The following is a 136,403-nucleotide window of genomic DNA, read 5'->3' as shown; positions in this document are numbered from 1 at the left end:
AAGAGACTTGGTAGACACCCTGTATGTTTGATCTTTAACTGATGAGCCCATTTGAACTCTGTTGCTAACCAAAACAGCAGCATCTCCCGAGGCATGTAAACAGTCTCTCAGAGGAATTAAAGTGTGGAGTCTTACACCACCATTGTAAGCGTGTTGCCTGCGTATTGAAGATTATCTTGTGTTATCTGGAGACGGCATCTTTAATGGTTATTTGCATTCCAGTAGACTTATCAGCCGGGCACGGTGAACCGGGTTGATGGTGCTTTTTGTTGGGGGCTATTTTCAGACGATGTTTTGAGGGAAGTTATTTAAAGCAGCAGCATGCATGTTTGCATCTTGACTGAGAATCATCTCCCCAGCTGGTGTTAATTTGAATGTGGCTACTTGTAATCAGGTCAGGTTCATGAATGTGTCACAATGTGGTGCAGATGATGCATCCTGAGAACTTTATTTGATGATGCATCCTGAAAACTTGATTTCTCAGGTGTCCTCTTGTTTTTCGTACGTCAGGCATCCAATTGGTGACAAATTGCGATTCGTGACGTGAGATTTCTCTGGTGTGTCTTCATGTCAAATTAATTGCTAATAATAACATCGACAATGGCGCCTGTAAGCACCAGGGAACCCACATCGTCGTTTTTGCGCTATGCTGGGGTCCTACTGAGATTTTCTGGAAATGAGAACCATTTTTTGAAGTCCTGTAAAGCAAAAATTACGGTGGCCTGGATGTGTAAAACAATATAACAAATTGTGAAACACTTTTACATTTCAGAAAACAAATGAACAAAAGCCGAAACACTTTTACCTTTCAGAAAACATATTAACAAAAGTAGAAACACTTTTACAAAAGACGAAACAAATTACAATTGAGACAACCCGGAAAGGGAACGTCCAACATTATTTTTATTATTGTTGTTGGAGACATTACACGACTCACTTAAACAAGGGGAGACTTGCTTACCATCAAGGAGGCTACTCCGGACTTTCTTTGACCAACTTTCGCAAATCCGCTCAGTTTTTTCCCTGAGTTACTCACCGGACCGGCACTGGAGACGGAGGCGGCGCCACAGAGGGAAGCGAGCCGGCATCCAGGTGTAGCTCCGCAAGACAGGATACAGATTGGTGTTTCCGTAGATCCACCTCGTGAATCTACTTTCCTTACCCAACAAAATGGACGAGCTTCATCTTCTGATAAAGACCAGTAAAGACTTCGGACGTTGCGCCGCCATGTGCTTTACGGAGAATTGGCTTTGTGAGGCTGTACCCGATGGCGGCGTCATGCTTCCCGGCTTCCATCTTCACCGGGCAGACCGCGACATGGAATCAACGGGGAAAACAAAAGGTGGCGGAATATGCTTCTATATCAACGAAAAATGGTGTACGGACATCACGGAGCTCAGCACACACTGCAGCCTGCATTTAGAGTTGCTGTTTTTGAACTGTAAACCATTCTACTCGCTTCGTGAGTTTGCATCATTCATTCTCGCCAGTGTCTACATTCCGCCTCAAGCTAACACGAACGCCGCACTGCTAATCCTCGCCGAACAAGTAAACGAAATTGGAAAAAAAACACCCGGACTCACCGCTCATTATTTTCGGGGACTTTAACAAAGCTAAACACAAACCACGAACTCCCTAAATACAAGCAGCACATCGACTGCCCTACCAGGGAAAATAACATTTTAGACAACTGCTATACTACGCTAAATAACACATACCGTGCCAAACCTCGTGCAGCACTCAGCTCGTCTGATCACTGCTTAATTCACTTAATGCCGACATACAGGCAAGAACTTGAATGTGTGAAACCTACAGTGAAAACAGTGGAAAAGTGGACCAATGAAGCAAAGATAGCACTTCAAAGCTTGTTTAGACTGCACAGACTGGAGTGTCTTTAAAATTCAGCTGGCAGCCTGGATGAATATACGGACACCGTCACATCCTATATTAGTTTCTGTGAAGATGTGTGTACCAACAAAGTCATTTCGCACATTGAATAACAACAAGCCGTAGTTCACTGCCAAATTTAAGCAACTTCGCCAAGATAAGGAAGGCGCATATCAGAGCGGGGACAGGGCCCTGTATAATCGAGTTAGAAACCAGCTGACTAAAGAAATTAACATTGCAAAGAGAAACAATGCAGCAAAGTTGGAAAAACAGTTTAGCGCTAACGACTCTAAATCAGTCTGGCATGCATTCTAATCGCTGACCAATTACAAGCAACGATCACTCCAAGCTGAGAACAATAGCACACTAGCCAACGACTTGAATACCTTCTACTGCAGATTTGAAAAGGAGACTTTCACACCCCACACCCACGCAGCCGCACCACCGACCACAATCACACCTCTGTCTTCTGCATTAACCATCCACGAACAGGATGTGAGACGCATCTTCAAACAACAAAAGATTAACAAAGCGGCAGGCCCAGACAATGTGTCTCCATCCTGCCTCAAAGTCTGCGAGGACCAGCTCGCTCCAGTCTTCACACAGATCTTCAATAGATCTCTGGAACTGTGCAAAGTACCATCCTGTTTCGAACACTCCACCATCATTCCAGTCCCCAAGAAACCTACAATCTCGGGTCTAAATGACTACAGGCCTGTCACCTTGACATCTGTGGTCATGAAGTCCTTTGAACGTCTCGTGCTGGACCACCTCAAGAGCGTCACAGGTCCCCTGCTGGACCCCCTGCAGTTTTCCTACCGAGTGAACAGGTCATGCAGGTGATGCAGTCAACTTGGGACTGCACTTCATCCTAGAACACCTCGACAGTGCAGGGACCTACGCGAGGATCCTGTTCGTGGACTTCAGCTCAGCGTTCAACACCATCATCCCTGACCTCCTTTACTCCAAGCTTCTCCAACTCGGCGTCTCGTCTGCCATCTGCTAGTGCATTTACAGCTTCCTGATGGGCAGGACACAAGCAGGTGAGGCTGGGGGAGACCACCTCATCCACACGCAGCATCAGCACTGGGTCACACCACGGTTGTGTCTTCTCTCCGCTGCTCTTCTCTCTCTACACGAACGACTGCACCTCAATGCACCCGGCTGTCAAACTCCTGAAGTTTGCAAATGACACCACTGTCATCGGCCTCATCAAAGACGGTGATGAGTCTGCATATCGACAGGAAGCGGAGCGGATGGAGATGTGGTGCTGCCAACACAACCTGGACCTGAACACCTGGAGCTTTTTTTCTTTTTTAAAATATAAACAGGCAAGAGAAATTGGTCTAAAGTGTTTGCACATTTTTTTTCTACACAATGCGAGACAATGCTTGCAAGATTTACAAAGCACAGCCCAGGAGTATCACTGGCATGACAAGGCTTGAAACAAAAACATGTTTTTGTTTTACCCTGCTGTCTCCTGGCAGGTCAATTTTGCAAATGAAAATGTGTTCACAATTACCTTACCTGGATAAATAAAGCTTAAATAAATGTTGCCGTCGTTGATGAGAGAGAAGCAATTTGAACTATGGTGAAAGTCACTTCAAAGTGGGTGTGTGCAGTTTGATAGCAATAGATACTGTGGATAGCGCAAAAGACGCAAAACGTTCTTGCTTCAAGCTGTTTATTTGTCACTCCCAGTTGTAGTTTACTTTAAAAAGGACACGTAAAACAAAAATAGTTAAAAAATTAACTAGTATGCAGTGAGAAGGCATGGCATGCCGTAACAAACAAAAAAAGTACCACCGATTCTGCGTTAATTATAAACTTTCAACAAAACCAAACGGCGCAGCTCAGAGTGTTATATACTTCTGATATACAGTGAACCCCTGCATACTCGCGGTTCAATCTGTGATTTTTTTGTCAAATTTTTTTTTCTCCATTCTTTTTCCTTCTTTTGGTGTTGTGCAGGCACTCGCTGCAGTTAATGAGACGCTATAAAGCAGCTGCGCCAGCCCGAAGCCCCAGTCCACATGCTGGCTGTCAAGTTGGACTTAAAAATAAAAATAAAAATCCCCCCTCCTGGCGCTTCAGTCTTTCTCATCATGACGTGTGTACTCATGACACAATGAGGCACTTTAAAGCAGCCATGCCAGCAGACTATTCAAAGGTAAGATGCATTTTCAGGGTGGAGGCCAAGCGAGCTAACTTGCTCCATGTCGCAATTGCCCCTAATATCCGTAGATGTGAACGAAAGCGCTCAAGTTCTTATATAGTGGGGAAGGAGCGACTCATGTCTAACTACAAAGTGCCTCACACGCCGCCATTTTATTCACACCCCCAAAATCTGAAAAACAAACTGAAAAAACAGTTCAATGCTACATCTCAATTGAGTACTACATAGGTCTCGGTCTTTACACATGACTTCAGCAATTATCTGAAAACATGTATAATGCATTCAGAAACAAATCTCTGAATTCACTCTATGGGGTCTTTAAGTGTGTTTATGTAACCTGCGTTTGGCTGGGAACCAGTCCAGAGTGTATCTCGCCTCTTGCCCTAAATCAGCAAGGATTAGGCTTCAGACCACCTGCAACCAGAAGGACAAGCATTATAGAAAATGGATGGATGTTTATGTGACGTGTCATTTGTCATCCTGAATCCCCCTCTCTGGAATGGCAGTCACTTTATTGACTCACCTCAATTTAATTTTATCACACTATAATTTGAAAATGTATGATAGCTGGGATAGGACTCCAGCACGCCCGCTGACCCTAGTGAGGAGAAGCGGCTCAGAAAATGGATGGATGGATTACACAAACGGGTTACACAATATTACAGTCACAGTTATGTCAACTATTACTCTCCTTTGACGATTTCCTAATGAAAGGTTTCCGCTGCGCGCTGCCAATGAGAAGCTGCGCTGGTCACATGAAACACATTGAGGGTGGGGGCTCACAATGAACACGCGCAAGGTTGCTAATTTCTGTTCCTCTTCTGTGTTTCACACGTCCTTGTCTACACGTTTGTCAAAAAACGATCGTTTTAAAAAATTAGACAATGGAAAGGATTTACGTCCTTATACTAATCTCAGCACGTAATTACCTCCACCAAGGAGGTTTATGAACACTGTTCTGTGGTGCTGGTTGACATCCAAAAGTAAAATGAAGTGTTGTGGCATTGTTTTTGAGATTGCAGGGTGAAAGCTGCATAGGCTACTAGTGTGGACTGAATGAATGGCAACAATGGGGAAATAAAATGGCAGTATTTTGAGGGTAATAGCCCATCAGCAACATATTAAAAAAACAACAACAACAACTATAAACTAGTTCGTTTTTGGACCAGTGAACATAGTTGAACATTTTGAATGGCCCGTCTTGGCCACCTGGGGGCAGTATAAGACAAAGAGGTAGATAAACTGTTGAGAAGTCAAGTCCTCAGCTCATCAGTACGGCAGTAATATAAGTCATTCTTCACAGAGGATAAAGAATATACACTATGAGTGTTGATGCACCATTTGTGTTCAATCCGTTGCTTAAAGCAATGACTTTCAACTGGTGTGTCGGGACCCAAAAGCGGGTCGGCAACCCATTTTGGGTGGGTCGCGTACAGCTTACTTGCGTTCTTATTTTGATTTTTCCGCTACAGTAACGAGACGCGCCAAATTCCCACATGGAAAATAATAAGTAAGTGACAGTGTCGCTGCCTCTTGCTTAGGCAACTGCTTTACTCTGGAAAGAGATACCGTAGCTACCCAACATCATGGCAAGCAATATGCTTTGTCGTACATCAAACTCAATTGAAATTATTTTTAAACAAAATATGTTCTTTATTTGGCGGCACGGTGGACGACTGGTTAGAGCGTCACCCTCACAGTTCTGAGGACCCGGGTTCAATCCCCGGCCCCGCCTGTGCGGAGTTTGCATGTTCTCCCCGTGCCTCCGTGGGTTTTCTCCGGGCACTCCGGTTTCCTCCCACATCCCAAAAACATGCATTAATTGGAGACTCTAAATTGCCCGTAGGTTTGACTGTGAGTGCGAATGGTTGTTTGTTTGTATGTACCCTGCGATTGGCTGGCAACCAGTTCAGGGTGTACCCCGCCTCCTGCCCGATGACATCTGGGATCGGCTCCAGCATGCCCGCGACCCTAGTGACGAGAAGCGGCTCAGAAAATGGATGGATGGATGGATGTTCTTTATTGTTCTTAACTTCTTTAAAAGTGGGTCGCGACTTTGCAGCAAAAGGAAAATGCGGATTGAAGGGTGACAATATTTGAGAAGCACTGGTGTAAAGTGCTTCTCAAATAATGCTTCTTCTGCAACATAGATGCTCTTTTGCGTTAGCATGAACTTTACGGACTGAAAGGCTAAGGAATGTGGTTGTTTTTAAATATATTATATATATATATATATATATATATATATATGTGTGTGTGTGGTTTTCCCTAGTGAGGATAAGCGGCTCAGAAAATGGATGGATGGATGTTTAGTTTGACAGTAAACTTCAACTGGGTGTGGCATTAATCAGTTTGAAGCCTCTTTTTTCAAGAATTTCCCATTTGCCCAAGTGCTGCTTATTCTGAAGTGAGTTGAGTTCACTGCCACCATACAGAGCTCGTAACTAGAAATTTTGCTTGCAAGTCAAAGCAAAAAAAAAAATCATCCGAACTACTCTTATCTTACAACTCCTAAGTAGAGTCACTCATATCTCAAGGCACAGCTGTGTTTCTATGTGAGAATCCTCTCTGATTTCATACAATTTCCCCCTTCCTTTACCTATTGTTTTTGGGCCTTTTTTAGGGATAGTTTGTGATTCATTGGAAAATACAACCAGTAAAGTGCCTGTTAAAGGCCCAAATTCCCCCCCACTTGTATCTTCCTTTTCTCCTCCTCCGTTATGGATCCAATGTTGGGCTGGGTGGCCAGACTGGAAGTGTGCTCCCCTCCCCAACCCACCACCCCACCCCTCCTTCTGTGTACTTATGTAAACGGAGAAGCAGCGAGAACGAGCGAGGGGAGAGCTATTTTCAGCTCAGGCGGGCTTCAGCAGGAGAAAGCGAGAGCGAGTGTATCGGTGTTATTGATGGAAGGTTGTTGGCGTTACATGAACACGTCCACCCTTGATCAACACGGGAACTGTCACGGCACCCCCAATTTCTTCACACTCACACTGGTTTTTAAGCCCGTTTAGGTGTGCCGTCACTTTATCATGCAACACTTAATCATTACAACTTTCCAGACTTTACTTTAATTACTTTTAAACACTATTTATTTTTGTTTTTGTGCAAGTTGGTGGTTATCAGTCACACAGACATTGCACGCGTGCATGTACCCAAGCCTGCCATTCCCTTTTAATTTTAAATCTTTTTTTTGTTTTTTTGCCCCATGTTGTTTTTTTGTTTACACTGTTGTTGGTGCTTTTTATTTCTATTGTGCAAGGTGGCAGTTGTCATGAATAACTAGCAAGAGATCGGTCACATTAATTATAGGATACTACATTGCACGTGTGCATGTGCCTCTGCGTGTGTCCAAACATGGCATGGATTCTTTTTTTTTTTCTTTTCTTTTTTTACGGTATGGATGATTTCTAGCCAGATGAGGTGGCTGGGGCATCTGATTCAGTGCCGCCTGAGGGATCGAAGGTCACGGGCATTCAATGTTGGTTTTCGGCCTTGCTGCTTACATGCAGTGATTTCGCCAGATTCTCTGAAACTTTTGATGATATTAAGGACCGTCGATGATGAAATCCCAAAATTCCTTGCAATTGTACGTTGAGGAACATTGTCCTTAAACTGTTCGACTATTTTCACACGCACTTGTTCACAAAGCGGTGAACCTCTCCCCATATTTTCTTGTGAATGACTGAACAATTCAGGGAAGCTCCTTTTACACCCAATCATAGAAACCACCTGTTCGCAAGTAGCCTGTTCACCTGTGGGATGTTCCAAACAGGTGTTTGATGAGCATTCATCAATTTTTTCAGTCTTTTTTGCCACCTGTCGATAGCGGGCTATATTCCATTGGACTGGGTTGGGTTGTTCTGTCCAAAGCTAATTACCATGGTCCTACTAAATTCATCCCCCGAATCATGCCCCCTCTCTATTAGGCTGCATTTATGGTGTTTCAAGCGACACAGTTACTATTGTTTGCTTTCAAGTGTCACAGTTCGGCAACCAAAATAGAATAAAACGCATGGAATAGGATATCTTCAGATTGGAATCGAGCCTCTTCTCTTCCAAATATGGACAAAAATTCGGTAGGTATTGAATAACTGCACACAAGACGATTACCCCGTAAATGCAAGCTTGACGTCATCAAAATACATCGATTGGTGATGTAAACACAACCTCGTCTGCACAAACAACAAACACACACACACACAAAGTCTTCTGTAATTCTAAACTACAGCGAAAGCAGACAAATCATCTAAATATGCACGAAGAGATACGTCCATCGTTATTGACCATGTAAAGTGAATTCAGAGATTTCTTTCTAAATACACTATACATTTCGAGATAATTGCTGAAAATGGTCAAAGACTGAAAACAATACAGTACTAGATTATGAAGCTGTAGTGTTAAACCTTTTCAGTTTTCAAATTTTCTTTTTTTTTTGTTTTTGTTTTTTCACTTTGGGGGGGGGGGGGATAAAACGGTGTCTTTTGATACACTTGGGAGTCTGGCAGGAGTCTCCCTACCCCACTATATAAGAACTTGAGCGCCTTCGTTCGCATCAGTGTCTATCCGGCGCAATTGCGACTTCTACCTCTACAGTGTGCAATTAGCTTGCTAGCTATGCCTACACCTTAAAAATGTATCTTCCCTGGATGCCACAATTTACAGAACAGCTCGGTGTTATTTAAATTCCTGAGTGTTATGTATTTTGTGTTATTCAAGCTACTGTAATATGTTGGAATGCAAAGCATTGTGGGTATATGACGAGAAGGAAGTATGTGTTCAAATGCCTGTCATGCGGTGTGAGGAAGGACGTGTGCCACCATGTTTGATAAACTGATGACTTTCCCACGTCTCTTTGTTGACCTACACACTGACAGAACAGCAAGCGAGCAGTTGGCGCTGTACATTAGCGAACCTCCGGAAGTGTGTTAGCTTGGGAGCTAGCTGGTGGCTAGCGTCTCTCGTTGGAGCGTGGAAAACCTTAAAATAACTCGGTGGGATATATTCCAGCCACCGGATTCTTCAAAGGGATATATTTTTGCAGTTTAATCTTGTACGAATGTGCAAGCACAAGAGAGTTGTGAGAGGTAGTGGTATTTAATTGACAGTTGACAGATGTGCGGGGTGTTGCTTCATCGCTTTGAGCGGACACGCCCACAGCGTCAGGAGAGCAGCGCTAACGGCTTGATTTTTCACCATTTTGAAGCCTCATTTCATATACCGTAATTTCTCGTGTATAATGCGCATTCCCCCCCCCTCCCCCCCCCAAAAAAAAATCAATGGTGCGCGTTATACATAGGTATAGGGGGAAATGGAACAAACTTTCCCATTTTATAAATGTATGCCGCCATGTAGAGGTTATGAAAAAGCGGTATACGTTCATTTCAATATGCCACCAACACCTAGAGGTTATGAGAAAGGTGTACACTTTCATTTTAATATGCCAGCACCACCTAGAGGCTATGAAAAACGTGTAGCCTATAATTTTTTCCAATATGACAGGGGTACCTATGACTGCATGCATGTACACTTTACATACCCTGACAGAATTTGTGAAGTTTCCTTTTTTGTTTTTTTGTTTTTTTAAAATACGACTGATGGCTGAACAACAACCATCATTAATTAATCTTTGTGGTTATGTTTTGTTTGATGATGATGCTTAACAGTTTAATTTGAATCCCATTAAAATAAAACTATATGTGTTTTGCCTGACCCTTCATGTTTTCTTTAAAGAATTGTATCCATCTTACAAATTCTGCCCGGGTAATCAAACATATGAGCACATCTGTGTGTTTTCTCATTTACTAAATGAAAGTAGGGCAATGAATTTCAAAATAAGAGCGAGTAAATAAAAATAATTACATGTTCAAATAAAGTGCTTAACTTCAGAAAAAAATAAATAAAGATAATACTTAATGTTTTGTTCATATGGGTAGAAGAAAAATCATGCATTGTAAAAATACATTATACATAGGTAGAAGAGTTTTCCAGAATTTTGTGGTCAACTTTGGGGGTGCGTATTATACATGTGTGCATTATACACGAGAAATTACGGTACTTGGCAATGTTTTTTAATCAATTACAGTTTGCCAGGGTTGTTAACACTATGTGGTGTGTCATATTTTCTATACATTTATTTTCACTTTACACAAACTTTAAGTCCCAAAGTAATTGCAGACGGCGGCCAGTGAAGTAATATGGACTGGAGGCGCCCCTCATTTAAATCAATGGGAGGAAGAGTCAGTCCAGGTGCACTAAATGGTATGTCATGTTTAATATTTGCATTTTCTCATGTTTTATTATTTACTTTTGTGTTGTCACTGCCCAGTGCTGATGCTTTTGGAGTTATTTCTGTGCGATTTGGGCGTCTGCAGATGTGGGTTGTTTCGTCAGCGTAAACACAGCCATATTGAATCTGTGTCGATTGAAATGTACATGGAAATAGAAAGGGGAAAAAAAGTCTGATATATGCATTCAACCAGAATTGGGTACTTAAGGTAGTGTAAATCCAACCTGTCTGTGATGTGGCATACTGGCAAGGACAGGACAGACAAGGTCTCCGACACTTAAAGCAGGCCTTGTTCTTCTGAACATTTGGATGTGTTCATGTACTATATACAGATGTGTTCAGCTCCGGTCAAAGCTTTTATTCTGTTCTATTATCTTATCGTCTTATTTCCTGCATATATATTCATTCAGCATTAGCTGCTTTTCCTGCTTCCCTTCTTTGCACTCATCTTCTCTTACCCACCTCCGTTCCTGTTCTTGTCCCGCCTCTCCCTCTCGCTGGCCCCACTCCAGTCTCACAAGATTTGGAGCAGATTGTCTATTTATAGCGCGTGTGGTTCTGTCACCATGACAACCAAGCTAGAGGCCAGGGTGCCGGGGAGCTATTTTTGGAGCTGCCTGTAATGTCAGACACAGACTCCTTTCTATTTTCTCTCTCTCTCTCTCTCTCTCTCTCTCTCTCTCTCTCTCTCTCTCTCTCTCTCTCTCTCTCTCTCTCTCTCACACTCTCACACTCTCTGTTTCTCTCTCTCTTCTTTCTCCGTCTCTCTTTCTCACAGAGCGTGTGTGCGTTCGTGCGTCCCTTTCCATGTGTAAATGATTCATGAAGATATTGTTTTGATTATTATTATAAAAAATATCAGAATCATCTTTATTTGCCAAGTATGTCAAAAACACAAGGAATTTGTCTCCGATAGTTGGAGCCGCTCTAGTACTACAACAGACAGCCATTTGACAGAAAATACTTTTGAGACATAAAAACATAAAAAAACAGTATGGAGAGTCACTGCGCAATGAAAGGTTACCGCTAATGTGGTAGTGCTGATATAATTAGAAATGATGCACAGTCCTCCAGCAATTTAGAGCAGTTTGAAATGACTAATAGAGCGATAATCTGGGACAGGGACAATTGTGCAAATGGTGCATATAGTTCTCGAGCACATGAGTGGCCAGTGTTGGTCAACAACAAATATGCAAACAGTGCAGAGTGACGAGATTATTACAGTGAGTGGATGAATAATGTAGAAATGTCCCGACAGAGATGCAACAACAATCTCAAGACAAAATTGGAAGCATGTTACAATGGAATTGTAAGTTAACTGTTTAAGAAATTAAAGGCAAGAGGTAAGAAGCTGTTGGAATGTCTGCTGGTTTTAGTTAGCATTGATCGATAGCGCCTACTTGAGGGAACGAGCTGGAAGAGGTGGTGACCAGAATGTGGAGGGTTCAAAAGGATTTTGCATTCTCTTGTCTTAGTTCTGGCAGCGTGTAAGTCCTCAAGGGGGGTACCGACGATTTATTCGGCAGTCCTGATTGTCCGTTGCAGGCAGAGTTTGTCCTTTTTTGTGGCAGCACCAAACCAGACTGCGATGGATGAACACAGGACTGATTCGATGACTACTGTGTAGAACTGCCTCAACAGCTCGCGTGGCAGGCTGTGCTTCCTCAGGAAGTATATCCTCTGCTGGGCCTTTTAGAGGATGGAGTTGATGTTGGTCTCCCACTTCAGATCCTGAGATACTGTAACTCCCAATTGAACAGCGTGAGGGGCAGCTGTGGCGAAGGATGCATCCTGAAGTTCAATATCAATAAGATTTTTATATTTTAAGTGTTTAGTTGTGTTAATATATTTTAATGTATATTTACATTTTTATTTCTATTACAACAGTTTCACTGAAAGTTGTTTTGGCATTTTTATTTTTGCTGTTTTATGTTTACGGTGATCCCTCGTTTTTCACGGTTAATGGGGACCAGACACCCCGCGAAAGGTGAAAAAGCGCAAAGTAGGATTTGGACGAGATTGGCGAGACACAGCAAGGGAAGATGCTGGGTGAGGCTGCGATGATGCACAGCCAATCAGCTCACGGGATAAATCCACTCGTGCTCTCATTGGTCGATGTCGCACCAGGGGAACCAATCACGCGCCTTGTATGAGTGCCCGTCGCATGTACAGTACAGTACAGGCATGTACAAAGCTTCTGAGTCAACTCATCTCTTTGTTTGGCATGCAGGGAAACCTTCTCTCTCGTGCATCAACATGAAACAACGTGTCTTTCCGCAATATGGCTGCTGATATGGCTGTATTTTTTCATTATTTTTTGATGATTTTTTTTTTTTGATGACTATTTTGGAAAAACCTGCGAAGCACTGAAGCCGCAAAACGTGAAGCGCGAACTGGCAAGGGAACACTGTATTAATGTCTGCATGTTTGAGTTTACATTAGTTTTTATTAGTAATTAGTAATTTGTTGCTTATTTACAATTAGCCAAATTGACAGAATTGCTAATAACAGTGTCATTTCTTCGTTGTCTCATAATTCCACTGAGGAGATGGGATTCTGCTGCTTGTAAATGAGAGGAAGCATTGTGGGAGCTTTAGCAGCTAATGCTAATAATGTCTGGCACGTAAACATCTCCCACTGCTGAGGAAGCGTGCATTTGTTACTTGAACCAGGGGTTTGCAACAGAGCATTTAATCCATTAGCACATTATTATTTCTTAATTAAGATGTTAAATTAGTTTTTTAATTGCAATCCTGAACAGAAAAAAAGGATAATTCTGTTTTAAATTCCACATTGTTGTTCAATATGGTAAAACAGTGAGAGCTTGCTGAAATTGAATAGTCCACATTAAAGCCCTCTGTGATGCTGGATAATCTCTTTTTGGCAGGTGGTCTAATACAATTTTTGAGCGCTGTCGATAAGACACCTACATTGTTTTAGTTGTCTTTGTGTTCTGTGAAGATCAAAAGTTTCTATTTAGCCTGTAAGCCATCCAAGAAGATAAAAGCCAAAGTGCAACACTGTAGGCTAAAAATAAAAGGTACTTTATCCTGTCATGTAAATACAGCGGTTATTTTACACTCTGTTACTGCAGCAGCCATGATTTTAATATTGGTATTAATAGTAGGAAGTGCTAAAAACAGAAAAATAGAGAGGTGTGTTTGTCCTGAGTGGGTGGGCTGGGATAAACAAGAATTCTTTCTAGCCGCTTTTATCATGTTTATGTTTTGTGGCAGCAGCACGGTGTTATGTTAGCGAGTCTGCTTTGCAGTCTGAGGTTCTGGTTTAGAATCTGGTCTTCGGCCTTCCTATGTGATGTTTGCAAGTTTTCTCCCTGGGTACTGCGGCTTCGTCACAGCTCCCACATTCCAAAAACATGCATGGTAGGTTCATCCATCCATTTTCTGTACCACTTCTCCTCACCAGGGTCGCGGGCGTGCTGTAGCCTATCCCAGCGATCATTGGGCGAGAGACTGGGTACACCCTGAATTGGTCAGCAGCCAATCAGAGGGGAAAAATACTAACAAACAACCATTTGCACTCACATTCAGACCTACAGGCAATTTAGAGTCTTCAACCTACCAAGCATGTTTTTGGGATGTGGGAGAAAAATGGAGTACCCGGACAAATCTCACGCAACCACAGGGAGAACAGGCAAACTCCACACAGGTAGAGGCGGGATTTGAGCCCCGGTCCTCAAAAGCCATTTTAAACACTTCATATTGGTCAATAATTTGTAAAAATAACATACCCACGTGGGGTCTGACCGATAGTATCGATTTGTGAAAAAAATATTAAATTGACCAAATTTGAACTAAGCAGGTTTCGGCCCGACGCCAGCGATATGTCCCCTACTATTGACTGGTGACCAGTCCAGGGTATACCCCAATTCTCTTGCCAAAAGTCAGCTGGGATAGGCTGCAGTCAGTTGATCCTAATGAGGTACCATCGAAAATGAATGTTGTTTGGCATTCATCTTGCACATGATGCTTTCACTACTGCAGTGGTTCTCAAACTGTGGTACAAGTACCACCAGTGTGCTCCATCTGGTGATTTGCAAAAGAATCACTAAATTAAATGTTCCAACTGTGCATAATGTTACAGTGACTTAAACGTTTTTTAATCCAATGCAGTGCATTTATTGAGTCCGGTTCAGTTGTATTTAACTATTAATTCCAGTACATTTTAATTAAATTCTTTAAAACTGTTTTCAAAAATTTAGTTACCATTTTTACTTGTCTATGTGCAATAAGTTGAATTTCATCTAGTTTAGTAGTTTTTTTCCCATTTATTTAAGTGCAATGTTGATGTTCAAATTGTGCATAATGTTACAGTAATATTAAATCTACCTTTTAGCAATAAAACCTCTTCCTCGTTTTAGATGAACACTTGGGCCAACTGTCCTACTATAGTTTCATGTTAATAATTTTGGTAGTCTTTAGAGAGCCAAGTATTTTTTGAGGTGGTATTTGGTGTAAAGGATTTGAGAACCACTGCACTAGTATGTGGGCGTTAGCAGCTTAGCCTAGCCTAGCCCAGCCTAGGACCCCCTCTCTCTCCTTCTGCTAGTGTGCTACCTGCAACCCTCTTGTCACATTTCACCACTGCCTGTCACATTCCTGCTTACCTTAGCGGGGGTTGCTGCCCCTGAGAATGGTGGCCATGACCCTTTTTCTAGCTTGGAAGAACAGCAGGTAAGCATCAGGGTAGCATCGAGACAAACGTTTTTTGTCAAGTTACAGTACAATATTTGTTCCTGGGGACATACGATACATTCACAAACTTATTAGCTTGGTTTATTTGTATGTAACTTAACTATGTAATTGTTCATATCCAGAATCACTGTGATCGGTATTTAGTATATCTAAAGTGGGATACACACATACACATTTTTAAAATGTGAGAGACCAGAAAAAAATCGTGTTCTTTCTGCTCTTATAGTGCAGTACATTAACATATCTCCATCGGTGATGGTGAGTCTCCTCCCTCAAATTAAATGTCAGTCGTAGTACCAAGACTCACCTGGGAGAGGCAGCACGGTGCCATAGTGCATCCAGACTGCCGGAAAGAAGCAGAAGATAGTAATAGTTAGGGTGGCCTGGAAGTGCAAAGCAATATAACAAATTGTGAAACAGTTTTACATTGTAGAAAACAAATTAACAAAAGCCAAAACAGTTTTGCATTTCAGGAAATAAATTAACAACAGCCAAAACACTTTTACATTTCAGAAAACAAATTAACAAAAGCCAAAACACTTTGACAATTCAGAAAACAAATTAACAAGGAAACGTCCCATTTCACAGACATTCTTAGAAATACCACGCCCTTTCTCGGCAAGAACTGCCCCGCTTCAACATGATTGGCTCCTGCATCGCGGGAAGGGTAAGCTCCGCAGAGGGAACGAGATGTCCATCCCAAATAGCGATTGTATATATGGACGCCCTGAACAGCAAGCCTGTATAGGCGTTTGATGCTGTATATACAATATATTGTACTTGATCACATTTCTCAAACCATAAAAAGATAAACAGTTATGGAAGAAGAAGGTTGTTAAAGGGAAAGTGTGGAGATTTGCAAGGAAACTGCCGGCTCCATTCATTTGAACATACCGAGGTATCTACCTTGCATACATTCTGGAAACCACTCGACTGAACTATAGCGCACTATGTTTGGCAACTGTTTCCTTGAGCGGCCGATCGGTCGACCACTGGCTTTGACGCGATTCAAAGTTATAATCTCCGGTGCATGGCGTCTTCACGTCCCAGTTTACATTCACTCAAAATGCACAGAAGCTTTCCCCTTCGGTGAAAATACATTTCCGGGTTTGCGAGCCGTGCCGCCGCGTTGCCTCGGCTCAAGCCATATAAATAGTACATAAAGCATCAAATGTTGTTTAACTATAACTATATTCATAATATATAATGTGCCTGTCGATGAATAGCATAGCTTGTGACCAATTTGTTTCGTCTTTTGTAAAAGTGTTTCTACTTTTGTTAATGTGTTTTCTGCAATGTAAAAGTGTTTTGTTTTTTGTTAATTTGTTTTCTGAAATGTAAAAGTGTTTCGGCTTTTGTTCATTTGTTTTCTGAAATGTAAAAATGAAAGTGTTTCACAATTTGTTATATTCTTTTGCACTTCCAGGCTACCGTAAATGGTAGTAGAAGAAGAAAGCTAGGTAAACTGTTAGCTTATCTGGTAACTACGGGTGCTTTCGGAAATTCAATCTGAAGCCCTAATTCTACTCTGAGAGTGCAGTGTTCAGAGAGGAAGAGCATGATCCCTTTGTTTAAATTTACCAACGACCGCCTGGCTTGAACAGCTTCCATGCTCGTCCTGCCTCACGCTGTGATGCAGAATTGAACAGATTTACGATTGTCGCCCACTGACAGTCTTCCGAGCAGAGTGAGGAGGAAAAATCCCCTTTGACACACCCCACACAACAGGATAATCGCTCAGAGTAATCTTGTAGAAACAGCCGATGATCAGGCCTACGCTGGCTTTTCTCAGAAAAAGGGGAACATACTTAAAATTTGTCCCTATTATCGGTATGTGTGTTCTGTGTATTCCATTTTAAATATTTGATTGTTGGCCTGGCTAGTTTCCAAGGAGATCGAGGAGGAAAAATCACTCTTATAACACTCCAAAGCGCAGGGTAATCATTCGAGATAATCTTCTGGACCTCTGACAATTGGGCATTTGCTTACTGTATTTTCACGACCATAAGGCGCACTTAAAAGTCTTAAATTTTCTCCAAAATGGGCGGGGCGCCTTATAATGCGGTGCGCCTTATGTGTCCACCAAGTTCCAAAATCTATAAATGTTGTTGTGTGATGAGCGCTCCGCTTGACTGACTGGGAGCATTTCCTGTCGACACGCTGCTTATACAGAGGAAACGTGTACGTGGCTGAGGACAGCATACGGACGTAAAGGGGGAAGGGTGCACGTGAAGAAGGATGCTAAAGGCACGCCCCGAGTAGGTATATAGCGCCAGTATGTGCATTTTGCAAAACAACATCGGTTTGGCTAAGGACCCCCGAAAATGCCACCTACGAAGAGACACGCTTACGAAGCACAGTTTAAACTACAAGCTATCAGTTACGCGGAGAAACATGGGAATCGAGCAGCCGCGAGAGAAATCAAGATCAACGGATCCATGGTTCACAAGTGGAGGAAGCAGGAAAACGAGCTTCGTCAAGTCAAGAAGACGAAGCTGAGTGTCCACGGAAACAAGGCGAGGTGGCCCGAGTTGGAAGACCAACTCCGAGCAATGGATTAATGATCAAAGAACAGCCGGGAGAAGCGTCTCTACAGTCACCATTCAACTGGGGGAAATAACGCTTGCATAAGAAATTAAAATGGAACATTTTCAAGGAGGTCAGTCTTGGTGCTTTGGTTTTATGAAACGGCGCCATCTATCCATTCGGGCAAGGACTACCGTGGCGCAGCAACTTCCGGCGGATTACAAGGAAAAGCTGACCATCTTCCGCTCCTGCTGCAGTAAAAAGATTGAAACACATCCAGCCCAACCACATCACCAACTTGGACGAGGTGCTGCTCACTTTCGACATCCCGGTGAACCACACTGTAGAGAAGAAGGGGACCACCAAGGTAGGGATACGCACAACGGGGCACGAGAAGTCGGCTTTTACTGTTGTGCTTGGTTGCCATGGTAATGGACAGAAACTGCCACCTATGTTGATTTTTAAGAGGAAGACGCTGCCTAAAGAAAAGTTTCCAGCCGAAGTCATCGTTAAGGCCAATCAAAAGGGCTGGATGGACGAAGAGAAAATGAGAGAGTGGCTGAGTGAGGTGTATGTAAAGAGACCGGATGTTTTTTTTCCACCCGTCACCGTCCCTGTTGATCTGTGACTCCATGCGCGCCCATCTCACAGGCGCTGTGAAAAACCAAGTGCAGCAAATGAACTCAGAGCTTGCCATCATTCCGGGATCCTTGACAAAGGAACTCCAATCGCTGGATATCGGTTTCAAAGTGAAGTTGCGAGCGGCGTTGGGAGCGATGGATGACAGATAGCGAACACAGCTTTTCTAAGACAGGGAAGCAACTCCAGGCGTGTTACGCCACCATATGTGAATGGATTGTGGATGCTTGGGCTAAGGTATCTGCTTTGACTGTTGTCCGAGCTTTTGCGAAAGCCGGCATCATTGCTGAACAGCCCCCCACCAACGAGACTGACTCTGACAATGACGAGAGAGAACCCGCCTTGTTTGTTGGAGAACTTGCCCAGCTGTTCATTTCAGATACAGAACATGAGGACTTTGATAGATTTGTGGATGAGGATTGATCAAAAACTAATGTGAGTACATTGTTAAATACTTCAAAAAAGTAGAAGTGAACTCAGTTTTGCTCCAGCTGCCTTTTTAAATACATTGTTTTAGCATGCATGCATATTACCGTATGTTTTAAGCTAGCGTATGTTTTACCATGCCTGCGCCCAATAATACGGCGCGCCTTATGTATGTGTTAAATACAGAAATAGACCCGTAACTGAGGCTGTAGCTTTTAATGCGGTGCGCCCTATGGTCGTGAAAATACGGTATTTTGAAAGGAAAGTGGGAATCCTCAAATTGTCCCGATTTATCTTTTTGTGTAGTGTACACTTTAAGGATTTACAATTGTTGACTAACAAGTTCTTTTAGAGCAGTAGTTTTTCCTTAGCTCATTAATTTGTCAGCAGTATCTGATTAATGCAATTGCCATTGTCTTTGAACAGCCGCCGCCATGTCTTAGCAATTAACACAGATTCAGTGGCGCTTTCCTGGGTAGGCGCCATTCTAAGCTCATTGTAGGCATGCATGCATACCTACCCCACGCACACAGCACACACACACTCACTCACTCTTACTACAGCGGCTCCATTGACTCTTCACTTTGGTCTGACAGAACGAAATGGTGCTGGTGACTCAGAGCGGCTGGCTGCCTCTGATCTCACTGTGAATTACAGCACACGCCCTCTGGTGGCCATCTGGACAGCGTCCTCTTGCTGTTCTCACCATGCACGGCAGATTTTCAGTGCTATCATTTCAAATCACTTCTCTTTGCTTCTGTTTCCTACAGCTTCCTAGACCGAGTGGATGTGGTTCGCCAACACGATTACACGCCAACCGACCAGGTGAGATCGCCACCGACGTTTGCTATTGTTAAAATAGACAAGTAACGATGATTTGTTTGTTTAATTCTGTAAGAATGTTGAAGAAAAAGGCAACAGTTGACATTTAAATTATCAATTGGATATTTGTTCACTCTTAAATACCCCATTTCCTCAAAGTGGTCATCCTGCTAATTACAGCGTTTTTCATCTGGAGCATTTAAACAATTACTATAAGTGATATTGAAAATTATTGTCAGATCATTTTTTAACCATTTTAACGTGTTGCTGTGTTTCAGGACCTGCTGAGATGCAGAGTGTTGACATCTGGCATCTTTGAGACAAGATTTCAAATAGACAAAGTCAATTTTCAGTGAGTAATGTTCAGCAACAAATGGCAAAACTACAGTATGACGAACTTTGTTACAAATGAAACAAATTATCCAATGGTTTAAAGGAAGTAGCACAATCATATCACATTTTTTAAGAGTATATTCAACTGTTTCCCCCAGTATGTTTGACGTGGGTGGTCAGAGGGATGAGCGTCGAAAATGGATCCAGTGTTTTAATGGTAAGATTGTCGCTTTCCTTCGCTGTGATTCCACAGCTGTTTGTGATTTATTCATTTTATTTTTGTGGTTGTAGATGTGACAGCTATCATTTTTGTGGTGGCGAGTAGCAGCTACAACATGGTGATCAGAGAGGACAATCAGACCAACAGACTGCAGGAGGCCCTCAATCTTTTCAAGAACATATGGAATAATAGGTCTGGATCCATTGCTGTATACACTGCACACACTACAAGTTGACCCATCTGTACTCTGTGAATGGTCTTACATCAGTGACAGAGAAAATTCACGTTGTTTGTCGTTTCCCCCTCTTGGCAGGTGGCTACGGACCATCTCCGTCATCCTCTTCCTGAACAAACAGGACCTCCTCGCCGAGAAGGTCTTGGCAGGGAAGTCAAAAATTGAGGAGTATTTTTCTGAGTTTGCACGCTACACGACGCCCGACGACGGTAAGAGGCAGCGTTAGAACAACGTTCATAAAAAAGAGTGTCGGATACACAAAAGCAGCAATAAGGAACAATTGGGGTTTTCTGCTTTAAGTCTAATTTTAGTGAAACCCCTTTTCTGCTTTAAGGCTAAGTCTAATTTTCGTGAAGCCTCGAAAGTCAGACATACAGATATGGAAACATTTAATTATCCCCACGGGGCTTTGGTTGACTCCTAAATATTTCTTATTTAAAAAATAAGGTGAATTAACCTTTTCCAGAATTGTAAACTGCCGCCATCTCAAAATCTTTAACTGTACAGGTAATATTGAAGTAACATTTTAACATTCTTAATCAAACCACGACTTATGAAGATCTGCTAGCTTTATGCTAACACATAATTCAAAACGCCATAAACGGGCTTTCGAAACTAGCATCTGTATTTAGCATCGGTAGTTATAACCCTCTAAGCAATACATATTTAAACACAAATAGTGCATTGACGCATTTAGACAGACAATATAACAATACTCACAGGCATAAATGCTTTATCCTCCGTGAAAAACGACTAATATTACTGCAGCTTTCTGAGTGATTTAGTTTTAAACCTTTTCTTTGTGTATCATGTACGTCTGTATTATACTGCCCACCCCAGAAGGAGGCCCAATAAACTATAGCCTGAAATCGTAATGCACAAAATGATTAATTCTTTACAGTTTTAAAAAATTATGTTATTAGTGTCTGTGTTTATAAAGTACAATACTGCAGAGTGCTATTTTTCTTACTAAAAAACACATAAAATTTGTTGTTGTTGTTGTTGGAGTTTCTTGTGGGGCTGGAATGGATTACTGGTATTTCCATTCTGCGCTTTATTGAAGATGAAATATTATTTGAACGACAATGTATTCTGGTAGACTTCGATCGCTCCACAATGTTGTGTGTGTACATGTTTGGGTTCCGGTGGAGTCCTTTTATTTTGTTTTTAAAATCCAGTTTTACTTGACATAAATTGTGATATACCTGTATCACTATTTAATATTATTCCTAAAATGTGTTCTGACAATATAAGGCACACGCCATCTGCAGTTGAGTAGATAAACAACCCCCCCCCCCACTATTTGTTGAAATCCGGCAAACATGAATCTGTCTTCCAAGTCAAGGGGCTTGAGCATCCTGCACTATGTTGCATAGTAACAATTTTTTTATTTAGAATGTTTTTTTCCATTTGATAAAGTAAACTAATTCATAAGCCTGTTAGGTAAGACTGGTTTCAGCAGTGTTTAGCCAACACAAGTCATTGTGACCTTGTCATCAACAGCAATACCAGAGCCGGGCGAAGATCCGCGTGTCACGAGGGCAAAGTACTTCATACGGGACGAGTTTCTGGTATGTTCACACTTGGGGTTTTACCTGTTGGAAATCTCCTCACTCACCTTCGTCGTCCACCTGCCAGCACTTAATATGTTTGATTTTGCTGCTGTTTTGTCACAAGAAGTAAGACTTTGTTACATTTCAATTGGGGATGCACCAAAATGAAAATTCTTGGGCAAAACCGATAATGAGGAAACCAAGGCCGAAAACCGAAACATCGAAATAAATTATCATGCCAATTATTAGTAAAATTGCATTTATTGCTATGACTATGGACTAACCTCACTAAAAGCAAGGCATTGCAATTGTTTAAACAAATATGAATGATTCAAAGAATAAATCAATTACAAGATGAAAATATTTATTTAGCTACTGGCATTCCATCTATCCACAAATAGGGCTGGGCGATATGGGGTAAGAATCCTATCATATATTTTCTTACACAGTCGATCGATATATATCACAATATAAAACAAATCGCTATTTTTTTCAATCTTAAATGTTCTTAGTTATTCTTAACCTTTTGATTTAAGTATTTATTTTTTGTCAAAAATTGAACATGGAACATTATACAACTATGTAAGACAAAGTTTTCAAATTCCAATTTACACCTAGGGATTTGGTATAGGGCTGCCATAAACGATTATTTTAATAGTCGACTAGTCACAGATTATTTTTGCGATTGATCAATTTATCGGATCATATGTAAATTGCAGTTTAGCGCACCAGCAAGCAGTTGCTCTTAAACCATCATTATCTTCCAGCTTGACGTGTAAAACAGAATTAAGATAACAGTAGATTTAACCTTCACTAAACTTAGCAGCTTGTACCAGCATTACTGACATGTTTGTATACGATAATGCAAATTAAAATGAAGGCGATATTCTGGCCATTGACATTTGTATCTGTAAATGTTTAGTGCGCTTTAAATTGACGCTGCCATCTTCTGATAGGAGACTTCTGCATTTTTTCACAATTTATAACAATTATCGGGTGTCTTAACATGTCTCTGGTATGCTTTTGTCAAAATACCCTATGATCAAGAATTACAGAGAAACCATCAATGATATACAAAAACGCAATATAACACCAACTGTGTCACTTCCATCACCTGGAGCAGTTCACAATCAATATTTAGCTAATTACATGACAAAAGCATAATTTTAAATACTTCATACTCAACAAAGATACTCATTATCAGTTATATTGGCCAGTGTCACTGATTCTGAAGGCCCTGGAAAGCACATTTAGGATGAAATCTGATTGGACAAAGAAAATCAAACATCCACCTACATGTACTGGTAGCAGTCCAGCCAAGAGAAATGCTACGAAATGAAAACAATAGACTTTTGGAAATAAACAAATAAAATTTTATGGAACAAATATTGCCGTAACTTGGTAAGAAAGGCACAGCGATGGAAAGAGATCCCCACTATTTGGGATGTAACACATTGGTTGAAAGTTGCAGAAATGTGTGAATTTAGCATTGTTAATGATCCAAATGTAAGATTAAAATAAAACATAGCATAGAACATAGGCTGCCAAATTGCTCCCTGCTAAGCCTGAAGTACACCTCGAAGCAGTCTTCATGGCGTTGTAGCTCAAAGATATGTCTAAATTCCCCCAGATCCTGCTGTGCCATTACAATCGGATGGAGCCATTCCATTTTTTTAGCTGCTGCTGGTCTCCTCCTTATGATAAGCAAAGCCAGAGCTTTACGTTACAACACTGACATCAGGCTACTTCATGTTCAATCACTTAGCATCTCGTGCCAAATAAGGCCAAGCTTGTGCCCGTTGTCCTGGGTCCTACCCCGCGGTGCACGCCATGGAAAGACGTTGCTCAGTGATTTGCTAGCAAACATTGTTCTTGCTTTATAATAAAGTATATTTTCACGTATGTCGATAATTCACACTGATTTAAAAAAAGTCATACATTATGGGGCTGGATGGAGTCATTCTGTTTCCATTCATTTCAATGGAAAACATTGCATTGATTCTAACGTTTCGGAATGAATTAAATTCCTGACCTGGCTTTCCACTGTTTAAGAAATCTCATTAAAAGCGTACAAAATTTGGACACCTGTCACCGACTGTTTCTTTAACTTAATTTCCCTGCCCACAGAGGATCAGCACAGCCAGCGGGGACGGTCGCCATTACTGTTACCCCCACTTCACCTGTGCCGTGGACACAGAAAATATCCGGCGCGTCTTCAGCGACTGTCGCGACATCATTCAGAGGATGCACCTACGGCAGTACGAGCTCTTGTGATGGGGCGTCTCGCACAATACCACCCTCCCACCATTCCCCACGCTGCCTTTCTGCTCCCCTTCCTTCCGTCTTGCCTCCCAGGACCATTAACCCAGTCGGCATCCATAATTCAACAGAACCTGAATGAAGGAAGACGACTTTGGAACACACACTCTCACACACTACAGTTTTAACATCTCCTGAAGACCCAATCCAAAAGTCAGTTCTGAGTTTGTTTATTCACCGTGTGCTGACCACCAATCAGGAGGGGGAGAAGATGAGCGAAACATGATTTTTCTGAGAGGGGTGTTTTGGGGGTTTTTGCACAGGGGTGGACAGATGGGACGCCACAATTTTCATGTAGGAATGATGTAAGCCAACCAGAGGGGGGGGGGAACAAGCTAAGCTAAATATATACAGTATATATAGATATTTATATATGAGTGTATATAAATATGTATATATAAATAGAAATATTCTATATATACACACACACACACACACACACACACACAAAAAAGACAGCCCCATCCACACCTGCCTTCATCAACACATTCCCCCCTACCTTACCACCACCCGCCTCTGGCTTCACGTCTTTATGTTACTGCTGGAATATTATTCTTGTACAGACTGTAAAATGAATTATTTTGTACAACTCTATTGAAGAAGAAGATGGCGACGACGAAAAAAATGACTTGTAGAAGATCCCTGTGCCTTGATCACGACTGTACGTGTGTAAAAAAATCAAACAAACAAAAAAAGAGCTAATATGTAAGTTATGTTTTCACTGCGCTGTACAGCTGGACGGCCGTGGCGGAGGCCTTTTGTCTATTGCTTCGTTTCTATTTTTTGTCTCTCCCCTTAGGTTTGTTCATTTTTGCTTAGACTCCTGGTTTATATAATGGGATTTGAAAAAGATAAGGAGACACGCCACATTAATGCTGTGTAGTACAAATACTGAAGCTTAACACAAGTTAATATATATAAAATATGTCAGATTTTATATTTTATATATGTACACATATTATCTTCCCTTCTGTGAGCGCTCACCAGTTTCCCTTTTTCTGCAGACATGGGTGCAGGGTTTTGGACTTCAGTTTTTATTCTATTATTATTTTAGCTTTAACTGTTTGCAGGGGAGGGAACAATACAATTGCAAAACATTTGCTTGTTTCTACATAAACCAAATTCTTTTTTTTTTTTTTTTTTTTTTTTTTTTTTGCTTGAACAATAACAAATTGCTTCCAGTGTTTGATTCATTTTGACCAGGACTTCCACATTCACTCCACTTACTAGAGACCGCATTCCATCCATCAATTTTCTATAACGGAGGTGGTAACGGATTGCACCCAGGACTGGTCGCCAATCAATCACGGGGTAAATCTAGACAATCTTCACAATCATACCTATGGACAATTTAGAGAGACTTCAATTCACCTAATGTATGCGTGGCGTCTATCCTGACTGACATAGCCTGGTCACCCATCAATTGCAGGGCACATGACAAACCTTGTCATAATTACAATAATTATTTGTATGAAAAACTAAGGACAGATATATAAAATATAAGACAGTACATATATGGCGGTAACTCAGTACCTCCTTGTGCCCACCTGTGTTCTTGCACCGCTGCGCAAACTAACTCATTGCGTGAAGTTTGGAGTCTCAAAATGTCATAAGTACAGTAAATTATAACATGAGAAACACTTATAGGCCATAAGTATGTAACAAATTAAAAACAGTGGGTATGGTGGTAACTGATCGGGCCTTCTTGGTGCCACATGAACACAGAAAACTAGTTCTTTGCATGCAACTTGCTACTTTGAAACGTAATGGAAAAACGTCAAGTACGGCAGTAACTGACCGTGCTTTTTTTTCATGCCGCGTGATCATGTATCTGCTATATACAAAACATCACATGACCAAGCCTGGAAAACAGTTTTGCGGGCTTCCTGTGTATGCTGCGATAACTAACTTCGGGTTGATGACATGAATGTTTGAATCGGAACTTGCTAAAATATTTTCTTTATGGCTCGTGTCTTACCACAATACTTGTATGTCATTTATTTATATAGTATATGATTTACAATGGGTACAGAAAGTATTCAGACTCCTTTAAATTTTTCACTCTTTGTTATATTACAACCATTTGCTAAAATCATTTTTCATTTTTTTCCTCAATGTATGCAGCACCCAATATTGACAGAAAAAAAAACAGAATTGTTGACATTTTAGCAGATTTATTGAAAAAGAAAAACTGAAATCTCACACAACCATAAGTATTCAAACCCTTTGCTGTGACACTCATATATTTAACTCGGGTGTTGTCCGTTTCTTCTGATCATCCTTGAGATGGTTCTACACCTTTATTGGAGTCTAGCTGTGTTTGATTATACTGATTGGTCTTGATTAGGAAAGCCACAGACCTGTCTATATAAGACCATACAGCTCACAGTGCAGGTCAGAGGAAATGAAAATCATGAGCTCAAAGGAACTGCCTGAAGAGCTCAGAGACAGAATTGCGGCAAGGCACAGATCTGGCCAAGGTTACAAAAACATTTCTGCTGCACTTAAGGTTCCTAAGAGCACAGTGGCCTCCATAATACTAAAATGGAAGGCGTTTGGGTCGACCAGAACCCTTTCTTGAGCTGGCCGTCCGGCCAAACCGAGCAATCGGGGGAGAAGAGCCTTGGTGAGAGAGGTAAAGAAGAACCCAAAGATCACTGTGGCTGAGCTCCAGCGATGCAGTAAGGAGATGGGAGAAAGTTCTAGAAAGTCAACCATCACTCCAGCCCTCCACCAGTCGGGGCTTTCTGGCAGAGTGGCACGACGGAAGCCTCTCCTCAGTGCAAGACACATGAACGCCAGCATGGGGTTTGCTAAAAAACACACCTGAAGGACTCCAAGATAATGAGATTCTCTGGTCTGATGAGACCAAGATAGAACTTTTTGGACTTAATTCTAAGCGGTATGTGTGGAGAAAACCAGGCATTGCTCATCACCTGTCCAATACAGTCCCAACAGTGAAGCATGGTGGTGGCAGCATCATGGGGGTAGGGGTGTTTTTCAGCTGCAGGGACAGGACGACTGGTTGCAATCGAAGGAAGGATGAATGCGGCCAAGTACAGGGATATCCCGGACGAAAACCTTTTCCAGAGTGCTCAGGACCTCAGACTGGGCCCAGGCAGAGCCCTGACTTAAACCCAATTGAGCATCTCTGGAGAGACCGGAAAATGGCTGTCCACCAAGGTTCACCATCCAACCTGACAGAACTGGAGAGAATCCCCAAATCCAGGTGTGAAAAACCAAAAAGAATGGCTGTACTGGCTCAAAAGGGTGCTTCTACTAAATACTGAGCAAAGGGTTTGAATACTTTTGGCTGTGTGATATTTCAATTTTTACTTTTTAATAAATCTGCAAACATTTCAACAATTCCATTTTTTTCTGTCAGTATGGGGTGCTGTGTGTACATTAATGAGGGAAAATTTTACTTCAATGATTTTAGCAAATGGCTGCAATATAACAAAGAGTGAAAGATTTAAGGGGATCTGAATACTTTCCGTACCCACTGTATGTAAACACGAATGAAGCCTAAACATCAGGTATTGTCATCTTTGGTAGGTCTTGCAGACATCTGCATTTTCTCTCGCTGATTCATTGGTCGCTCTCCACCTTAGTGCGGTTCCTAGTTGATCTGCTGAACAGTTGTAGTACTGCATGTCCCCTTCTCTCAGTTCTGATCTATCTATGAAATTTGACTAATCTCTCGCATCCCCCTCCCAGTAATAGGTGCTCGTGCCTCTAGAGGTGCAGCCAAAAACTGCATCTCTCTCGCTCACTCTCTCTTTGTCCCTCTATCTCTCTCTGCTGCTCTTTCCATCTCTTTCTGTGTCACTCCTTTTCTACTCTCTAACCCACCCACTGGAGGCAGATAGCCGCCCCACACTATCTGGTCTGCTCAAGGTTTCCTCCCAAGAGCGAGTTTTTCCTTGCCTCCATCACTTAGTTTGCTCATGTAGGGTTCAGTTAATTTTTTAATAAGTCTGCGAGGAGTGTGGTTTTAGACCTGCTTCATGTGTAAAATGCCATGAGACAAATTCTTTTTGGCGCTATATAAATAAAACTGAATAAAATTTAATCCTGTGTAAAACAAAAGACAGACGTTTAAAGGTCCCATATTTTGCCAAACCAACTTTTTCTAGTATTTGGGATGTAATATTGTCTCTATGGTGCCTCAGTAAATGTGAAATATGAATTAAAATCGTCCATACATTCCTGAGTTCCAGACATTTTTCTGCCGCGAGGCCTGAAATCAGGTCATTCGAATTTCTCGAGCTTGTCTACGTCACTCGCTTCGATCTTTGCCTACCTTTCCACTCCGGATCCAGCACTCGTCAACATAACAAACCCGTGTGCTCTCACAAGTGGGTCTTCTACACTGAGGCAACCAATGAGAGGAAAGGGGGCGGTCTTAGCCAAAAATGAACAAAGCAGATACAAAACTGGGTCAAACAGTAGCAGCTGTTAGAGAGACCTTTACGGGACACCCGTATGACAAAACCAAGGTGTTTTTTTTTTTTTTAAATGAAATAGATATTTTTATATCAAGTCCATGTTAGAGAGTCACTCTAAGGAGGTGTAAATAACCAAAATATTGGACCTTTAGTATTTCTACAGTTAGTTGTCTCCTGCCAAAGGGCTCTGGCCAGTCCTCAAAGCGTCATATGTCGGTACCGTTGGGGCTCATAAACTAAACAGAAGCATCCATTGTCAAAGGTTGACAAGTCTTATAAAAGACGACATAACGTCACATTTTATTATAATGTATATGTGTTGTGTGGTCGTGGCGTTGAACAAAGCATATAGTTCCCGTGCAGCCCCACGTCTGGTCGATAGATGGCAGACTTGCGTACAGAAAGCTGATTGCCAACCTTCAAAAGTACAGTAGAAGAAGAAAAAAGTGCCCACCTCCGGCTTTTCCGTGCATTGGCGCGCGTAGCGTTTCGTGGCCGAGGTTCACTGCTCCTCCTCGGGCAGCTGCTGGACCGACTCGCTTCGGTCGTGGTGGCGGTGGGAATAATAGTAGTAGTAACGGCCGTAGAGAGGAGAAGAGCATAAAGAACATTACACATAGCAGACATGAACGCTGTTCGGTCGGGTTCGGTGGCCGGCCCGGTCCAGCAGGGGCTAAAAGAGGCTCTCATGGAGACCCTGACGGCCATCCTGTCTCCGGTTCAAGAAGTGCGCGCAGTCGCCGAGGAGCAGATTAAAGTGCTGGAAGTGACGGAAGGTGAGTAGCGGCCAGTCGGAGGAGTTAGTACCGGACGGGCCCCGGGTGCTGTCTTTTGGGTAACCGCGTTGGGAGTGGTGAGTTGGGAGTGGGGAGGGGGACACCACGCGCCATGCGGACAATCTGTCTGCCTCTTCGGCTAACACGTTAGCGAGACGAGCCTAGTCTCCGTTGGCTAACACGGAAGCTACAAGTTAAGCACGGTAACTTGGGTTTTAGCTCGCAGGGAAGCAACCTGCCCTATTAACTCATTTGCTCAAGTCGGCTAATTCTACTGTCTTCTGTCTTCAGGTTCTGAGATGTAAACAAATAAAAATAGAAATAAACAAAAGAAGAAAAACGTGTGGAAGGGGAACAAGATGCTAACTAATTTAATGGCGCGGTTGTCATGGGAACCACTTACTGTCACTCATTCAGTCTGACAGATAACCAGTTGAAGGTTTGTCGTTTGGTGGAAGCCTGGGGCGAAATGTGTTTTCTCATAGAGCTTTTCGTCATGACTTCCGGGTGGCAAATGCTCAAGCAAGCTCAGATGGCACTACTAGTAAACAACCCCGTACATCTCATTTGACCAAGACAGAGCGGTTGAGAAAACAGGGTAAATGGGTTGAACGATGATTTTAGCCTTCTTCTCTAGTTTGAATGTGTGAGGTGTGAGTTAAAGGGAGACAGAATGGCGGCTGTAATTTAGATATCAACGGGTAAGTTTATAAAAAAATAAAAATAATAAACGTGGTACTGAAAACCGACGTAGTTTACATTGACATGATTGAGGGACTGGCTGATTATTTTAATGTCGCTTGGATTAGTGGCACATACATGCTCTTTTGACGCTGCTATAGAGATGATGTTTGCTAGCAGGCTAGCCATTATGTTTTGCTAAGTTACTCCAAGACAACCCACCTAAAAAATTGTAACAATCCTGTGAGAAAATGTCTTCCACAAACCAGATGATGGTTTGCTTCGCAGCTATTACTTTAGAAATCCACCTCGAGGCAGTCTTGCGATCTAATCTGTGCAACTATTTACATGACAGGGATGGGCAACTTAATCAAAATCAGAATCCTCATATTTGCCAAGTATGTCAAAAACACAGCTGCTCTAGTACGACAACAGACAGCCATTTGACAGAAAATACGTTTGAGGCATAAAAACATAAAAAACAGTACAGAGAGTCACTGAGCAATGAAAGGTTACCGTTAATGTTGATATAATTACAATTGTGCCAATGATACACAGTCCTCTAGCAATTTAGAGCAGTTTGAAATGACTAATAGAGCGATAATCTGGGACAGTGACAATTGTGCAAATGGTGCATATAGTTCTCAAGCACATGAGTGGCCAGTGTTGGTCAACAACAAATATGCACATAGTGCAGAGTGACGAGACTACTACAGTGAGTGCATGAATAATGTAGAAGTGTCCCGACAGAGATGCGACAACAATCTCAAGACAAAATTGGCAGCATGTTACAATGGAATTGTAAGTTAACTGTTTAAGAAGTTAATGGCAAGAGGGAAGAAGCTGTTGGAATGTCTGCTTGTTTTAGTTTGCATTGATCGTTACCGCTTACCTGAGGGAACGAGCTGGAAGAGGTGGTGACAAGGATGATCAACCGTCAACCAAAATTATTTGAATTTTCATCAACGCGACAAGGACCGCACACTTCCTAACCAGATATATGCCAAAAAAATCACTTTTAAACAAGGAGAAAATATGTGTATGTCTGTTTTTCTTTTGTTGAACCAATGTATATCACAATATCTTAAAAGTCCTATGCCATCAAAATAAAAATAACAAATCTACTATTTTATGCATAACATACTGTATGTCAAAATGAGTCTCTGACATGGTTTAAATTTGACAGGATTCAATGACTTTGTTACACCAAAACATGCATTTACACGTGATATGGCTTGAAATTTAGTACCCTACAGGGCTCCAGCTACATGGCATTTCTGGGTTTTATGCAAGTTTCAGCCTTACAAATGCACTTTGTAAGTATACATATGCTGTGTTTTACAACAATTGTTAACTATATTTACAATTTATAATGTAACTGTGGATGAAAAGGCAAAGCTTGCATTCACGAGCATAAGCTAAAAATATCACCCCTCTTTTAATTTTCACCAACGTTCCCTTCCAGCTCATGTTCCCTATTAGTGGGCCAACAATGCAATGCTTGGTGACTTGTCCTTCACAATTATAGTAAAACATTGAAGGATCCAAACGTGATGTTTCTATGATCGCTTGGCCACCACAAGATGATCTCGGCAAGGACCAATCAGAGCAAAGCTGTTTTCATGTTTAAATTAAGAATAAGAACGATCCCACAGAGCAAAGCTTATTTACATATCAAATATAAGAAATGAGAAATCCAACTGTCTCAATTGCCAGGTGTAAAAGACCACCTAGAATAGCTTTTAAAAAAAATACTGTGATTTAAAAAAAAATGTATTTTCCCGCTCCCCATTATAAAGGGCTGTCTTACATAAAAATTACCATTCAAAGATGGGACAAGACGCTGAACAGCAAACCAACATTAAGTACAAAGGCTCATTTTGTGCATTTTTTAAATTTTTCTTTCTTTTTTTGCTTTGTTGAAGTAGCCCTGCAAAGCTGGTGCGTCTCTCCTGCATTGCGGGTACGTCATCCGTAACAACAGCCGCCTGTCCAAGCCACAATATCCATCCATCAATTTTTCATACCGCTTATCCTCACTAGCGTCGCGGGTGTGCTGGAGCTTATCCCAACTGACTCTGCCCACGCTACAATATATGTTTGCAAAACTATTAGCGGCGTTGAATATTGATATACATAATTTTGGAGGACACACATCTTAGTGAACCTAATCGGGAATGGCAGTAAAATTCTTGAAGCAAGCACTTAGCCTCTTTTGTGAAGAGTTGTTCACAAGCCGCTGCCTGTTGTGACGTTAACTGTCACCATTTAGCACTCGTTACTCAAATGTTTGCTTGCAGCTTAAGAAAAAAAAATAAGCCGAGCAACTTCTTGTACCTCAAAACCCCTAAGTTGAGTCACTCACAAGTCAAGCTACCATTGTATCTTTTACAGCGTACTTGCTGTGGTGAAAATGGCTCGTCATCATCATCACTTCAGTACTGACATTAAAAAGCCTGCCTCATGATGGGCGCTACTCTGTTACCGCTATCCAAAAACAGCAGCCTCAACAAAACAATTGTCACTTGAAATGGGTGGTTACAGTAACAAGCGCTCACAGCATTTCGCATGTGTCCATTGTCTGTGACTGTCACGTTACTTGGTACAGCAATTGAAGCGGACCCTCTAGGCGGCCCCCTCACTTGTCAGCAGGATCATTGTCCACCCCAGCCTCATGTCACTTTGGTATGAAAGCTGCCGTTTTTATCCTGGTCCCTCTTAATTTGTCAAAACCAGTGTACTGTGTGACTGTGCAACTGAACCTCGCCTGCCAAACCCAAGAAAATGAAGCCAATCTTATATGATATTATTAATCAGCTCACTGTAAATGACACGTTACAACACGTACTATAAAATGTCATTAGCTGACAATATCATCTGCAAACGATGTGTAATTTTTCTAGATATTTTTCAGTATCTTATTTTTATAGATATTTATATTGCAAAAGATAGAAATATTAATGACAACATAAGTATTCAGTCATTTTCCTTAATAATAATGATGATTGCAAATTGCAAAAAATATATATTATGATGGTAGCTTAATTTTATTTTGCACAATTTGGAAGTGCCACAATGCAATGTGTTTCCATATCAAATTAATATGAGAATGTTAAAATATTGATAAAATATCCTTTTTTTAAATCTATGCATTGTGACAGTTGCGAATTGTGCAAAATAGAGTAATGCTTAAAGTATTTAAGTATTTACACGTTCATCTTATTTTGTGTTTCATATATTAAAAATATTTAACTTTAAAAATATTTTTAAACATTATCATAATTTTAATTTTTGTAAAAATATCTAAATATATTTCTAAATGTATAAAATCAAATAAGAGTGTCTTAAAATATGAATTAAAATTTACTTTTTTTCAGTATGCATTGTAACCGTTACAAAATGTGCATAATAAAAATGTCAAATATTTGAATAAATATTTAGACATTTATCATATTTTGATCTAATATATTAACAGTATTTATTTGAAAATATTTGGGGACATCTTCATTTTGCCTTATCGTTTCCATATTTGTTATTATTGGGGAATGAAAGTATCTAAAAATATTCATAATATGAAAATATATTTATAAATATATCAAATCAAAAAAAAAAAAAAACGTCAGTAAATTGTAATTAAGACATTTTTATCTGTATTTATTATTATTACTCAGAATGTCTATGAATATTTTAAAGACATTTTTATACATTTTTATTTTCTGTATAAGCAGGTGCTAAATACTATCCATCCATCCATTTTCTGAGCCGCTTCTCCTCTTTAGGATCGTGGGCGTGCTGGAGCCTATCCCAGCTACCATCGGGCAGGAGGCGGGGTACACCCTGAACTGGTTGCCAGCCAATCGCAGGGCACATAGAAACAAACAACCATTCGCACTCACATTCACACCTACAGGCAATTTCAAATGCATGCATGTTTTTGGGATGTGGGAGGAAACCGGAGTGCCCGGAGAAAACCCACACAGGCACGGGGAGAACATGCAAACTCCACACAGGCGGGGCCCGGGATTGAACCCCGGTCCTCAGAACTGTGAGGCTGACGCTCTAACCAGTCGTCCACCGTGCCGCGCTAAATACTATACAAATGTAATATATAATGGTAAAAAAAAATAAGAAGTATAAAATTTTTGTGAACCACATCAAGAAATTGCAGCAATTATAGGATATCTTTCTAATTTGTCTTTTTCCATCCCTCCTTTGCACAGAGTTTGGTGTCCACTTGGCAGAACTCACAGTTGACCCTCAAGGAGCACTTGCCATCCGTCAGGTGAGTTGACGTGAAGATTGGCATGCGTTCAAGATCTCTAAAGTCTCTCTAATTTGAAACTGATAGCACAATCTTTCACGTCCCGTCCGCAGTTGGCGTCAGTCATCCTGAAGCAGTATGTTGAAACTCACTGGTGTTCCCACTCAGAGAAGTTCCGGCCCCCCGAAACCACCGACCAGGTACCAACCTGACATCTGCTTCACGTTATTAGAAGCGAAGAGTCCCCTCTTACGTCTTTCTCCGCTTCCCTCTCCAGGCCAAAGCCGCCATCAGGAGCTTGCTGCCCGGTGGCCTGCGCGAATCCATCAGCAAGGTGCGTTCCAGCGTCGCTTACGCTGTGTCCGCCATTGCCCACTGGGACTGGCCCGAGGCCTGGCCGCAGCTTTTCACCCTGCTGATGGAAATGTTGGTCAGCGGCGACGTCAGCGCCGTGCACGGGGCCATGAGAGTCCTAACAGGTACGTTCACAAGAGTGATCACCTTTCAATCACAGCACTGACCCATAAAGAAAGACAACCATTTAGACCCAGAGACAATTAAGCTCTTCAAATAAAGTTACAAGCATGTTTTTTTGTGCTTTGGGACATTTCTCTTATTTTTCCACAGTGTTATAAATTTTTGAATAGTGTTAAGTTTTCAAAAAATTCTGAATATTTATGTATTCATCAAAATATTTTTACACTTAATTTTTGTTTTTTTAACTGCATGGGGGGGTGCTAAACAGTTTAAAAAAAAAAAAAAAAAAACTATACAATGCAATCCTCTTGTTGTGGGCAATGATTGGTAAATCCGTTTTTTGTGCTAAAAACCCATGTTAGGTAACTTAAGGCATGCTGCACACTGTGCGATCAAGTCGAACCCGATTGGACCGGACCATTGCATAAAAATAAGAGTTGCCGATGCGGCCTGCACATTGACCAACTGGATATACATTATGGACGCCCTGAATAGCGAGCCTGTATAGGGGTTTGATGCTGTATAGACAATATATTGTACTTTATCACATTTCTTAAACCATAAAAAAGGAAGGGGCAGGTTGCTAAAAAGAGTAGACACGGGTTAGAATAAAAGTGTAAGTATGGATATTTTAAAAGAGTCTTGCTGACTCCATTCATTTGAACGTACCTGGCGAGGTACGTGCCATTCGCGCACATTTTGCTCACAAGCTTTATTTTTCAACCACTGGCACATTATAAATTATAAATGTTGATGTATGTATTGATGATTGAAAACACAATATTTGATGCTTTATATACGCCAAATATTTGGCTTGGGGCAGCGCGTTCGGTGTCTCGCTTGCATAGAAACCTAAGAAATGTATTTTCAGCGTGAGTGAAATCTTGTGTGCATTTTCTTGGGTGTAAGCATTGTCGACAATGTGCCCCGGTGATTCAAATTTTGAATCGTGCCAAAAACTGGCTGACCGATTGGCCACTCATGAAAACAGTTGCCAAACTATGCACACTGCGCGACAGTTCAGTCGATTTCAGCCCCGTCGCTCAGTGTGCGGCAGCCTTAAGTCTAAATTGGACACCTTACTACAAAGCAGTAGAATCATCTCTCCCAGCCAACCAGCAAACAGTTATTAATAGTGATATATTTTATTATAATAATAATAAAAATACATTTAAAATAGTGAAATAAAATCATATGCTTAAATCTAATGAAACAGTAATCCATTATACCTGTGTATCATGCTGCTGAATGAATTTTGGGGAAAAAAAACTATTTTGGGGAAAAAAACTATTTTGTGTTGTTACATTTTTTGTTTTGTTTGTTGTGCGTCTCCAGAGTTCACTCGGGAAGTGACAGACACACAAATGCCGCTTGTGGCTCCTGTAATTTTACCTGAGATGTACAAAATCTTTACCATGGCCGAGGTAACCACGCTCATGGCTTTCCTAACTCCACAAATTTAACAGGCTCTGTTTGAGTGTAAATTTGGCTTGGTGTTTCTTAATGTGGAAGATGTACAGCATTCGTACCCGTTCCAGAGCCGTGGAGATCTTCACCACCTGTGCCAACCTCATCTGTGCTATTGAGGAGCTTGAAAGGGTGAGGGCATGTGCCAAACTTATAATAATTCACAATATTATATTGGAAAATTATTCAGTTTTTCTAACTGTATTTTCTGTGTGCTATTAGGGTGCAGCCAAAGCCTTGATCTTCCCTGTAGTGCAGCAGTTTACAGAAGCATTTGTGCAGGCCCTGCAGATGCCCGACGGACCCTCTTCCGATAGTGGCCTGAAGATGGAGGTCCTCAAGGTGAAAATAAATAGTAATACAGCGGGTGGTTACGAATGCTGCAATTAACTAGTTCGCGCAGTGGTGTAAGAATATGTCATCATGCGGCACAAGAAGGCCAGATCGGTTATCGCCGTAGTTTTTCATTTGATTGCTTTATATTTTTGGACTAGAGGTGTTCTTTTTTTAAGGAACCCCAGACATGACATAGGGGACAAGGGGTAAATGTATCAATACTGATTGATACCTTTGTACGGTGTCAGTACTCGTAAAAACCCCTTTATTTTCTTTTTTTCCCCGCAATCCCTGTCACCTGCTCCGCTCCGCCTGCAAAAAAGATAGTGAGTCTCATTTCTTTGATGGTCCGGAATAGTTGCTAATTAGGTGTTCATAGTCTGTTCGTGGTTTGTATTTTACTGTGTAACGTGCTCATGACAGCTTTCATTATGAGCACAAACTGATTTCTGTCACCTCTAAAGTGAGATTTTGCAGATGGAAACACACTTTTTCCGTGTGTTAAACTAAGTAAGTTGTTTGTGTGTTGTGCAGACGAAACTGACGGCCTTATTCCATGCAGTGGCCATTTGGTGGAATGGCACTTCCTTTTTCATAAATAACTTCACCCAGTTCTACAAGCATAGTGTGCAATTGGCCATGAAACTATGCCCACAACACAAAAAATTAATCTTCCCTGAAGTGTAATGTGTTTTGTGTTATTTGGGCAACGTGTCTTGCCGTCTGACAGCTATGCGCGTTGTGTTGCGAGGCAGCGGCGATATGAATGAGATCCGCCGCGTGGCCCATCGCCAGGACTTAGAGAAGCCACTGGAGGTCCAGCACAACAGCGTTCGTGCCGCTAGCATGAAAGCGTCCTTCATTCATCCAGGAGGACCAGAGAGCGTCGCGCGGCTTAGGCCATTTATGGAGCACCATTCTGTGGCCACAGAAACGCATTGTCTGCTGAATTTCAAAGGAGGGAAAATTGTCCTGGCGGTGCGCTTTGTGGTCATTATGCTCAGATGAGATGAGAGAGAAGGAAGGTGGTATGTGTATTTGATTGACAGGAGAGGTGTGATTTTCAGAGCTCTCAGCTATGTCTCAATTCTTGACCCTTTTGAAGCCATTTGCAATTTTTTTATTCATTCATTGTCAGGCTTGTTTAACAAGACTTTTCTGTTATGTCAAATTTGCAAGAAATTTTTTTTCGCCTGTTTGGCTGTACTTTAACACACAGTTGGAATGATTCATTATACTTTATTTTTATTTCCTAATATGGGATTTATTCTGTTTGTGTTGTTTTGTAGTAATGACAAGTTGTTACTTTAAAAAAAAAGTGTTATTTCATTGAAACGTATGCCATATTCAAGAAAAGTTAACCTTTTTCACATTATTTGATTAAGATTAAACACATTTTCATCGCAATCGCAACTTAGATGTAATGGCATTTCAGTACTTTGTATCGGCGAGTACTCCAATCTACGTACTTGTTCTCTGTCTAAGAAAAAGTGGTATCAGTTCATCCCTAGCTGCACTATAGAATTGTGGCCACTACATGGTTATAGCATAGCATTGAATACCAATTTGTGGATTTAATATCATTTTCATGAACAACTTTGACATCTGGTTAAGCAAATGGAGTGCACCTTGCATGTCTTCTACCTTACCGGGTGTAGAAAAGCTGTGCTTGATTTGCTTACCCAACTGTAATTAATTATGACTTTACTACCACGTTAGTGATAGTTAACTTGCACCCAAATTCAGGTTCATCTTCGCCGTAGGAAGTGAACTTGTTCGTAAAACCGAGGACCCCCGTAAACTGGTTATATGCAAACTGTAAGATTGAAGTGAGTATTTAATCTCATTGCAGGCGATAACCGCGTTGGTTCAGAACTTTCCAAAGCCCATGGTGTCTTCCATGCAGCAGATTCTACCCATCGTTTGGAACACGCTGACTGAAAGTGCAGCTTTATATCCTTTGTGGCAACAACTCTGCACACATTCAACAGATATATGGCTGAATAGGTTGTTTGTTTGGTGGAAAACCATAATAAAACCCATTCATTCAGTGGGCAGGTGAGCCGTCGAACAACACACTAAAGCTACTTTTCCCTTAGAAGGTAAGGTAAAGGATGGGAAAAGAGGTCCTGGCTCTTCTGGCATCATCAAAACCTCACTAAGGCAATGTTTTAATTTATGTTTTAACATTCCTAAGTGCCATACAAGTATTGCAAGTAGTTAACCACTGTATAATAAAACTAAAATAACGCATGCAATGGAGAGGGCTCAGGAAGGTGTTAGCAGAGACTGATGCTGTCATCTTTGTCGGCATCACTGGAATAAAAAAAAAAAAAAAAAACTTGTGATATTTGATTAATTGTATTGGTTATGCAGCTAGTGGTTAGAACATGTGCTTCACAGTTCAGAGGTCCCAGGGTATGAATCTCCGCTTCAACTCTAGTCGTGTGGCGTTTGCGTTTTCCAGTTTCCCCCACATTCTAAGAATGCAATTGTTAGGTTCATGGAAGGCTCCAAATTGTCCATAGGTGGGAGTGGTTGTCTGTCTTTATGTGCCTCTATTGACTAACGACTAGCACAGGGTGTACTGTACACTACTCTCTCTAAAAGTCAGCTGGGATAGGCCCCAGCTCACCCTGGCACCCAGTAAGGACAAGCGGTGTAAAAAATAGATGTATAGTCTTTTGTCTATATGTGACCGACTAATAACTGGCAAGCAGTCCCAGGTGGACCCCGCTTCTCTTGGCTAAAGTCAGCTGGGATAGGCTCCAGTTTACTTATTGAACCTAAGGACAAGTGCTTTAGAAAATGGATGCTCGTTTGTCTTTGTGCTCTATGATTGACTGGCGACTAGTCCAGTGTGGACCCTGCTTCTCTTGCCAAGAAACAGCTGTAATAGGCTCCAGCCAGCTCACCTGTGTCCCTAATGAGGACAAGTGGTACATAAAATGAATGGATTGGTGTTTGTCTATATGTGCTCCATGATTGCTCAACTGCAAAACTAATAACGACAAGAACTATAGAAAATGGATGGTGGATGGATTGCTCATGGTATGTTGTAAGTTCCAAGTCAATAGTTTTGTGGTGATGTCACAAAAAAACCAAAGAGGAAGGAAAACACTTGTGGAGTTTATCCTTTTGAGGCATAGTTTCCATCTACAGCTTATACAGGGTTGGGAGGGAAACCCAGACTTCTTTCTCCAACCTATTTGTCCAACTCTTTCGGGGGGATCCCAAGGTGTTCCCAGGCCAACCAGGAGACATAGTTGCCTGCGGAGTGTGTCCGGGCACTCCCTTAGCAATAGGAACTGCTGGAAAATCTGCTCTTAAATAAGACCTTTGAAAAGTTGAAATCCCTTAACCGACATGCCCACTTATGTCAGAACGGAAGTCAACTACACAGAGGAAGTGGACGATCCTGTCGACTCAGACGGTGAGAATGTGTAGACGAAGCGTATTATCTACCAGAGTGCCTTCTAATTGGCGATTTTGCTGACTCGCAGGTGAAGTCTTGGGCTTTGAGAATCTGGTCTTCAGCATCTTCGATTTTGTGCACACGCTGATGGAGAAGAACAAGTTCAAGAGCACGGTGAAGAAGGCCCTGCCCGAGCTCATCTATTACATCATCCTCTACATGCAGATGACGGAGGACCAGGTGAGACATGACGTGGAATGACGACGTCACGTTGTACTGACCACTTCATCTTCACGCAGATCAAAGTGTGGTCGTCCAACCCTCACCAGTTTGTGGAGGATGAGGACGACGACACCCTCTCCTACACTGTCAGGATCTCTGCTCAGGACCTGCTGCTGGTAAGACGAAACTCGGCTTTTAATAAATGATGGGAACCTGCGGGTTTCCTCTTGGTAAACGTGAACTCTCGTCTGAAGGCGGTTGCTGCCGAGTTCCAGAATGAGAGCGCAGCAGCGTTGGCAGCGGCGGCCACCAGACACCTCCAGGAGGCGGAGCAGGCCAAAAACAGCGGCAATGAGCACTGGTCAGCCTCTTGTTTTTGTTCAGTAACTGGGATGCACACTGGGATGTTTTTTTTATCAACTTGGACTTTGAGTGCACAATTTAGTTGAACATCCATCCATTTTCTCTCGCGCTTGTCCTTATCAGTTTCACAGTGGAACTGAAGCTTATCCCAGCTGACTTTGGGCAAGAGGCGGGATACACCCTGGATCATTTGCCAGCCAATCGCAGAGCACATAGAGTAAAGACAAACAAGCATTCAGTGTCTGTCCGGCCCCATCTTGTACCGCTAATTTGATTTTTGAGAAACCACCGCAGCCGAGGAAAACTAACCAATCACAGACAGTTGTCAATAAGAGTCTTACGCAACCAATTTCTGCATTCGGCAAAACAGGATGAAGTACTTCCTTCCGGTTCAGGTCAGTGGCAGAGTCCCTAAGGCAGGAGAACAAGCTTCGAGCAAGTTCGGGTTCAAACCATCAAGTCATCAGCCTGTTGTTGTTGCTGCACACACAAGAAGTCCGCCAACCTGTTTTCCGTGACTTGGACTGCACTTAGCGATAATAATGATCGGTTAATCTGTCGATTATTATTTTTTTCGATAAATCGTCACAATTGTTCGACAAAACAGACGCGTGACAAATGCAAATGGCGGACAAAGCAGCAGAAACCAGTCAGTGGCGTAAAGAAGATACTTTAGAACCAATAAATAGAATAAAATGTTGCCTCCGGTTGTATAAAATACTTGAAATTGCTACAAATGCGTCATGATGAGACCTTCGCCAGGGGCTGCATTTACTTCCGTAAACACGCCGCCTCGTAGTTGTGCGCATGCATGTGACATCACAGGCGCATTCCGTCTATAGTACAGTTCGCAGTTGTTTTTGTCATGTGAACAACTACATAAAAAGATCCCACTGAATAAAAAATCTGAATTGGGCATCTTGCCCTGCAGCCTGGACCGTAGCCTAGGTCGCCTGCACGACACAAGCCATAGTTCACATGTAACTCAACCTGCCAAAGTGGCTAGTGGGAGAGGCATTTGGCTATTTGGCCTGTGTTAACGTAAAGCCCTGCCCATAACCCTATTGAGGACATGCACTATAGAAAATGGATGGATGGCTATGACTGACTATTGGATACTGTGGGTGAGATCAGTTGAGAACCTCAGATTTAACATGTTCAGACTTTTATATCTGCCACATTTCATCAGAGCAGCTTGTATGCAGTTTTGTGTTCATGTAGGGTCCTTGTAGTTAAAAAGATATTAAAGTTAGAGTCAAAATTTTTGAGCGCTCTTATTTGTCTACCAGGTGGAAGATCCATGAGGCCTGCATGTTGGCACTTGGCTCAGTCAAAAGCATAATCACTGAGAATGTGAAAGACGGTCGCATCCAGTTTGACATGCACGGCTTCTTGGCTGGTGTTGTCTTGGCTGACCTCAACCTGGCAAGTGAGTCTGAAACCAAATACCCAACTGACATAAAACGGTAGTTTTTATGTTTAAAAAAAAAAAAAAACAGTATCCCCTTCTCGTGTCTCACTGTTTTCTTCTCTCGTTCAGCGGTGTCACCCTTCCTCCTCGGCCGTGCTTTGTGGGCGGCCAGTCGCTTTACCGCCGCCATGTCGCCTGAGCTCATTCAGCAGTTCTTGCAGGCCACCGTGAGCGGCCTCCATGACAGCCAGCCGCCATCTGTGCGCGTATCTTCGGTCAGGGCCATCTGGGGGTGAGCTTGCGCCATATTCTCGTCTTTGCACAAACAGTGAAATTGTTCATAAATGCTTCTTAGATGTGATTTACTCTGCATGGTTTAAGTGAAAGAATTTAGTTTTTTTCCTCTAATGGCACAATTGCGATGTGCGTCATGGCAGGCAGCATAAGATTTAAAAGGTGTGGAATTGGATGTCTTCATATTGCTGGCTCTGTGTTTTGGGCAAAATCTGAAAAGATTATGAAAAAGTGAAGTTGTGATTGCCTTAATTTACAGTTGAAATTATTTTTACTCCTTGCCAACCAACGAACTGCTTCCGTTTTCTCACTGCTCGATGTTGACTCTTGTGGAGTAATTTACTTGCAATTTTGGCATCTGTGTATTCGTGTTGTTTCATGTGTTCCGTCAGTGTAAACACCATATTGGATATGTGCCACTTGAAATGTACATGGATATAGAAAAGTTGTTTTTTTTGTTTGTTTGTTTGATTTTTAAGCAGCTGTTTTTTTATGGTGTTTTACAGTATACTATACAGTGAACCCCCTAAGGCCTCTTTATACTCCCGTACTTGCACTGGCGACAGCACCCGCATTGCATCACGTGACCGACGCATTGGACCGCGTGGCCCCTATGCAACACTTGATGCGCACATGGCACAAATTGTAGCCGCGGACGGAATACCGCGATCATCTCTCATGATTGGTTCATTTTAGTGACATGCTGTGATGACATTCATCTTTCCCTTGGTTCCTCAATACTGCCATCATTTAGTGGCTGCACATACCACCCACGCCACCGCCTTCTTGATCGATTTTGCTGTATAATTAAACGCATCATCTGGTCATCTAGGTCCATTTGTTCTAACAGGTTCCACGGTCGCCATTGTTGTTGCTTTGTTCCTTGTTTCGGAAAGTAAAAACAGCTACCGGAATTGGCCATAAAATGCAGAGGAAACTCCACCCTGTGGTGTCCTAGCCAATACCAGCCGTAGCAACACCCCCGCCTTGGAGGAGAACTGCAGCACATTTTCAAAACAGCGCGTGTGGGTTGTGCTCGAGTACAAAGGCAAAAGGCGGGATAGCCGCAGTGACAACAGCGCGGTCACTTAAAGGAGTTTGTTTAGAAATCGTCCAAGATGGCGGCAAAGCACTCCAATGCCATGCATCTAGCTCTTACACAATCATTATTCCATGTTGCATAAACAACTCTATTCAGTAGTTAAATTATCCAACAAACTACCTTCACATGAGGCTCATCAATTGTATTAGCTAGCATACTAGCCCAAAAAACACGCTAGCACAAACTGATGTGACATCACATATGGGCAAACAAATATGCACACTAATGGTATTATGTACGGTCAGTCATTAAACTTACCTTTTGGCATTTCCACACAATAATAAATGTTAGGAAATAACAGACAAATTGTAACAACAAAGTAGACTCCAGTAGACTATTATTAGTGGCTACATTGGCAGAGAAACAGAAACATACTTTCAGTTTCACTTTTAAAGGTCCACGAGATGCAAGGACTGCCAAGAAAACAGGACATTTCATATAGACAAAAACACTATCCAATGGATTAAATCTAACATGCCACTAAAACTATTTGTGGTCAGGTCTGGAATGCATCCCCTGCGACAAATGGGGGTTCACTGTCGGCATTGAATCGGGGATTTGGGCCGGCAATGTAAATCCAGCTTTAAAGAGACAAAGCACAGTATCAGCTTGAGGATCTCTTCTATAGCACAACTGCACTATGAGAACCAGAGCTACATCAGACAATTCGGCCACTAGAAACCTCACTATCACAACATTAATGGTTCATTTTATGAGGAATGTGTATATTTTAAACTCCAGGTATTGTGACCAGCTGAAGCTATCTGAGAACACGCATATCCTGCAGCCCTTCCTGCCCAGCGTCCTGGAGGGGCTGGTCCAGCTGGCCACGCAGTTCAACTCTGAAGTGTTGGCGCTGGTCATGGAGACACTTTGCATCGTTTGCACCTTCGACCCAGCCTTCACTACTAGCGCTGAGAACAAGATCTGCCCCCTCACCATCGCCGTGTTCCTCAAATACAGCAACGGTATGGCTCCTCTGACACTCACTTTTAATGGTTAAAGACAGATTGTGAAGTTGAGAACAGAAGTACTGCTAAATATGAGCATAGTAAGTCGTTTAGCTTTCCTTAGACCCGGTGGTGGCTTCCCTGGCCCAGGGCATCTTCAAGGAACTGTCCCAGATCGAAGGCTGTCAGGGACCCATGCAGATACGTCTCATCCCTACGCTGGTCAGCATCATGCAGGCCCCTGTTGACAAAATCCCGACTGGACTGTGTGCTGTAAGTTAGGAAGAGGTACCATAATGCAACTACAGTAGAAGAATTTGCCTTCTACAAAAATTCCTTACCTGGATCAACCAGTAAAATTTATGATCAATAATGATTGTTATTTTTTTAAATTTCGGTTTTGTACATTAATTTAGGGTTTCAGAAAAGATATATCTTTTTGATGGAAATGTTATGCTAAGATACTGTATCTCAATAATTATCTTCAGAGTTAAATGTGAAGTTCTTTGTTTAAACAAGAAAGCAAGCTGGCATTGTAAAATATGATGAGAGTAGTCACTATCAGAAGGAATAGTCTTTTTTTGCTTAGAATAAAGTCATAATTATATGAGAAAAAATATTTTTGCGAATAGTCAAATTAAACCTTTTAATTAAAAAAAAGAAAAGCTTAATATTATGGAGACAAATCATAATTTTACAAGAACAAAGTTTTCATATTATTAGGGGAAACACTTGACTTTATAAGAATAAAAGATTTTTTAGCTTAATATTATGGGGGAGTCTTCATTTTACATGACTAGGTAACAATATTGTGGAAAAAAAGTCTTAAATTCATGACAATAAAGTCCATAATATTATTGGGGGGGGGGGGGGGTCCTTATATTGAGAATGAAGTTGTCCTGTTACTTTTTAAGAAAAGTTCTTAATTTTATGAGATTGAAACCTTAATATGAAGGCGTTTTTTTTGTCGATATTGTATAATAATTTTATGAAGGGGGGGGGGGGGGGGGGGGGGAATAACATTCAAGAGTTGATTGCTGAGGCCATTTGAACTGTGTTGCCAACCAAAATACATAATTTGCAGGCGCCATCTTTTCCGGGGAGGCGTTCCAGTAGACTTATGTGGTCGTTCCTGCAATTTTGTCTTTATGTTCTGCCTTATTGTTTCTCCCAAGTCTGCCTCTGTTTCTGTAGATTCCTCCGTAATAGTCCTTTGAGTTTTAAATGCCACTTTCACTTATATTGTGGTGTACATTACAGACAGCCATCGACACTCTGACCACGGTTGTGCGCAACACCAAGCCGCCTCTTTCTGAGATGCTGGTGTGCCAGGCATTCCCTGTGATGGCACAGTGCACCTTACGCACTGACGACAATACTGTCATGCAGGTATACGACACAGGGTTTCAAGCTGACGAGTTGTTGGCCCCATGCGAACAAAATCGGCTTCTTTCCTTTTGCAGAACGGCGGCGAGTGTTTACGGGCATATGTCTCGATCGCCCTGGAACAGATTGCCCAGTGGCGCGACGACCAAGGGAACAGCGGTGTGTGGTATGTCATGCAGGTGGTAAACCTGTTGCTGGACCCCAGGACCTCGGAGTTCACCGCCATATTCGTTGGAAGGCTGGTGTCCACGCTCATCTCCCGGGCTGGCACACAGCTCGGCGAACAGCTGGACCAGATTCTGCGAGCCATCCTGAGCAAGATGCAGCAAGCGGAGACTTTGAGCGTCATGCAGGTAAGCGAAGAATGCTGGTATGACGAATAATGCAATAGAGGTGGGGGGGAGGGTGGAGCAGATTTACCTCTGTTCCAAATTAAAAAATGCCAATATCGTACATTCGCAAATTTTAGTTGAATCAGCACCCCAAAAATAATATATCTTGAAAAGAATGGAATCGGGGTAAAGCCATTTTGCAGTTTGATGTGGCAGTAAAATACAGTTTGAGCATGTTTATATTTTTTTACATAAATCTGACATGATATGCAAGTTGAAAACATATCTGGGAAGTGTTTTGAATTTGACCTTGCAAAAGCCAAACCAATGAAATGATGGCTGTTTTCTCCTTGATCTTACTTTCGCACTCTCTACAGTCTCTTATTATGGTATTTGCCCACCTGGTTCACTCCCAGCTGGAGCCCCTGTTGGATTTCCTCTGCAGTCTCCCGGGCCCGACAGGTAAACCTGCACTGGAATTCGTCATGACCGAGTGGATGAGCAGGCAGCACCTCTTCTATGGACAGTACGAGGGTAAAGTCAGGTCAGGACCGCTTCTGCACGACAGCGCAACCTTCAAAGTCAAACAGCCCAAAACCTGAGAGTTCAACCAACATTTTATGGAAAAATATGCCTGTAAAATCTGACAAAACTCAGAGTTCAAAGACTCATCAGCAGATCTAAGTCCACAAGTTTTGTTTTTTCATTGGCTTTTTTGTGATGACACCACAGAAGGGTACCAGTGATAGCAAAGAGGAATGAAATAAATTAAGGTTAAATGATCATAGAACTGAAGCTGGAACATATTGTGACATAGAAAACAGTCTGGCTGCTCAATACAATATAAGAAAGCATACATTTTTCGATTGCACTTGTCTTTATTTAGGGTCATGGGTAAGATGGAGCCTCTTCCAGCTAAATTTTGGTGACAGAAGTAGGATCCACTCTGGACTGGTTGCCAGCCAATCGCAGGACATAGACAAACAACCATCTATCCATTAATTTTTTTTCTATAGCGCGTCTCCTTATTATGGTTGCATGTGATGTAAATCCTATACCAGCTGACTTTTGGTGCGAGAAGGAGGGTCCACCCTGGACTGGTCGCCAGATTACATCACAGGGCATTTACAGACAAACTATTCACACTGACATTCATAACTATGGACAATTTGGTCTTCAATTAACCAAACATGCCCATTTTTGGAGGAACCCGGTGTCGCCGGAGTACCCTGCGAAATCCCAAGTAAGCATGGGAAGAATATGCAAACTCTGGAGAGATTTGAACCTCAGAACATGCTAAGCACTTGATATACCATTGTTTTTAAATAGAACAACTTGGAATTCAACAAGCGCCACGGAACAGGTTATGTTCCACTTTGGAGGTTCTGTCGCACTTATTTTGCATCAAAAATAAAAAAAAATATATTTGCTGTATATTCATGTTGGTCATGTTGTGTGCCTTGCAGCACGGTGGCTCTTTGTAAACTGCTGCAGTACAGCCTCAACACTGATGACAAGCGTCTCCAAGACATCATGGTGAAGGGAGAAGAGATTTACAACCCCGCGGAAGGCATCCGGACTCGCTCCAAATCAGCCAAGAGTGAGACGCAAAATAATCTTTGTTTTTCTTCTGCATAATGCAAAAGATTGGGTTTGTAGGCGGGCTTGTGCTTGGTGGTGGTTTGAATGCTATCCTGCCTCCCTGGCAGATCCGGAGCGCTGGACCAACATTCCTTTGCTGGTGAAAATTTTTAAACTGATCATCAATGAGCTGTCAACTGTCGTGGAGGCCAACGCCAGCCGAGCCAACCCAGCCGACTGGAGCCAAGGTGACCAGCAAGATTTGTGGTCAGCCGATTTTAAAAGAATTCACCTGCCTCGCGGACGTTCATTCTTTAGACATGTTAGTCTGGATCAAATTAAGTTTTACTTCTATAAGGTCACTTCACAACTAAAGTTATCTCAAGACACTTTACATATGGCGCAGGTCTAGAACCACGTGACAAATACAAGGAAAGAACTCCCTTTTAGGAAGAAACCTCGAACAGTGCCGAGACTCAGTGTGGGTCTGCCTTGAACAGTTGAGTTGAGAGACTGATAGAAGAGAGGGACAGTGGGCAGAGTGCGAGAGTGATAGATGGATTTCAGCAGGGATGAGGTATCAGTATGTACAGTATGTGTAAGTGTTTTGGCATAATGCTATGGTGATTAACAGTATTAATGGGATTGGTACTACTAATGTAACATATAGAGTGTCCCAAAAGTCACTAAACACCTCCTTTTTACTGTTGTTTCTGGTATCATTTGGAGATGAGACCATCAGCATTTGACAGCTTAGGCTTTGCGTTTTTTATAAGCATATCGTTCCCTTGCCATCACCAACTGACATTGGAGCAAGGTTGCAAAATTGCCACCAAATGCTCACATCTGTCCAAATGATACCTGTAATGAAATAGAAAAAAAGGAAGTGTATTGTGACTTTGGGGACTGCCAGTATTAATTGTGGCCGATGTATTGTACATTGCATTTATTGTTTAAACTACATGGTAGAATTCTAGCTCAACTGGAATATGCGTCATCACAAAAATATGGGAACAGATGTCTTCAGATCAGAATCGGGCCTCTTCTAAACATGCATAAAAATCTTATACGTATCGAATATGTGCCAACGCCAGTACAGCATAATTGCACAGCTCGGATATACCCCGTCAACACCAGTTTGATGTAATTGAAATACTCAGTTTAGTGACATGCACAAACGGGTGAAAAACACCCGCTGTAAAGCTAAACTACAGCCAAAGCAGACCATTAAATATGGACTAAATGTACTACATTAGAGGTGGGCAACTATATGATATGTAACGCTTAATATTTGTATTATGTATTATTTACATCAGTGTAAATAGAAGAAGAGTGTAAATACAGCCATATGGAAATGTATCACTAGAAATGTACATGGAACTAGCGAGTTAAAAAATCAGTTTTAAGCGTTCAATGGGACTTGGGCATTCGGACTGGCAGCGTCAGTCCAGCCTTTGTCACCACTTTGTATCTGGTCTCAGATTCCAGCAGCATGTGTGAGGAGGAAGAGGAAGAAGGCGATGAGGATGATGATGAGGAAGGAGGGCTGGCAGGGCAGCTGATATCAGACCTCATTGGCTCCAATAAATATGGTACACGGGCACATTGCAATTGTTACAATTTATTTTATGCTGACTTCAAATAAAGTACCTTCAAGAGCCACCATTTTGTTCTGTCTTCCAGATGATGACTATTATGACGACGACGATGAGGATGATCCCGATGCCTTAAATGATCCCTTAGACCAAATTGACCTGCAGGTACACCCATGAACATTAAAGCTTGTTGTTTCTCCCACATTAAAAAAACATGCAAGTTAGGTTCATTGAAAACTAATTTATCCCAAAGTGTGAATAGTCATGTGCCCAGTGACTGGCTGGCGACCATTAAAAGGGTGTACCAGCCACGCTCCAAAAGTCAACTGGCCTGTGAGCCTAATAAGGACAAGCTATAGAAAATGGACATACTGTTGCAGCTAGGTTTTTTGTTGTTGTAGTTGTTTTTATCCTCCCCCCTCCACCCAGTGTGCCTTGTTTGGGTATACGACTTCAATGCACCCCTTGACGTTTTTGCTTCCTGTTTTTCCCCGTTTTTTTTTTACCTAGGCATACCTGACTGACTTCCTGACCCAGTTTGCCCAGCAGCCGTGCTACAGCATGTTCTCAGGTCACCTCAACAACAACGAGAGACAAACGCTGCAGTCTATAGGCCTCTAGCCCCTCTCCCCTGCTGATCCCTTCTCTCCTTCCCTTTCTCCTGTTGCCTCATTGCCGACACTCACGGCATCAATTGCCCGGGAAGAAGAACGCTGATTATGTGCTGATGGTAGAGGGATGAGATGGAACGCACTTGACTGCGACTCCCTGGTTGTCCACGCTTGTAAAGGACTTTGTCCCGGTGACACTTTCGAGAATGAAAGGAAACCACAAATGTGGGGTCAAGGCTTTCACGGTGGGCCAGGTGAACTGTGATATATATACTGTTTTCCAATTCCTCTTTATAACTGCTGCCTGTTTTTACATGAGCGAGAAATCCATCGACAGAAATCACTTCGACCAGACACTGAAGAAGAAAAAACAACAACTTCCTGTTCTTTTGGGAAGTGGGATAATTATTGGAGGCCTTATTCTCCCAGGAAATATTGACTGTTTCTTAGTATCATGCAATGTAAAGCTCTTAGTTCACTCATGTCTCGGCATTACCATGTTTTTTTTGGGGGGGCGGGGAATTATCACTGTTACCATGGTGATACCAAGCCTTGTCGTTTCCTCGTGCCCACAAAAATGCAGGTATGAAAAAATATTTCTAAATAAAAGTCTGAACAGACAGCTTTTTCCAGGTTTGTTTTACTTCCAGAGACTTGAATATGCGGTTTTGTTTTTTTAGTTTTGGGTTTGTTTTTTCGCACTCTTACATAACAGTGGGGCAGAAGTCCTTGCTCAAACGCATTTTCAGAAATGGGTAGAAAACAGATTTATTTGGTTGTCTAATTTCACGCTTGACTGGATGGACAGGCACTCCAGAGACCCAAGTATTTGTATACAATCCTTTTTAAAAGTCAATTTCCATCCTTGCTCAACTAGGATGATGTACTGTAGGCTAATGACACAGACCTACATTTATTTTTAAATTGAGATATTTAATTCCAGTGCTGGGCCGTGTATTCTGTACCTGGGTCTTCAGTGCGAACCTGCACCTTTAAAATTAATTTTCAAGTATGCCAGAGACCAAGAGAGACCCAGCCAATGTGGGCATAAGAAACATCATTAAATGTATTAATGTGTGCCGAGAGTTACAGATGTGTTTTGCTTGTTGAACTCTTGAGCACATAAATGCTTAAATCTGATTGGACAAAAATAACAAACTGTACAAACAGTACAGCCAAAATAAACATTGCGCAACAAAGATTGTTTAGAATAAAATAATCCAATTTCGTGGACAAATATTACAATATAGATTGTAAATTTCATTAAATTTTATTCACCAGAATTAAAAGTCCCCAAATCCACTTTAGGGGAGTCGTGGTGTTCAACTGCCTCCACTGGATTGTATGGTGCGTTCACTGCCCGTGCACATTCGACAAAGATTGTATTTATTGATGTTTGAAAGAGAATTTCCTATTACAAGTTTCATCACATACTTAAAGAACAATAACAGAAAACTGGACGACACCGTTGTTATCTCGCTATATTTAAAGGACTTTCGTTCTAGAGTTGTAGTGCTGAATAACGACAAATCCGACATTTTCTGGCGCGCACGTGAAAGCATCGCCACCATCCGAGCCCGAGGTGGAACGGCGTCACAGTCTTCTCGTGTGTCCTTTTCGACGGATAAACCACCGTCAGTCGACCCGTCTCGTCTCTCCTTCCAAGCTCGGATCATGAGTGACTACACTTGTTAGCTGTCAAGTCATCTTTGTATCGCCTCGCTCTTGCAGACGCGACGAGAATGGCGTTTCATGTGGGTACCAGCGCGTCTTTGGTGGCGTCGACGACGACCGTGTTAGCGATAATAGCCGTCGTCTTCTGCTGCTCTCCGGGTAAGGTTTTGGGTTAATCCCTTGTCGTCCAGGCCGCTTCGCTTGCTAACGGCTCATTGCCAAAGCTGGACGTTGGCAAATGAACATGACCCTTTTCGTTGTTATTTCTGGCCTGAGTCGTGTTGGCATTTAGTCTTCGCGCGCGAGCTGTTTTGTATCTCGTCTGAATTGTTGGGAAAAGAAAATATAGCATCTATCATATTTGTTTACGTTTAAGAAGTTGTAAAATTACAAAATAATCATCATATTTTCGTTTACTTGCGTGTTAGTGACGAATGTAATATCCGGGTACTTTATGGCATCGCAGATGCAAATATATGGTCGCCATATTGAGATTGATCCGAGCCAATTGATGATGCCATTTGGTCTACGTAGCACTGGCGTTTTTGTCGCTTAAATTAACTTCGCCTCTGTATTTTGGTTGATAACGTACGAGCACATTTTAGATAGCATATCGTTACATATGTTTGTCTTCATTTCTAAGTGCATTTGAGTCGTGATTCAGCAACTAGGCAAAAGCAATCGCTCAATGCGAGAACATCGCAAATGACGCAAGTTCAGGATGACGGATAGAATACCAGTCCATCGTTTTGTACTGTCTGTGGTCACTGTAACACGTTGAGGGGCGCCAAATTTATTTTAATTTTTCTGGTGCCGCATGCATCCTAATTTGATGTCAAAGGGCCCGGGCCACTAAAATCATACCATATTTAATAACATAAAAAATAACAGTACGTTTTACCCTTTGTTTAATGAAAAACATAAGTACATTATGAAAACCTTAAGACTTAATGACATTTTTAATACAAGTTCACAAAACAGATTTCTTGAGAAGATTTTGCTTCATTTTGTCATCTACATGTGTGCAAAATAACTGCTCGCGTTTTTTCCACAGAGCATAAAGAATATATGCCTGTAAGTATTGTTATATTGTCCATCTATGTGTTGCTGCACTGTTTGTGTTCAAATTTCCGTTTCGGAAACGGTTAACACACAAGGTCATAATTCCAGTAAATACTTGTATAAAAAATGCTTCTCGGCCATAAAAATAAAACAAATGAAAAACAAGTACTGTAACGCGGTAACAGATCATGCCATCTTGTGCGCTTCTAAACTGAGGCTCCCCTATTGTTTGTTGTGACTGAAGATCTAACACAAGACAATTGGGGATTTGCGTTTTGTTTTTTAGCAAAGGGGTTAAAATTAAGATTTTATTTTAAGGCCATATATAAAAAAAATACCCAGTTTAGTAGGGTGCAATGAATTGAATACCTTTCCTCTAACATTGCATTTGCCTCTTCGCCCCCAGTGGGAGCCAACGAGGACTGCCTGTGGTACGTGGACAAGAACGGCACGTGGCACAACGGCTTCGATTGCCCGCTCATCACCTTCTGCTGCGGCAACTGTCAGCGACGCTACTGCTGCTTGGACGCCTTCAAGATGATCACGGAGCGCGAGCAGAAGCGCTGCATGCTCTTCCAGTTCAGGTCAGAGCGGCCCTTCGTTAAATGTACCGGCAGAGTTGAAAATCACTCATCTCGTTTCTTAAACATCAACATCGGTTATCACAAACGCATACTGTTAAACACAAGTGACTGACGTATGACAGATATCTAACTAGCACAAAAAGCTAACGTAGCAGTCTACATCGTCACTAAGTGAAGAGCACAAATATGCGTCCATCAAATTTCTATAGTGTTCATTTGGGTTGCTTGCTTTGAGGGATTCCGGTTCCAAACGATTCTCGATTGTGATTCCTTTTTCTCCCCCATCCCAAAGAGATTAAATTCACAATTACATAATGAATATGAAGCCAGTAAATCCCCCGCCCGTGGCCCAAAGACATTCAAATTTTGCCGTGAGGGATTTCTACGACTTCCACGCAGACCAATTTAAAGTAACAAATCTTACGGTTGTAAGGATTCCTGCCCCGCTGCAACCTTCTCTAGTAGAGATAACCGCAGGAACACATGAAGCAACACACCATGGTGGCGATGAGGGAACACGTCAGACTTCTACACATCGTGAAAGCCTCCTTTGCACAATATTATCTTATTCTAAGTGTTGCACTGAGGTGACTAGTCATTTATTTTAACTTAATTAAGACATACTTTTGCTCGCCGCTGCCATTGGACGCAAGCACGTCTTCGTGTGCATTCTTCTTTGTTGGTTTTTGCTGATGCTCCTTTGGTTTTTGCTCTTTCTTCTTCAGGGTCAGCAGAGTGAATTTTTAAAATTTGAACGATTCCGGGAGTACTGGAATGTTAGTCCTTGCGTGGCTGCTTCTAAAATGGGCTCACTAGACTTTATTGATGATGTAACTCATGATGGTAGCACCAGAAGGAAATCTGAAGTCTACAAAACCATTTTGTCTCGCAGTTTACAGAAAAATGCATCCAAACTAATCGGGAGAAGCTTTGTCATGCAACAAGACAATGACCCAAAACACTTAGACTCGTCAAGTCAATCACGGGACCTTAACCCAATATAGCATTCATTTTACCTCCTGAATCGGAAGGAGACTGAAGGGAGAAACCCCCAGAAACAAACAAGAACTGAAAGAGGCTGCAGTAAAGGCCTGGAAAAGCATTTTAAATGAAGAACGCAGCAGTCTGGTGACGCCAATGGGTCACAGGTTTGATGCAGTTATTGCAAGAGTTCTGCTACCAAATATTAAATGTTACTCACTTTAAGTTAATGAAATGATGTCTGTTCCAATACTTTTGCTCACTTGAAAAGTGGGTGGCTTCAAACAAAAGGTGCTCTGTCCTGAGTTGATAAACACATCTCGAGGTAAATCCCATGAAATATAAGATGGAATTCTGAACTTTTGTCTCATATTCATCTTTTGATCTGAAACCCAAATGTACTCAGTATACAACAAAAGCAAAGGAATTGACCATGCCGTTCCAATATTTTTGGAGGGGACTGTATGTCGTCTATGTCATAATTGGAGGATCCCCTGTAAAGTTAATCCTTTTAGCCTGGTTGAAATGAGGTCTAGCGAGATGCCCTGACAGGATAGTTTTCCCAAAATTTAGCTCAAACTAAAGGTAAACTCATTTTACGAGTTTAAAAATTAGGTCCCTGATGAAATAGTAGATCGAGAGTAAATTTCACCAATTAATGATTTTAGCAAAACAACAGTAAGACCAGTCCAAGCTCGTCTGGCATGCTGTCAGTCTAATATGAGGATTTGCTGGCTTCATCTTCATTATGTAATTGTGAATTTAATCTCTTTGTGATGGGAACTATTGTGGCCACAATAAAAAAAAAAGCAATCACTCTGAGCCCGATGAGTCACATTTTTCCCCATTTTGTCCTTTTATAGCTAAATCCTAAATATTGTACAGTAATCTCCTATTATTCGCAGGGGTTTACTGTAACACGGTCGTGGTGACACATGAAACCCCTAACAGAAGCCCTGGCACAGTTACTGTCGAGGAGGGGTCACCAAGACAAGAACGTATATAGTGAGCATAAAAACATGTGGTTTGTTTTTTTTTGTGTAAAAGTTAACATTTATTATGTGTAAAAGTTAATGTATTTTTTTTTTTCTCTCCAAACGACAGACCATGGCTCTAAAAATGGCACTTGCGGGGCGTTACAATAAGTTTCTAACAAACGATGGTTTTCCTTATGTGTGTGTTGTAGTACATTGTGTTAAATCTGTGTCGATTCTTTCCTTTCAGTCCGACAACATTAGCTGGCATCGCCTCGTCAGTCCTGCTCTTCGTGGCCATCATTGCCACCATGGTGTGTTGCTTCATGTGTTCCTGCTGTTATCTCTACCAGAGAAGGTTGCAGCGGGGCAGGACTCCTTACGACCGTAAGATTTGTTACTTTAAATTGGTCTGCGTGGAAGTCGTAGACGTCCCTCACGCCACAATTCGAATGTCTTTGGCCCGCAGCCCAGCAGATCCCGATGGCCAGCTACCCCGTGGAGCCACTGTACGACGCCTACGGAAAACCGCTGGGGCCGTCCGAGTATCCGCATGCGGGCTATCCTATGGCGCCCCAGTATCCGGGAATGCCCTCTCAGTATCCCATTATGCAGTCCGGACATTATCCCCCTCCTCATATGGATCCTGCTTACAGCCAAGGTAATAACCACATACCGCATCTCATAGTAGTGTAGCTCCTCACTTAAATCCAGACACATACAACATTGCGGTGCGACCAGGATGTTAAAGACAATATCTCCACATAACACAAGATCGCCTTTAATACTTAGAATCCTCTTTGATGTTTTACAACAAGCGCTCCATCGCCACACTTCAAATTATACACTTTGGTAAGGTGGTACAAGAAAAAAACCCAAAAAAACATCATTTTAAGCAAAAGTTGTAACATAACGAGAATTAGGTCATGATTTTAATGCACAAAAGGGCGTAATACATTCATACAAGAACAATGTTGTGGAGAAAAAGAGACGTTAAGAAAGTAGTTAATTTTACGTGAAATTAGTCCTTATGTTACGAGAATACATTTGCAATTTTACATGAGATGATCCGTAATATTGCGGGAATTAAGCTGTAATTTTATGTGAACTTAATCAAAATATTGCGAGAATAAAGTTGTAATTTGATTTGGGGGGGGAAAATTCTCAGTATTCCAACCCGAAGTTGTAATTTTATGTGAATAAAGTCGAATATGTGAATAAGTTGTAATTTTTCAAATTTGAGGAAAAAATGTCATTTTAAGTGGAGTTACAATTTTACATGAAATCAGTTGTAATGTTACAACAATAAAATTTTAATTTTTACGTAATTTTAAGTATAATATAAGAATGGAATTGTAATTTTATGTTGTATTTTAAGTCGTGTGAATAAAGTTGTAATTTGATGTGATATAAGTTGTAATATTAAGAGAATAAAGTTGTAATTTTGACTTGGAAATATTTTTAATATTACAACGTAGTATTTTTTTTTTACATTCAATAAGTAATTTCATGACTTGGAAAAAGTTTAGTTTTGCACAAGACAACAATTTGCGAGAAACAAGTTTTATGTGAATTTAGATTTTTATGTTAATACAAACGTTTTCATTTTATGGGAATAAGGTAGTAATAATAATACTGGTGTTATGTACAAAGTTGTAATTTTCGGTGAGTATTGTTGTATTACTAGAAAAAAGTTGTAATTTTACGTCAATAAAGTCATCATAATAATAGGAGGATATGGTTGTAATTTTACGTCAATGCAGTGGCAATGTGATGAGACTAGATTTAAAATCTTACATGAATATAGTCATAAAAATTAACATTAACAAAACAAGAAAACCTTTTAATATTAGGGATAAGTTGTAATTTCACAAGTTGTAATTTCCATGAAAGGTTGTAATATTACTAGAAAAATGTGTTTTTATTCGTATGAATTTTACGATAATAAAACTTTATATTAAAAGAGAGGTGCAAAAGTCGTATTTTTTTTAAAGAAAAAATAGTGAATGTGAAAAAGTTGTAATTGTGTAAAACTACTATGAGACAAAGTTGAATCCCAAGAATAAAGTCAAATACTTCACTAGGAAAAAAAAGGAGAAAAAGGGGGGAGAGGTATTATACGAAGAAAGCTGCAATGTTAGTGTGAATAAAGTCATAATATTTTGGGGGGGGTTCAAATTAGAGAAACTCGTCATTTTTACAAGAAAACCCGTAATATTATGCGGAAAATGTCTTTTTCTATGAGTATAAAGCCGAAATTTTACTACAAGACCGTGGTAACAGTTGAGGAAATGTGTACCATCATAAATATACTCTATATACAGTATGATTCACTGGATGCTAATGACCTGACCATAAATCTTTTCACTATTTTTCAGCTCCTCCACCGTACTCTCCTCCACAGTATCCTGGTCAATGATCAGATAAACGCACACACTCACACACTCATTTCATGTGGTCAGTGGCAGCAATGGGGGAGACAAGACTGTTTTAAAAAAGAAAAAAGAAAATAAAAAGGAAGGCAGCAACATCTCTCACACACCTCAACAGATAAATGCTTCAGAGTGTTCATCCAGCATTAAGATAAAAATGATAACGTTTTTATTTTTTTTAATATATATATATAATGACAACATTTCCGCTCGTGTCCTCCATTTCGCAAATTAAATGACTGTGTGTTCTTTTGCACAGGGCGTGGTCAGCCATTTTAAAGACTTTGTGTGACGAAAGGTGCCCTGAATCTGAATAGAAAGCCGCCTCATTAACACTACATTTTAATTTCATATTGTGAAATTGTTTTATTGAAGAAAGGTCACCCAAAAAAAGGTAAAGTGCATCCAGATATTTGGCAGACTAAATGTTTTGGATGAGTCTTACGATGTACAGTTTGTGACGTCCCGTATTTTTTTTCTATTATCCTTTCCCAAATACATTTGACACTTCCTGTTAAGTAGTGTTCATGAGGCAACATGCTAGCTCATACCTCTGACTGATTCACAAATATGATTACATGATGTGCGTTTGTTTTTTGCTCTGGTCATAATGTGAGTAAAATGTGCAATTGCCGTACAAGGGATGCATGTTGGATTCAAGAATAATTGGAGGGTGTGTTTGATATAAAAGCGTGTAAAAAGTGCCACACTGCAAAGAAATATTAGGCAAAAATGTTTTTTTTTTTTTTTTTTTTTTCCAGGAACAAAATCTAAATGTTACGAGATAAAGGATGTATACTGTATATTAACAAGAAACCTCTGGCAGAAGTTGTAATTTTAAGTGAAGAATTTCAGGGATGAAGTGAATTGTTACAAGAAGGCAGAAGTGGTAAAGTTGTCGTCTTCAAAAGAGTCTCAGCCAAGATTTAGTGTTACGACAATATTGTAAATATTACAAGAAAAAAGTGGTAAAGTTCGGAGAAAAATTGCATTGGAAATAATCGCAGTCATTTTTGTGAGCGGGAAGTCGGAATATTTAGAGTTAATTGTACAAAAATATCAAAAGAACAAAGTTGCATTTTTACGAGATTAGTCGGTCCTTTTGCAATTAAGAGTGATTAAAAACTCTTATTATGAGAGAAAAAGAAAAATCAGTTTTGAGAAATAATTTGTCATTTTACTGGGAATAGTCAAATTTTTTGGAGAAGGCAATTCCGAGTTAATTTTACACAAATATCACAAGAAAAAAGTTGTAAATGTAATTTTTGCAATATTGAAAAGGGAAATTTTACAACAAACAAAATGATGAGAAATGTCACAATTTTACTTGGTCATACTTTTTCCATGAAAAGTTAAAAGGAAAAAACTTTTTCAAGACACTCAGATTTCCCAAAAATCTTAATATTACTGGAAAAAAATTGTTAATTCTAAGACAATAAGTTGTAATTTTCCAAGAATATCACGTTATACTACAAGGGGGAAAAAAAACAATGATTTGGATTTTTCTGAAAAGCTGTCATTTTACATGAAAAAAGTCCAAATACGATACGAATAGTTGGAATTGTACTAGAATAACTATTCCAGAAAAAAAGTAGTCATTTTACAACCAACAAAGTTACAAGGCAAAAGTCTTAATTTTACTTGTACAAAAGTATTTTTTGCTAGAAAATCCGTATTCGTAAATTGTAATTTTTTTACGAGAACAGTTGAAATTTGACTCGGTAAAAAAATGTAATATTACAACAAGTTGTCTTTCACAAGAACAATGTTGTAATATTTACGAGACCAAAGTCTGAATTTTTCTCTTTTGGGGGAAAAAAGCGCTCATTTTCGAAAACCAAAGTAACAAAAGTTGTGACCTTTGAACTGCTGTTTTCTTTCCAGTGTGGCGCTGCTACTGCCGGTACAGATGCCATCATTGCTGCTTGAAATAATGAATGATTTTTGTGCTACTTTGAACCCTCTTGTTAGGTGAAACACGACACTTTTTCATATGTTGCTGGGCGCTAACATTTCTTTTAGCTGCATCCTGTACCATCTGACCAGTGTCAGCATGCTCCCTACTTCCTTTCTTTTCTCCTTTCCAAAAGGAAGTAGAACTATATTTGCATTTATGTCAAAGTAGGATGTTTTAGCGTGATGTACATGGTGAATATTTATGTTTGTTTATTATTAGTTCTGGTGTAACATATCAGGTCTGGGGAGTTGGCGGTCAGTTACGCTGCTTTGAATTTTTGAACTGGACGCACAACATCCCGCCTCACTGTCGCCCTGAAACTCAGGCTGTATTTACGCTGCAAGGTTCAAGTGACACAATTGGTATATGTGTTGGAAAGACCGGGGGGGGGGGGGGGGTACATATAATCTGATACATATTGGATATCTATTGGTGTGAGTGCAACGTGAAAACAGATAGGATAGATGTCACAAATTGGTGGCAAAGCACTTAAAACAGAACGGATTATAAAATAAATGTATTGACTCTGCAACAACACAGACAAACAATTAGAAAAACAAACATCATGCATCTAGCATGTACACAGTCATGATCCTATGCTACATAAATGACTTCAATTAATCAACATAAACAAACCACCTTCACATGAGGCTCATCAATAGCATGCGCTAGCACACTAAATAGAACAAACTGACATGACATCACATGCAGGAAAACTAAAATGTACACTCGAATTTTACACAACCGGTACGACATCATGAAACTCACCTTGTGGTAATTTCTCTCAGTTATAAATGTTGGCAAAGTAGATTCGTGAGAGAAGCAAAAACACTCGCTTTTGACTGCACAAGATGCATTCACTGCCAAGCAAAACAAACGCAGACACGAAACACCATCAATGAATTAAACCGAGCAACAGTATTCCACGAGATGGCGCCAAAGTAATACTTTTGTTGTGTTGGCCTGCGCACAAAAATAGTAAATTAGTTTTTCAAGAAATAACAGGATGGGTTCCTAAAAACATAACGCAAAGAAAAATATCGGATAAGTGGATTTAAAAAAAATCTACTCGCCCGTCTTCAAATGCCAGGTTTTTGTGAGTGTACTAGATTACGTACTAGTTAATTAACACTTCAAATTGTGGCAGATGTGTGCTACATCTCGTTTACTAGAAGTTTGAATGTGAGCAGTTAATTCTGAACACAGCCACAGCCCCAGTTATGAGCGTATGCACACCTTATTATTTGAAGAACCATTTTTCTTCCATTGAGGTCACATTAAAGGTGTTAAAAATTCTGAAATGATTTACCTTGTTCTTGTTAGTTTTTTTTTAATATACATCACAAAACTATGGCATTTGAACAGGGGTGTGTAGACTTTTTTTATAGCCACTGTAGGTAATACATTGGATTGGGCACTCAGACCTGCAGTGTAGATCCAGTTGAATAGTTTAACGCTTGAAATCCATATTTTGTAGTCCGTACCTCATCTGCTTTGCGGTGTTCCAACGAGATATTTTTTGAAAATGACGCTAACAATACTCTGGCTTTTAAATGTAATGAAATTGACTTCTTGTAGCCAGTTTTTAGGCTATCCAGCTAGTTTTAGGCAATCCTTTCGCTTATCTCTGGGAATGGCAAGGGGGGGAAAAAGTCAAATGTTTGTGCCCCTGTGTTTGTTAAGACAAACTGCATTTTCCATCTCCTAATCGGGCCTTGACTCATTCGGTTGATCTTTTATTCATATTTGAGCAAACTGTGTTATGTTGGGAGTTACTGAGCCATTATAAAGCACACTGGAAATGTTTAAACGCTTTCACCTGTACTCCACTTTAGAATTCTTCCATTGCTTTTTTTTTGTTTGTTTTTACCTCTGATTGTGTGTATCTCATTAAACTTACTAAGAGTTGGAAAACAACTGAAATGTAAGGTATGACATTGTAATATATAACAAGAGTGAAGAGTTTTTATTTCCTAAACATAAAGTTTAACTTTGGAATGTATGTTGTCTGGCTTCTTTTATTCTGATGATTATTACTCGCCACTTGTCTCGTTCACTTGATGGTATTTTACACAAAGGGCCAGTGTACCGTGGTGCTCTTTATCAACTTCAAGTGGTCATGTTGTGAATGGCAGCGAATCAAATGTAAATTCTTCACCCCTCTTTGGAGAAAATAACTTAATGATATTAAATTACGATTATGTACATATATTTAAAAATGAAATCCATGCATTTGTGAAACTATATTAAGAGAACATGTGAGAAAAGTCTTTAGCTTAACGAGGAAAAAAAAAAGTCATGAGTCATCTCTGAACATATTTAAAAAAAAAATGTTTTTCCAATACAAAAAAAAATTCGGAATCAAAATCAGAATATTAAACTTTATTTTATTTTTTTTAACTAAAGATATAACTTTTTGAGAGGTATTTTAGAATTAAGTCATAATATTGGGAAGAAAAACATTTCTGAGGACAAAGTCATATTGAATAATGTAATTTTCCAATAAAAGGCAACATGTCCAGTCTTAGTTTTATGAGAAATACAATTAGTGACTTTTATGAGTACATTCAAGAATAAAGTTATTTTATTAGAATTAGTTTCTAAATGGGCAGCACGGTGGACGACTGGTTAGAGCGTCGGCCTCACAGTTCTGAGGACCCGGGTTCAATCCCCACCCCCGCCTGTGTGGAGTTTGCATGTTCTCCCCGTGCCTGCGTGGGTTTTCTCCGGGCGCTCCGGTTTCCTCCCACATCCCAAAAACATGCATTAATTGGAGACTCTAAATTGCCCGTAGGTGTGAATGTGCGTGCCCATGGTTGGTTGTTTGTTTGTTTGTATGTGCCCTGCGATTGGCTGGCAACCAGTTCAGGGTGTACCCCGCCTCCTGCCCGATGACAGCTGGGATAGACTCCAGCACGCCCGCGACCCTAGTGAGGAGAAACGGCTCAGAAAATGGATGGATGGATGGATAGTTTCTAAATGATTAAAGGAAAAACAAAAAAACTAAAGTTAATATTTTGCAATGCAAGAATGTTATGAGAAAAGCACAATATTGCTAGAATAATTTGAGAGAAAGTTATTTTTAAAAGCAGAAATCTGTTAACTTTATGATAACAAAGCTGTCAGTTTATGAGAAAAATGTCAAAATAATCCATCCAGCCATTTTCCATTACATTTATCCTCACGAGGGTCGCGGGTGTGCTGGAGCCTATCTCTGCTATCTTCGACCAAGAGGCGGCGGGGTACATCCTGAACTGGTCGCCGACCAATCGCAGGGCACATATAAACAAACAACCATTCACACCTATGGCAAATTTAGAGTCTTCAATCAACCTACCACGCATGTTTTAGAGATGTGGGAGGAAACCGGGGTACCTGGCGAAAAATCACACAGGCACGGGGAAAACATCCAAACTCCACACAGGCGAGGTTGAGATTTGAACCCCGGTCTTCAGAACTGTGAGGTGGATGTGCTAACCAGTTGTAAATAATGCAGGATTAAAGTAATATTTCTCCAAGTATACAGAATTTTACATAACAGTTTAAAGAAAAATATTAGAAATAAGGCATAATGTTGTCAGGCATAAAAAAATAAGAATAAAGTTGCAATATTATGGGAAAAAAATTACAATTAAAAAAAGTCAGTCTTAAGAGGTAAACATTGCAAGTTAAGGGGAAAATTGCAATATTACAACTTTATTCACGTAATCTTTTCATCAACCCATAGATATGCTAGTTATCGCAGCATACACGGGGAGTCCACTACCTTCAGGGTTTGGTCACGTGACTTGCACCTAAGTGCGAAAGCAGTTGTGGCGTTAATTTCAGTCGACAACAGACGGCGATATTGCCTAACATGGCGGCCCACTGCGATAGATGAAAATGTATGAATTCATATGTTTAATTCTCATTCCACAAATGCAATATTAATCAGAATACCGTGTTTAGACTAGTGGGGGTACATACAACGTATTCTTCCCCAAAAATGTTCTTTTAGTTCCCCTTTAAAGTCTGTTTACCTTAATGCTAACAAACAATGTGAAACGCTATAGACAGGCTAACGAATAGCATCTGTGTCTTGGTTTTACAAGCAATGAATATTTGAACACAAACAGTAGAGCAACACATGTAGACATACATTATCACAATACTCACAGGCATATGTTCTTTATCCTTTGCAAAAATTTCATGAAATTACAGCAGTTTACTAAGTCAGTTGTGAAACATGTCTTCATTCTTTACTGCCTGCCCCCAGGTGGCCAAGGTGCGCACACCAGAAGGAGCTGCACAATGTCCATTGAATTAAAGCAAATAATGTGGCACGGAACAAATTAAACTTATAGCTGAAGGCACCACTGTATTTTATTTGTTGCGCATACATCTCATAGTTGTTGCTCATTCCCAAATATTGAAATGATCTTTTGAAGATAAGAAATGAGTAAAAAAAAAGAAATCTTTCCCAAGTAAACAGAATCTGGAATGAACAAAAATAGCAATTGTGTAATGAGAGGAATTGTGTGTACAGTAACTCTCATCTGGCATCTCAGTAAACTGCAGCCCTTCCCATTCCCTTTAAAGGAGCGCGCCGTCCTCTAAACTTGGACATGCACTTTCCCAGGATTCCAAAGAATGTCCCAGCCTCTCACCAGCCCACCGTCACAGGCCGCCCTCTTCGCAAGCATGTGAGTCCGGGATCCACGCCTCGCTCTTTCTAGGACGTATGGAAATAATTTTATCTCGAAGCTGCTTGATATCCTGATTTTTTTATTTTTTATTTTTCTATTTTCTAGCAAGATCTTTTATAAGTATGTCCAGACGGAAGGTGAGAGGCCTGACCCGGATGGGGCGGCAGGTGAGCGAGGACCCGGATTTGGACACCCTGCTGTCCACGCTCTCCCCGGAGGAGATGAAGGAGCTGGAGAAGGACATGATGAAGGTGCCCGACATCAACACGGAGGACAGAGAGGTCGCCGTTCAAGGCGAGCACGCCGGAGGCAACAACCACCACCAGGACGGGCAAAAGCTGCCACAAGGAGGCCTCACTCCAGGTAGATTCTTGTTGTTTTGCATTTTATTTGAGGTATTGCGTGAACGTGGCAGCATGGTGCGGACTAGCGGTGAGCACGTCTGCCTCACAGTTCAGAGGGTCTCGGTTCGAATCTCACTTTCCGAAAACATGCATGTTAGGTTCATCGAAGACTTTAAATTGTCCATAGGTGTGATTGTGAGTGTGAACGATGTGCACGGCTGTCGAACAGTCCAGGGTGGACCCCGCTTCTCTTGCCAAAAGTCTGCTTGGAAGGGCAGGACAATGCTGTACGGAAATGATGCACGCACAGTTGCTGGTCTATATGTCCTGTGATTGGCTGGCAACCAGTCCAGGGTGTGCCCTTCTCTCACCACGTCAGATGGAATTGCAAGACTCGTATAAATTGTCTATAGGTGCGATTGTGAATGGTCATTTACCTCCACGTGTCATGTGATTGGGTGGTGACCAGTCCAGGGTCAATCCCACTTGTCTCGCCGAGTGAGCTGGATTTGAAGAATTGTGATTGTGAATGGTCATGTGTCCATATGTGCCCTGTGATTGACTGGTAACCGGTCCAGGGTGGGTCCCAGTTCTCTTGCAAAAAGTCAGCTGGAATTGAAGAATCAATTGTCCACAAGTGTGAATGTGAGTGTGACTGCTTGTTTGTCTGTATGTGCACTCTGATTGGCTGACGACCAGTTGAAGTTGTACCCTGCTTCTCTCGCTTAAATTTAGCTGGGATGGACTCCAGCCTCACTCCCTAAAGACCCTAATGAGGACGTGCCTTATAGAAAATGGATGGATAGGATGTAACATCCAGCTCTAATGACCATGTCCATGTGATGTTTGTGAGGGTGGATTGAAGATTGAAGAGGCCAGCTGCATCCATCAGGCGTTCCTTTGGGCCATCAAAAATATTGTTTACCCTTCTGAGGGATGATTACATTTGACATTCAACTCCTCCCAAACAAACCCCACTTTTGAGACTTGACATTTCTGTAAATGTGCTTTGATCCGATGTGATTTGAACCACTGCAGTCCACTGTCGAGTAGTTTCTACTGGATGTGCTCAGTTCGGTGTACGGCTCCTTAATCCCGGGCCCTGGTGGAATTCCTCGGTTGATCGCTCCTACGCTCAGTGCCTTTTAAGGATGCGTCCGCTAGCCTGGCGTGCCTCTGGGCTCACAAATCAAACACTAGGCGAACCTGAGCCATAAAAAAAAAAAAAAAAAAAAAAAAAAGAAGATGGCCACTATAAACACACAAACCTCTTCGCAGACGGATGAGGAGCGGCGGTCGTGAAGCGACACAGAGGCTGAGTTGACACACACAGATAATCAGGATGAATTTTGGCATCGTTTCCACCCTTCTGATCAAAGTCAGGAAAGGCCTGATTATTGGATGTTTTTAAAAGATTAGTGAGTGATTATCCTGTGGTGTAGTGTGTGTAAGAACGATTCATTTCCTCCCACAAATGCTCAAAATCATGCCAAATCTGAACATTTTCCACCCTTCTGATCAAAGATAGGAAAGGCCTGATTGTCTCAATTGTCAAATATGTCTGAAAGATTTTGATGCGGGGTGCTTTAAACTAGTTTTTCGTCCATGATCTGTTCTGAAAACATTGGGGTCAACAATTGTAACATTTTACTGTAAAGCGGGGTAAACGCATAACAATAATTAAGTCTAATTTGAGCCGCCTCCAATCAAAGCCAGCAAAAGCCCAAATATCGGTTGTCTTTAAAGATCATCATAAATATGCTCATATTTGTTCCCCCAAACAGGTTGAACCAAAGAAGGAAAGCCGGAAACATGATAACCTGAGGAAGATGGGCCTAAGCCAAGAGGGCAATGAAGACGCCGGAGTCCGAAGACGAGGAGAAAGCCAGGGCAAAGATGGAGAGGGGAAAGCGCCAGAATCCTCAAAGGAGGAAGAAAGTCAGCTCTCCAGCGACCTGAAGGATGGATACAAGGAGAAAACAGCATGTGAGGACAGCAGGATGACAGACAGGAGGGAGAACCGCGAGAGCAAAACAAGGGACGTGATCTCCAAGCTGCAGGAGAAGAAGAAGGAGGACACCCGTAGGGAAGATTGCAGGAGGAGGGATGACACCAAGACCAAGGACATCATCTGCAGGCTACAGGAGAAGAGCGAGAAAGAAGGCGCCAAGGAGCGGGTGAGGCGATCCGACAGCTTCAGGACGCAGGGGCTGGTCTCCAGGATGCTAGAGAAGCAGAACAAATCCCAGGAGAACCCGGTTCCCGAGGAGAAGAAGCCTGAGGATGACGATAAGAAAAAGAAGACAGCTCGAAGAGTAGAACGACAAGCCTCTGAGAAGGAGAAGGGAATGAGAAGAGACGAAGAACTGTTCAACCACAGCGATCACCTGAAAGAGAAGAAAACAGAAGAGGAGAAAGTGGACAACCGAGAAAAACTCGCCAACTGTGTGGCCCCTACCGCCAAAGTGAAGGAGGAAGAGACCGCCGATGAAGACTCCAGCATGTTCGACGAGCTCCTGGAGCAGGTCCGAGGCGATGAGCCGTCCTTGGTGGAGCTCAACGTGAACAACTCGGAGGTGATCAAGACCAAGACGCTCATTGAGCTGGCCGAGGCGCTGCGGCACAACACTCACGTCAGGAGGGTGGCGCTGGCCAACTGCCGGGCCGACGACCACGTGGCGTACGCTGTCGCCGGAACCCTGCGCCACAACGCCACCATCACCAGCATCAACCTGGACTCCAACCATCTCACCGGCAAGGGCATCCTGGCCCTCATACAGGCACTGCGCTACAACGCCACTCTCACCGAGCTGCGCTTCCAAAACCAGCGGCACATCTGCGGAGGCAAGACGGAGATGGAGATGATCAAGGTGCTGAAGGAAAACACCACCCTGCTCAAACTGGGCTACCACTTCGAGCTGGCAGGCCCCAGGATGACCACCACTAACATCCTGAGTCGCAACATGGACCGCCAGCGTCAGAGGCGCTTGCAGGAGCAGAAGCAGGCCCAGGCCGGAAATGGAATCGACAAGAAGAATGTTCTGGAGGTGCCCAAGATGGGTGGCGGAGGCTCCCTGAGGTGTGTAATAGGAATTGTATTAGCGAATATAGTGACAGGGACCTCGAGTTGTGTAAATCCGTGCGTTAAGCCCCCCCTCAAAAGGGGACGGTACCGTTAATTGCGTTTTGATGCCACAAGATGGCAGCAAACGACCACTTTTGTCTAAATCAAGCTCCTCAACTAACTTCAACAGTTCCTTGGCGCCAAGATGCCACAAAAAGATTGAATACAAGTTTTTTTTAGATATAAATAAAACTGAATCGACAACTTTGTGAATACTGAACCGTGACTAGGCAGTGGTTCACCGTGCAGTTGTGCCTTGTGATACTCGGCTTACGAGTTTTTCGAGATAGGAGCAGTCGTTCTGCCAAATGTTTGCTCTGACTTGCAAGCTCAGACTTCAGATACAAACGCTTCAACTCAACACACTTTACAATCATCAGCAGTTTAGCAAATAGTGAACAATTCATTAAAAAAAGAACATTCAAGCTGTCTAATGCCACTCCCAGTTGAATTTACTGTCAAATGAAACGTCAAACAAAGGGAATGATCTTGTGTATTTAAAACAGCCAAACAACTGCTGAAAAAAGGCCCTGCTAGCTTAACGCTAACGCTAATTAGCAACTATTTTTTTTGTTTGTTTAAGATTATCCTAATTGTTAAGCAACGACATCAGCCAGATCCGGCCCATCAGATCATTTTATATGGTCCGGGAAGGCAAATACAATGCCTCAACTTTGCTGATTCTTGCTAAACTCAGCCCTAAAATGTCTAGTTGTCATATGTAATAAATGTTGCGATATTGCAAAAGCATTTTTTGTCAAACCCCTTTTTACAGGAACTTGAACAATCCTTAATATATTATCCTTGACTTCTGATTTCAAAACTACTTATCCATCAACTTATTGTGTAGATGTAATAATACGATGAGGCAATTAATAATTTAAGATTCAACATGGCCCTCTGAGGGAAACCGTAACCACGTTGTGGCCCATGACAAAAATGAGTTAGATACCGCTGATGTAGACAGGCTACATAACAATACTCAGCCATGTACTCCTGTTATCTTCTTCTGAGAATGACTAATATTAGTGCCACACTGATGAGCTCAGAGAGGAGTTGAGACATTCTTATGAATCCCACTTGAGTTCTAGGCAGGGCAGCACACACCCTGCTGCAATATGATTGGCTGCTGCATCCAGGCAGGGACTGCCTAGAACTCAAGTGGAATTCATAATAACTCCTCCATGAACAGTATATCCATGCCTGTCTTATACTGCCCCCAGGTGGCCAAAACGGGCACACACAAAGGCGCAGCATTTAATTGATGTAGTCTGACAATAACTGTTTAATTCTATTTAATTATGACATTGTTTTCGAAAGTACAATATTGTGGAGTGCTATTTTACCTCACTAAAGTGGACATAACAAAAATGTGATGTTTTACAGGGCAAGGCTGGAACAGATTAATGGCATTTTCATTCATTTCAATAGGAAAAGATGACTTGCGATACGAGTGTTTCGCATTACGAGTGTGGTCACGGAAGGAATTAAACTTGGATCGTGAGGCCCCAATCCATCAGTCATCTTCCAGATCATGGTAATCCACAAAAGTTGAAACAAGGCAACTGAACTCTTCTTGATTCTTAAAAGACACTGCACCTTTAATCTGAAAGGCTTCTTCAGTTCTAATTTTTGGCGTGTGGAGTGTGGACTCTCCTATGGACTATCTAGCTATGTTTCGGGTGGGTGTGTCCCCAAGGGTGGTCAAGTGTAACTGTAAGAGTAATGGCTCCACACCCAAACATTTTGAACGGAAGAAGCCTTTTGGATAAAGGTAAAATATCTTTAATCACCAAGAAGAGAACAGTTGGCTAGATTCAACTTTTGTGTATTACAGTAAAATTCCAGAGTAATTAACGCCCTCCCAAAAAAGGTTTGTAATTGCCTAAAGATGCCACAAGGTAGCAGAAAGGAGCAACGTACTTACATCTAAATAAAGCTCTCAAATTGCTTCCTTTTTACCAAGATACCACCGGATGGCACCGAAGCAAAACTGTCATTGCTTTGGCTTGAGCACAAAAACAGCGGCAAATGGAGGATATTTTTATTTATTTTTTTAAATATCCAAATAGGCACATTTCCAAATGCCGAACCGAAAATGTGTAGGCATTTAATGTATTTAAAATCTTACTATATAGTAGCACCTTGTCTTACGAGGGTCCCAACTCACGAGTTTTGTAGAAATTCGAGGCACGAGCAAACTCCAGATACGCCGCCACTCGAGTGAAGTGACAACAAAACATAAAGCATTGAAGGTACGGTAATGACCTTGCATGTGCGCAAGGACAGCCACAATCGCCGATGCACGTTCAGATGTTTACTGGGCGGGACAAACAGTTCAACACACGAATACAAAATGAGAACGCTCGCGAGGAGCCGCTGTAGGCCATAACTCGCGCCAAGACGCTCACACCATGACCAACCCAACCAATTGCGCCAACCCGACTACAGCGTCTGATGTCACTCGCCAGGGCACGCCCCTTAAAATCACGCATCCACAGATACTACAGGAAGTACAGTATGTTCACTTTATAAAAACTATCGACGTCACAACTGTAGACAACAGACTCTATAAATCGTGCCATGGTAAACTTCAACGGAACAGGTGATCCCCAGTTTCAGTTGTCATTTCGCTGCAGTCACTGAGCTCAAGAAATGATTTCTCTGTTCCAGAAATTCTACAACATGGAGCTCTCCAAAGGCGTCCCCCAAACCGTCGCCATTGCCTTCGCCGATGCCTTCGCCCAAGCTGAGCCCTAAGAGGGGAGCAGTGGCTCCTCCGCCACCGCCCCCACACCCACCTGGGGGAGGGCCTCCACCTCCTCCGCCTCCCATGCTGGAAGTGGACTCCCTGAGGAACTCTTTGACACCAGTGTCACGGAGGAGTCTGGACGGGAAGAGCCGAGGAGGTGCAAAGAACTCCAGGGACCAGCTGCTCGCCTCCATCAGGGGGAGCAACATCCAACAACTCAAGAAGGTACGTCCCCTGTATAGTGAACCAAAGTTATCATAGTTAACAAACACAAATGAAATCATGAAATTAAAACATGAAAAACATTTTCAGACACTGAAATGAAAATTAAAAATGAAAAGAAAAAAGAAAAAAATGCATTTTCTTTTCACAAAACTATCCATCCATCCATGGTCCTCACTGCTTATCCCCACGAGGGTCGCGGGCTGCTGGAGCCTATCCCAGCCAGATGCCAGTAATGCATAAGGCGCAGCGCGGCAAAGTACAGCCCGCGGGCCACATCCGACCCGTATGCAGTCTCTCGCCAGCCCTCGCAGCCTTTAATGAAGTCAAAACAAAATGTAAAGAATGTGCTGTATTTATTTTGATGTCCACGACAGGACATGTGCACAGTGGAGGGAAGATAACAATTTGCCCTGGTCATGATTTGGGACTCCTAACTAAGAATGACTAATTTGACTTAATGGCTTTGCGCTCAGGCGGCACGGTGGGCGACTGGTTAGAGCGTCAGCCTCACAGTTCTGAGGACCCGGGTTCAATCCCCGGCCCCGACACTGTGGAGTTTGCATGTTCTCCCCGTGCCTGCGTGGGTTTTCTCCGGGCACTCCGGTTTCCTCCCACATCCCAAAAACATGCATAAATTGGAGACTCTAAATTGCCCGTAGGTGTGACTGTGAGTGCGAATGCTTGTTTGTTTGTATGTGCCCTGCGATTGGCTGGCAACCAGTTCAGGGTGTACCCCGCCTCCTGCCCGATGACAGCTGGGATCGGCTCCAGCATGCCCGCGACCCTAGTGAGGAGAAGCGGCTCAGAAAATGGATGGATGGATGGTTTGCGCTCATAATGTAAGCACACTTTAAAAATATTGAAAGAATTATGGACAATGCAGAGGTGTTTTTTTTTTTGTGAATGTTAATGAAATGGTGAAATAATGTTAATATGTGTAGATAAGTAATTTTAATGTGATAAGTCATTTTAATTTATTTTTGTTATTTTATTATTTCCTAATTACAGTATAACAACATATACTGTAGGTCATTCCACTGCTCCACAGAGCGTTATAGTCCCATGACAACAGAGTCGAGAGTGCTCTGTAAATTGGCTGATTGGAAGGCGAGATGACGTCGGCTTCAAGCTTTCAAAGTTAAGTTCATGCGAAGTAGTGAAGTCGACTATTGGGTTCAACCCCTACTGCAAAGTATTTATATTCACCTAAAAGAAAAAAAGTAAAAACCGATACAAAATGGATCCTTGGAAAATGCAGATTTCTGTGATATAGCGGGGATTCCCGCAACAGACAAGCACCGTAATTTCTCATAGAATGCGCACCCATGTATAATGCGCAATTCTGGAAAACCCTTCAACCTATGTATAATGCATTTTTACAGTGCATGATTTTGCTTCTACCCATATGATCAAAACATGAACTATTATCTGTATTTTGTTCTGAAGTTAAGCACTTTATTTGAACACATAATGCTTTCTTTTTATTTACTTACTCTTATTTAGAAATTCACAGCCTTACTTTTATTTAATAAATGAGAAAACACACAGTTGTGCTCATATGTTTGATTACCCAGGCAGAATTTGTAAGATGTGTACAATTCTTTTAAGAAAACATGACGGACCAGGCGAAACACATTTAATTTTATTTTAATGGCATTCATATTAAACTGTCAAGCATTTCAGAAAAGCATTATCATTAAACAAAATATAACCTTTAAGAAATTAATGATGCTTGTTGTTCAGTCATCAGTCGTATTTAAAAAAAATGATAATAATAATTCACAAATTCTGCCTGGGTATGTAAACTTATGAGCACAATTCTACATATATGCAGTCATATGTACCCCTGTCATATTGGAATGAAAGTGTAGTCTACACCTTTTTCATAACATCTAGTTGGCATACTAGAATGAAAGTGTACAACTTCTTCATAACCTCTAGGGGGCCATGGCATAGTGGAATGAAAGTGTACAGCTTTTTCATAACCTCTAGATGGCGGAATACATTTATAAGATGTGAAAGTCTTTTTCATTTTCTCCTATACCTATGTATAATACGCACTATTGACTTTTGACAATTTTTGGGGGGGTAAAAAAATGTGCATTATGCACGAGAAATTACGGTATCTACCATATAGTGGGCCTGTGGTAGGTGTACCACCATGTTGGAACACTGTATTGATTTACACATGCTGAGTTCATTCATACGTTTTGTCATCACACAACAGGTGCCCATACCCAAGTGGCTGCAATGAGTTTTGCCACTAGCGTCTGGAACTTAAGAACATGGGAGAACGGACATCTCACCGCAAGCAGATAAACCCTCCCTCGGACGCAGGGCCCATCTTGCGGGAATGACAGTCTTGACGACGAGGCCGCTTTATTACCCTGAGTCCTCCCCACTGAACACTGGACCAAAAGGACCCCTGCAGAGAACGGGTGCCATTTTGCAGTCAAGGATTCATATCGCTCTTCGCTGGACATTTGTTATTTGCACTAATAGGTACTAAATGAAGTCCATTTGTACAACATATTGGCTCGTGTATGAATATGAGTGCCTGAGAAAACAGCTAAAGCGGGGTACACACATACTGACTGACCCCACTCCCAAAACTAGATTTATGTTGTAGTACCTAGACTGACCTGTGAGAGGCAGCATGGTGAAAAAAATACTACTAGTAGAAGAAGAATTTAGAAGTTAGGCTAACTGTTAGTTTGTCTATGAACTACATTTTGCCACTGTACATATTGAATAAGTTCAACATTTACGATTGTCTGCCCTGATCGTTTTCTGAGTAGATCAAGGAGGAAAAATCACTCTCAACACACCCCTCACCACAGGATAATCACTCAGGATAATCTTTGCGATACATTTGATCATCTGGTTTTTGCTGATTTTGATCAGAAGGGAAGGAAAATGCGCAAATATGGCCCAGTTGTCGCTATGTGTGTACCACGCTTTCAACATTTACAGTTAGTGGCCCCGACCAGATCAGGTAGGAAAAATGATTCTTAACACACCTCACACTACAGTATAATCCCTGGGGATAATCTGATACATCTGATAATCGGGGTTTTTCTGACTTTGATCCTAAATAGTGAAAGATTTTCAAATTTTGTCAGCATGCGTATACCCCGCTTTAGGCATTTGAACCACTGTTAGTCAGCGCGTCCAAGCTGGGATGAAAATATCAGGGAATATACCAACATGACGGCCCGATTTCAAGAAAGCAACGTAACGTGGCTACGGGAAAGAGAACGTAAAGGATCGTACGTCTCATGTCAACAAATCTCAGGCGAAGTTGATTCGGAGAAGCGCCATTAAGGAATTTGAGCTGGTCAATAATTACATGTTATCAGGAAGTCCAAATCCATGAGTGTTGTACAGAATTGCTCTAGCTAACGGGATTGATAATCGTTTGTAACTTTCATGTAATATAGCTTCTGTGTTTTTAAGGCTTATATGAAGCTTCCTGATGATTGATGCCATATCTTTTGAGCGAATGTCCTTTCTTCAATGTCATTGCACTTACTCTTTGTGCAATGTAGATTTTTGTTTTTCATTTGCGATGACACACCTTTCTTACAGAGCCTGTAAGTCTTTAATAAAATGCCTCACTATGTCGCCATTGACTCATAAAGGTCTTCCGTATAGATTTGTTTGTCTATTAACATCTATTATTTAAGTAATAGTTCAACATTTTCTGAGCATAGGTGTCTTTCTCCCTAATTTCTTTTCAAAGATATTTGAATAAAAATAACGGGAAAAAATACACTTTTCAGGGGTGGGGGAGGGGGTTCTATAGAAAGAAAAGAAAATGTAGACATATGCTGTACAATTTTAATGTATCACGAGATTTTTGGGTGAAAACGTTTGTTTTTTCATGATTCAGAACAATTTTGGAGAAAAATATAACAAATAAAATGCTTCATGAAGTTTCATAGTTTTTGGGGGGATATAAAAGTCAGGCTGTCAATTGATTACATTTTTTAATTTTTTACAATTTTTGATTAAATCGCGATTAATCACAGGCGCCAGATATACCAGACAGTGCGACATTTTGCTTTGAGATGGTATTTTAAACTTGTTGTATTTCGATGAAAAGAGAGTGGAGTGCTGCATTCATAGCTGGGTAGGAACGTGCAACATTTACCCCGTTACATTTACCCAAGTAACATTTTTGAAAAAAATAATTACTTGTCAGAGTAGTTTTAATGCAGCATAATTTTTACTCTTACTTGTGTATTTATGTTAAGAAGAAATGGTACATTTACTCTGTTACAATAAGCTACATGCCGCTCGCTACTTTCAGTTATCTATTTTTGCGCGATCTATTTTTAGAGTTTCGTTTTCGACTTCCGCATCGGACGCTGTCGCTCCAATCCGCCGTGATTACCACAGTGATGTTTGACTCAAGTTCACCAATCAAACGACTTCCGCGACTCGTGTTTACATTACAGACTGCGAAAAACAACAGCTTTAACACGCAGCGTAGTTTTGTCATTTCCCAAACTTGGATATTGCAGCCCACTTCTAACTTAAGAAAACACCTTGCAGTAAGTTGCAGATGTTTTTGCTGTTGTTTTGGCTGTGCATATGGCAACATTAGCACTATTTTATGGTCACGAGTAACTGTAAAACATACATCTTCTCTGGCATGTTCTGCGCTTGCGCTCTCTCTCGTTCTCTCTCTGACATACACACAGACTTGATCAATAAGTCTGGTCCGCAAACAGCTTCTTCATTCATTCATTTTAGTGGATAAAGCAAATAATGTTTCTGTAAGGCCCAATGCATGTGGTCCACTTAAAAATGTTAATTGTGGCATGTGTGTAACTGAACATGAACATGACTTTGAGTTTCAGTTTTTATTGATTTCATTTAAGCTTTATTTAACCAGGTAAAAGACCAGTTAAAACAGAAAATCTCTTTTGCAAGAGAAGGCAGCAAGTTAAACGTCGAGTCCAATTCAGTCACATTTAAGTTTATTTCTGTTGTATATTTTCACCTCCCCTCTCCAAAAGATAAACAACTAAATCAGTGGAATTGTACAAATTCTAGGTCACATTAATGGTGGGAAAAGTTTTTAAATGATTTATCTTGGTCAAAATTCTTTTACAACACAAAAACCTGGCATTTGAACAAGAATGTGTATACTTTTTATATCCACTCCAGCCTTGTTCCTGTTTTCGTAATCTGCCTGGTGAGCCGACAGTATTGTGCTGTTTAACAAGTACAAACAATATAGTATAAGACCATTTCTTGCTGAATTTGGATGTTTTAGAATGAGTGAGATGATTCAGGCGGCACGGTAGAGACTGGTGAGCACGTCTGCCTCACAGTCCTGACGACCCAGGTTCAAATCCGGGTTCTCCGGTTTCCTCCCACATCTCAAAGTTTTTGAGTTTTTTCACTGAGTACTTTCTTACTCTTACTAAAGTAATTATTTGGAGGTCTACTTTTTACTTTTACTTGAGTCATATTATTTTAAAGTAACAGTACTCTTACTTGAGTTCAATATTTGGCTGCATTATATGCAAATTATCTTTGTTTTCCCATTTGGGTGACTTCTGAAGCAACATTTGCCACTGAGCACACCAGTCAGTCTCCTCACTTATCTTTGCACTGTCACAACCATTGGCCTGATCACTGACCTTATAGCAACCTTCACCGCATTTTAGATATCCATCCGCGGTTAAGGTAAAGGAACGTATGTGGTCAAAATAAATTATGTGAGTAATCTCAGTTAATACATGAGTAATGCTATCATTTTGGGGGGGGATTGAATGCTTCAACTTTGACAGCCCTATATAAAAGTTACAAAATGTGAATTTTTGGGGGGTAAAATGGGGATATATTTTTTTTTAATTAGAAAATAGGGTGTATAAATATAACCATTGGAAAGTGTTTCAGAACAATATTGTATGAAAATTAAAAAACATCTGAAATTTACATTTTAAAAAGAAAAAAGGCACTTAAATAAAACAATTGAAAACATTTTTTGAACAATTTTGGAAATAAACCAAAAAAGCAAATGTTTCTGTAAATTTTGGGATTGAACAGTTAAAAAAATATCCTATGTTCAAGAAAGTTTAGGAAAATGTTTGCATAAAAATGAAGAAAAAAATTCTAGAAATTGTTTGACAAAAAAAAAAAGAATGAATTGTAGATTTGCTTAGCTGTCAATGGCTATTATTTGGTACTTATCAGTTCATAATGGCACTTACTAGGAATCCACTCAGATTGATGTGATGTCATCCTATTTTGGTTTTCTATATATTTTACTAAAAAGCAAACAAATCTGAAATGTTCATTTTTTTATATGAATCTAATTTTAATACTTGTTTTCTATAAAAAGACAAAAATGAAAATTGTTCAGAAAGTGTTTGTATAACAATAAAAAACAAAATGAAAAAGAAATATACATAAAGTTGCTATATGTCATTCATCTTATTTACTTTATTACCTCAACCACGTCTGAAGGGCTTCATTCACATCTAATACTATTACGTTTATGTTTTTGCATTGTTTGTTTGTTGAAGGGAACAGGGTGGAAGCTGTCTACTGTGGCGACAAGAAGAACAGCAGCAGAAGGCCAGTTTATGTCTGACTTTGCACGGCCTCAGCCTCTACAGCCACGAAATGTCTATATTTGGTCATTTCTTCTATGGAGGCTCACTCTGCAATTCATTCCTTTGTGGTTCCTAATAGTAGGCTGCTGGCCAGTGAACGCCATCCGTCGTTGCACTGTGCCGACTGTCTGCTGTGTGCTGCTGCTCTGACCAGCAGCGAGGATTGGGAAGGAATGAAAACATCCAGGTTTCTGTCTGTGCGCTGTGACTCCAAGAAAATGCAGTCGAAAGTATGCACACACAAACAAAGTGGGTTGATGTAATTTTTCAATAATCCAGTATTATATGACTATTATTACCAGTCTTCACTCAAATGTCAAAATTTAATTTGTAAAGGCATTGCATGACTTATATTCATAAACCTTGGCATTTATTAATACCTAGTACTTCAGGGGTGTCAAACTCATTTTTGTCACGGGCCACATCGTAGTTATGGCTGCCCTCTGAGGGCCGTTATGACTGTGAGCCCATATAAAGGAATTATCACCTCATATAATTACATGACAAATTGATGTATAACTACTTTTAAAATCAGAAGCCTAGATAAAAAATTTAACTAGTACATTTTCTTTTTCTTTTGGATTGGTGACAAAAAAATGCTTGCGATATCTCATCGTTATTACAATAGAACACAATTAGCAATTTTGATTTGCTTTCGCGGGCCACATAAAATGATGTGGCGGGCCAGATCAGGCCCCCGGGCCACCAGTTTGACACCGGTGTAGTACGTGGTCCAAGAAAATAAATCCTTCACATTTAAATAGATACAAATATACAGATACAAATGGAGTGGAATTTACATGTTCTCCCCGTGCCTGCGTGGGTTTTCAAAAAAAAATAAATAAATCATTTGTAGGTTAATTGGAGACTCTAAATTGCCCGTAGGTGCGAATGTGAGTGCGAATGGTTGTTTGTTTATATGTGCCCTGCGATTGGCTGGCGACCAATTACATAGCAGTAACAATAATAATAATAAAATAATATAAATTTAACTGTCAGTGTATTTGTGTTATATTATTAATAATAATAACAATAATAATAATAATAATGATAATAATAATTTACAGAACTGTATAGTGTAAACATTTTTGTTAAATGTCATTTTTTTAAATCAATAAATAGGGGAATACTATATATCTAATAAATAACATGCCAATAATTATATAATTTGAATGACTGAAGACTGATATTGCTTTAAATTCAAATTTATAAAGAAAAATTCAATGAGAAACTAAATACAAACAAAATAATGGACACGGTACAAATATTTGTAAAATACTAATTAACTTTAAACAAGTTTCATGAGCGCTGAGAATTTATTTTTATGATTTATGGCGTGCCCTGCGATTGGCTGGCGACCAGTTCAGGGTGTGCACCGACTCTCGCCCAAAGATAGCTGGGATAAGCTACAGCACGCCCGCGACCCTAGTGAGGAGAAGCAGCTCAGAAAATGGATGGATGGATGTCACTGATTGTGCATTTTCCCACCATTGTTTGTGCACCTGAAGGCGGCATTTAACGCCTCATGTTTGCGTCATTACGTCAGAGGGAGCAGCAGAAGAACAAAATGGAGGAATATGCCAGAGAGCCGTGGTGAGTCCATTGGGGCAAAAATAATCACGTTATTGCAGCGTTTTCTCATAGCGCATTGCGTCACTGCATACGTAAGAAGTTACTCAGACGGAAATTGTGTGATTTTTATTTGAGTTGTATTTTTCACTGTTTCCCACGGGACTCAGCAGAAACCGGCTCGTTTACCCCTTTTAGCTCGGATGCTAAATTGCCGTCAGATTACGTTAGCCACACGACATCGAGGCTAAAAGCACGTTGTTGTGACCTTGCGGACTTTCTTATTCACACCACTATGTCATCACGCCATTTTTCACTAATCTCGCTCAGTGTTGTGTCACAAACTGGAATACGTAAAATCTTATACATTGAGCGCTTATATTGCCGTTTTTCGACCAGTGGAGGACGTGTTAGCTGTAGCTATTTGATGAGCTAACTACCTGTGACGAGGGGGACCTGATTGCACAGCATGACAAAAGTTGTCAGTCACGTTTTAATCATTATTTAACAGATGTGGCGGCAAGTAAGTAAGTGCAAGTTTTAATCTACAAGTTTTCCCACGTTACTGTGGCAAATACCAAGCAAGTCAAGTGAATGTGTGTATGTGCCCTTTCTAAAACAAAACAAATGGCACATTACCTTGAAAATTGAGATTTTTTTTTTTCATACGTAAACAGGCAAAGCTTGTCATCCCATCTCTCAAAATTGGTGACTTAAGTCGGGCACGGGTCGAATAATGAGATTCGAGTCCCCTACCTCTGGTAGTTAGTGTTGAAACAACCAAAAATGTTTCCACCTTTTTAAGCAGCTACATTCAACTGACATCGCATCGATGGAAGACGTGACTTAGGATATAATTGTCTTGCAATATTCCATGTTGACAGCCAAAACATGCTACTTGTGTGTTTGTGAATAGATATTGCTCTTTATACAGTGAACCCTAACCATTGACAGGGGTTAGGCATCAAGAACGAATAGAAATTATTTGCAAAATAATTGGCGCCTTCCCGTAAAATATTGAACAACATTTCAAACTCACCGTACAAAATTACTAAGTAAATGCACTGGCAATGTCATGTACATGCACATGAGGTGAAGACTCTCTAACTTCCACTAACAACCCAAGCTAAAGTTAGCTCCTCCCTGACATATGAATCTCGTCTCTGTCGAGATGGATCGCCTCAACATACTTCCTTGACACTTCTTACGGTACTTTCCTATTTAGACAAGGCTTTAGCAGGTTTTTATGACATTTAAGAGCGTTTCAAAAAGAGGACAAAAACCGCAAATAGGTGAGTTTTTCAGCGAATAGCTAGGAAAAGGTGGTACAGATGATGGATGGATGGGTTGATGGAGGAGGTGAGTTTGTGAATATTGAAGTATGCTGGGGATTACCATACTCCCATTATTTAAATACATATACATGTATATTTTAAATACAAACTACATTTTGTCTTTAGTTGGGCACTGACTGTACCTTAGGTGGTGCAGCTAGCTATGAGCATCTGATCAGCTGTTAACCTCCCACACTGCCAGTAGTGATCCGAAGCTTTCGCTGCATCATATTGAGACGTTTTTTTTTTTTGCACTGCTTGGCATCAACCCCACAAGGGGCCTAACCTGGCCTGTCGGAACGCTACCGGAATCTTCCATCATGCTGCTCTTCACTGTTAAGCTAGCCAGCCAGCCATCTGAGGCTAGCTACTCCTCTGCTAACGTGGCGCCTTGGAAGGAGCAGGGCGTTTTTGGGCGTTACAGAAACAGCACAAAAATATGCAGATAGGTGCGTTTTCCAACTAATGGTTTATGTTCGACGGAAAAATGTGCAAATTGGTGAATTTGCGAATTAAGGCTGCAGTGATGAAATAATTTTAGAATCGTGTTCTGTCGTATTCAGATGAAAATGGATTGTGAGATGCAGGTATTATTTTTGTCCACTTAGGCTCACCATCCTCACGTTCCACACTATAAAATTTGTGACTTTGAGTGTGTATGGCTTTAAAGCGCGGGACCTAGCCTGGTGAGTGACATGGCCATCAGCGAATGAGAGTGTAGATTAGGCTGTCTTATTTCTAAACTGAATTGTGCGTGCGACTGCAGTAACGTTGGTCTGTGTGGAAAAGTGATCCCTGCAAAGCTTCGAGGCAGAGATTTTGCTTAAATTTTTATTTTTTTGGTAATGGAATCATTCAAGTTGTTTGAATAATCATTGCAGCCCTATGGAATCTGTGATGGGTTACTATATATGGAAATGAAATCCTTTCTAAATGTTTTCAGTCCTTGGAGGATTGTGGACGACTGTGGGGGTGCGTTCACCATGGGGGCCATTGGCGGTGGAATATTCCAAGCAGTGAAAGGTTTCAGGAACGCACCTTCGGTAAGACCAGTCACAACACTGTACACAATATCATGATGGCAAGCTAATAACTTTCACTAGTCATAGCTGTCACACTGAAATAATCATCACATGAGCGTCATAGACATTGCTTGGTGGGATATACCGTCATTCTCGAATAGTGCCCTCCACTCTAGTTCATCTTAAATTGATTTAAAATGGTTCCAAGGGGTTTTAATAACTTGTCTGTGACATGCTTTCTTTAAAATACCCCAAGGATAAAGAGTTATAGCCAGTTTACAGTGAACAACTGTATACCCTTACCCATATGGGGGGAGGTAAGCTCCCTTATAGACAATAAAAGCATCTTCACGTGTGGAGGCAGCACTTCATACTTCACCAATGGGTTTATTTTAAATAATTGACTTATCTATCTATTTAATTTTTTTAGATAAATCGGATAAAAAAAACACTTTGATTTCCATTCTATATTCAAAAACAGGACATTATTTCAAATTTACAGTGTAGCAAATACTCAAACATAAAATGATTATAATTCATTGACTGGTTTGGTCCGTAACGTAGAGAAAGCAAGCAAGAATGTTGATCATTGTTTTCCAAAGTAAGAGCAGATGTTTGCAAATGTCTTTTCTTGGTTAAACTCAAACATAATCAGTCTGCTTTCATGGAGGACTACAGAAATCTGAAAATATTTACTGTTGAGAGGCTGCAATTCAAGGATTTGGAAACGTTTCAGTTAAACAAGGTTTGTTAACAACTAATTGATCATCTAAATACTTTAAGCAAATAATTGTACCTCTATACACTACACTGTGTGCATGTGGCGCATGGATAAAAAAAACAACAACAACAAATGCACCCCGCCACTGCATCAACAATTGCAGCAACATAACCATACAATCACGTTTAACAGAAGCTAACACAGGTAATACCAGTCTGGGCATCCTACAAAAGTCAATGCAGCTCTGCTTACCTTTTGGCTTTGACATGGCAGCAGGGGAATCTGGGTGTCTCTGTATGAGTGTTTCAGACCATGTAGTCCACCGACCGGAGTCTGGGCATTGCATGAAAGGGTCTCTTGATCTTCACCCAGCGTAGGCTCAAAATCATGAGCAGAAAAACTCGCCATAAGGCTGGGGTTATATAAATTAGCCAGCTTGTGACATCACAATGCGACACAATTTGGAACGGGTCACTCACAGACACATCAGAAATTGGTAGATCACGAATGATGTGCTGTTTTTTTTCCCCACACTTGATGAGTGGACAGACACTCCACATACACAAATATTTGTACACAAGTCTTTAAAAAGTAAATTTTTCCATGTGTCCCCTTAAAGTTTCTCCTTTAAGAGCGCTAAAGTTTTTTTTTTATTGTCACTGTGTTCTGCAGGGAATGAGTCACAGAATGAGAGGCAGCATGACAGCCATCAAGACCAGAGCACCACAGCTTGGAGGTAAGGTTTTTTTCTTGCGTTTTTTTTTTTTTAATATAGGGCCCGGCTGATTAATCGGTCAGCCAATTTTGTCGCTAATCATAATTGGCCAGAGTTTTACCGATTAAAAAGATATATTGTTACTTTCTCATGAATCAGTAAATGCTGTTCAGTGTTGGAGTGACTTATACCCATGTCCTTGCGCCATTTGTCCACTTGATGGAGCTCTGACACCATTTGATCCAATAAGGATCTTTCATGAGACTGGCGTGTTGTCCTAGTTATGCTGTGGCCCGTGTGCGCCGGGTTACGTTCGTGCTGCAGAATCACTTAACATGATATTGCTTTTACAGTCAAATCTTCTGCTTCTCACCGTCAGCAACAAATGGAGAGGGAGAACAGTGTATAACACGTTCTTAAATCCACCATGTATAACGGGAAAGTTTTGTGTATGTTTCACCGTTTGTGGACAAGCAAATTTCTGACGGGAAACTTTGTTTGCGGGAAACTTTTTTTAAAACCAAATAAGAAAAAGATAGGCTCCCATTTCAGTTCAAGTCTCTTTCTGTATATCACATATTTAAAATGCAACTCTGTCAAAGATGACGTGTTGACATCTGAGAAAGGCGTCGCTGGTTTTTATTTTGAAATCACGGCAAAGAAAATAATGGAGTAGAAGAGATGTGATTCAATGTTAAAGGGCATCTGTTTTGCCAGTAACTTCACTCATTATGTTGCTCATATAATGCGTACATTTGTGGCCTAAATCTAAATATACATTCATCAGTTAATGCTTTTGTTGTGATGTTTTTGTGCTGGAAAATTCCTCTCTGTTGTAAACTTAAATAAATAATAAAGGACACAGTATAGAATAACAGTCACATGTTCATCTTGTAATCAATTGTTTTGTTGTACATGTTAAGGGACCAAAAAATAAGTTATTTTATTCATTGTATTTTTTTAATTAATCAGCCGATAAAACGGTTATCGGATTTTTATCTGCCGAATATCAGTCAGGCATCTACGGCCGATGTAAACATCTTGTTTGTGTGGTCTGCAGGCAGCTTCGCAGTGTGGGGAGGACTCTTCTCCATGATCGACTGCGGCCTGGTGAAGGTGCGTGGGAAGGAGGACCCCTGGAACTCCATCACGAGCGGCGCCATGACGGGAGCCATCCTCGCCGCCAGAAGTCAGTCACAAAGTTTTTTAAAATGTTATGACTGAAGTTGGCCTTAACACACACACACACACACACACACACACACACACACGTGGTCATGCCATTAACTATCTCTCTGCGCAGATGGGCCAGTGGCCATGGTGGGCTCTGCGGCCATGGGGGGCATCCTGCTGGCCTTGATAGAGGGCGCCGGGATCATGCTGTCTCGATTTGCTTCGTCACAATTCCCTACAGGTATGTTCGTGCGCCATTTATTTTATTGTGAAATCATTTTTGTTTTTTCTGTTTTAAATTATCTTATGTTTATGGTATAGCGGTATCGAGACTTGACACCGATCTGATCGGCCTGATCAGTATCGGCCAGTAATTAGCATTTTATGCTGATTCGGTTGATCGGTTTTGTCATTCGCCGAGCCGATCAATGATGTCATTGCTCTGGAAAAGACATTTACTCTGCGTCGCCATTGTGTCCAGTATATTTGAATCCAAAAGTTAGTTTATTTGTGTCTTTTGACGCAGTACTATAAATATCTGACCACCAATAAAGTTATTTAAAAACAACATGTCGGCGGTGTGTGACAGACAACACGTTTGAGACAGACATGTAATGCCTGGATCAGACTGCCAGACATATTTGGTGTTTCACGATTGGACTATGTCAGACTTCTGCAATAAAATCTTGTATTCCGATACCACCGCATCCCATTTTTTACGATCACTGGTCTTAATCTTGTCAATTCAAACACGACCGGATGCACTCGTTGCCATGGCGATGACGGCAATAATGGATCACGGCGTGTGTTTATAAGAACAAAATGGGGAAAAGCGTTTGTTGGTGGTCACCGGTGCTTGGGAGAGGACTTTTGTTTAAGGCTTGAGGTATGTTCACGTACTTTTAATACGATACGGCTCGCAAGCAGGCAACAAAACGTTATGTAGCCGAGCAAGCTAGTGCTAGCACTAACAGTTGTAAGCGAACATGCAGGCGTTCTGTTGAATCATCCTCTAAAGTTTTGGTGTATCTTATTATTTTTGGATTTATATTTCATCATTTTTTCCTGTTTGTTGCGGTTTTTTTTTTTTCCCTTCAAAACAAAAAATTCTTCCCATCCCAAAAAGAAAAATCAGTTGAAGGGCTGACAAAGTACATATAACTTCACCCATTTGTTTTTAATATTCATGGTTCCTAAGGGTGTGTTTTTAGACTTATTTCATTCCTTTCTTTTTCCTTTATTTGTCATAGAGAGACAGTGTTTATGAATGAACATTTTAACAATAAAATGTAAATGCACCCAATTCTAGCCAAAAGGCTTCATTTCAATTGGTAGTCCCCCTGCCAGAAGTAGCATGGCAATGAGACCTGTTATCTAAAAGCAACAAGTTACAGAAAAAACAAAAAAGAAATACACGTACCTTGTTTAAAAAACCGTAACATTAGACATTAATTTATAACTAATTTCCATGTAATTTCAACATAGGTAACAAACATCTGGATTTGCGTGTACGTGTGTTTCAGGGCCTCAGTTTGCAGAGGAGCCAGCCCCCACCCCCATGCCTTCCGCCCCCTTTGGAGACTACCGACAATATCAGTGAGAGGATCGGTCACCTCTCGCCCTTCTTTGGCCTTTTTTTTTTTTATTTTTTTATTTTTTTTTCCCCCCTGGAGTTAAAAAGTGGAGATGACACACACATGCACGTACCTAACCATAGAGACAACTACACCCCCTCACCACCACCACATGATGAACTGAGACTGCACAGTGACATCTTCATTTTCATACAGAATACACACAGGTCGTTGTTTTCATACATGCAGTGGAACCTCCAAAAGGGGAACACACAAAGACAAACACATCCCTTTTTGGGGACTTTTTTTACATACACAACAAATGATCTGGCCCATTTGTCCCGTTTTAAAAATCCATTGTGGCTATTAAGCACTAAAGTCCACTCACCCCATGTGCTAATCAATAGCCGCTATGCTATTTACATTATATCTGCCTGTTGTAAATTTTGTGAATTGTATTGCTCCTGTTGTATTGAGCAGTCAGACGCTTTCTGATCCATTATATGTGGTGAAATGGAAAGCACAGAAAATAAACAAATGTGGCAAGCTTTTGGTGCTAGGCTTTAGCCCCAAAAAATCAATTGGAGTAAAAATGATGGTATTAAAATAATAAGGGACATAATTTGTGTATGGAATGTAGTGAGCAGCGAGACACAGCCCTATGTCACGGGAAGTTCCATTACTGGTTCTATATTTACCAACGGTTTCCACTGGTTTTGTTTGACTTTTGAGGCACATTTTTCCACAAAATGTTGGTCTAACTCGCGTTAATATTTGGAGGCTCCGCTGTATTGTGATTTCTGCTGTTTTAGGTGTTGTTTTGTCATAAATATCCGTAGCCCAGTTGCTGCAGATTAAGGCCAGGTGATCTGGTTGAGTGTTGAATGCGGCGAAAAACCACACAATGTGGTTAACTAATGTTAATACTTTAGTGTACTGTATATACATTTAAAGGCTCGCCCTTGTATTTGCTCATTTGCCTTAAATTGAACACATGCTCGAGCTTGCTGGGGGCCTCTTATTCCAGTTGGTTTCGTGGGGATGTATTTATTTTTACAATGTAAACAGGCAATGAAGTGTTTTAGGCAGAGGATCTTTTTGCATTCAAAACACAAGAGACGTGTGGGGGAAGGCATAATCGCAAAAGGCACTGCGATTGAATGGAAGAACTCATTCAACGGGACTTTAATGTATTCAATCTATATGAGAGATTGTATTATAAGACAATAAACTGAAATGTGTTTTAATGTGTGTTCTTCTTCAGTATGGTAGGGACAAGGTTGCCTCCAAATTCCTCCTGTGAGTGGAAGATGATGTAATTGAAATTGACCACGAGAGGGCAGCCGTCGCAAACAAAACTTTTGCATGGAGTCTTTGTTTTACGGAGAATTTGTACTTAAGTCAGAGCAAATCGTAGTCTATCACTAACCTACGCTAAAGCAGTACTGAAGTCATAATTCCAGTAAATTTATGCATTATGTATGCTTTTGTAGGCTATAAGTATAAAACAATCACATGGAAAAACAACATGTACGGCAGTAACTGATTATGCCTCCTGGAACCGAACTGTTTTATTCAAACACCGTACAATACACAGATTGACAATGTGACAAGATTTCCCAAAAATGACACTGTCAAATTGCCGAGCATGATTGAAATGCCTACTTCTACCTGAGTACAAAATTTTGAAAATCGGATGATGGGTTCCTGAAAAATGTAGTTTCTGTGTCTGAAGGGGGGAAAAAAAGCCTTTTTGGGGACAATTTTGTGCTATATGGCCTCAATATATAATGGCCTACATTTTCTGGTCAAAAAATAACACCGTATCAGAGTAAAACTTTATAGCTTCATTATTTTTCAACATATCGTCTCAGCCATTTGGTTTCATCCGCCACGCCATGAACCCCTTCTCTGATTGTCATACAAGTTTCAGTTAGAAGTCCACCAGTAAGATCGCACGGGAAGCAATTCCGAGGCTTTCTCCAAGTCGACTCGTCAAAATTACTGTGATGTTTCAAACCGTGTCATTTGCCCTAAAAAATATTTCCTCCGGAATTTATTTGTCATGGAGGATTTTAGAGGGGCGGCACGGTAGCAGAGTTAACTGAGATAGGCACCAGCAGGCCCGCGACCCTAGCGAGGATAAGCATGGATGGATTTCGGAGGTGTTTACGTTGCTGTGGCGGTGCACGCACACACATACACACAACTGAACCACAGCATGAGGAAATTGATCATCATAATGTATGTTTGTATTGTTTTGGTGGAGTTACTCCCTTCAAGTCGACTTTTTAGCATGTGAAACATATGCTCAATAGGGTTGAAGTCTGGGAATTTGGACTTGTATATACCAGTACTGTATATATCAGTAACCTACGCTAATGCAGTAATAGTCATGATTACAGTAATATTTGCATGAAAATTACTGCTGTGTAGGTAGTTCATTGCGGTCCCTTTGTAACCTCGAAAACAGGGAGTGTTGTAAATCGAGAGGATCGTCTGTAGTTTTCCTTGTAAAAAAAAAACAGGAAAGCAACATTAGACTTCAACTTCACATCGTGATGATTTGAGGTCTATGGGCTACCCCAGACTTCTGGAGTTGGTTAATAAATTATATTTGTATAAAAATACTTGGTCTTCTCCTTTCACCCACTTCCTTTTTTGTCCCACTTTGAGGACTGCTGACTGATTTCACAATAAGAAAAATACTTAAATGTGTCATAGCGGCTTGAGAGCAACTTTATGTGTCATATGGACACGTCTTGACTATTTCCCCTAAAACAAACTAATTCCCCCTCACAGTATCTGACTTGCAAAAAGCAAATGCTGGGTTTTATGTAACTAGCAGTGGAAACAGTCAACCACAGAAATGCAACATATTATAACAAGCTGGACATTTCTTTCCATTTTAGTTTTTATCTGAACGAAACAACAGATTTGGATGGACTCAATCATTATTGCATTTGTAATAATGTTATAATCTGAAAATAATAAACAATAGTTTCATTAAATAACAGTTCGACAAATTAAATGAGGTAAAATAAAGAATATATCTAAAAGCTCTATTAGTAAAAATACAATAAAATAAATGAGCAAGTAAAAAACTAATCAAAAACTAAATAAACAAATACAGTGAAATAAACAAGATACAGTATATTTTATAATTAGATATAAATTAAATGAGAAAAATAAAAATGTACATCTAAAAACAAACACCATGTGTATAAATTACGCTAGTCACTAGAAGACTATAGTGTACAATATTATAATGAGCACAAATATCTAAACCTATATATATTTTACAACGTGATAATATAATAAAACAATAACGTCATGATGTAAATTTGAGAAAATCCAATAAAATAAAAATAATAAAAATACACAATCTAAGTTATTTAAATAAATATGAGATACCACCACTCAAAGGAATAATTCCATATCTTTTCAGGTAAAAGAGGTACTGCAAAATAAATAACCTTAATGTTTAAATGACTTTTTAATTTGTTTAAATTTAATTTGACATTGTGATTTTTAGGTAGAAAAATGAAGTTCATATTGTTAATTAAATTGTGTTTTGTTCTATCATAATAATAATAATAATTATTATTATTACAATTATTATTGTGTTTTCTGTTCGATCTTTATTTATATACAGCACTTTATTTGTATTTATTTATTTATTTCAAAGTATTTTATAAATACGTTAAGTAGTGTTAAAAGGGTGCGTGTAATGGTCCAATAAAGAAAGATGAGTAGATTCCAAGGTGGCGCATGCTTTGCTCTTTTGAGCAGCTAAACAAGCGCCACCAAGTGTGCGTCGCTCGCTCCTGGGTCGGAGTGACGTGTGGGCTGCGCGCGCAGTCGAGCTGACACTTTTGCGGAGCGCCCACAGCGGAGACAGACAGCGAAGCGACAAACGGTGAGCGCAAACTTTACTTGACACCAAAAATAAGATAGCAGCCGAAAAGCATTGACCACCGCGGGGGTCTTTCTCCTCCTCGACACCCGCGACGCAACCTTCGGGCAGTGTGCTGTGCGCGGCTCGCGGCCTCTTTTGCTTGGATACATTGACATTAAAGCTCCGGCGAGTAGCTCCCGAAACACTCCCATTTTAGGCAAGGCCAGGCGGAAGGGCAGGTAACGCTCGCCCCGCTCGTTCCCCCTGACCCCGGAGCTCATAAACCTCACCTCGGCTCGGCTCTGGGCGGAGACCGTCAAAGTAGTGTTGACATTTGAATGACTTGGCGAGCGGTTGTTGCCTGTTTTGGGGCTTTTGGGGGCGAGGTGTGTGCTGCTGAGCTAACAGGCTAGCACGCTAGCTAGCCGCCGCTAGCGGCCCGTTAAAGCTAGCTAGTTAGCCTCATTATTGCTAACGAGCTTTGTAACGGGATTTAGCGGTGTTGCTCACACCGTCCCCGCACTGGCATGTTTATCTCATTGGACCGGATTATAGATTAATGCTACCTCATATGTGAAAGGGCTTTTTTTTTTTTTTTTACGCGTGGGACAGGAGGAGTTGAATTAATGTTATTGGGAGAAGTGTTCCAAATTGGCTTGGTTCGAGTCCACACTGCGCTCCGGATTGCAGGGGGATTTAAACACGACGTGGATTAATAAATATGAAGCACATATTGTGGGGAAATGAGCCGGTTTCATATATTGCAGGATCTATAACAGTGGTCTCGACCCACTTTTATAGACGTTAAGAACAAAGAAAATACAATGTTCATATAGCCTTTTAAAACATGAATATCATGTAAAACTGCACATGCTGACCTCATGTTCAAAGTGCTTTTCAGTTTGAGCACCTTATTAAGAAACTGTGGTTGAACATGACAACTGCATGTGCCAAAATGAATAAAGTCAAATAGAATATCCAAATTGCGTGCAATACGGCCACAAAATGTCACTGACTGTATCTTTGCACTGATCTCTCTTTTCTTTTTTTTTTCTTTTTTTAGGACAGTCCCTTACCTAATACAAAGGTATTTCAAGTTACAAGTTATGTGATGCGAGCTGTTGCTCATCCTTTAATTTTTATGTATTTATTTAGATTTTGTCTTGCATTGCGAGCAAAAATAAAAAATTTGAGTTAAGAATGCGTGGACTTAACAACAAGCAGCAATTTGGTAGAGAGTGAACAGTTCTTCAAAATAGAGGCCAACTGCTTTCTTCAATCTTTTAGAGGGCTTTTTTTCTTGCAAAATGCATTACCAACATTTTTGTCACATTTCTGGGGTGGTAGAAAGGGTTAATTGCATTTGTATTTATTGAATTTAGAAAAGATGATTTGAGATACAAATGCTTTGTGTGGCCACAGACCAAATTAAACTCATAAGTAAAGGCATCACTGTATTGTCCCTGTGGGACCCCGAGTACAGGTACTGTTAAACACCAAGTAACATTTCTGATGAATACCAGAACCGAAATGTTTGCAAATTTGTGTAATTTTTCCCCATTTGAAATGATTGGAAATACAATTAATCTGTTCCAGCCTCAGAACCAAGTTAGGTTTAGTTGAAACGAAAATCCAGTCAGTCACTCTTAGCCACTTCAGCTGCCTTAGTTGCCTCTTGGTTCTTAGCAATCGTACAAATGGTAGATTTTGCCAAACCAAGATCAGAAATGCAGACACCATTCCCATTTAGCTATTTCCTTCTTGTTTCCTTCTTTCCGGTGGCTTTCTGGGGGTTTGTTTGTGTGTGTTGCAGGCTTAAAAGAGGAAAGGAGGCACACTCGTCCAACAACTTGCACAATTACAGCTTCTACACTTACGTCCTCCATCCTGTGGGGCCTAACATTGTTAACACGATGATGCTGTCTTGAAACAGCCACTTCCCTCCCCACATACACACTCTTCAGTCAGTCTGCTGTCTGGTACAGGAACAGAGAGTGGAAGAGGCTATTTTAGACTGAGAGCGTGAAGCCTTCTTGTGTCTCTGGAAAGAGGATGTGGTTACAGGTCAAGGTACCGTTGACAGGATGGTTGGATTTATTCTGCTGATGTTGTTGTCCGTCGCAAAAACAACCCTCGTTTGATTCTGCTCCTTTCGGTATAGGTGACACACAAAAATAAAAACCAAAGTTAAAGAAAAATGTGGTCATGCAGATTTAGGTTCGGTACACACACAAAGATAATCAGGCTCTTTTTGTCCCGATTTTGCCCTTTCCTGACAAAGGATGTCAAACAACAGACAATCTTATGTTTTATAAGATTATAATATGAGATTGTCCTTAAATCTAAGGTGTGTTAAGAGTGGATTTGTCCCAATTTTAGGGATGGGGCCGGCAATCTTAAATCATGAACATGTTCAATATTTCTGACCAAACCTCTTCATGTATGTCGGGGAAGCTGACACATCTCTGAGTCATGACGCCCCAAATTGTGACATGGAACAGAATATGGCCAATGAAGAAGCGCCCTGACTCTGCAACAATGAAAAGACTGTCAATAAAAACAAACGTGTCTCAGATGGCAAGAAATATTTTCCAAAGCAAGTCGTTTTTTTTGAGGACATTACCATTTTACAAGGCTCAGGCAACCTTCAGAATCACTTGGCAAAGATCAGCGCATATCTGGAAGTGTTTCTTCTTCTTCCTCGCTTTTGTGAGATCACGTGAGATTTCTAGATCGCCAGTGGAACAGAATATTTATTTCTCTGGTATTTTGTGCTGTGATTAAAGGACCACACCACACACAATGCGGCCAAAACTGTTAAATGCCTGATTATTTTTTTTTCTTTGTGTGGTCTTTCAAGAAAACCATTTCAGTTGAAAAGTCCTTTTGTGTACTAATCTGTTAATGTTCTGATGAAATCTTCTTTTCGTCCTCTTTTTCAGTAAAGTGGGTACGTCACCCCGCCTCACATATCTCACTATACCAAAAGACCTTAACCACTGTATAACAAAAAACACATCAACAAAACATTCTACTTTAGTGTGTATTCCAGTGCACTTATCTCCCAAAAGTAACTTCCATGAAATTTTTTTTTCTTGCTTTTAAATAATTTTAGAATCAAATATTATACCGGTTATCCCATCAATATTTTGCATTATTAAGCAACAAAATGTGCCTATGAGGTGCAGGTATTATTGTTGTCCACTTGGTGATGCTATCTTCTATCTGTGGCTTTGATTGTGTGTGGCTTTAAAAGGTGCAGCCTGGCCTGGTGAGTGACGTGGGAGTTGGTGAATGACATTGTAAAGGTGGCTCTTGTGCGCTTACGATAGCGGCTAACTGGTAACTGGGCTAACTATTAGCCAGTCTGTGTACCGTTGAGTTTCTGGTCATCAGTTGTGTTACTGCATGAATGTGCTTATTACAGGTTTATTTTGTTATGGTTTGTCTGCCCTTGACCACTTCTGGTGCATTACAATACGTTCTAACTAGCTAGGCTATATTAGAGGAGCTAACATTGATACCTTGTGTTGGCGATTGTGGATGTGCTATTGTTGTATGTTAGTTCTCCTTTGTAGTAGACACATTGCACTTTTTTTGTGAAATTATCCCCAAACCTTTTGGTAATTCTGTCTTTTTAGAAATCTTTTCCCTTGGTGCGCCACCATCATGCCAACATATTTTTACACGGAGTGGTGCATGGGACTGCAGTAATGTTAGTCCATGTGGAAAACTGATCATTGCAAAGCTTCTAGGCAAAGGTTTTGTGTTGTCATTTATTTAATTTTTTTAATAATTCTAATTCAAATCATCGTTTCAGCTGCCTTGTCCCAAAAAATCCAAGTAAAAGCAAAACATGCACATGTATAGTTGGCACTTTTTCTGAATTGAGGTTTGTCCGTTGCATTCCCAGTTGAGTTCTTCGAAGTGGACGGTTTAACTTCTGAACTTCGGCTCTTCTGCACCATTTACATTGTTGGAACATTGTCATCTTGCATTGTAAAACTATAACATGCTGCATATTCTCTGTCATGTAATGTTAACTATTTACCTAAATAACCAATGAAAACATGTTTTATTATACCAGGGTTATAACCAACTGAAAATGTGGTGAACAGTTTTCTAAAGTGCTTCTCGTCATTAGATTTGTGGGCAAGCTGGGGCCTATCTCAACTGCCTTTAGACGAGAGAAGCGGGTTACACCCTGGACTGGTCACCAGCCAATCGAATATATTTTTCGTGACCTTTTCATGTACCCAGAATATTTTAGATTTTTTTTTTTGTATGAAAAGCCTAATGACCTCGGGTTTTTGACAGTCATAAAGCATATGTAGTTTTGAGGTTTCAAAAGGAGTAATTTTTTTATGTTCAAGAATATATTTTTCATCCAAATGTTTGCTGTAATTATGATTTTTAGTTCTGCATTTAAGTAGGTGAGTAATGGACTAAGGTGACTTTAACCAATTTGGGTTACGTCGCTGCCGTAAAAAGGAACTTTTCTTTTGGAGTTTTGGTGCTGTACGTTATTGGGAAGTTGTTATAATACCTTCAAACACTTTGTCGAACAATGTAATTCATCATAATTTGTATTTCAAATGTTAAAAATGGTAAAGCAGAAGATGAATTATTTCGAGTACTGTTAGAATCATTCCAAATGTGAACGTGTTCAAGCTAAAACCTTGTTCTGCACATTAAAATTCTAGTGACTCTTAAGTCTCCTATATTCCGGTGGGATAGAGTAAATCACTTAAAAGTTGTTTTTAGGATCTTAGGAAAATGAAATTGAGCAATTTTCCCCTCTCCTGCTTCAAAGGCAACATAACCGTGATTGCATAGGCTCTTTCCCGCTATGATTGCTAGAAAATTATAGTCTTATTGCTATTAAACGTCATTACTTTTGGTCTTGACTTGGTCCTGCTTTGTGCAATTAGCCTCGTATTCTTCTCCGCTGCTTTGTGTGCGGTTGTCGTGTGGTGCATCTTATCAACGTTTGACCAGAACGACAATTTATACACCCTAAAACCTCAATTGGATGTATAAATGCCACGTGCCAGTAAGATGTCACTCTCCCGTGCCGCTTGCTTTAACGGATGTGCGCTCTTCTCGAGAAGGGCCGGCTGTCAATCATAATCCCGCCCTGCTTAGTCAGCAGCTGTGACAGACTCGCTTATGTCAGATTAGCCTGCGCCAGGAAATCCTGACTGTACTCTCGCGTACAGCATTGCTCCGGGTTACACATGCCGCTCGCAGCCCTACATGGTCACATACCTTTTGGCCCTGGAGGGTGAGTGATGTCAGTGTGGAGCGTGTGCTCGCTGGCACACCGCCTTCCCTCGCTCCTTATTTGCCGGGCCGGACGAGCCGAGCGTTTGTTTTGCTAGGAATGACAGTGTTGTTAAGAGGGAGTGGAGACAGGGCGAGGTTTGGTTGAAGGCAGATGTCCTTAAATGGCCTTTAATGTTTGCTTTGTTGAAAAGTACAATGTTGTAAAACGTATTCTGAAGAATATCTTGGTCTAGATTTACACTGCAGGTTTTAGCGCCCAATTCTGATTTTATGCCTGGAAAAAGTTTTCAATTTCTTTTTTTTCCCGTTTTTTTTTTTTTTAACACCAAAAAAACTGTTTGAACATGGGTGTTTAGACTTTCTACATCCACTGTAGCTTCACGTCACCTCTTTTGTAAATAGTTTTATTATTGATGGTATTGTGTTAACAAAAATAAATGTTGATTATATAATGTGTTTTTGTTGTTGTTTTTTGAGAATAATTCTGTGCTAATGAGTACCCATTTTTGACTGAGCACCCACCCCCAAAAATGTCTGGGTACATCCCTAATTACACACATCCTAATTGTGCCACATGAGAGCAAAACATCAGAATTGTCACTTGAATCATGCAGTGTAAATCCAGCCTTAATCCTAAATAGATTGTACTTGTATGTATGAGTGGCCCCTTTCACAGTGCCTCTAAAAGTCCGCCATGCCCGTTTTCTGTGTCGCCGGTATGAACTGCACTGACAAGGAACTGAAATTAAAACAATAAAATGAAAAACAAGAAGTAGGGTGGTAACTGTGCTTGCCTTCTTGTGTTGCATGTCAATGTATTCTTACACCACTGCACAAACTAGTTCATTGCATGCCATTCATAACCTTGAATATCCGGATCGTTATAAATCAAGGATCCCATGTAGCTCAGGGTGTTCCACAACGCAAGGGCAGGGGTGTAAAGTTTAACACCTGACACTCGCGTCTACCACCCTTTTGTGTTGCTATATTATCCTACATCATCACTCATCTAAAATGATTCTGGGATGTTGTCGTTGAGTGAAAGCGCACACAGGCATTATCGCTCCTTCGCTGGGTCCTTTTTGAAAGACAAACATGAATAAATGCTGTATCTTATGTGTCACGGCTCAGATGCGCCAAATTTGCGGTATCTCTGTAAAAAGAGGCAAGTCCTAAGCTTTAGCTTTAAATTGGTGCATCATAGTTGTAATGGCATTTATTTACCAGTGCCTTTCATGCAGCCTTTGTGGCTTCCTGCATTCAGATTATTAGTTGCACGGAGGTGTCATTGCAAGCAACAATTGATTTCAACACGAAGGGGCTTGGGCAGTAGTGAGTCTGCATCGTGCAAAGACAACTTTCCTCGCTACCGCGGATTAACAATAATGAATTATTCACACCCCAGCCTTCATCTGACCGTACGGCCACTGCTTGCCATTGAAGTCGGCCGTCTGCAGTCTTTTGTGCACTGCTTTGAGTTTTTTAATCAAGTGTGCCGTGTAAAAGGGGGTCATCTGCTCCCTGGTTGCTTTTGATGCGTTGCAAAATGGTTGATTATGAAACGGCCATACTGTTTTCATTGCGGCCCAAAATATATTAGCCGCCTTGTGTGATTTTCAGCACAGACGTCATCATTCATCTTTAGTGGCATGTATACAAGATAACAGTAATGATGATTGGATACATCCATCCTCTGTAGCACTTTTCCTTGTTGTTGTGGGTGAATTGGATACGTATCGCAACTGACTTTGGCCGAGAGGCGGGCAGCACCCTCGAGTGAGGTCGCCAGCCAATTGCAGGACGCATATTGACAAGCAACCAGTCACACTTAGATTAATACCTGCTCAATTTAGTCTTTGAGCCCAATACGCATGTTTTGGGAATGTGGGTGCAAGCCAGAGTACTTGGAGAAATCCATGCAAGCATAGGGAGAACATGCAATTGCACGATAAAGATAAAATAATAACTGTGAAAGTGAAAAGTCTCCTGTACAGATGACAGCAACTGAGGGCAATACGCTGAAGTGGAACATTGTCCCAATGGAGTTACAGTTTCGTGCGTTCCGATTATTAAGATGTGTGGCGACATCAATGCGCCAGCAAAAATAGTTTTCAACACAGGGCAGTGAGTGGTGGGTTTTAAACTGCACTCTGGCTTTACACGCTAACATCCTTCCTCCCCTGATACTAAAGAAACAGAAATACAGAAATGATACATAAACTGGCAAATTCATGCTTCGACTTCAACCCCTTGTTCTGCGTCGGTACTATCGGTACATTACACATGGCAGCGAACTGGGAAAAAGCTGCGAAAAAGCTGGCTAAAGGGGGTACATGCATACCAATTTTCAGACCGCAACAGCTTAATTTGTTAGCCCGTCTATGGTCTTTTGCACCGTGTGTTCGGTAGGGCTGTCCACTTCAGGGTGGTGACTCGAATTGGGATTCAACTGGGCATGGGAAAGCCATCATCGAATCTGAATTTTCAGACTCTAATCAGAACGAATCTTAGAATATCATGCTACTTTATTATGACGAGCTGCATTTTGGTGGGGTGATAAAATTGTCAATTCGATATATGGTACTCAAAAGAAACTGAGACTTCGCCCAGTTCCCTGTCAACCTCACTGTGACGGTCTCTTTGCAGTGACCCACTTGGCTAACCCAGCTGACTTGGCGCCATAATGCGCACCAGGGATTGGAAGCCCTCAAAGCCATATTCCAGAGATTGCACAATTTCTTCCTCATTATGACCCGCACTACCCCTACTGACAGCTGCTTTCTATCATTTGCTAGAAAAAGACAACATGCTGATATTTCGCAGTACCTTTTTAAAAGAGGTAATTGAGCAAAAAAAGTCTCTAGGGTGTGCCGTGGTGCATGAAAGCAAGCCGATTGTGTCATTGTGAGGAATAGAAGCAGGATCCGTGAATCACCAGTGCAGCGCACGGCACAGCTGGCTTGTGTTAAACAGAGGTCACATCTTCTTCACCTCCTCCTCCCTGAAGGAGCTCCACTTATGGGTGTTCCCTTAATTGTTGTGTTGTCCCTTTTGGCCATAACCTCCAGGAATTGCTAGAATCCTTCCTTTCTGGAATGGAACAATGGGGAAATTCCTATTCGGCTTGTTTATCTTTATTGAACTACTAATTTCCCATGTCTTTTTGTGCCTTCTCCAGACTGTTTGGCTGTCTGCTGAAGTGATCCCGCCATGCGTGAATACAAGCTAGTGGTGTTAGGCTCTGGAGGTGTGGGCAAGTCCGCTCTGGTAAGTGTTCCCTCCTAAATGCCTCCACTCACGCCACCTCAATTCATCTATTACACTTCTGCAGTACATTTTTACTTTTAAAAACACTCTGAAGTGAATTTTTCGATTGTTTCTAAATACATTTGAATGTAATTGCTGAAAACGCGCAGACTGAGAACTATGTAGTACTCAACTGTGGAGATATACCGTTAAACTCTTTCAAAATGTCAGTTTTTCTTTGACGCACTTCGGCGTCCGGCATGAGTCCCCCCCTCCTCCACTATAAACGATCTTGAGCGCCTTCATTCGCATCAGTGGTTATTTAGTGCAACTGCGAGTTACTAAGTTGTTGTTATTACTAGGCTCACGCCTGTTAGCTTGAGAGCTAGCTGGTTGCTAGGCCCTCTCGTCATGACGTGGAAAGTCCGGCAAGGATCCGGTGGCATTTAGTCCAGTCATCGGAGGCTTTAAACAAATATATTTTTGGGGCTCAAACATGGAATTTGTAGGCATAAGAAAGATGGTAAAGGAAGTAATATCCATTTTTCAGCAGGGTATGTTTTCACACATTTAGCGGACACACCTAAAGCGTCAGTATGGAGACACCAGCTTTATTTTATTAATTTTAAAAAAAATATATTTTTTTTTTTTTTTGTCATTCAAATTTGGCAAGATTGTTTACAAGACACTTCCCTGTGGTGTCAAATTTAGAACATTCTTGACAGGGCTTTAAAGACTTTATTGGATTCACTAAAATAGGATTGCACTGTATAGTGGTAAAGTGTCATGGTACCTTGCCGTGAAATATCAAAACGATACCACTAGGGCTGCAACATCGACTCGATAATTTAAAGTGTTGGCAATGAAATTCATTATCGATTTGTTGCGTCGCGGGATTATTATGTCCATCACTCGCTCGGTTGACGCGTTGCACATGCATGGCTGCGGACCCAGAATGCTCTCATGGGCATGACCTATTTGCATCTCTAAAACAATGCGTACACTGAATTTGGAGGATCTCAGCACTGGTAATACATAGAATTCTCTTTAGTCGTCTTACTGTCGATGTTGTTGAACAGAACATTGCTATTCAACCCGTTCATAAACAACTACAGTGACTGGGACGAAAGTGGAAGGGTGCCCGATATTGATGAGTTATTTTTAGTGATGTGAATGTGTAACAAAAGGATTATCATAGACAACAACAAAAAACTGTACTACCTGGTGGAAACATGGTTGTTTCGTCCAACCTTCATCAGTCTCTTTGGGGTTCTGCATCAGCGCAGTAGTAGAGGATCTGCCATCAAACCGCTTTTGATTTTTCGACAGATGTTTTATTCATCCCCTGAGGGATGTAAATTGTCATAGCAACACTATTCACACTTTTATTGTACACTCAATAATATAAATATCTAAACAGCCAACAAAAGACAATAGAAATGCAGCAGTAAAGAGCAATTAAAAGCTACATGCTTTTGAGAGGGCTTCAAATGCTTTTAGCACAACAGGTCAGGGGAAGTGTGGCTTGTGAAACTTGACATCCTTGTCCCACCTTTATGGCTTTGCCGTCTACACAGTCGCTGTCCCGCCTCTGGTGCGGCCCTGATATTACTTCCAATGTCGAATATTGGCAGGGGCATCCCGTCTTTGGCAGACGATGTAAAAGAGGCTCATGGTGGTCTTTAAATGCATTGTGATTCATCCCACATTGTCTTCTCTTTTCCAGACAGTTCAGTTCGTGCAGGGAATCTTTGTGGAAAAATATGACCCGACAATAGAAGACTCGTACAGAAAGGTGAATGTCCCGAAAGGTGGCACCTCTACTGCGTCATGTCACATTGTTTTGTTTGTTTTTTTCTCCAGTGTGCCGTCACACCCTTCTTCCTTCAGCCTCTGCCTGCTTTATTTTCCCCTTGTCCGAACATTATTGTTCCTTAAGCGTTTGACCTGTTATCAAATGCCAATTGCAATGTGACTGCAATTGCTGCCTGTTATGCATGTTTGATAAACCATCTGTGCTTTTTCCTTTCAGCAAGTGGAGGTAGACGGGCAGCAATGTATGCTTGAAATTCTCGACACAGCCGGAACAGTAAGTAAATCCACAGTCAGAATGTCACCACTTGATTTGTTGTTGAAGAGATGAGCTAGAAAGGCATCTAAAGCTTTCAAGGAAATATATTATGCATACATACATACATGCATACTATTTGTCACAATTTAAAACAGTTAGCAGGTGTCTTATCATGTCTGTGACATGCGTTCGTCAAAATACCCTAAGGAATCAAGAATAATTGTACGCTTTATACTCTGTTGTCTTCCTGAAATGACCTTTTTTTTGAATGGGTGTTAGCTCATGCAAGTGAGCGTCTGTATACCTCGCCCCATATACTGATGTTATATTTGTCTTATGTTCTGTTCAATCATATGTACAACACTTTAAAAACAGCATTTTTTGTTTTGTTTTGAAATTGCTCTATAAAGAGTTGATTTGTTAGTAGCGAGTCCGGCTTTTTGTTTATGATGACTGTGACTGTTTGTGTGAGCCTGAGCCTTGCGAATAATAGGGCTTAAAGACGATAAAAGCATTATAACTCGTGTAGGCAGCAGTTCATATACTATACGACAGTTTTGTGGCACGTTGACACATCAACAGACGTATATATACCCACTACCACATTGACAACTTTACCAAGCAGTCAAGTACAGGCGCACCTTGCCTTGCGTGTTTAATTCACTGTGACTGAGCTCCTAACGCTGTTAAATTTTATCTCAAATTGTGAGTGAGATATGTGATACTGTGCATATTTATTTAAAACTTTGTTAATGAATTTATTTATACCTTATTGTTGTATTGCTGTGATTTGTTTTTTGGTGAAGCACTTTATGTTGCAGTTTTATGTGCGAAAGGTGCTATACAAATTGTTTGATTTGATGATTTATTTATCCAGGTAAGGGAATTGAGAACAGATTCTCCTTTGGAACGTTGACCTGGCTGCAGACAGCAGAGAAACAAAGGAAACATAATGGCACACACACATACGACAAACACTACAATGTGATATAGTTACATGTTTACATAATAAATTTAATGACATCATAGCACATGGTAAACAAAAGGTTAATAACAGGTGGAGCGATCATATACAGTATCCCTCTCTAACTTTTTACACAATTATATTGGAATGAATAAGGGGAGTTTTAGTAATTGTTGCAGAGTGTTCCAGTCATTTGGGGCAGAAAATTGAAAAGACGATCGACCAAAAGTATTGCGGGCCTTGGGAGCGAAGAGCTTAGTAAAACTGCTGGAACGGAGCGTGCGGGTGGTATGCATAGTGATCAGGGAACGAGGATAGGGTGGGGTCTTGTCAATGAAAGTTTTATAGCTAAACATGTACCAGTGAATGAAGACACGCAAATTAACCAGGGAGGTACATTTCACAGTGGTGGGTGTTAAATGGAGCACCGGTGACAAAGCGGATGACAGCGTGGTACTGTATTTGGTGTCTAGCTTGTGGAGGAGAGTTTTTGAAGCCATCTTGTACTATGTCTCCATAAACTAAGATTGGGAGGACAGTCATTTTAATGAGAGGCACTTTAGAAGAACAATGTTGTGGTGATGTTGATGTTGTGGCGTTTCCGCCGGCAGCTGTGTATCTGGAGCTCACTTGTTCCACAAATTTAGGCTCACAACACATAGTTTAAAAAAAATAAACCGAGAGACTGCTCGTAACTCGTGACTGTTACATTACAGTGGGGTGGAAGTGCAGAACGACTTGCTCACAGACACATTTTCAAAATGCGCAGATAACAAAAACATTTAATTCCATTATCTAATTTCATTCTCACTTGACAAGTGGGCAGACACTCCACAGAGACCCAACTTTTTGTAAGCCATAACAAAAAAAACAAATCTATTTTCCATAACAATCGGGAGAGATGTCTTCACGACTTCACACACTGTTTTCCCAAATATTGACTCTAGGCATCTTTGCTTTTCCTGTATGATTTATCAGAATCTTCTTTATTTGCCAAGTATGTCCAAAACACACAAGGAATTTGTCTCCGATAGTTGGAGCCGCTCTAGTACAACAGACAGTCAATTTACAGAACACTTTGGAGACATAAAGACATTGACAAAAAACAATTGTGCAAAAAGATGCAGAGTCCTCTAGCACTTAGAGCAGTTCGAATGACTAATATTGCAATAGTCCGGTGCAATGACCATTGTGCAAAGGGCGCTGAGACTTCAAGGAGTGTATGCGGTTTAAAGTGACGAGTAGTGCGATCATTTTAGCACCTTAGCTACGAATAGGTTAAAACAATTCTTCTATGGTGTTCTGAGGGATCCCATCTGGAGTTGTAAAGATGCCTTAAGTAATACCATGCAATCTGGATCTGGCTTCCAGCTGAGAAATGATCACAGCTTTGGCCGAGTTCCTTTTAATTCCAACCACCCTCAGCTGTTGGCGTGCTAACTGGTTAGCATTTATCTCCAAAGCGCCACTTTGCCAAAGTGACATCTTGCAGCTGGACGTTTTCTCGCCGTCCGGCTCTTCTTAATCCAAGCCGCTGGACTGTTGTTCGTACTATTTGCCTGCAATCTTGCGTTTTTATACTTTGATGTGGCTTGAGCAACATACAGTATGAGTTCAGGCTGTCTTTCTAGTTCTAATAATACAACCATGCTGCACATAATGTTGGAAAAACATCTCAAGATAGATCTAATCTTAACGCCAGTGACACCCTGTGATGACTTGTATGACGAGACTCATGGCTTGTTCTTCCTCGTGGCTTTAGGAGCAGTTCACGGCAATGAGGGATTTGTACATGAAGAATGGCCAAGGTTTTGCCCTGGTTTACTCCATCACAGCGCAGTCCACCTTTAACGACCTCCAGGATCTGAGGGAACAGATTCTACGAGTCAAGGACACCGAAGATGTAAGAGTGTGTGCGTGCGCTTTTCTGTCAGCTCTTCATGGCATGTGTTCATTTTTGGTTTTATTTGTGCTTGAAAGGCTTGCGGAGCACACAGCTGATAGATTATAGTCCTCCCATGCTTCCGTGTTCTCAGCCGCCTACATTGTTCAGTTTCTATGGAGACCATTTAACGTTGAAAACCAGACATCTTATGCAGGGCAATTAGAAATTCGTATTAGCGCAACACAATGGAGGCCGTGGTGTCCCAGTCCTACTTGTGTGTTGCAAACAATGAGAGGTCGGACAGTGCAATTTGTACACTCTGCATATCATTGTGCAGTGCATGTCCCTGGTTCGGGACTGCTTAATTTGTGGTCATTCCCCCCTTGTAGCTGATTGGTTTGATCCGAGTAAAAACAATGAATGTCTTTCCCTTAGCTCTCGTAATTGTCAGCATCAGAATTACATTAACATCTCATTAGCTTCTAAATGTCTAGCCTCTTTCACATAGAGACTGATAAATTGAGGCATCAGAGCCTTAACAGATGAACTGGTGTTTATCCACCTGTGCCATTTATACAGAACCCCGTGTAGGTGGGATAGAGCCTCAGCTCTCACGCCCAATTCTCAGCATAAGATTAAAGTTAGCACCTGCAAAACGTTGGTCCTTTTTCACACAGTAATCCAACAAATTCCCACAGCAGAGCTGTAAAAGATCACTTTGTATCCCTCTGCCTTTCACACAGGACCCAGTGAAGGCACGATATTGGCGTGACAGTAACTGTCTTTCCCTGAGCTCTCGTGATTCTATATTTTATTTATTTATTTATTTGCCTAAGAATTGAATAAAGTTTTCTTTAGCTGCAAAAGGTCCTAGCCTCTTTCACACACTAAATTGACTCATCAGAGCCGTAAAAAAAGCTCATTTAGTACTTGGCCACCTGCCTTTTTCACAGAACCCAGCGAAAGTGGACTGTTACCAATACAATGACACTGTCCCTCACACTTTTTTTTTTTTTTATTAATAAGAATCAAATAGCATCTCATTAGCTGCAAAAAGTCTTTCCTCTTTCACACAGAGATCCTGCTAATTTGCGCCATCAGAGACGTAACAAAAGATCAACGTATGTCTTTTATACAGAACTCAGTGAAGGCATGTTTTTCCCTTGACTGCAACTGTCTTTTTGGCAAATAATTAATTGAATCTGCAATAATGTATCTATACTTCACACCTGACAGTACCTCTGAAGGTGGAAAAATTGTCGGGTCGAGTTTATCCCAGATAAAAGGCGGAAGAGTGCCGTCTGGGAGCGGTTGTTTTCCGGACGTCTCCATGTTTTGGTACATGTAGGTCATGAGGCCCTTTTAGAGTAAAGCTCCATTGCATTTCTGGTGTCCTGGCGCTGCAGAGATCACGTCATGCAATCAAGGATGTCCTTTTTTGGAGCTCCTTGTGGGGAACGAACGTTACCCCTCATTTTCTTTTCCCTTCCTCTCCCTCCACATGGCCACATTTTGTGGCATAAAAGTCCCCCCCCCCCCCCTCCCCCCACCAAAAAAAAAAAATCCAACTCTCTTATTCAGTGCCTGTTTGTATGTTTTCCCCATTATTTTTCCCTCCCGCTCACCATTGCTAGGGGGCCTTGTGGCTTCGTTGTGGTCTGGCACTCCATGTGAATGATTGGAACGCGCAGCACTGATGTGCAAGAGAACCAGAGTTCATTAAAGCCACACTCCGCTGTGAGGTTGTGGTGTGTTTTATTGGAGCCGCTGTGGTTGGGGAGCGAAGGCTAGCTTCCTTTGCGCGATTTAAGGTGAGGAAACCGGTGACTTCCTCTTACTGACTACCTGGGCATACGTGTCTCTAAAACCCAGAGAACTGCAGTCAGTCATGATATATTGGAAGACTTGAGGTCAGGGAGCATATTGTTAGCCTAATTACAAAATTTTCCAAGTCATTTTTTAACGTTTTCAGAAAACAAGTAAAAAAAAAAAAACAAATTCAACGAGAAGAACCTTTGTGGATTACCATGACCTGGATGACTGAGAATCTGCGCAAAAAAAAAAAAACTTATTACAGTTTTTTTTTTTGGGGGGGAGGGGGGAAGTGAGTTAAAATAACTTGTACAATTATGCTATTAGGCTAATGATATAGGTGATATGTATAAAGTCATTAGTATTCAGTGTTTCCTGCAATATCCCGCTTCATCGTTCGGTCCCCTGCTCTTTTCCGGATTACTTTCTGTCTGTCTGTCCGGAAAGTCCCGCTCTGTTGCAGAAATCTGTGTTTTATAACAATCGTTTGTTTTAATTTACTTATGTGATGCCCTTGCATGTGGGGAAAGGAGAGCCAAATTTGCTGATGCACTTTTCAGCCATTTATTGACCACTGGGATATCAGTAAAACTTACAAACTCAATTGGCGAACTCACACGGGAGCTGCTATGTCAGCCACAGCTCGTGCCCAGTCACTCACACGGACTACCTGACATCACGCCACGCCGCCATGCCCCCCCTCATAGAGGTGCATACATGTATCTGACACAGAAGCTTATGTACAGTATTTTCTATAAAATGTTTGCTTGCAATTTTTGTCTTCAACTATTTTACAAATGTGTTTTAATGTGTTTAAATGAGTTCAAAGCATGTAGGAGGGGTAAAACTAAAAACAAACATTTATGGTCTGTAGATTTCCACCTATAACAGGTGGGTCTGGAACATATCACTCGTCATAAACAGGGTTTCACTGTATTTGTGCTGTGGTTGTATTTGTGGCCACTTTGTCAGCTCTGGTGTCAGTTCACTGTTGACGCCTGGTTGAAGCCTCTTTTCCAGGATGGCCTTGACATCTGTTTATCTCTGCCGCTCACAGAAACGCACAGCCAACGACAATACCGACGATGTTTGCCTTTTCATCCAAGCTCAAATTTGTCGAATGCTTTTACGGCCTTGCCAAGCTGGGAGCAGACATTCCCCGGTCGCCGCTACAGCCGTTTTTGTTTTCCACGCGCCATTTAGCCGAACTGGCAAAATGCACAGACACCCTTAATATCGCTAAGCTCAATTACAAGTCTTCAATGGGTTTCTTTGCAAAGAGCAGCACTGTGTGGTTGTATTGAGGCGTGCTGTTTGTAGCATATTGTCCTGCTCCAGAAGTCCACCAGATTCCAACAGTGCTCAATTACCAGACTTTAAATGAGTCTACTTTGAGCACAGCGGGGCCAAATTTCATCTTTAAAAAAAAAAGTTTGTCATGATCTACTAAAGTGAGCGAGCAGTCGGTGGTGCGTTCACTTCCCAAACTTCCTTACAGCTCTTATGCAAGACGGGGTTTGTGACTTTTCAGGACCATGTCCGTTTCTGGCTGTAGTCTGTATGTATGCCCCGACCCAGTTCATGTGACTCACTGTTCTTGTTTGTTTGAAAGTGCTGGCTGCGTTCATTTTAACTGCAATGCAATCTCCAAAGAATGCCACAGTGTGCGGGCTACAACCTGTCTACAGCATGTTAGCGACGTCTGAGCAAGCGTGGATACTTCCAGTGGGCTTCCTCATGCTGACACTGAACATTTTTCTTTCCTTCCAGCCTGCTCTCTCTCTCTCTCTCTCTTGCTCTCTCCATCCTTTTTATCGCAGCTTGGCTTGACATTTGCGTTAGCAGCGCATTCCTCGGCTCTCCCAGGACCCCCTGGGAGAAATGTCGTTGGGTAGACCAGTACCCAAACGGATTGTTTGGGTATCAAACATGCTACCTCTGTGGCATTAATAAAAACATCCTAGCTTCTTGTCGTCTGCCCTGTGACCACGGGGAACAAGGATCATGGACCCCGCCATATTTCTCCTGCACCTCTTTGTTTTCTTAGAGTATTGCAGCCGGAGAGTAGAGCTGCAAGCTCGTACATGTCCTGCTAATATCCAGTGTTTCCACATTTCCCAGGCAAGGAGAGAAAAGCAGGAATTCCCATGGAATGATTTAGTAGTTGGTGGCCCACCACAAATAAATTTCTCCTGCAGATGTCTTGTTGGGAATGTTTAAACATTTCCACACATTTTAGGAAGATGTGCTCACTTGAGGCTTTATCTTACATGCTTTACAATGGAAGATAAAAACAACCCCCCAGTGTCCCATCGCACACGCAGTCCAACACTGTCATGTATGGCACAGGACAGCCCGTATCATGAAATCCAGCTGAAATGTTTGGAAACGCTGAGGAAGGAAAAGCGATGCTATCCCAGCTGGGCGGGGCCGCCGCTGCTTCCTCCGAGCCCGGCGAGCAGCTCCAGATAGCCGCTCAGGAAACAGCAGGCAGGATGAGACTCATCCCTACACTACGACGGAGCTGCAACCATGCTCACGCTATACGCCACCGCCGTTCATTTCACCTCTGTTACTGGAACATTACAGCTGTACAAAAAAAGGTGTGGGCATTTCCTTAACCAGTTGGGCTTCTTCTCAGTGGCTGCATTTGCTTTTAGCAAAACAAAAGTAGCAGCACTCTTTTAATATAGATTGCATCATCAGTTATGCAACCAAAATGATTCTTTTGACTTCCCAGAGGGACTGATTGATCTGTTTGGATTGTCCTTGTGGCTGTCCCCTTGAAGCTTTGCCAGTATACTGTAACGTAGGGGTCACTGACCTTTTTGAAACTGAGAGCTACTTCCTGGGTACTGATTAATGCGAAGGGCTACCAGTTTGATAAACAGTTCTGAAAAAACGAATTTGCTGAAATTACCTTTGTTAATCTTCCATGTTCTTAGTAATAATAATTGTTGATTATGTTAATGATTTCTAACAATAATTAGGAAACTGATCATTATACTTTTTCAAATGATCACTTCTACAACAGTCCTAGAAAATCATAATGATCATCACTGGTGAGCTATTTTTTACAACAGGCCCACTTGCTACTCGTGGTCCTTGGGGTCTACCTGATTACAGCATCGGTCACCAACTGGAAAGAGCATCTCACAGGATATTCGGATTGGTTTTGACACAACACTTGTCCTCACACACACAACATACAACAATATCACAAAAAATACCAATGTGCTTGCTAAAATAAATCTTTGTCTGTGTAGATTCTCACTCCTCCAGGTTATGGTAATCAGCAAAGGTAGAATGGAGGCATCTGGACTCTTGTTTGTTGATTTTATTTTTCTTGTTTTCTGAAAAAGGTCGAAAATGAGGTATTATGCTATGAGGCAAAATAATATATATATATTTTTAAATGGACTAGTGTTATTCTTATCGTGTGTGGTCTCCTTCCAGAGGACCAACACACACCTAATGATTTGTCCACTAGCAATCAAGAGTCTTGTGTTCTATGATCATACATGAGCGACTAAAAATAAGCAGCAGCCAAGAGTAGCTGTTGGCTAATCCCGTAAGGCTAAGGTTCTTCTCCCTCTCATTTCTGCTGTGCCAAGAGGACAGAATATAAAAAGTGAATGAGTTGGTCCTCCATTTCAGTGGTCCACTGTATATGATTATTACATTCTGGTGGATCACCTGCAGCCTTGCTGCTTTAATTATGAACAGTTACCAGTTTTTCATCAGTTGATTTGACATTTTCTTTTTCTCAATTCAACACACGTTAACGGGTATGTTTAAAAAAAAAAAAAAAAAGACGTTTCTGTGGTGTTTCCTCAGGTGCCAATGATCCTGGTGGGCAACAAGTGTGACTTGGAGGATGAGCGCGTGGTGGGAAAGGAGCAGGGCCAGAACCTGGCCAGACAGTGGAACCACTGTGCCTTTTTAGAGTCCTCTGCCAAGTCAAAGATCAACGTCCTCGATGTGAGTTACCAACACACTTTTATTTTATCCAACGGTGATTACTTAAAACCACCTTTAGTCAGAGAGATCATATGTTACAATATGTTACTACCAATTTTCCCCTGACAGGAAGTTGTCTTAAGTGGATGATACATCCGGCAATTTATTTGAGGAAATGCGGCATTTGTTTTGACTTTGCTTTGTTCTGTTTGTTTTCTCTCAGATCTTCTATGACCTGGTCAGACAGATAAATAGGAAAACGCCAGTGGAAAAGAAGAAGGCAAAAAAGAAATCCAACTGTGTGCTGCTTTAAAGACCCTCCCATCCTAAAGCCCCTGCAGCAGCTCTGAGCCAGGTATGTGTTGAGATGTATGCTATTGTTTTTTACAATTTCATACTATACACTTAAATTACACTTGTCACACTAGTTCAAATCAAGTAATATTCAGGGGTGGTTTTGTCTCAAGCAAGTGCTGAGTATGACTCATGTTACCATGATGACCAGGGGCGGAGCTAGGGCGTTGAGAGAGAGTGAGCGGCTACGTAGTATTGTCAGCTTAGCAACTTTGAAACTATATTTAGAGATTTTTCCGACAAAATTGCAGACTGCTGTAGACTCTGACTCCATTCGGATGTGTGTCCAGACGGCACATGAACGGAGCTTGGACAAGGCACCGCTGGCTAGTGTTACCAGAAACTGAGTGTTGGGCTGGCTAATGTAAATTAGCCTAATTGTGACATCAAAATTAAGAACTTCCAGCACACGGACACATTTTTAGCAATGGGCAGTTCACAACAGATTGACTTGTTTTTTTTTTAAATTTCACACTTGACGGGGGGCAGGTCCTCCAGAGACCTAACTATTTGTATATAAGCTATTAAAAAGTAAATTTTCTAAATGTGCCATTTAAATATCACATGCGTCATGAAGAACAACCTGTTTGTGAATCACAGGCTTGATAAATGTTGTGTAATAGCGTTGATATTGCAGCTTTTGTGAGTTGTTGTGTATCATTTGTTACAAGTTACGTGCTTGTTTGCACCATTACATTGTGTCGATATCGGTTTTACTTCCTCCTTGTGAAAAGCTTCTGGGAGAGAAAGGGCTCCACCTCCAGGCAGCAAAGGGTACAACTTACTGAAGAAGTCGAAGCTGATTGTACTCAATTTAGTGGCCTTTTTACTCCTGACCTGCCGAGGTGACACTCGTGCCTCTCTACTTACGACGTACAGATCCAGGAATGAAAAAATACTCTGGTAAAGGTAGAAGCACTGATTCAACATAAATTCAAAATAAAAATTTAAAAAAGACTGAAATGTACGAAAGTAAAAAAAAAAAAAAAATTTTTTTTTTGTTTTGATAACTGAGGGCACTGAAAAAAGGTACATTTTTGGTTATTTCCCCCTCTTATCCTCAACAATAATCAAACAATATGTTCATTTAACACATTTTAATCACGTGCAACTGATGAACATGTTCAAATTAAGTAAACAAAAAATAAAAATTCACCTTTTATTAACTCAGCAAATCTATGAGAACACACTGTTTCGATAGCATTCACACAAGTTGAAAAAAGTAAAAAGTCCTTTTTTACAAAGTGAGAAGTAGAAAGTACACCAAATGTTTTCAAATGCAAGAAGTAAAAGTAAAAAGTAATCAGAAAAATAAATATTCAAGTAAAGTACAGATACCCGAGAGATCCTTTTTTGTACAGTAACAGAATATTTAGTTTAGTACTGGTTCACATTCATTTAGCTGACAGGAAATGGCAAAACTTATACTAAACTTTAGAACTTTAAGGAAATCTGTGCCTTTTTAAAATTACAGTTGTTGATTTCTTGTTCTGAAGTGGTCTGGACAGGCTTGTATTCCCTGACTCAGCCTTGAAAAGTGTCAACGTTTCATTTCATCTGCATTTTTTTGTTTGTTTTGTTTTTGTTTTACTTTTCCTTTCTTGGCACCTGCATGACTGAATGAGTCACTGCCCAACAGGCCAATGGATTCACTTGTGGAAGACAGCCCAGTTCTGTGAGGAAATCCTGATTTATCATCAGGTTATCTTGCATTTAGATACACTTTGTCGCTAATCCAATCAATGAGAAATCAATATGTACAGTATTTAAACTGCTAACGTTTTGGTCAGCATAGAGAGCAAACTTTTCCATCCAAACCTTTGCCATGAACCGTGGATTAGTGCAACAGACAGCGCCATTGTGCCCGGGCTCAGACATCATGGCGGCCCTAACCACCCACTCTGTTCGCCGTTCCTCTGTGTGAGAGTTCACACGCTGGCCAGCCCGCTGACCCAACACTAACGGGATTACATCCCAACTGTGCCACCGGTCTCTTGCAGAGTACATACTGGCACCCTCACCCCAGAGGCCTTATTTATACAATACAGTGGACAGTGGATGCTTGGACTGTGCGTAGAGGGAAGTTTCCGTAGTCGAATAAGTAGTTATAATGAAGCATTATGAGCACTTTGATAGGAGTAAAGGGCGACGCAAAAAGCAATTTTTAATCTTAACCAATTTTTTGAAAATTAAGAGACACCACACGAGAGGGGGGGAAAAAGTGGGCAATTGTGTGCTTACTAGGTAGGGGTTGAACCGATTAGTCGTCAGATCGACTTTACAACTCTGCGTTGATGTTTAAAGCTTGACGTTAACTGCCAATCACGTGTTTTTGGCGTCATGTTTTCCATTTGTCCAATTTACAGAGGACTTACGACTCACCTGTCTGCTGCCGTCGCCGGACTGTAACGCTCTGTGGAGCACCGAAATGTCCGGCCAACAAGGCAACAGAAGGGGTTGTGTTGGATGAGAATAGCAGCTATTCTTGCTAACTTCGGCTAATCCGATCGCCGGTAGTCTTAAAATATTCATACTCACGGGACTGGCAACAAGGAATGAGGGCAGCGGTGCAAAGTGATCCATCTTAATTGCCAAAATGTTATCTTCAGTAATGCGCAGGCAGCAACTGTGTCCTAACGGTAACTTTATTCATAGCACATTCACAACACGCTAGGGGTTGAACAACATCATACCTTTTGTAGGTGTAGATGCAATGTGCACCTGGGAAGAACGCTGATTACATCATCTCAGCATGTGACTAAAACAGACCAGACGAGAGATGATCTCCGCGGCATTCTACGCGCAGTAACTTTTTTTTTTGTCGTGTGCGCGTCAAGCAACGCAAAGGGGCCGCGCGGGCCAATTCGTCGGTCACGTGATGCAATGCGGGCGTTGTTGGCCACGCAACCGGGGGAGTATAGAGGCCTTTAGTTGACCTGCCGTAGGCGTCAGCTGACGCCATCGCTCGACACGCAGTGGCTAACGTGATAGATTTTTTTTTTTTTATAAATGCGCGAATTAAGATTAAAACAATAATTGTTGCTTTAGATCAAAGAAAACTAAATCTTTGTTGGTTTTTTTTACCCCCAGACCTTTGGGGGTCCTAGCCAATTGCCTGTGTTTGCCTAATGGTGAGTCTGCCCCTGGATGTGGGGGGACGTTATTAGTATTCAGAACAATACAGAATGGCTTACTCTCACAGGCACATTTTCAGAAAAGGGAGATAATAAAACTTGTATACTGTTTCTATATAAGCAATGAAAAAGTAAATGTTCCATACGCCCGCTCCATGGTTTTAAATGCAAATGATGTCATAACAGTTGGCGGCCAACAGAGGGCGCGAGAACTCTTAGCTCTTAGCACATGATCTTATAAACTGAGGAAGCAAGTGAGGACTTAACTGCTGTGTCGCCTTGCAGAAATGCTGTAATGAAGAACTGTTGCCCTGATTGGAACATGCCAGCATTCCAACAGCCCTGCCCATCCTGCGGCCCCCCCCAACCACCTGTATCCCCCCCACTCCACTTTCACTCCATCAACCACAAACGGTGAATCAGCTGAGCGCCCAAACCGCTCCTACCCGAGACGAGACAAGGATGATGATGTATGATGCGGAGATAAAAATCAAAGAGAAAGACAGTCGGCGAGAGACGACTCTGCTCTCTGGCCTCGAGGACCTTCTTCCGGTGTGTGTCTGCTGAAAGGGCACATTTGCTCCATTTCTGCATCAAAAACCAAAAGGCTACAAACTGGTGACAACAGCGCAGGAAATCTGTTAAAAGATACAAACTAAATGTCCATGAGCTGCCTAGACACGGCTAAAACAACAGCCCCTGCCTGACCCCTCCCCTTTTTCTTTTTTTTTTTTTTTTTTCTTTTTTTTTGTGACACTTTTAACAAAAAAAATAACAATTAAGTGAAACATTAGAAATGGGAGTCAGTATTTTTTCCATCTTTTTCAATATATCGTATTTGAAAGACATGAATTTAGGCGCGTGATTATAAATGTACTTCAAAAACGAGCATGAAAAAAGTTGCATCAGTTCATAATTGTAGATGTGAAACCAAGTGGAAAGTGTGAATCATTTTTATTTTTGGTTGGCCATAAACATTTTCTCCATACCTGTCATGTCAGTGATGATAGATCAAGGTCTATAATTTGTATATTATTTTATTTTATTTCTTCAGTTTCCCACCTTATTGTTCATGGACTTCTACCGATATCTCTTTATCTCTGATGTGACTTGATTTTATACTTAGTCACTGGGAATTTCATAGCTCCCATAATATATTCTAATGCCATTTTTTTCTTTTTTTTTTCTTTTTCTTTTTGCATAATAATAATGCTTCGGACAAAAATGGGTCTTTTATAGAAGTAATAAGGGGCGGGGAATAAGGAATGATTTCTATGTCTCTTGAAGCTGAAATATATTATACTAAACCAACTCGAATAATGCTTCTTGTGTTTTTCTGTCTACAATGTTCCAGCGTTTATGGATTATTAAAGTACATTTTAGTACATTTTCATGATATTGGTCAATGTATTTTTGTGAATTAAACTTTTAACCAAAGTGCTTTGGTTACAGGTTGGTCTTTTTAGCATGTATAATCCTCCGGGTCCATTGAATGTCTTTGAGGAACCACGGGTTATGTAATGATCATTCAATGAGAGGCTATAACATAAATGCATGTTGTGTGTATTATGTACTATTTATACATTTAGTTCCGACCCATTTAATTGGACAATATGGAGAAGTCACTTCATGAGTGCTATATAGTGGTGCCTTGAAATACAAGCGACTCAAGTTTTTACATGCCATTGTTCTGCTGTTTTTTTTCTTCTTCTTCTTTGACTTGCGAGTGCACAGTTGAGATTCTACACATGGTGGCACCAAACTCAACTCATGTCCCAATGAGTAACAGTTGGGCAGATAGTGACCAGTTCTTCAAAAAAAGGTTTCAAGCTGTTTACTGCCATCCCAGTTGAAGTTTTCTGTTAAACGAAACGAAAGAGAATTACATGTTTTTAGAACAACCAAACAACTGTGCCTTTGGCACATCCTCGTTAGCTTGATGCTAACACTGAAAAACTCCAAAGACGAGCTAAGAATTGGCATCGAAAGTGGCTGTGTTTCTGTAACACTTGAAGCGATGATTATTTGAATCCAAATAGTGAAGTAACACGTAGACAGACAATAATTCATTAATTGCATGTTCTTTATCCTCTGTGGAAAAACTACCAGAGTTATTGCACCTTACCGAGTCACTGAGAGTGATGGTGACTCTTCATTTGTGTCTACGACTATTCTATTGTCTTGCGGTGGGAAAGGTGAACAACAGAAGGAGCAGCACAGTGAATTGAATTGATGCATTATATCATGATGCACAAACTGATTAATTCCTTACATTCGATTTAATTATGCCATTACTTTCCAAACTTTCCACATACAGTACAAGTTAGGGGTGTGAGGCAAACCCACAAATAGAAAGAAAAAAAAAAAACACTGCTACCTTTTTTTTTTCTTCTATTTTTTTACATTTTTGGTGTGACCTGTTTTTTTATATAGTATTTTTTTTCAGCAATTTGAACATTTAAAAAGTTTGTACAAGCCATCTTATTTAATTGGTGAAAATGACCTTCCTCTGAAAAGTGTAATGTTTCTATTTTTCATTTTTGTATTGCACCAGGAAAGAATTAGTGTGTGTGTGTGTGTGTGTGTGTGTTGGGGGGCGAATACATATTTTAGCAATTTAAAATATTTTAGTTTGTGCGTAATTGACGTAAATTGCCATTCTGTGAAAGAGCAATTTATGATATTTGTCCATTTTGGGCTGTACCGGGTTCCCAATGTGTGTGGGGATAGTTTCCCGGCACCCCTAAACTCATTTTTGTCAGGGACCACATTGTAGATACGGTTTTCCTCAGCGGGCCATTATGATTGTAAAACCATAATGTTTAATTGCCCCATCATATTATTACATATAGACAACAAATTCATGGATAACTAGTTTTGAAATCTGAAGTCAAGGATAATGGTTTGTTCAACTATTGTTCAAGTAACTGTAAAAGGGGGTTGGAGGCAAAACATGCTTACAATAGTTCATTACTATTTATTACATATGAATATTATACAAAAATTTGGAACAGATTTTAGCAAGAATCATGGAAGTTGACACATGATTTGCTTTCGTGGGCCACATAAAATGATGTGGCGGGCCAGATCTGGCACGCTGGGCCTTGAGTTTGACACCTGTGCCCTAACCGTAAAGTGTTATTTTTAACAACAAATATTTTAGTATTTGTGCACATTACGTAGTAGCCAAACATCTACTGTGAAAGCACCATTTTTGGGTCGCACCTGGATTCCTGATGGGTGTGCGGAAGGTTTCCTAGCGTGCTCTGATCTAAAAAAATATATTTTTTTAAAACGTGAAAAAAAGAGTTTTCGGGTAAACTGCTCAACATTATGTATTCCCAAATCCCCCCCGCCCACCCTTCCTCTAATGTTGGGTTACACCAGGAATCGTAATGTGTGTTTGGAAAGCTTCTTGGTGCTCCCAGACCTAAAAGTCTGGTTTTAACAACTTCAAAAATGGACATGTTCGATTACATTGGAGATCTAACCCTAACCCTCACTAAAGAGAAAAGGTTTTAATGTTGCGTAATGTGACAAAACTGCAATCAGTCATCACCAAAATATATGTGGACATCTCTACATATGCCCACTTCAACCTCTGAAAAGATAAGAATGATCGCTGCAATAGTTAGTATTTTATGTAGATTTCTCATCGTTCCTGGACCTAACAGTTTTTGGCAATTTAAAGAACTTGAAAAATCTCTACTTTTCCAGAGGGTCGATTTTTGCAAACATCTCCTTATTTTCTAGGTTGCTAAAAGCAATACTTATCCACCTGTTCTCCCTCATTAGAGGTGTTCCTAATGGTATGGACAAGATGGTGTTTGTGTGTGGTGGTGCAGGTGTGCGCTTGTGGGAGTGATACTGGGACGTGTGGGAAACTCCCCTCACATTCCCATGACTGATTGAGGGGGGGGGGAAAGAAAAGACAATCTCACACAGCCTTGCTCATCGGCCAGTCCGGACTCCGAGTGACCATGTTCCTGCGCTGCTTGCCCCTCTTCCTGCTGGTGGTGGGTGAGTCAACTTTCCTCATATTAAGGCACCTTTTATTTATTTATTTTACACATAATATACAAATGTGTTGTTGTTTAGAAAGTCATGTTCAACTCATTTTAGGGGCACAATAGCTGTCTACTGTCAGTATAATGCTAACAGATAGACTATGGATACAATACACATTAGGGATAGGCAATTTACTACATTTTCCCAATTGACTATTTGGAAATGATCAATTACTGGATTAATTTTGTCCTTGTGTAATTCATTTTTATTCATTTTAAGTGGCAGAAAACAATTGTATGGAAAATGTATCTTTTAATCTGTTTTTATGAACATTTTTATTTTGCTCTTAAAAATAAATACTGTACTTTTTATAAAAATAAAATAACAGAACCCTAATCGCTGTCGTCCAGTTCATTAACACTAAATCAATAGTGCATCTTAATTAATCGACAATCAACTCCATCCAATCGACAGACTGTTAAACTACTCCAGTGTTTCCTAACCTTTAGCGACCCAAGGCACATATTTGCATCAGAAAAATCTCAGTGTACACCAACCAAAGTGTCACAAAAGGTACTGTATATATAGAATGAAATAATTAGGATATTGTCTCCTTTTACTAACGAATTGACTTACTCAGTGTGAAGTCTGGGCCTGTTAAATTGAACACAAGCTATATTTGCAGGACCCCATGACTTAGTCTGCTGTACAGTATGAATGGCAACAAGTAGATGACCAGGTTAATTGTATTGTAATTCTGCCATCTCGTGGAAGAGCAGTTGATTGTTCTGCCTCTCACTACATGTCGCTGGCATAGATTGATAAGACAAAGATACTGTCCATTATTTGTAGTAAATAAATGAATTTGAATTCAACTCGTATCTCAAGGCGCCACTGTATTTGAGGGAGGTGTTGATTTGTAAGTGGTCCATTAAAAGGATGGCCACTATTTGAGGAAATTCAGGAAACATTCAGCAAAACCAGTTATTACCATCAACCTGCTTCACAATAGCAGCAGTTGTAGTCATGACATTGACCCTCCGAAGTCCGACTACAGCCATCATCAAATTCAGTGGCGTCTCTCTCTTCCCAGAATGCATCGCTCCGTGTGCCTCCAGCCGGTCGCCAGGTGAGAGGAGGCAGTGCGCTTTCCAGGTCTCACCGCAGAACAGCAAATACCTGAAGGCGGGCAACGTGAGCGGCTCGGTGCAGGTGTGCGAGCGCACGGACTGCTGCGTGGGCTACTACATTGCCGTCCACGGACAACTGCAAGTTGACGTCCTTGGTGAGAAGACAAGGCATTTGATTGCATTTTCTTCAGCATTGGGAAAATCAACCGTTGCCTCAGCAATTTATTATTTTTTTATGAAATGAATGCGCTGAACTCCTTTGTTGATTCAAGTGAACCACAAAATCAGGAGAGGCATGCTTTTCGCTGCACAGTGGCTACACGATATCAATTCTGAGATAACATGCAAATATGTTTTGAGTACAAGGAATATTAGTGACACACTGAAAAGAAAACAGAATATGAGATTAAAGTTGGAATATTACAAGAATGAAGCAGTACACTTGTGATAGTTTTATTTTTTAGATTCATTCATATGAAAAAAAGTTTGTTTGTCAATATGAGAATAAAGTCATATTTTGGAGATAAAAGCCACACATTTTTAAGGTTAGTGTAATGTTTTGGGGATAAATTAGTTTAATAGAGAATAACGTTCTTATTTTTTTTACAGGAAAAAGTGGACGGCTTTTTAATTTAAAAAAAAAAAAAAAAAAGCATAACCTTTTTTTCTCAATGACAACTAGTTTTGAAAGTTAACACCATTTACACATTGACTTTTTCCCTCATATGACTGTTCTCAAAAGTATGATTTTTTTTTTTTTTTTTTTTTTTTTAAATCTCAAAAATGTACTTTTCCTCCTGAAAATATTGCTACTTTAATCTTGAAAATATGCTCCTTTTTATTTCCCCAAAATTTGAGTTATCTAAAAAAATCTACTACTTTTCAGCAAAAACACTTTTTAAAATCACAACTAGAGGCTTTTTTTTTTTTTTTTTTATATCTCGACAATATGCAACTTTATTCTCATGAAGTTACGAATTTAATCTCCCAAATATACGACTTTATTCTATTCATATTGCGACTTTCATCTTCCAAATGTACAACGTTATTCTCGTAAATATCACGACTTGGACAGTTTGCTGTCTAAAGAAGTACATCGTCGTCAAAGGCCTTTGTCTCGGCAGACCTTCGCGATGACGCGACTCCTTCAGGCCGTGTTATTCTGTATCTTATCCGTCCCATCTTGTGTTAAAGCTTGCGATGTCACTGAAAAGTCTTGCCCGGATGCCACCTGCGAGGCGCAGACGCGCTTTAACAAGCAGGTGGTGAAGTGTGTGTGCAGCGCGCACCTCTGCAACCGCAACCTCACCTGGAGCGAGGAGCCGGAAGAGCCGGTGCCCTCGACCTCCGTGGGTAGGATCCTGATATCTTCATCACTTTTAAAACCAGGGGGAAAAAAAATGTAAAACATTGCAATTGGATTTGGATACTTCCTCAAATAGCGGCCGTCCCTTTAACAGACACAAATGCCTCCCATTTACTATCAGTAATTATGTCAGTTTCTCGACACTAGTGTTCACGTGAAGAGTTCAAACACAAAAGCACAATCTCAATGTTTTTTTCTGAATTTAGTAAAATGATTTCTTTTTAGTTAACAGATTAAACCTAATCATCTTTATTTAGGGTATTCTAAGATATACAAATTAAGCCAGTGATGAAGTTTCACGAGTGGTACGTGGGTTCCCTCCAAATCACCGAGTACAGTTCTGTTGTATTTAACCTGTAAGTCAATACATTTGAATTGAATATTAAAAAAAACTGTTTCTCTTTTTAACATTTATTTAGGTACAATTTTGATTTAACTTTTTATATGCAATACACAAGTACAGATTTGTATTTACCTATATTGGAGCACAGTGCTAATGTCAAAAGTACATAATGTTACAGTGGCTTGCTATAATAATAGATAAACACTTTTTTAGGAACAAAACCTTTTGTTTTACATGAACAATTTGGCCTACTATGCTACTGTAGTTTAACGTTGCTCATTATAGTGGTACTTAGAGCTAAATAATTTTTAAGTGGTATTTGGTGTCAAATGTTTGAGAACCATTGAATGAAGCGATTAAGAAGCTAAATTGGGAAAAAAGTAAAAGAAGTACCATCCTGTTTCAAATGCTCCACCATCATCCCAGTCCCCGAGAAACCTGCAATCTCTGGTCTGAATGACGACGGGCCTGTCGCCCTGACATCTGTGGTCATGAAGTCCTTTGAAACGCATCGTGCTGGACCGCCTCAAGAGCGTCACAGGGCCCCTGCTGGACCCCCTGCAGTTTGCCTGCCCAGCAAACAGGTCTGTGGACGACACAGTCAACATGGGACTGCAGTTCATCGTAGAACACCTCGACGGCGCGGGGACCCACGCCAGGATCCTGTTCGTGGACTTCAGCTCTCGCACTCCTCTCCTCCAAACTCCTCCAGCTCAGCATCTCGCCTGCCAGCATCAGCACCGGGGCGCCCCAAGGAGGTGTCCCCTCTCCGCTGCTCTTCTCTTCTCTACACGAACGACTGCACCTCAACGCACCTGACGTTTGCGGACAACACCACAGTCATCGGCCTCATCAAAGATGGTGACGAGTCTGCGTATCAACAGGAAGTGGACCTGGTGTGTCTGGTGTGACCGCCTTTTGCCTATTAGATGCTATTGCTCACACACACTGACATTGAAGAGTTAAGCCTGTTTGAACTCTGTTGCTAACCAAAATATCAGCACCTACTGAATCATTTAAACAGTCAGGTACGATGTGTAATCATCTCAATTCCAAGAGGCTGTCATTCACACAGATAAGTGAAGTACATGTGCATCTCAATAAATGACAATATTATTAAATTGTGAATAAATGATAATACAGTACTGCATACAAGTAACATTATACGCAATTGTCCAAATAAAGGCCAGAAAAGACTTGAAACATTCTCCGTGAGGCTAACGCTTGTGTTTTGTCCTTGCAGATGAAACATGGGTCATCATTGTTGCCATTGTTCTGGTCCTGTGCCTGCTGGTTGTGGCCGTGCAATTGAGATGTCTCTCGCACCACAAAAGTAACATTTTCCTTTCATTTCAGTCAATTGCTCAGTCAATCCAACAAAACGTCATTTATTTCGCACTTTTCACGTCTGTGAAATGCAGCACCAAGTGCCGTACATAATCGAGGGAACAAAACAGAACAAATGTTCTAAACATACACGCGCACACATGTAGACACCCACAGAACGATATAATGCGAGAGAGTAAAATAAGGAAGTCATGAGTGGTGACTCCGTTTCCACTCGTTCCTCTGTGATTTGGATCTCCGCAGGGATCATTGCGCCGTGGTTCCTGTGTCAAATCTCATTGTTTTTATCGAGGCGGGCAACGTTCTCCGCGTCGGAGATGAAAGAAAAACACCGCTATGGTATGTCACTCCCACGCGCTGCTTTTGTTTGGCCTTGCAACTGTTTCTTTCTCTGCAGAGTTGACCTCGGTGCTTATCTCTGCTGTAATGCTCCCTTCAGGCACTTGGGCTAGGTCTATTCCCTGAAATTGTGATACTAATAGATGCCGTGCCCCAATGAATTGCTGGGTGTGTTGTCCCCTTGGACGAATATAACACTATGAAAAGGGTGGGCCCAAAGTAGGTAAACTCTTTAAATTGTTTATTTACATTACATTTACACATATCCGATTTCAATTACTTGGATTAAACGCGGTTTAATCTCATAAATGCTCAAAATGTCCTCTTTCAACATTGCAACATTCCTCAAACCAAATTTCCATCCTTGCTTGATTCCTTCTTTCCCTCCTTTATCCTTCTTCTTTCCTTTGTCCTTCCTTTCCTACTTCCTTACATCCTTCCTTTCAGCCATCCTTCCTTTCTCCCTACCTTCCTCCCCTCCATCCTTCCTTTGATACATCATTCTTTCTTTCCTTCCTTCCATCATTTCATACCATCTTTTTTCCTCTTCATTTGATTCTTCTATCCTTCCGTTCCCTTTCTTTCTTGCCTCCTTCTTTCCTTCATTTGCTCTTTTTGTCCTTCCTGCCCTTCTCCCTTCCTTGGCTGTGGATCTTCACCCAGCCTCGCCGATCATGTCTCCGGTGGAGAAACGAGGTGTGTGAGAGGCCATTTTGCAAATTTGCCCCAAAGGGTTAAAGTCTGGAGATTGACTTTTCTAACTGTTGCGGCCCCTTTAAAGCCATTAATTTTCATTGTATGATTTGTATGTTGTCTTTTCTTATTTTAGAGAACCCCCAAGCTTCCCTTAGTATCTCTCCAATGTGTCCCTGTCAAACAATGCACACGTCCCAGATCGACGTCACCGATGTTCAACTGCAGCAGGTAAACTGTTTGAATGTGTCAACTCTTGCCACAAAATACTTGGTCCTGTATCTCTCCCTCAGATCGTGGGCCGCGGGCATTTTGCCACAGTGTGGCGAGGCACGTATCAAGGATCTGCGGTGGCCGTGAAAGTCATCCCCGCCGCCGCGAAGCATGCGTTCATCTCTGAGAAGGAAGTCTACGAGCTCCCAATGATGAAGCACGCCAGCATCATCCACTTCCTGGGTGCTGGGAGAAGATCGGACGACGGAAACTGGCTCCTTGTCTTGCAATTTGCAGAATACGTGAGTGTCAAAATCGAATCTAATCAAATAAAACAAATACGGCCTATGCAAAGATTGTGCGTTTCAGGTAATGCATACTCTATGGGGTTTAAGGCCCACTGCACAGTGAGCGATGCGGCTCAACGCGTCTGAACCGGACAATCGCCAACAATTTACAGTCAGCTACTCACACCCGCATACCTGGCGATTGACCCTCGCGCTCATACCAACTCGTGCAATGGAAAAACTGCGATCCCTATTGTGCTCATCGAAGAACAATGTTTTGAGGCGCCACGTATAGTATAGTATGTACAGTCTATTAAATATACTGTATTATACTTTTATCAACCACAAAAAACATGCTGCGATTGGCAAGGAAGAAGCGGATAGACCTGGCCACTGGAGCTGAATTATAAAACTACAAAGAGAGGGTACGGGCGAGAAATAAAAGAGAGAGTGTGGAGGCTGTTTGCAGTGATTGGCCCATTCATTGACTGCAGTCTTGCAACAGAGATTCTCCATTTTAAGCCACAGGTACATATAAAATTATTAATATAGGTAGGTGTTATTGTAAAACACAATATATGTACAGTATTTGTACAGCTTGGCGGCAGCCGGCTGGATCTGGCTTCGCACCCGCAAACGTAATCGTTGTTGAGAAAGCTCATGTGATACGACATGGCATTTTGATTGGCCATTGCTTTTGCCATGCTGCTCAACTGTAATACAAATTTTGAAACGGCAGTAAAATTAGAGGCCGGCGGTCATGAAAAGTAGTTGCAGAGCCAAGAACCACATTATGCGACAGTTTAATTGCATTTGGGAGCGTTGCTCTGTGTCCGGCGGATCTAAGTCTGGAGATCGACTTGTTTATTTTCAGTTGTTGCTTGTTTTGGTGGGTTACTCCCTTCAGTCTTCTCTTTTAGTGGGTGGAAGTAGTTTGTTTTCCATTCAAACGTTTTCAGTCCACAACGAAAATAAAGGAACTGGCCTCACTGTTCCAATACTTTTGGAAATGAGTGTACAGTATTTGAAACACAAACGGAGTTCTGTTATTATCTTTGTTGCAACTCTTTCCCTTGATCACTGGGTTGCGGAGATGTACATGATGTTGTGGCCAACATATGATTGCTGTACGATATTTCACATTTTTAATGTTATTTCAGGATATATATTTTTTGAATTTTAGTTTTTGAAAAAAAAAAAAAAAGCTATATTCTGTGGGCTCTTCTTGTATTGGCAAAATTGTTGAATGTTCTTTGATAGACGTTTCTTTTTGCTGTCATTTTCTCAGGGCTCTCTGCACTCCTTTCTGCGTCTGAACACCAGCAGCTGGCCAACATCGCTCAAGCTGTGCCTGTCTTTATCACAGGGACTCTCCTATCTCCACTCGGATCTGCACACCCAAGGTATTTCCATTTTTACTTCCGATTGGTGTAATGGCCTTTTCCATTTTTGAATTCTCCCTCTTGTCTTTTTTCAGAAGGGCACAAACCGCCTGTGGCCCACAGAGACCTCTGCAGCTTCAACGTGCTCGTCCAGGCAGATGGCACCTGCGCCCTGTGTGACTTCGGCAACTCCACCATCCTGCGCTCACACTCAGGCCATCGCCAAATGGGAAACGCAATGGTGACAACTCTTTTAAGTTACTGCGTTGGGATGTCACCCGGTCGTTGTGCCAGATTTCTGTCCATCTGCAGAGTCACGCTCAAACACCAGGCACCCTGTGCTACATGTCCCCCGAGATCCTGGAGGGTTCTGTAAACCTCAGCGGCTGGTGTCTGCACGGGGACATCTACGCTTTGGGTTTGGTGCTCTGGGAGATCTGCACGCGCTGCTCCGACTTGTTTGAAGGTGAAATCCATTACGCACACTCGCGGGCCACGTCATTAAGTACAGCTCCCAGACCAGGCTTGTGTATTGAATCTCATTAGCTGGTGCAGAGGCAGCCCAGTGTACGAGTGGTTAGCATGTCTGCCTCACAGTTCTGTGGTTCGGGGTTCAAATCTCAGCTCCGGCATTTCCTGTCTTGCGTTTGTATGTTTTACCCCGTGCTTGCGTGGGTTTTCTCCAGGTACTCCAGCTTCCTCCCACATTCCAAAATCATGTATGTGAATGGAATGTGAGTGTCAATGCCTGTGTGTCTATATGTGCTCTGTGAGTAACCGGCGACCGATCCAGGGTATACGAGCTCCACCTCTTGCCCAAGTCAGGCTGGGTTAGGCTTTAGCTCACCCGCTACCCTAATGAGGACAAACACGATGGCGTGTGCAGGTGTACCTAATGCAATGTCCAGTGAGTGTCTTTTCAGTCTTTTTCAGTGTCTCTCTCTGCAGACGGCGCCGTGCCGCAACACCTCCTACCTTATGAGCGCGAGCTGGGCGGCCTGTTGACATGGGAAAGCCTCACCGTCCATGTGTCTCACAAGGAGATAAGACCCTCCATACCCGAGCATTGGCAGCTGCTGAAACAGGTATGTTGTCCCCCCCCCTAACATACTGTACATAATTGATGGTTATGGATTGAGTTTAAGCATTGAAGGACTCTTGGGTCTGTCTCAGGGGCCAGCGCTGCAGGATCTACTCAGAGAATGCTGGGACTTGGACCCGGACGCCCGGCTGACTGCTGAGTGTGTCATGGACAGATTAGTCTCGCTTTAGTCACTTTAATTGCAAAATATGTTTTACTTTTACTGAAGTATTTTTGTTAAGAAGAAATGCTACTTTTACTCCATTACATTGAACTGCATTCCGATCACTACTTTTATTTTATTTTTTAAAATCTATTATTGCTTGTTTGAGCTATTTATTTTGGTTTGTCAGCGACTTCTGTCACATGACTCTGTTTCACCAATCCAACAAACAAACACTAGCGACGTTTTATATCATTTCGCCAATCAAATGCAGCATGGCAGTTAGTTACATTACCGCACACAAAGTCTTCAAGTTTTCAAAGTGACTCATTTATGTGAAGCCTGGCAGAAATAACGGAGGAAAAACAACAATTTTCCTTAATTCATGTTATTTTGGAAATGTTTCATTTATTATTCTTTTATATAAAGTGATGTTGTTGGGCAATATCTGAATTTGCACCTATTTTATATTTTTTGTTTACTCTACATGAAATTCATGCTCTGATTAAAAAAAATAACAATAAAAAGTTTCAATCCGAAAATACTCACCAGTTACTCAATACTTCAGTATTTATTTTCAATTCAGTTTTATTTATATATCGCCAAATCACAACAGAAGTTGTCTCAGGGCACTTTAGAAATGGAGCAGGTCGAAGCCCACACTCCCGAATGTTTACTCAAGTAATTATTTGGAGGACTACTTATTACTTTTACTTGAGTTGCATTAGAGTTGTGTGATATAACGATATATATATATATATATATATATATATATATATATAGTAGATATAAAATGTGTATCTTTTTTTTATTGTTTATGGACAGTGTGTACAAACAATCAATATCAAAAGACATGAAGAGATTCTTGCACCAGATTTAGCAGAACGCTGTCTATGGGAGCGTTCGCGAAACATCATTGTGACGTAATTCTGCCGCATGCGCATTAACGTTGGTTGGTAGAAGTTCCATTGACATCCATATCATATTGGCGAAGAAAACGCTTCTTATCGCAGTGTGCAAGTTTGGGCCAGCTGACACCAAGCGAAGCTTCTGAACAACAGCGGCAACCAGAATTTGCCTTAAATACGAGTTTAGGGACAAATGCGTCCCAAATCCGTCCACTGGCCTGACCAGAGGGGATGTTTTTGATCGGCAAATTTTCATTTCGGCCTACACAAAAGATTTAATGAAAGTCTTGCAAGTCTCTTGACGCATAGCAATTGAATTCATCGTTCAATTGTTGGTTGGGAAATGTTCAGGCGGCGAAACGTCTCCATACGTGACATGTATTGGCATATTATAATGCTCATATCTATTTGAAATTTGTATACGATCCCCTTGTGTCACGTGATGTGTTTTTGGGGATTCCGTAAAAGCTTAAGAATCCTTGGTTGACAATCTGTATGGATAGCCCATAACGCAACACGACACTACCATTTATTAATTAACAGAAATAAGCGTGAATAAGCCGATATCTCGTGGTCGGCTATTGACTTCCATGGGCTTTCTGCCAACCGAGACGCCACGTGACCATTTGGTGACGTTACGGCGAACGCACCCATTGGTCGATTTCAATGGCAATGGCGAAAGGCTCCTTAATTTTGTGTGGAAAAATAGGCCCCGTTGTTTGAAGAAAACTATTGCTATGAATCCTTATGAAATGGGAGGGCTTAACTTCCTGGATTTTCACACAGTGAATCATACTTTCAAGGTGAATGAGATAAAACAAAATCTGGAATATTATTCCTCACCATGTATTGACTTTTTTTTCTTGTAAGCAATTATGACATTGATAAAGTCCCTCCTAAGATGTCTGCTTTTCACCGTCAGGCATTTCTTTCATGGTCTCTCATATATAAGCATCATTTTTAACCTCATAAATAAATACATTTTGGAATAACAAAGACATTTTATTCCAGCACAAATCTCTCTTTTTGGAATATTGGTTTCAAAACGTCGTCATATGGGTAGATTAGTTATTTAATAATGAAGGACCTTTGTTGACGTATGATGAGTTTCTTAGAAAATACTTTATCCCTGTAACTCCTGGAAACTGCTAAAGTGTTTGGGCCCATCCCCTGTGGTGTGTGTATGCTCTTCAAAAGCCCAAAAAAAGACTCGCAAACTTTCTCATTTATCTCCAATAGACACGACTGGAGGGAGAGTATGTTTATCTAATCGTCCGGTAAATAATACAGTAACAGACACATAAGAACCATGTTCCACAGAGATATTACAACATTGCCTTATGTTATTCCACATCGGAATAGGTTTGTGGATGATATACCATGGAAAAAGGATCTGGCTCTAATCTAATTACGAATAAAGTTAGAGAAACATCTTTAAAGCTTATCCATCATTTCTATCCAGGTAAATGTTATATAAACAAGAGATTTAAGAAAATATATTGATGTGAACTGTAGCTATTTATATGAACAAATGTGTCCCAAGCATGCTATAAAAGTAGATGGGTTTTTTTTTTATATTCATTTTTAAAATGTATTTGTTTTCGGTTTCTATTTCGTTCCTTGTCCTTTCTGTGTTCATGGTGAATGACTTCTGTATTTCTATTGGTCACTGTTCAGGACTTGTTTTGGTTAAATGTTTGGGTCTGTGCATTTGTGTTGAAAGCAGTTATCTATTATAATAAAAGTGTGTGTGTGTGTTATTCAATGGCGATGGAACAACTTTGTTTCAAGAACCTTTTCTCTACCAATGAAACGGTTGCTGTTAATATGTTAGCTACTTAGCTAGTTAGTAGATAGACATGCTGTGTTTACTGTTTCTCATGTGATTACTTAGATTTAGGGTTTTTCATACAAATATTTACTTTAATTCTGACTTTCATAAGTCAAACTGCGTTAGCGTAGGCTAGTGATAACCTACGACGCGTTCCGACTTACGTACATACACTGGCGCTTGCGCCACGGGAGTCAGGACGGAGCTGCGTCGTAAACCGAGGACCCCATGTATGGCTGGCGCAGGTGTACCTAATGAAGTGTCCAGTGGTTCCTCCTCCTTTTCACACTTTGTAGTCACTTGTTGCGTGGCGTGTTTACGTCACGCAAAGCGCGTGTGAGTTTCAAGACTGGGCGCGGCTTCCTGTTAGCTGCGCAAAGTGCGCATGTTTGTTTCTCTCCTGTTGCTGCTTCCTGAATGCGGAAAACAAACAATTGGAGCGCCCCGCCGACTAAACAAGCGAATTAAGGTGAGTTTTGGGATCGATTCATAGTTAAATACTGTACTTACGTACTACACATACTTAAATAATCCGCGTTTATCTAAAAAAAAAAAAATTAATAATAATTGGAGTTATATCGTCAAGGTGTTGGGATTAATGACCGCCGTAGTTGGTGTTGGACTGCAAGTTTCAGTGACACGTCATTTATCGCAATTCTGTCACAAAAATATTCCATATTTTGTTTAAACTAACAGGGCAGGTTCACTGACCAAAATGGCGACCCATTGTCTGTAGCCTTATTTCATTGTGGGCTGTGGTGGGCAGAGTAGCCAAATATCATACTCAAGTAAGAGTACTATTACTTGACAAGAGTGTAACTTAAGTAAACTTTTTTTTTTTTTTTTTTTTTTTTTTTACAAAAAATGACTTGAGTAAGAGTAAAAAGTACTCATTTACTGTCTAGTGTCAATACCTATGACCGGGAAGCACAATAGAAAACGTTGTGGGCGGTCAAGTGACTTCATTGTGTCGTTTGATTGGTGAACTAGACTGAAACGTCACTAGCGCTAAAATTGGATTGGAGGAAACAGCGCCCATTGCGGAAGTCGAAGTCATAGTCTAAACAGGTTGCGCACGAAATAGTCAACAAATAAGTAGCCAGCGGTATTTAGATAATTGTAAACGGAGTAAAAGCACCGTTTCTTTTTAACAAATACTCAAGTAAAAGTAAAAAGTATGCAGGATTAAAACTACTTTGCAAGTACAATTTATCCAAAATGCTCCTTGAGTAAATGTAACGTAAATGTAGCGCCTTACTAAACACCTCTGATTATGGGCTGCGGTCTACAGGTGGTGGTTCTGGGTTCGAATATCTGTTCCTTCCTTTGGGAAGTTTGCATGTTCTCCCCGCGCTTAAACTTTCTCACATTCCCAAAAAAAACATGCACGATGGGTTCTTTGAATACTCTTGTTGCTGCTTTGAATTTTTTGAGTGCGTTTTCAGCATTTAAAGCCATTACGTAACCTGAATTACGTGAGTAACATTGCAACATGTGTTGCGGCAACACGCTGCAAACCCAATAACTACAAAAACTTCAGTCATGTAAACAATGTGATTTAGGGTTTGTGTTTGATCATCTTTTGTCCATCCATCCATTTTCTGAGCCGGTTTTCCTCACTAGGGTCGCGGGCGTGCTGGAGCCTATCCCAGCTGTCATCGGGGAGGAGGCGGGGTACACCCTGAACTGGTTGCCAGCCAATCGCAGGGCACATAGAAACAAACAACCATCCGCACTCACATTCACACCTACGGGCAATTTAGAGTCTCCAATTAATGCATGTTTTTGGGATGTGGGAGGAAACCGGAGTTCCCGGAGAAAACCCACGCAGGCACAGGGAGAACATGCAAACTCCACACAGGCGGGGCCGGGGATGGAACCCGGGTCCTCAGAACTGTGAGGCTGACGCTCTAACCAGTTCCCCACCGTGCCGCCTTAAGTTCTTTATGATTTTTTAAAAACATTTTTAACGATTCTGAGACAATTACTAGAATAATACATAATTTTTTAGTGTGAGCTTATTGTAGCGGTTGGTATAAGAAAATGCATTTCAACAAAAACCTGATCTTACTGATCAAAAAACTACACACACTTTATTTCATTATGAATAATATTTTATAGGTAATATTATTTTGTCCGTTTAAAAAATAATAAATTCATGTTGTAATTTTTAAAATTTTCATTGTTTTAGTTCTTTTTTTTTTTTTGCATTTTTTTTTGCATTTTTATGCTTTGTCTTATTTTTGCACATATAACATTTATTTTTGGTTTTTTATTGTATTTTCTCTTTTACAAAATTCAGTTTTGTTTTTTTACTTTGAAAACATTTTGTCATTCTTTTTTCTCCTTTTTTCCTTTTTATTTATCATCATTCTTGTTTTTCTATTTATTATTAATGTTAAAACAATTTTGAATACTTTTCTCTCAACATTTTTTTATTTTGTCATTCTTGTATCATTGTTTTTTGTCTTTTTTTACATTTATTAGTTTTCTCGTCATTCTTCCATTGTTTATTAGAAATTGTATAGTTTTTTTTTTTTCTTTTTTACATATTTTTTTACTAATTCTTTCATTGATTATTTTAAATTGTTTTATTTTCAGTTTAATTTGTATCCATGTTTTTTGTTAGTACTACTTTTCTTTTAATGGGTAACTACAGTGTTTTCTTACTGCGTATTGTAGTAAGTACTGCGTACTTTATATAGTGGAAATGGAAGTTGGCGGCACGGTGAACGACTGGTTAGAGTGTCTGCCTCACAGTTCTGAGGACCGGGGTTCAATCCCCGGCCCCGCCTGTGTGGAGTTTGCATGTTCTCCCCGTGCCTGCGTGGATTTTCTCCGGGCACTCCGGTTTCCTCCCACATCCCAAAAACATTCATTAATTGGAGACTCTTCAAATTGCCCGTAGGTGTGACTGTGAGTGCGAATGGTTGTTTGTTTCTATGTGTCCTGCGATTGGCTGGCAACCAGTTCAGGGTGTACCCCGTCTCCTGCCCGATGATAGGTGGGATAGGCTCCAGCACTCCCGCGACCCTAGTGAGGAGAAGCGGCTCCGAAAATGGATGGATGGATTGAAATGGAAGTTAATACATAGTGGAATGTGATTTTCCAATTCAATGATAATACATCAAATTTTCTCAATGTCTTTCAAGAAGTTTCTATAACACCTGAAGTGGAAGCATGTGGCCAAATCAAGGTATACATACGCATAACGTGTTTTATTTTTTTGGGTGGGGGGCTACAAAGTGGCATCTAACTGTAAATATTTGTGTGTTTGCATCAGGTTCAGCCAACCCAGCCTTCCCTCCTGGTTACAACCCCGCATATCCCTCCGTCCCCCCCGCAGGTGCTTTCCCCCAGCCCCCACGTCAACAGTACCCGCTCGTGCAGTATCCAGCAGGCGTCAATCCGGCAATGATACCCAACGTACCCCCGCTTGCCGCCCCGCCCTACGCCGGGGTTCAGGGACCACACTCCTACCCCGTGGCGCCCGGCGGGTATCCGGTAGCCCCCGTCGGAGCCGTCCACCCTGGTGCGTACCCGCGCTCCCCGAAAGGCCACCACCATCAAAAAAAGGGCCACCACAAACACAAGGGCCATCACTACCATGGGGGGGTCAACCCCCTCAATCCCTTGAGCGGGGCAGTAGGTGGGGGCCTGGCTGGCATGGCCATGGGAATGGTGGGACATAAACACCACAAGAAGTTGAAGAAGGGGAAGAAGCTGAAGGGGCACAAGATGCACGGGCACCACAAACATGGCGGCAAGGTGAGATTGGCACCACTGTCACACCATGCGTCCAGTCTCTAACTAAATACAGGGAGCACTGGTTCTCAAACTTTGTACACAAAGTACCACCTCAAAAAAATACTTAGAGTAGCCTTTCCAAGTACCACCATCATGACATTAAAATACAGAAGCACACTACACCCAAGTGTGTACTAAAAAGTATACGGTGAACCACGGCATCTTCATGGTTCGCCATTCGTTAATTCACATACTGTATTGACAGATTTTGTGGGGGAACCTATCCTCTGTAATTCGCTAAAAGACATGCCCATTTGCAGTTTTTATGCTCAGGCCAAAGCAATATTATTAAAAGTATTACTTTGGTTTCATACATTGATATTATTTTCATCTGTGTTTGAGGTGTTTCTATTTTTGCTCTTCTCTCTCTCGATGCAGCTACGAAAAGACCGAGTAAAGTGAAGCCCCGCAACTACATGCAATTACCAACCCCCTTTTTTTTTTTTTTTTTTTAATGGCGGAAGGACTTCAGTCCTTATCCCCACAAATATTGACAATCTGCGAATAATTGACACTCCACGCCCATGTAACCATGTTACATAACTCTATTTAGTCGTTATTATTAAAAACAAACAAACCACCTTCACATGAGGCTCATCAATAATATTAGCTAGCATACTAGCCTAAATAACGCATGAGCACAAACTGATGTGATCGCACATGGGCAAAGCTAGCATATTAAGTAATTAAACTCACCATTTTGCATTTACACACAATAATGACTGTTAGGGAATGCAGGCACATTATATTGGCTATTAGTAGCTGCAGCGGTAGAGAAGCAAGTACATAATTTTAGTTTCACTTTTGATGGTGCACTCAAGGACCACCTAAAAAACAGCACATCTCAAATGCAGGCGATAACACAACCAATGAATTAAATTTAACAATAACACCAAGATTCCACCAGATTACTTGAGTAATCATTTGCGTGATTTTGCATTCTATCCCATGGAAAAAAATTGATGTCTGGCATCTTCAAAGAGGGAATGGTTTTATTGTAGTTTCTTGATGTGCTCTTTTCTAATAGTAACTACAAACATTACCTGTACAGTTAATCCCCAAAAAATAAATAAATTCGTGATGGTGACAGTTTTATCCTGGAACACATGAATTCACTTTAACATTATTTCCTGTGGGAAGAATTGGGTTTTGTTGTGTCTTCAAAGGAGTAGTTTTGATTTGTTTTAGTTTAATGTAGTACCACTTTAGAGCAGCTAAATTCTTTTTACACTTGTATAACAGTTTAAATCGTTAGCATTAAAGTTCTTCCCCTTATTTTGGGATTAGAAACACTTTGGAAGTCAACCAGCTGTGTTCCACTTTGGAGGTTCCACGCGTTAGTTCATTTTGAGCCTGCAGCGGCCTGAGGGGGTAAAAAAAGCAAAAAAAAACCACCACACTACTTAAGTGACATGATACAAGACAAAATTAAGTGTTGACTATCGCAATGACCACAGAAAAAACAGTCGTAGTTATAATACAACATTAAGTGTATGCTGATGATTTCCCCCCATTAACAATGCATTAACATGCTTAAGGTGGGAAGCCAGCTTTCAGGGGAAGACTCTCCCAAGCCTCTCGGAGGTCGTGGGGCAGAACGGCAAACGTCAAAGTACACAGTTTCACTCTAGTAGTAAAAAAAAACAAAAAAAAAAACAACCACACTACTTCAGTGACATGATACAAGACAAAATTAAGTGTTGACTATTGCAATGACCACAAAAAAAACAGTAGTAGTTGTAATAAAACATTAAGTGTATGCTGATGATTTTCCCCCATTAACAATGCATTAACATGCTTATTATATGTCTCTGCAGTCCTCCAGTAGTAGCAGCAGCAGCAGCAGCAGCAGCAGCAGCTCTGACTGAGGCCATCATCCAATCTGTACGCCACTATGCATTTATAACGTGGCTACCTCCTACAAGACATTAAGAAGAATTGAATGGGTTTTCTGGGTCTATACTGCTCTTCCATCCAAATATAAAGGGGTTAACTGCTAAAAGGTATTATTAGTGAATACTTCAACACAGTTTGTGGAATAACACAGGTCAATATTTTACAGGCTGTTTTGTATCATTCTAGAAATTATCTCTAGGCCTGTTACCAATAAATAATATGTTACAGTTTTTGACTGTCATATCACTGTTTTTAAACTAATGCATGAAAATAATCTTTAGTGATTTGCTATAATAAATGTATAAAAACCTATACCAATGATCCTTGTCTGTGCTGTTATTTCAAGTCTGAAATATTGTGGGAAAACTCCATTTATTTCTAGTTCAAAAAGTGAAAGTTGTCCATTATATAGATTCACTACACACAGAGTGGAATATTTCATGATTTATTTTTTATAACAATTTTGATAATTATACTTTGTACCAGATAAACTCAAAATTCACTCAATTCCCTAGCGGATTAATTGTTTGTTTGCCTGTCTATCTAGCTATCTATCGAGATGAGTTTCACTTTATGAATTGAATTACTGAAATTAACTTTCCTACAATTCACAAATTTATGGTGATGAACTTTTATTTGCTTTTAAACATTTAAAACAAAGAGAGAGAAAAAAATAATATATAAAAGTACAATTAAAACAGCATACAGTTCAAGAAATATAATTTAAAAGTGGAAATGCTCTAAAAAGAATGGGGGGTAAAGAAGAGCTTTTAGCCTTAAAAACATGCACACTTGGGGCTGTCGTCACTTCTGTTGGCAATTTATTCAATTTGTGTGCAGCATAATAGCTAAATATTGCTCCGTCGTGTTTGGACTCTGTGCTCCACTATTTGACCCGAGTCTGTCAAGCTCAGAGCCCTACTGGGTTTATATTCCATGAGGATCTCATTCATGTATTCAGGGCTTAAACCGTTTAGTGATTTATAGACCAGTAGCAGAACATTAAAATCTGTTCTAAAGCTGACTGGAAGTTAGTGTAAAGACTAGAATTGGAGTAATATGCTCTGACCTCTTTGTTCTGGTCAGAACCTGAGCCGCAGCATTCTGAATCCGCTGCAGCTGTTTAATGCTCTTTTTAGGGAGTCCAGTCAGAAGACCATTACAATAGTCAAGTCTACTTGAGATAAAAGCATGGATGAGCTTCTCCTGGTCTCCTTGACACATGCAAGCCTTCACTCTGGATATGTTCTTCAGATGGTAGAAGGCAGTTTTAGTAATGGATTTGATATGACTGTTGAAAGTCAGGTCGGAATCTATCAGAACACCAAGGTTTCGGACTTGGTCTTTGGTTTTCAAAGAGAGTGACTCCAGGTATTTACTAACAGCAATTCTCTTTTCTTTATTGCCAAAAACAATTATCACAGTTTTGTTGTGGTTCAATTGAAGAAAATGTTGTCTCATCCAGATATTTATCTGTTTTAGACAGTGACACAACACCTTAATTGAGCTGTAGTCATCTGGAGCCTGTGTGGAGTTTGTATGTTCTCCCCGTGCCTGCGTGGGTTTTCCCCGGGCACTCTGGTTTCCTCCCACATCCCAAAAACATGCATTGTAGGTTAATTGACACCTCTAAATTGCCCGTAGGTGTGACTGTGAGTGCAAATGGTTGTATGTGCCCTGCGGTTGGCTGGCAACCAGTTCAGAGTGTACCCCGCCTCCTGCCCGATGATAGCTGGGATAGGCTGCAGCACGCCCGCGACCCTAGTGAAGATAAGCGGCTCAGAAAATGGATGGATGGATGAAATAATGACTTAAGAATAACAGCAATACCACTACCCTTTTTCCCCTTTTCGACACTTGTTCATAAAATTAAAATTTGCTGGTGTTGCCTCATTTAAAATGGAATTACAGCTACTTTCTGTTAACCATGTTTCATTTAGTACCAAAAAGTCCAGATCATAGGTTGTAATGATGTCATTAATCAACATTGATTTATTACCCAGTGTCCTGATGTTGAAAAGAGCTAGTCTCGCAGAGATAACTGGAGACAATGGTTTGATAGATTCACATTTTATCCTCACTAAGTTTGTAGTTATACTTGTTTTGTGCCATATTTATTTGACCAACTTTCTGTCCCTTGTAATTACAGGGATCAAAAATGCCTGATCTCCGTAGGGGTCCGCCTTATTCTGGAAAAGACCCCGCAGATATCAGTCAGATTCGCAGATAAGGTTCTTCATGGGTGGAGGAGGGGCCCTTCGCATCTTAGTGGACGGTGGTTTCACGCGAGGGGGGAAGGGAGGAAGATCTTGGCGTGGTGTGCGTTGGATTCACATATTGACAATCGCCTTCATCCTGTCCGTCACACCTAGCAGAGAATTTAGGCTAGTAGAGAGTGAGTTTTGCGTTGGGCTTTCCGCCATTTTGTCAGGGAGGGCTGTGGGAGATTCAACGTGCTGGCTCATCTCATTTGTCATTCGCTCCTCCGATTGTTTGGATGACCCTGATGAATCCGTCTGCGCCTCGTGTCGCCTTATCTCCTGTTCGTCCGATTGTTTGGGAACAACCGCATCACCAAGGCCAGTGTTTACTTTTTGGGCCGCTGAATGACGTACACAGTAAAAACTGTTGGCAGCCAATAACTTAACCCCTTGTCTATTTAGACAGAAACCGTCTGCCTTGTAAAGATGTCTGCGCTCCCCAGAAATGCAGAAATTGCCAATGAAACTCACGGATAGTGCCGTACACACTTTTTTTTAACCACATATTTAATTGACTGAGCCTAGAGAATTGTTCATCTCCAAATCGTAAAAGTGGGAGAGGTCCACTTAATAAAAACCTCAGCATCCAAACATTGCACTTTTGTTAGAAGATCAATGAAATCTCGCTGCAGTACCTCTGATTGCTGCTTGAGAACATCCAGGGCCCCTGTGTGTATAATGACATATTTCACAGTTGGGTGCTAATTAGTGAGCTCCAGGATTTTTATTTAGAGATATCAGACACCATGTCATTGGTAAAAACACAGTAATTTGGTGTTCTTTTCACTGCAAAAACGTTTCACATCCTTGACAGCTGCATCACCAACTATTAATGTTTGGGGTGCCATTTTTTTCTTGTATGATTTTGTTTCATACCTTTCAGGGGTGGTGTGGGATGAGCATTCTTGGCCAGGGTCTTGTAAAAGTGGCTAAAATCTATTGGTAAGTCTGATATCAATGTTTTGCATTGACTCGCGTCCTTTTTTCTTGCCCTCTCACTGTAGCGACCGTCCACGGCCGCTCACTCTACGTTGAAGCAGCCTGCAACGCAGGCCAGCCGGACTCTTTGGTAATCTGCTGGTGTTGTTTCCTCCCTTTAAGATGTTGTCCCATATCTTTGGGGTTTGCTCCCAGTAAATTCCAGGGCGAACTGCTGGATGGTCCATTACCGTTTCCAAAGTCCAAATCCGTCCTCGTTGTTGAGATAAGTGGCTGTCTGTTAGACTCTGAAGAGTCAAATTTGTACTTTAATCGTGGCCACCGAGCATTGAAATGATCAAGAGTCCTGTTTTTCATTTGTTTGTTTGTTGCATTAATTCAGCCACCCCAACACTATAATTGATTAATTAATATGGA

The 136,403-nt window shown here is 41.0% G+C and overlaps 7 protein-coding genes across 11 annotated transcripts in view; all 7 read left to right on the top strand.

Moving 5' to 3' along the window:
- LOC133408810 (guanine nucleotide-binding protein G(s) subunit alpha-like) overlaps positions 1-24,213 on the top strand; it is a 37,539-nt gene extending 13,326 nt beyond the window's left edge. Inside the window, exons 6-12 of the mRNA XM_061688059.1 lie at positions 19,429-19,483; positions 19,759-19,832; positions 19,972-20,030; positions 20,105-20,225; positions 20,347-20,477; positions 21,772-21,839; positions 23,949-24,213. Of these exons, the coding sequence (XP_061544043.1) occupies positions 19,429-19,483; positions 19,759-19,832; positions 19,972-20,030; positions 20,105-20,225; positions 20,347-20,477; positions 21,772-21,839; positions 23,949-24,095 (655 nt within the window). The 3' untranslated portion in view covers positions 24,096-24,213. The remainder of the gene's footprint in view (positions 1-19,428; positions 19,484-19,758; positions 19,833-19,971; positions 20,031-20,104; positions 20,226-20,346; positions 20,478-21,771; positions 21,840-23,948) is intronic.
- Positions 24,214-29,195: 4,982 nt separating this feature from the next.
- ipo9 (importin 9) lies at positions 29,196-50,463 on the top strand. The gene is given in 25 exon segments (XM_061688825.1): positions 29,196-29,364; positions 34,266-34,327; positions 34,420-34,506; positions 34,584-34,785; positions 36,119-36,207; positions 36,296-36,382; positions 36,473-36,592; positions 38,439-38,529; positions 39,664-39,667; positions 39,934-40,019; positions 40,090-40,241; positions 40,301-40,399; positions 40,478-40,584; positions 41,876-42,015; positions 42,127-42,289; positions 44,135-44,361; positions 44,468-44,616; positions 45,604-45,732; positions 45,807-46,082; positions 46,439-46,605; positions 47,528-47,661; positions 47,771-47,890; positions 49,124-49,234; positions 49,326-49,402; positions 49,748-50,463. Coding segments are annotated over 25 exon segments (3,141 nt in total). The 5' UTR covers positions 29,196-29,213; the 3' UTR covers positions 49,859-50,463.
- Positions 50,464-51,411: 948 nt separating this feature from the next.
- LOC133408668 (leiomodin-1-like) lies at positions 51,412-74,324 on the top strand. The gene is given in 12 exon segments (XM_061687797.1): positions 51,412-51,482; positions 51,580-51,681; positions 52,991-53,168; positions 55,374-55,510; positions 55,593-55,784; positions 64,091-64,202; positions 64,204-64,279; positions 64,281-64,526; positions 64,528-64,560; positions 66,326-67,620; positions 70,339-70,642; positions 72,870-74,324. Coding segments are annotated over 11 exon segments (2,691 nt in total). The 5' UTR covers positions 51,412-51,482; positions 51,580-51,590; the 3' UTR covers positions 72,897-74,324.
- A 4,492-nt stretch (positions 74,325-78,816) lies between these two features.
- Positions 78,817-86,629, top strand: timm17a (translocase of inner mitochondrial membrane 17 homolog A (yeast)). Of its 2 annotated transcripts, none has more exons than XM_061687563.1 (6): positions 78,817-78,867; positions 81,121-81,220; positions 82,593-82,656; positions 83,696-83,824; positions 83,939-84,049; positions 85,332-86,629. In XM_061687563.1, the coding sequence occupies exons 1-6, from the start codon at positions 78,842-78,844 to the stop codon at positions 85,406-85,408; spliced, it is 507 nt and encodes a 168-aa protein (XP_061543547.1). In that variant the 5' UTR covers positions 78,817-78,841; the 3' UTR covers positions 85,409-86,629. The 2 variants fall into 2 exon arrangements, with proteins under 2 accessions (XP_061543547.1, XP_061543548.1); XM_061687564.1 differs by lacking the exon at positions 78,817-78,867 and adding an exon at positions 80,453-80,863.
- A 2,583-nt stretch (positions 86,630-89,212) lies between these two features.
- Positions 89,213-113,429, top strand: LOC133408301 (ras-related protein Rap-1A-like). 2 transcript variants are annotated; one of them, XM_061687019.1, is made up of 9 exons: positions 89,267-89,301; positions 90,344-90,367; positions 97,745-97,833; positions 99,539-99,607; positions 99,845-99,901; positions 102,610-102,750; positions 108,382-108,525; positions 108,728-108,859; positions 112,278-113,429. In XM_061687019.1, exons 3-8 carry the CDS (start codon positions 97,777-97,779, stop codon positions 108,815-108,817), a joined length of 558 nt encoding a protein of 185 aa, XP_061543003.1. In that variant the 5' UTR covers positions 89,267-89,301; positions 90,344-90,367; positions 97,745-97,776; the 3' UTR covers positions 108,818-108,859; positions 112,278-113,429. The 2 variants fall into 2 exon arrangements, with proteins under 2 accessions (XP_061543004.1, XP_061543003.1); XM_061687020.1 differs by lacking the exon at positions 90,344-90,367 and having other exon boundaries at positions 89,213-89,301.
- A 2,440-nt stretch (positions 113,430-115,869) lies between these two features.
- Positions 115,870-124,886, top strand: LOC133408792 (bone morphogenetic protein receptor type-2-like). 2 transcript variants are annotated; one of them, XM_061688020.1, is made up of 11 exons: positions 115,870-116,012; positions 117,094-117,285; positions 118,325-118,483; positions 120,083-120,172; positions 121,355-121,449; positions 121,512-121,733; positions 123,007-123,121; positions 123,196-123,341; positions 123,413-123,566; positions 124,049-124,185; positions 124,274-124,886. In XM_061688020.1, the coding sequence occupies exons 1-11, from the start codon at positions 115,973-115,975 to the stop codon at positions 124,370-124,372; spliced, it is 1,449 nt and encodes a 482-aa protein (XP_061544004.1). In that variant the 5' UTR covers positions 115,870-115,972; the 3' UTR covers positions 124,373-124,886. The 2 variants fall into 2 exon arrangements, with proteins under 2 accessions (XP_061544004.1, XP_061544005.1); XM_061688021.1 differs by lacking the exon at positions 118,325-118,483 and having other exon boundaries at positions 115,876-116,012.
- Positions 124,887-127,437: 2,551 nt separating this feature from the next.
- On the top strand, positions 127,438-133,105 carry prr13 (proline rich 13). Of its 2 annotated transcripts, none has more exons than XM_061688024.1 (4): positions 127,438-127,552; positions 130,239-130,279; positions 130,367-130,851; positions 132,708-133,105. In XM_061688024.1, exons 2-4 carry the CDS (start codon positions 130,264-130,266, stop codon positions 132,756-132,758), a joined length of 552 nt encoding a protein of 183 aa, XP_061544008.1. In that variant the 5' UTR covers positions 127,438-127,552; positions 130,239-130,263; the 3' UTR covers positions 132,759-133,105. The 2 variants fall into 2 exon arrangements, with proteins under 2 accessions (XP_061544008.1, XP_061544007.1); XM_061688023.1 differs by having other exon boundaries at positions 127,439-127,552; positions 130,236-130,279.
- The last annotated feature ends 3,298 nt before the right edge of the window (positions 133,106-136,403 follow it).

Source organism: Phycodurus eques, chromosome 10, assembly GCF_024500275.1.
Source record: "Phycodurus eques isolate BA_2022a chromosome 10, UOR_Pequ_1.1, whole genome shotgun sequence".
Lineage (NCBI taxonomy): Eukaryota > Metazoa > Chordata > Actinopteri > Syngnathiformes > Syngnathidae > Phycodurus > Phycodurus eques.
This window is presented reverse-complemented; position numbering and strand designations above follow the sequence as displayed.

What these genes read in the sequence shown, in the direction of transcription:
- LOC133408301 (XM_061687020.1), top strand. Translation starts at nt 97,777, where the DNA reads ATGCGTGAATACAAGCTAGTGGTGTTAGGCTCTGGAGGTGTGGGCAAG. An exon ending in TAGAAGACTCGTACAGAAAG is followed by an intron (nt 99,608 to 99,844) that starts GTGAATGTCCCG and finishes TTTTCCTTTCAG; the next exon opens with CAAGTGGAGGTAGACGGGCA. An exon ending in GAGTCAAGGACACCGAAGAT is followed by an intron (nt 102,751 to 108,381) that starts GTAAGAGTGTGT and finishes GTGTTTCCTCAG; the next exon opens with GTGCCAATGATCCTGGTGGG.
- timm17a (XM_061687563.1), top strand. Translation starts at nt 78,842, where the DNA reads ATGGAGGAATATGCCAGAGAGCCGTG. An exon ending in CAGAGCACCACAGCTTGGAG is followed by an intron (nt 82,657 to 83,695) that starts GTAAGGTTTTTT and finishes TGTGGTCTGCAG; the next exon opens with GCAGCTTCGCAGTGTGGGGA. An exon ending in TTCGTCACAATTCCCTACAG is followed by an intron (nt 84,050 to 85,331) that starts GTATGTTCGTGC and finishes CGTGTGTTTCAG; the next exon opens with GGCCTCAGTTTGCAGAGGAG.
- LOC133408792 (XM_061688020.1), top strand. Translation starts at nt 115,973, where the DNA reads ATGTTCCTGCGCTGCTTGCCCCTCTTCCTGCTGGTGGTGG. An exon ending in CCTCTTCCTGCTGGTGGTGG is followed by an intron (nt 116,013 to 117,093) that starts GTGAGTCAACTT and finishes CTCTCTTCCCAG; the next exon opens with AATGCATCGCTCCGTGTGCC. An exon ending in TCTTGCAATTTGCAGAATAC is followed by an intron (nt 121,734 to 123,006) that starts GTGAGTGTCAAA and finishes TCATTTTCTCAG; the next exon opens with GGCTCTCTGCACTCCTTTCT.
- prr13 (XM_061688024.1), top strand. An exon ending in ACCACAAACATGGCGGCAAG is followed by an intron (nt 130,852 to 132,707) that starts GTGAGATTGGCA and finishes ATGTCTCTGCAG; the next exon opens with TCCTCCAGTAGTAGCAGCAG.